This window comes from Drosophila grimshawi, unplaced genomic scaffold (assembly GCF_018153295.1).
Source record: "Drosophila grimshawi isolate 15287-2541.00 unplaced genomic scaffold, ASM1815329v1 contig_848, whole genome shotgun sequence".
Classification (NCBI taxonomy): Eukaryota; Metazoa; Arthropoda; class Insecta; order Diptera; family Drosophilidae; genus Drosophila; species Drosophila grimshawi.
This window is the reverse complement of record NW_025063692.1, coordinates 20,257,939-20,400,628: the sequence shown is the minus strand read 5'-3', so window position 1 is coordinate 20,400,628 and position 142,690 is coordinate 20,257,939. Positions and strand designations below refer to the sequence as shown.

The 142,690-nt window shown below is 41.7% G+C and overlaps 13 protein-coding genes across 15 annotated transcripts; 6 read left to right on the top strand and 7 right to left on the bottom strand.

The window, feature by feature from the left end:
* The first annotated feature begins 3,763 nt into the window (after positions 1–3,763).
* Positions 3,764–7,611, top strand: LOC6565091 (chondroadherin). Its single transcript, XM_001991353.2, has 2 exons — positions 3,764–3,883; positions 6,157–7,611. The coding sequence occupies exons 1-2, from the start codon at positions 3,764–3,766 to the stop codon at positions 7,315–7,317; spliced, it is 1,281 nt and encodes a 426-aa protein (XP_001991389.1). The 3' UTR covers positions 7,318–7,611.
* Positions 7,612–36,508: 28,897 nt separating this feature from the next.
* Positions 36,509–38,160, top strand: LOC6565092 (innexin inx6). Its single transcript, XM_001991354.2, has 2 exons — positions 36,509–37,245; positions 37,368–38,160. The coding sequence occupies exons 1-2, from the start codon at positions 36,538–36,540 to the stop codon at positions 38,013–38,015; spliced, it is 1,356 nt and encodes a 451-aa protein (XP_001991390.1). The 5' UTR covers positions 36,509–36,537; the 3' UTR covers positions 38,016–38,160.
* A 9,707-nt stretch (positions 38,161–47,867) lies between these two features.
* Positions 47,868–48,802, top strand: LOC6565093 (RNA-binding protein pno1). The gene has a single exon (XM_001991355.2). It carries the CDS (start codon positions 47,982–47,984, stop codon positions 48,702–48,704), a length of 723 nt encoding a protein of 240 aa, XP_001991391.1. The 5' UTR covers positions 47,868–47,981; the 3' UTR covers positions 48,705–48,802.
* Positions 48,803–49,006: 204 nt separating this feature from the next.
* Positions 49,007–50,430, bottom strand: LOC6565094 (syntaxin-16). Its single transcript, XM_001991356.3, has 3 exons — positions 50,242–50,430; positions 50,038–50,171; positions 49,007–49,976 (listed from the first exon to the last, which is right to left on the bottom strand). The coding sequence occupies exons 1-3, from the start codon at positions 50,320–50,322 to the stop codon at positions 49,127–49,129; spliced, it is 1,065 nt and encodes a 354-aa protein (XP_001991392.1). The 5' UTR covers positions 50,323–50,430; the 3' UTR covers positions 49,007–49,126.
* A 413-nt stretch (positions 50,431–50,843) lies between these two features.
* On the bottom strand, positions 50,844–53,203 carry LOC6565095 (nose resistant to fluoxetine protein 6). Its single transcript, XM_032738112.1, has 5 exons — positions 52,952–53,203; positions 51,955–52,687; positions 51,471–51,836; positions 51,062–51,398; positions 50,844–50,864 (listed from the first exon to the last, which is right to left on the bottom strand). The coding sequence occupies exons 1-5, from the start codon at positions 53,154–53,156 to the stop codon at positions 50,844–50,846; spliced, it is 1,662 nt and encodes a 553-aa protein (XP_032594003.1). The 5' UTR covers positions 53,157–53,203.
* Positions 53,204–53,824: 621 nt separating this feature from the next.
* Positions 53,825–76,238, bottom strand: LOC6565096. The gene is made up of 7 exons (XM_032737902.2): positions 76,107–76,238; positions 69,765–69,840; positions 64,392–64,561; positions 64,050–64,334; positions 57,426–57,975; positions 54,312–57,290; positions 53,825–54,215 (listed from the first exon to the last, which is right to left on the bottom strand). The coding sequence occupies exons 1-7, from the start codon at positions 76,164–76,166 to the stop codon at positions 54,073–54,075; spliced, it is 4,263 nt and encodes a 1,420-aa protein (XP_032593793.1). The 5' UTR covers positions 76,167–76,238; the 3' UTR covers positions 53,825–54,072.
* Positions 76,239–80,485: 4,247 nt separating this feature from the next.
* Positions 80,486–82,739, bottom strand: LOC6564572 (ubiquitin-conjugating enzyme E2 S). Of its 2 annotated transcripts, none has more exons than XM_001991359.2 (3): positions 82,124–82,739; positions 81,559–82,029; positions 80,486–81,481 (listed from the first exon to the last, which is right to left on the bottom strand). In XM_001991359.2, the coding sequence occupies exons 1-3, from the start codon at positions 82,130–82,132 to the stop codon at positions 81,335–81,337; spliced, it is 627 nt and encodes a 208-aa protein (XP_001991395.1). In that variant the 5' UTR covers positions 82,133–82,739; the 3' UTR covers positions 80,486–81,334. The 2 variants fall into 2 exon arrangements, with proteins under 2 accessions (XP_001991395.1, XP_032594180.1); XM_032738289.1 differs by having other exon boundaries at positions 81,559–82,026; positions 82,124–82,160.
* An 819-nt stretch (positions 82,740–83,558) lies between these two features.
* On the top strand, positions 83,559–85,221 carry LOC6564573 (partitioning defective protein 6). The gene is made up of 4 exons (XM_001991360.3): positions 83,559–83,822; positions 84,083–84,311; positions 84,378–84,769; positions 84,827–85,221. Exons 1-4 carry the CDS (start codon positions 83,745–83,747, stop codon positions 85,169–85,171), a joined length of 1,044 nt encoding a protein of 347 aa, XP_001991396.1. The 5' UTR covers positions 83,559–83,744; the 3' UTR covers positions 85,172–85,221.
* Positions 85,222–86,955: 1,734 nt separating this feature from the next.
* Positions 86,956–88,996, bottom strand: LOC6564574 (lymphokine-activated killer T-cell-originated protein kinase). Its single transcript, XM_001991361.3, has 3 exons — positions 88,629–88,996; positions 87,984–88,342; positions 86,956–87,906 (listed from the first exon to the last, which is right to left on the bottom strand). Exons 1-3 carry the CDS (start codon positions 88,886–88,888, stop codon positions 87,368–87,370), a joined length of 1,158 nt encoding a protein of 385 aa, XP_001991397.1. The 5' UTR covers positions 88,889–88,996; the 3' UTR covers positions 86,956–87,367.
* Positions 88,997–89,114: 118 nt separating this feature from the next.
* On the top strand, positions 89,115–91,167 carry LOC6564575. 2 transcript variants are annotated; one of them, XM_001991362.2, is made up of 2 exons: positions 89,115–89,518; positions 89,582–91,167. In XM_001991362.2, exons 1-2 carry the CDS (start codon positions 89,469–89,471, stop codon positions 90,948–90,950), a joined length of 1,419 nt encoding a protein of 472 aa, XP_001991398.1. In that variant the 5' UTR covers positions 89,115–89,468; the 3' UTR covers positions 90,951–91,167. The 2 variants fall into 2 exon arrangements, with proteins under 2 accessions (XP_001991398.1, XP_032594118.1); XM_032738227.1 differs by having other exon boundaries at positions 89,128–89,518; positions 89,591–91,167.
* A 770-nt stretch (positions 91,168–91,937) lies between these two features.
* LOC116805573 (protein SREK1IP1) lies at positions 91,938–93,156 on the bottom strand. Its single transcript, XM_032738228.2, has 2 exons — positions 92,941–93,156; positions 91,938–92,834 (listed from the first exon to the last, which is right to left on the bottom strand). The coding sequence occupies exons 1-2, from the start codon at positions 93,043–93,045 to the stop codon at positions 92,061–92,063; spliced, it is 879 nt and encodes a 292-aa protein (XP_032594119.1). The 5' UTR covers positions 93,046–93,156; the 3' UTR covers positions 91,938–92,060.
* Positions 93,157–93,840: 684 nt separating this feature from the next.
* Positions 93,841–98,766, top strand: LOC6564576 (AP-3 complex subunit beta-2). The gene is made up of 4 exons (XM_001991363.2): positions 93,841–94,712; positions 94,813–95,716; positions 95,812–97,104; positions 97,378–98,766. The coding sequence occupies exons 1-4, from the start codon at positions 94,071–94,073 to the stop codon at positions 98,160–98,162; spliced, it is 3,624 nt and encodes a 1,207-aa protein (XP_001991399.1). The 5' UTR covers positions 93,841–94,070; the 3' UTR covers positions 98,163–98,766.
* A 2,668-nt stretch (positions 98,767–101,434) lies between these two features.
* LOC6564577 (uncharacterized protein CG3556) lies at positions 101,435–107,015 on the bottom strand. Its single transcript, XM_001991364.3, has 6 exons — positions 106,067–107,015; positions 103,491–104,938; positions 103,236–103,431; positions 103,058–103,135; positions 102,913–102,995; positions 101,435–102,826 (listed from the first exon to the last, which is right to left on the bottom strand). Exons 2-6 carry the CDS (start codon positions 104,899–104,901, stop codon positions 102,765–102,767), a joined length of 1,830 nt encoding a protein of 609 aa, XP_001991400.1. The 5' UTR covers positions 104,902–104,938; positions 106,067–107,015; the 3' UTR covers positions 101,435–102,764.
* Positions 107,016–142,690: the final 35,675 nt, after the last annotated feature.

Below are 142,690 nucleotides of genomic sequence, written 5' to 3'. Positions count from 1 at the left end.
CTGCAGCAGCAGCGCATCCCCAACTGCTGCATCACCTCTCCCCTTCGGCTGGAGCTGATTGAGTGATGGGCTGCTGCAGGCCATGAAGCTGCAACTGCAACCATCTGATGTGCTTCTGTGTGCATGTGTGAACGTTGCCATGTGTGCTCTGTGTGGTTTTCTAAATTATCTTCATGGGTTGCAAACGGAGCATAGTCAAACAATCGGCTCTGCCAGCTTCTTGTCAGGTGGAGTTCAACGGCTGATAGACAAAAATACTAGATGTGTGTGTGAGTGTGTGCATGTCGCCAGTCACCAGTTGGCAGCAATTGAATGTGGCCCCGGCGACCACCGACAAACGACACAAACGTCCAATCGTCCTGTGCCCAGTGTCCACTGTATTCCGTATCCTTTGTCCGTCGTGGGTCGTTTGTCGTTTTGGTTAACGTTGTAGCTCTGAGCTCCGAGGGTTGTCGGTTCTGGCATCGGTCTTGTATGCTGCGTGGCAAAAATAATTCCATTTGTTGGCTTCTGTGCTTATCTATTTAACGATATTTATTTTGCTCGTGAAATGGACGATAACTTATTAGCTTACATCCTTGTAGCTTACATTTCTTGTTGAAATTATTTCTTTGGTTGATTATCCAACAGCTCGAGTAACAAGCTAAATGCTAAGTTAATGTTTCAATTCATGGCATATCCTTAATGCATTGAATCTAAACTTCATATTTAATGGAATTGCTTCTTAATAATAAAATTATATTTTTAAATAGACTTGATAAACTGTATTGAGAGCATTGCAGCAAATTACTTTCAGATATTTTTGTGTTTTGTTTGGTTAAATTGTATTTTAAAAATGGGAGACTTGTATGTTTATCGGTACTACGACAGCGCATTAATGCAATCATTATTTTTTTTAGATCGATAGATATACACACTGCTGTTAAATCCCTACACTAATTGGCTCAAATGTCGGCTAAAGCCACAGCAACAGCAACAGCATCAGCAACAGCCAGACAACAATCTATATTGCATTGCAACTTGGAATGCGGCGATGTTGTTTATATCTCTGTCTACAACGTAAGCTGCTGCTGTTCCTGCTGTTGGATAGCTTCGCTCCAGCTGCGTTAATTCAATAAAATGCTGAATACAATTGATTGATTAGCTACACAAGTAGCCGCACGTTGTTCTTTTTGTCCTTTCTCCCTCCCACCCACTTCAGTCTTCACACTTGCCACTGACCCAACGACTGCAATAAGCAAAAAAAAAAAACTCAGTTGCTGATGCTGCTGCTGCTGCTGTTGCTGTTGCACTAAGCTGTTTCCTGGTGCCTGCTTTTCTTGCCACATTTGTGATTCCTTTTGCCAACGCTGACACTGTTTTTCTTGTTCTTCCTCTTAACTTTTCTTAGTATTTGGCTGCTACAGCTCCAGCTACAGCTACAGCTCCAGCTCCAGCTGCTGCTGCATACACAATTGTCTGTGCATTATTTGAGCTTGTGCCGGCATTTGTTATTTTGCTTTTATCCCTTTAGATCACGACGTAATGCGATTGTGTGAGGTACGACAAACGTCGAGCTTCGCGTGCTTTTCCTTGTCTTGCCTCGCGTCGCATCGTATCCTCAGCACACTGATTTCCTGTGTACTTATAGCTTCGGTGCACCCCGTCCTTCTCCTGTCCGGATTCTCCTCTTCCAGCAGCACACATCGGAGATGTGAACGATTTCCCAGCGCTGCCAAAATGTCACGCTGTGTGACAAAGATAGCAGTCAGCATACACACTCACACACACTCACACACACTCACACACACTCACACACACATACACACACAACTTTTAAAGCTTCGTTTTCTCTGCTTAAAATAGCAGCAGATCGGCACTCCACAATCCATAATATGGCCGCCAGCACACACACACACAACATATACGACACAAACATGGAAGCATGCATGTCTCTCTCTCTCTCTCTCTTTCTCTCTCTCTCTCTGTGTGTGTTTAAAGTTGCAGCAGATCCTCAGTCTACACTCTACTCTACACTTTCCGTAGTAAATGTTGCCTAAACTTTGAAATGACTCCATACAACAACTTACTTTCTCTCTTCCCCTACAGATCGGCTGTCTTAAATACTTATGCTATGCTCACTTTGCTTTATTTATGCATGTGCTCTCTTCTCCCCCTCTCTCTCACTCTTGTAGCTGGTTAGCTTGTGGCTGTATTTGTTGCTTCCAATTATAATGCTATGCATTTATGCCTGTACGTATTTATTGTGCCTGGTGACCCGAAAACATTTTGTGATATCCCCGCCCTCGCCTCAGCCTGTCGCATCTGCAGCAGCTGCATTGTGTCGGGCATTTAGCTTAGTCCGTTGCTCAATGTTCAATTAAAAGCCAGTCGTACTCAGCTCTGCAGGACATCAGGTGGTGTTTGCATGTTTGCCCCGACCGTTTGCCTGGTTGTCATTTTGGCTGCTTGCATATTTGATTTGTGCATTAAAACATTTCAAACTGGCTACACCACCACCACCACCAGCACCCCCCCTACACTTGTACCCCTTCGTCGTGCGACCACGAGCAGCAGAAGCGGCATCAGCATCAGCAGCAACAGCAGCAGCAGCGACAGAAACAGCAAAGCGCTCATTGCAAATTCTCTTTAGAGCAATTTTAGTTATTATATTGCGTTGGCTTTGTTCCCAGTTGCCGTTGTTGTGCTTGTTGTTAATGTTGTTGTTGCTGGCAGATGCAGCTTGACGTCCACCTTGCATTACTTATTTATTATTGAAGATTAACAAGCAGCTTCAGCTGTTGGACAAGCCAACAGCACCGGACAGACCGACCAGAACCAGCCAGCAGCTAGTGTCCAGAAGTGACTGTCAGCGTGAATGTGGCCTTTGGCCGTTTGGTGAATAGTTCGGTGGAGTGGGAAGAGCTTGAGCACTGAGCTTCAGCCAGAGGCTTTGAGCCGCATTCAAGTGGCAGTAGGTCCAACTACCAGCTGTCGATCTGTCTGTCTGTCTGTCTCTCTGTGTGTCCCCCTCCTTTAACTAAACTCTTGCTTCTAATGTGCAATATACATTTTGCATATCAGTTGCAAATTTTAAGTATAGGCTTTGGGGTTATGTACTCATAGACAGAGATGGACATATGTATGTATTTAGATATATATGTATATATATACAAGTGTAGCTATAAGTTTGAACTGTCGCATAGCTGCACATGGGCTCAACTGAAAATGAGACCTATTCAATAGTCATTTTTTTATCTTATGTTCTGTTTCGCTCACTCACTCACTCACTCTCTCTCTCACTCTCTCTCTCTTTCTCTTATCTTTCTCTTTGCAGTTTGCCGCACCCAGCAGCAGCAGCAGCAACACTGGCAAAATTAGTAGTTGGAGCAGCATTACGCCTTTCATCAGCAACAGCAGCAGTAGCAGCAGAGGCATAAATAAATATGATTAAGCTTAAGAATATATAAAAAGAAAGTTCAAATGAAATAACGCAATATAAAAAACATAAATAAGTAAGGAAGCAAGCAGCATCAGGAGCAACAGCAGCGGCAACAGCAAAACGCAACGAGCCGAGGGCAAGAGGCCAACTGGCAGCTGGGGAGTAGCGCACAGTGTGGCAGTCTCTGCTGTCTGACCGTCTGCCAGCCAGCGTGTGCAGCAGCAGTCTGGAGAGTCTGTGGAGTGTGGAGCGTGTAGAGCGTGTTGTGTGGAGAGTGTAGAACTGAGATAGAGAATCGAGCTCAATTACGCCGCCAAACTGTCGTGTCAGCAACAACGTGAAATGTGCAATTCCTGGCTGCTGCCCATAATTGCGCTCACTGTTGTCTGCCTGTGGAACTCGCAACAAACCGAAACATCCAAATCATGCCCAGCCGAGTGCATCTGCTTGTCCCAGACTCAAGTAAGCTTAACAATGTCTCCCTCTCTCCCTCTCTATCTCTCTCTCTCTCTCTCTCTCTCTCTCTCTCTCTCTCTCTCTGTATATCTCTCTCTCTCTCTTTATCTTCCTCTTTCTCATTTTCTCTTGCTCTAGACAACTGATTTGCTGCTGTTGTATTGTTTGTTGTATTTGTTGCCATTCCACTTGTAGTTTTATAGTTGTTAGCTCTGTGCAACAAGAACATCATCATCATCATCGTCAGGGGCGAAAAAGGAAAGAAATACTGAGAAGCAGCAGGTCGTCTGGGGGATCCTGGCCTGGTCAGCTGCTATCGGAGCCCCGTGATGAACAGAGCACAAAATATTAAATCCAAAATGCTGGGCAAAATGGTCATTTCCCTTTGTTTCAAAATGTAGACTGCAAAAGAAAAAAAAAGAATGGCAGAGGGTGGAGGGCGGAGGGCGGAGGGCGGAGGGACACTCGTCATGGGAGGAGCACGAAGCTCGCATACCACTTGTTACATTTCCGTCTGTCTTTTCTTTTTGTGTGTGTTTGCTTCGTATTCAATTGTCTCCCACGAGAATTTTGCGGCCAGCTGGAGACACAATAGAAGGGAAGCGGGGGACAGTGAGAGGGAGGATGACAGTAGGCCTCGCCTCGCTTAATGCGCATCCTTATTACCAATGGGGCCGAGAGCGCACAGCGCTGCTGGCATCGTCATTTTTACCAAATTGAGAACTTAAGTGATTTCATTATTCCAGATTATGAACAATGAAATGATTTACTCAGCACTCGACAAAACAACAACCCGAAAAATGCACACAAATATCCACACACAACAAAATGGAGCATCACGAAAAAATGCGGCATTCCAACTCATTACAAAAAGCTGCAAACGCTCCCAAAGACGAGTAGTCCTTGCGGTATTTAAGACTGAATAAAACCAGGTGTAGCATGTTTTTTTTTGTTTTTTTTTTTTTGTTTCTGGCCAATTTAAGTTAAAGTTCAGTGCTTGAAATGCGTGGAAAGCGGAAAAATGTGTCGCCGAGTTTTTCGCTGCGAAATGAAATTTCATTAAATCAAACAAAGCCGGCAAGACAAAAAACGAAAACCAAGTAAAAGTGTTTGAGAATGCCTTACTATGAGTAACTCTATGGTCGTCGCTTAAAACTCTAATACATTTTTTTTTGTTTTGCAAGTTTTGAAATATTTTCAATGAACATTTTCTGATTATTAAAATTTGTACAATCATTTATAATTTGTATTATTTCTTCTTTCGAATTCCGGAAAACAAAAAAAGAAGTCACAGACGCTTTTTTGAGATTCAGATTTAATGGGTAGAAGTTATAACAATACAAAATGGAGCGGCACAATTCAGAATGAAACGCAGCGAAACGTATTGCAACGAAACGTTGAGCCATAAAGCAGCAAAACATGCACATAAACAACTGTTAAACAAGAGAATAATAAGAAGTTGGAAGGGAAGAAGCAGTCTCAGAAGTCTCAGAGGTTGGAGCAAAAGAAAAAGCGGAAAGAAATGAAACTTTTAATTCGTTCATTTAAAAGGTGAACCGTATGAAAATTGTGCAAATGTTTACGCAACTTGGACTAAGAGCGTAGACGATGGAGATATGGGGCTAGACTAAGTCCCGGATAGAGGGGAATGTAGTGATAGACCCTAAAAGAAGAGCCAGTGTTGAACCGGGTGCCCGTGGATTACGGGGTGTGGGATTTTCAGAATAGACAACGATGACATCAACGTGACAGCGACAAGCGACACAAAGCGATGCGACGGCAGATAGACAGATGGCCGAGCCGAAGGACAGCAACATTGTTGCGATGCTTGGGTAGGGAAATTGGGCAGGGGAAGGGGGGTGGTCTCTCCACTGACGCACACATCAGCACATAATAGTTATAAAAAATTAAAGCACAAAGCAGAGACAAGAAGAAGGCAACGCAAATGGTTGGGAGGTGTGGGGCAGCAGCTTGATTAAAACCCCCGAAAAAAAGAACAATGAAACGCGCAGCGAATGAACGCGGCGACAAAACAAAAGCAAAAACAAAAAAAGCAGCAAAGAAGTAACAAAAAAAAAAAAAAATTCGATTTAATTTTATTTGCAGCAATAAAGCCGCAAATTCAATTTTCGAGCCACGCGCTGCAATTGCCCCCTATCTGACTAAGACTTTCCACTCTCTATCTCTTACTTTTCTCCCTGCCTTTTTCACTCACTCACTCACACTCTCTATCTCTCTCTCTCTCTCTCTCTGTCTCTGTATCTGGCTGCCCCTTGCAGGTGCTGTGTAACACGGGCGGACTCGAGCAGATACCGCTGCGCCAGTTGCCCGCAACGGTGGAAAATCTCGCACTGACGAAAAACCATTTTCCGATCATCAAACCGGACTCATTTACGGGTCTGCGCGCGCTGAAGAAACTTTCGCTGGATGGCAATAACATAACGCGCATCAAACAGTTTGCGTTTCGTGGCCTGCCACGTCTCCGGGAGCTCTCCATACAGTATACCCCCCTGCAAATGGTGGCACAGTTTGCATTTGCCGGCCTTCAGAATCTATCGACGATATTGCTGAGCCACAATCAAATTCAGCGCATCGAGGGCAATGCATTTGCGGGCACGTCAAACATCAAGCTAATACTGTTGAGCAACAATCCGCTGATACGGATCGAGAGTTCGGCCTTTTCCAGCCTGACGAATGTGGGTCACTTGATATTGCCGTCGGGCATACGAAGCATTGAGCAGGACGCATTCTATGGCATGGATGCGGTCGGACTGCTCAAGCTGGCCTATATGGACCTCAAGGAGATATCGCCCTTCACGTTTCGTGGTCTGTCCAATGTGCTGCTGCTAACGCTGCAGGAATCCGATTTGGGCGTCATCTGTGCGGATGCCTTTACGGGTCTCACGCAGGTGGAGACGCTGCAGATATTGAACAACAAGATCGACTCGATTGAGGAGCTTAACTTTACCAATACGGCGGCCATCAAGCACTTAAAGTTCCATGGCAATCATGTGCTGGAGACGCCCGATCCGAATGCAATTATTGTCGATGGCGTTGATCATTTGCAGCTGCTAAACAATCACTTCCCCTGCGGCTGCCACATACACACCCTGCTCGACGGCCCACTCGCCGAGGGTGCCCACAATCTGAGCGAGTTCCTGCAGAAGAACTATTGCATCTCGCCGTTGGAGGTCAACGGTCGTGTGATGAGCGAACTGGACATCGATGCGATCGGACGCTGTGCCGATCAGCTAACCAAGGGTAATCTCGGCTCATCGGCTGCATCTCTGGCGCTGGGCTTAAATGCCATGCTCCTCATTGCCGTCGCCAGCTGTGTGGAGTGGCGCTATGCCCGCCTAATCGCCGCCCGCGTGGCCCAGCTGTTTGGACACAGTCACGTCGCCTGGCGTCGACGCCGGAAACGCCGGCGACCCAACTAAGCTGCCAAATGTCGACAAGCAAGCGCGGCAACCAAGAATGAGAGCGAAAACCCCAATTTGTACTTAAATCTAATCCCGCTTAATGAGTAAGTCAATTCGTATGTATGTATGTGAAGCAGCAGCCTAAGACCCCCAATGACCCCATGTTCCCTGACCCACCTTTTCCCACTGGTCGTACCGGAAACCCAAAAGACTCAACTGCACTGCATTCGAGCCCGCACTGATTTCATTTTGGGTAAGATCTTAGACTAGAAGACTGTACGGCATTCTTTGGATACTTTTCAAAGTTCTCAATTTATCAACTCATTACAATAAATTGTCAAATAAAAAATAGATGTCTTATTTTACGACTTATTAAGCAAACCCATCATTTTTATTTTGAAAGTAGCTCGAACACATCTTAGTGCCATCCTTAGTCTTTAAGTAATGTACATTAGAATTCGCATTTAAATTAACTCTAGAATATATATGTTGAATTGCATAAAGTTTCAGCTGTTCCAGCTTCATCTCAAGAGGCTTAATATAAGCCAAAGCCACCAAACAAAAGACATGACTTTATTTAACCAGGCTAATAGCCTTCATTATTCTGCATCAGAAATGAATAAACTAAAATTTGTTGGATTTTCTATCAAGTTGCGGAGTGTGAAGCACCTAGGTGCGAAACTCAGGACTTGTTTCCCAGCTAGTTTCATTGGTGGCACCGCATGTCTTAGATTCTCATTGCATTTCTAATGTCATCTCTTTGAATTTTTGATACCATCTTTATCTCCCTCCTTATATCTCGCTCCCGCTATTTCTGTGTCTGTAATCACATGCACATATAGCACACCTTCAGGCAAGTGGAAGTGCATGCCCAATCTCCATTCCCACAGACACATTCCAATCGTCATTCACAGCGTCATCAATTTTTACGTTTCACTTGAAATGCAAATGGAAAATGGTTTCAATGGTTTTCTCTCATCTTTAAATGCATTCAGACAGCAATAGCAACAGTAACTGCAACAGCTATTGCTTCAGTAAAACCAGCAGCAGCACAAAAAAAAATATATTCAATAGTATTCATCATCATATTCCGAACCGTTAGCCAAATACAAACCCAAATTCCAAATGTGTTTTGGTACCCGGCTGGCCGTTTGACTGTTTGGCTTTTGGCTCCATCGCGACGGCTTCTTTAACCAATTGAACTGCAGTCCAGCTTATGCCTTAAAGGCATCTGCTGCTGCTCGTGCCGCTCCTGCTGCAGTGCAGCTCCAAACAGTTTTATTGTGCTTGTAGCGCACTTAAAGTGCGGCAGGCTCGACTGCCAACAGAGGCGTGCCGGCAGAGGGGGCGATCTGTTGTTGTTGTTGCTATGGGTTAGCATACAAAACGAGAACGGAAATTACAAATTCTATTCACTCGTTTCGGTATTGAGGGGGCCCTCTCTAATTCGTCGGTCCAACTTGTCCCTGCCGACGCCTCGCCGCACCCCCTCACCCAACCAATCCTGGGCACATTCAGAACCACACACAAAGGCACATACACACACGCACACAGCCAAAACTTTTTGCTGGCAAAACGAGCTGTATACTAGGCTGTGACTGAGGCAAAATCCGAACGAAAGGCAAACGAAAGGCGGGTCTATTCTTTAGTCGCTTATCGCAAAGGACTTAGATTTATCTAACTTGATTATGATGCTAAGCATTGCGCCACACAAATACACACACACACACACATATATATATACTTGACTGAGTGGTTCTGTGTTCTCTTTTTTTTTTGTATTTAGTAAAAGGGGTTCCCCCCTGGAAACAAATGCGCAGAGAAATCATTGAAGGAAATTAAAACTTTGTTTACTTTCAAGTCCACATCTTGTAATGTTATCCACCCACTCAGCCTGTTATTTAATGCCTTTTCGGAAGAGTATTCGAATTTTGTACTGAAATGTGTAACTCATAGAAGAATACATTCCCAATAAGTCATGTACCCTCAAGGCATTATCGTTACAGTTATGTCTGTGGAAACTTCGCATGCTGCAAAATGTTATCCACATCTGGTTACATAATCAGCCCAATGGAGCTCTTAGTTGCGAACAATTTTGGCCAAAGTTTAGTTTCCGTTGCAGCAATAAGAGTATTTAGTCAGTGGCACACTGCACATAATTTTTCTTGCATTGTTGGCTTTTGTTTAGCTGCTGGTTTTACAGTTTTGCATTTGCGACCTTCCCGCTTGCTGTACATACACACATACTTTGCCAATTTGTTTAATCAGTTTTCCAATGATGTTCGGCTAATTGAAGACAGCTAGAGCCAGAGTTCGGCTTAAAGCTTTAACAGTTGCTGCACTTTTGGATTGCGCCGTTGGCTAAAACACGTTGCCACGTTTCTCCCGCACGTGGTTGGAGCTCTTTGGCACACGATTTCTGTCACTTGCCGCCGCATGTCCGCAGATCGTTAACTTAATTGTTCCGCTCGAAATGCGAAAACTGTTGTTCGCCATTGTTGGGACTGATAGGCGAATCCACCTCCTACACATCCTACGCATACACCGCCCCCCCCCCCCCTCGCCACCCTTCTAGTCAACGTCCATGTCAGCAATGCAATAAAATTGGCGTGACTAACAGTACATGGAGGCGCCGCGATGCCTGGTCACACTGGACTGGTCGCAAGTCGTGCGTGCCGCTGCTGACGTCGCTGCTGACGTGGGGGTGGTGGTGGGTGTGGGTGTGGGGGTGGAGGTAAGTGGTGGGACTGCGTCGTGCAATCAGCAAATGGTCGACCGCAGCAAAAGTCGCGTAATTAACGCCAACGACTCTTCAACTGTCCCCCATTTGCACCTCCCCACCTATATCCCCACCGTTGCGCATCCCCATCACACCCTTGTCCAACCAGTCAAGTCCAAATTAAAACTTGATACCCTCCCCCACGGGCGACACTTTCGTGACTGTCTGTCCATCAGCTCGCCAGCTCTTTTATGGGGGTGATAAATTTGGCCAAAAGTCGCAACACAACCAACAAAAAAATCAACAATTTAGATATGTTTTAGATTTTGTGCTCGCTAAAGCAGTTACCCTGCGCAACTTGACAACAAAGAAAGTTAGTAGATGTATGGCTTAGTTTAAACAGACTACAAGATGCTCTACAAACAGCTGAACGACTAGAAATATATATACAACAACTATAAGCAGTTGGTCTTGCAAAAGTTGTAATCAAATGATTGTTTTTGAGGATTTCCGCAGCCTTGCAGCCAAAATGTGTTTATCAAGCATTGTTTATTAGATCACAACTACAAAAAGTCTTAGTACTTATTAAACACATTACTTTAAGTAATTAAGCTAAATTTAACATTTATGACTTTTTGTTAGATTCATTTTTGAGCTACTAATTAATGTATACATCGCAGAGATTTTGATTGAGAATGCCGCATTGGGAGTTGTACAAAGATTACAGGGTATTGTGGGCACTTCGAATGTGAATAGCTATAAATAAAATCTGTGGAAAAAGTGAAACTCAATTGAAATCGTAAGCGAAAATCGCAACGCTGCGAAATTGAAAAGGTCAAGTAAGAGTAAGGGCAAAAAGGCAGTGTTTCGAAAACGTGGAAGGAAATAAAGGGGTGGAGAAGAACTACGAGCAAGTGTTAAACTTCTAAAAAATTTTGCAGTTTGGCCAATTGTTGAAAGTGACAAAAAAAAGGTAGACAAGTAGCTGAAGTCGAGAGTCTCAGCGTTGAGCGCTCAGTTCTCAGTTCTCATTGCTTAGCTCATCATGGCTGGGCAAGTCAGGCAAATTACCAGCGCCATCAATTAGCCTGGCCACACAGAGCGAGTCAACTAAGCTAGCTGGGGTAGGGTGGAGGGGGCAAGTGGCAAGAATCTGTGCCTGAAATATGACACTGGGCAGCGATTGCAGGGGGGAGGGGCAGGAACCTGGGTTAAGCGTTGTCCATTTGCGTTTCACTGCGCATTTATTTCTTTTTCATTTTTTTTTTGTCCAACCCCTCTGCTGGAGTTCTTTTTATTTTTTTTATTTTGTTATGCCGTTTGGCGTTGCAAATTTATTGAGCTAATACAAAATTTAATCAGGCTGCCAGCCTTTGGGCAGGCTCACAGGATTATCAGGCGCGCCGCCCATAAATAACAGTAAGGGCTGGGGGCGGTGCCAAACAGCTGGCGGCAAAGGATTGGATTTTGGCATTCGAATTGGGTTCAGTTTTTGTTGCGCACTTTGGACTTTCGCATTGGGCCTCGGCTAGGGCACTTGGATCCTTACACTTCATTTAAAGTCAAGGAGTCGCACATAAATTTCCATGCACATAATTAAACGGCCAAATGACAAAGCAAAATCGTTGAATCGAGGTCAAAAGAGCTTCAGCACCCCAATAGCAGCTGCGCCTACAGCGGGCCAAAGGCCAACAACAAAAGTAATTAAATATGCGACTAGGCTGACCTCACACACATGTGTGCTTATATTGCGCGTGTGTGTGCGTGTGTGTGTATGTGGGTATTTATCTCATAACGAAAAATTATGAAAATCTATGTGGGCTGCCTGTGTCAATTAACATGGCCAAATCGACCAGCCACAAGCAAGCTGTGGCCAACGGTGCGTACGAGAGATATGCGGGCTACAAGCCCGCCCACAATTAAGTTCAATCATGAGTATTTTAAAGACGCGACATACCCTCACCCAGACCATAACTGAAGACAATAACCGCTAGCTGTGTAGTACAAAAGATTGAATATCCTTTCATTATTTATAACTGCCAAATTGATATATGTACATAATAATTGGTGACTTTGCTCCACTCCACTTTCAACTGAAATCGGCCTGTTGTATATCAGTTCATGCTCGATTGCTCGTTATTTGTGAGTTTGGTCTTCGAAAATAGATTGGGTTTTCATAAAAGTACTCCATTTGCGATTGATAGCTAAAGTGTATAAGCTTTTCTTATTGTTTTGGTCAACTTAAATTATATAGTGACTCGATCAAGCCAATTGAATTTATGCCAAATTTGATACAAAATTCTTTATAGAATTACCGACCGAACACGGTGGAAATATATGGCGGTACAAAGTTTGCGAGAAAATAATGATACCCGCTGCAAGTGTATAAAGCGATTGAAACTGACATCAAGATGGTGCGAGGACGTTGGTAAATAAGGTCTTGAGGATGTCGGAAGGTCGGCGGAAGGTGGGGCGAGCCGGCAGCCAGCACGCAAAAATGCTTAAGTAAGCTTAGAGTGTGTGAGAGTTGCAGAGCACAGAGCAAACACGCGCGTATTCCCTTACACCATCGGCACATCCTCACCCTCACACGCACAGCAGCATATAAAGGATTTCTACACATGTGCGGCCTTTAGGCTTCTGCCTCTTGCCGCCGCTTGCAACAATTTAAAAGTGAAAAACTTTGTTGGTCTTCGCTTAAAGCCTTTAAGTATTTTAATTATGTAGGATTTGCGCTAAAAGCTAAAACAGCTGCCAACTAGGCTTCGACTCTCTCCCTCTCAACCTCCCCATACCCCTCTCTCTCCCTCTCTCTCTCCCTATATCTCTTTCTCCTTGGCCGAAGCCCAGCAAATTTGTAGCTACCAGCAACAGCAGCAGGCCAACTAATTGAAAAATCGCCTATGCCAAGGCATCACATCAGGCACGCTGTTGCCGCCTCCTTCTTATTGCTTCAGTCTGCTGCCACGCACTCGACCTGCGGCCCCAAATGCCACACGACACTTGCCACGCCGGCTGTGCGTGTTTATATGTGTGTGTTTGTGTGTGTGTGTGTGCTTGCTTGTGTGCGTATGTGATGTCATGTGTTGTTTTGTGATGTCACCAAAGCCGATGTGACACATGCAAATGAGCTTAGATGCGGCACGGGCCAAGAAGTCGACAACAGCTAAAGTGCTCGGACGTCACTCAGTCTGAAAGTCGGTCAGTTAGTCAGTCAGTCAGACAGCATCACAGTTAATCGTGAAGGCATTGATCAGCGTGTGAGTGCTCCTGTAATTCAAAATCCACGAGTGCTTTGTTGAAATCCGTAATGGAATTTACCGCTCCTCAGTTTTGACATTTTGATGCAGTTTGAGCTTAAGTCTGACAATCCGTATCGGTATCTAAGATATTTTAATTGAAATCAGACTTAAATCTTCAAGAGTCTTAGTTCGACTTTAAGTTGAAGTTCAAGTAATTTTTTTCAGGTTAGAATCACAATTGACTGGGGTCTGACATGTAATTACAGTCCTGAAACATTAATTCGAATCGGTAAATAAGATCGGAGTACAAGAAACTTGATGTAAAGTCCGAATTTTTAGCAAAACTTAGAGCCCAATTCCAAGTTTGCAATTTATAGTCAACACAGAATTCAATTCAATGGCTGAGCTCAGAATGATACAAGACTTTAAGCTTTAGGTTAAGTTCAAATCAATGTTCAAGTCCTGGGCTCTGGTCTTCACTGACTTTTGTCACATGTATACACTCGAAGTCCGAATTGAAGTCCAAGTTCAAAAGTCCTTTAGCGATCGTTCTCGTAAAATCGAATCAGAACTAAGTGCAAACAAATCGAGAGTGTTTGGTATCAGCAAACAACCAGCACAATTCGAGCAGATTGCGTTTGAGTCCAAACCGGAATTCGGCGCAAAGCTGATAGCTCCTAGCTGCTAGCTGCCTGTGAGGACATCAACGGATACGACAGCATAGCCCAGCACCGAGTTCAACTTGCACATAAATCAAAGCGAGGGGCGTGGATTCAACGGGTGACGTTGGCGGTGCTGTGGTATGGCAGGGAAACAACTTTATATAGTTGGATACATTTGTATATGCATGTGTGTGCATGTGTATGTGTGTGTGTGTGTGTGTGGATGCCGAAGAGTGCTCGCATAGGCATCCAAGTGCACTCGAATATCCTTTCTAGTCTCAACTGCCTTCCTGGCATTTACCCCATCTCTCGCTTACCCCTGCTTGCTGACACATCAATCTGCTTGACGACGTACACTCTGAGCTATGACAACGAAGCATTTTATTGTTGTTAACAGACTCTTCTGTACACACAAGCACACATTCCAAAATGTCATTCGACTTGTGGATATCCTGTAATCGAACTTCTTGAATACCGACTACCGACTTCTAGCGCTGCTAAGCAATGCTAAGTATGCGCAATGCAAAGCAAATCTTAAGCAAAAGCATTTTTCCTCTTTGCTCTTCTCATTGTTCTTTATTCAATCATGCTCAAGGTGCAACCCTCAGGCTTACTACCTGGATGACGATTCCGTCCTTTTCAGATCAACCTAACTTGACATAACCGAACATAACCAAACTGTCATTTCCAACTTTAGCATTCCTAATATCATCTGATCCATGAAGTTGTATTTCATTGCAAATGATCTTTATCAAATGTTCAACTTATCTTTATCAATTCCTTATCTGACTATTTTATTTTCTGTTTTGTTTTTTTAAATTAAATATAAGCATTTTGTTGCTATCTACTCAACTGATATCAAAACGTAGCAAGATCAGCAGACATTTTAGATATATACTTACACTGTTGCCAGTCAGAAGCGTTATCCAGTCAAGAGAAATTTAAAGTATTGTTCTAGCTTTGAAGCACATTCTTGTTGAAAAATGTGAAATGCCTAATGCTTATGTGCCTTTACAGGGTATCGCATAACCACAAATTTGTCAAATGTAAAAAGACTGCAGTTTTATATCTGAGTTTGTTTTATCTATGTTTATTTTATGTTTATGCAGCAAATGCCAGGCTCCTGGCTAATCCTGCATCGAGCTGGTAAGACTGGCAACTAAAATCCAATGGAGCCAACGGGGGTTTCAGGACTGCAGAGTGTTTGCGTGTGTGCGTGTGTGTGTGTGTGTGTGCTACATGGCTTTTTCGAGGTTATGGCAAAGCGCACGCAATCAATGTGAATGACTCTAAATTATTGTATCTATCGAATTTGAATCTAATGTGTAAATTATAAATTGGCAAATAACAACAACAACAAAAACTAAAACTAAAACTAAAAACAACTGAAACAACAAGCAGTTAAACAATTTAAATCGTATTTAAGCATATGTATGTACCTATATATGTACGAAATAGAATGTGGATTTTTTTTTGGGAAATTTTTTTGTCCTAGTACGTAGTCCATTAATAACAGAAAAGTGAATAAATGTATTAGCCAATTAATAAAAAGCAATTCAAAAACAAATAAAAGAAGAAAAACAAATCAACAAATAACAATATCTTAATTACCCTAGTCACAAATAATGCAGATACACAAACACACTCACACACACACACACACAGACACAGAGACACATACAAACATAAATGATAGTTAAATACACACACAAGTCTAGTCAATTAAAGCCAGTGAAATTGTATCTTGTATCTTGTATCTTGTATCTACACTGTTAGCTAATCTAAACATAAGCAAACATGGCAAAAGTGAATAAAAACAAAGAAACAAACACAACAAAAACTAACCTAATAATAAAATGGCAAATGGAAAATGCAAATCGCAACGCAAAATTTGTACTTATTTTATAAAATGCATAGAAAAGGATACTATAACTAAAGCAAATAAAAATACAAAATTAAGAAATGAAAATACTACATATTATACCTATAAATAAATATGTGATAAAGAGCGAATCTTTTGCAATTTGCATCCAACGAGAGCAGACTCCCCAACTAGCCAACTCTCTGCAGACTGTACATATCAAAAAAATTAAAATTCGAATACAAACTCATCATTATGCTTGAAACCAACCTAGCTGGCTAAAACCAAGAGTTCTGTTGAATGTTTATATCCCATTATAAGAACCTAACCAAAAACAAAAAAAAAAAAACCAAAAAAAGCAAGGAAGGAAAAAAAAGCGAAAAAAAAGCGAAAATAAAATCCCTTTCAACACTAACCGCAGTCTAAAAACTAAATTAAACTCAAATTTATAAAGTTGGTAAATGTAAAGCTACTTATTAAATAATTGTTGCCACTACATCATGTAAAATACATAATTTATACCATGCCATATGACTAAAATACCTATGTATGTATAACTAATTTAAGCCCAAATATTGTGTGTCTAATTCAAATTACAAACACATAACGCATATTAGAACAGAAACAATACAAAAGAAGACGAAATTCAGCATCATTAGAGACATACAAAAGCAGCGCTTGAAGAGGCGGTCAATGGGTCAACAACATTATTATCATTCATCATCATCTTACGCGATTCGATACACTTTCCGATTTCAATTGATTTAATTTGAGTACTTTGGAAATTCCACGCTGCAACTTTCTATACAGAACTGATTCATTTTTGAATATGATTTATTGAATAGTCACATTTTATATTCTCAGCATTACAAATAAATTAATTTTGCACATTTCCACAAATAATCCGGAAAAAAAAAACATTCTCTGTACATCATATTTCTTAAGCTTTTCCAATTGAATCCAAACGAAAACAAAAATACAAATTTGTATATATTTTATACAATTGACGATATCTCAAGAGCTATTGACCCCTCTTTACGACAATATTGTGTGCATTGCAGAGAGAATACATACATACATGCATATATCGTATATAATACTCAATGTCATATATGATAACTATGCATAACGATAACAATACATAGCCACCAAAAATTGAATACATAATACAGCCCCTAAATAACTATCGATAACGACAACTAAAAGATCATAAAACAAAACAAAACAAAACAAAAACACAAAAACCAAAAAAACAAAAAAACAAAAAGAAAAGAAAGCCAAATAAAAACATAATAAATTCAAAAGCCAAGACCAACAAGTTTCTTTATTTTAGCAGCCCATTGGACAGTGGGCGTGGCCAGGGAGAATGCGGAGAATGGATGGGCGAGACCCCAATAAATCAAGCATTGGGCGCATCATCAGACGCTGCCAAGTCTGGTTATAAAGCCAAAAAGCACAGGGACAGGACATTTGTTGTTGCCATTGTCGCCGGCGTCATTGCCCCAACTTTTGCTTCCTTTTATACTTGTATGCTGCTGTTGTCGCTGCTTCTTGTTCCGCTCTGCTAGTTCCTCTTCTTTGTTTTTTTTTTATTATTTATATGCCGCAAAAGCTTTAAATGCGTCAGCAGCAGCAGCAACAGCAGCAGCAGCAACAGCAGCAGTAGGATAAGAAGCTGTGGCAGGAGTTCGTTGAGGACACACACAGCAATTTCAGCAACAATAATAAATATCGCGAGTCAGCCGCAGCCACAGCAAAATGCAAGAACAGATGAAAACACAACACAGCACATAAACATACACACACACACACACACACACACACACACACACACACACACACACACACACACTTACACACAGTTACACACACACACACACAAACATGCAGCTAAAGCAGACGGCGCAAAAGACAAATGTATGTAAGTATTTCTATATGCAAAAGGCGCTATAGTAGCGACCTCAGCCCTATCTGCAGTAACTGGCTGCAGGCGTTGGCTGCAACATTTCAGTGGAGTGCTGCAGCACGTACACTCGCCCATAAAAGTCTACGCACAAAGCAGTCAGCAAATCGACACCACAAACACACACATACGCGCCCACCATTTAATTGATGGGCGTAAGAAATCTAGTATTATGTCGCATCTACACGACAGTCAGCACTCTGAGCAATTACTATTGTGCACACCTGTATGGCAACGGCAACGGCAACGGCAACAGCAACAGCAACAGCAACAGCAACAACAACAGCAACAGCAACAACAACAATATAATCGACCAGAGGCGTTGCTGGCAGCCTGTTTGCGCCATTTTCGCGTTAGTTGCTTGTTGCTTTTGTGCACAATATGAGCGGCATTAAAAATTAGTCGAAAGTACCGCTAAGTGCGCAAGCAACCGCAGCGACTATCAGCTGCCAGCAGCACAGCCAGAGCCAGAGCCAGAGCCAGAGCAACAACAACAATAGCTCGCAGCAAGCAATGCCCAGCTTAAAAGTTGCCGCGGAGTGTGCTCGACTAAGCGTTAGCCGAGCTAAAGTATTTAGCATATGCTTGCAAACAAACACCTTTGTTATATCGCACTACAATCAGGGAAAATGATTCATTTCAATGCAAAGCTTTCTCAAAAACTCGAACAAAATTGTCCAACTGCTTATCGCCCATCAGGGTTGATTACCCATAATCGATAAATTTAATTATTTTAGAGCCGAGCAGCCAAAATTGATTAATGGCTCAGTTTATCTTTTTATATGTATGTACATGCATATAAATGCCTGATTTAAAAGGTTGTCTCGAATAATAACGCACTTGTGTGTGCAGGGCAAGAATTTGATGTATTTACTAATTATTTTGATTAGCATCAATAGCTCAGTCAGTATAGCAATCTGATCGAACCATAGATAGTATACATTTGTAGCTTTTGTAACCCATAATAAGTTCGCTTTGATACATATCATATGTGCTATCGAAACTCAAACATGGAATATTGGTTTTTTCTTAACTTTTTATGGCATCTGAGTTTCGGCTTCAACGCGTTATCCTGACGATTACTCAAATGGATATACTGATATACACTTTGAGAACTAATCTGTTTGAGATGCAAACAGCAAGTTAAGGTGCATATCAACTTAGCTCACATATATAAAACATAATATATAAAATTGATTTCTTTTCAGCAATTCGGTTGAAATTACAGCTTTGCATGATGGCAAAATCGAAACTCTTTTTTCGGCTAGTAACACTTGCAATATATTGAATTTATTTAATAATCAATATGAAACGATTTCAATCGCATAAGAACACAGTTTGTAGCGCATAATCAAATTTGATGTATTGGATATCCCATGAAAGCAGGGTATTTGAATACACTTGTTCTCTTTCTCTCTCTCTCTCTCTCTCTCTCTCTCTCTCTCTCTCTCTCTCTCTCTCTCTCTCTTTGTCTTTCTTTATCTATGTTTCGTAACTCGAGTTCGCGTTGTGACCATATTTTTAGTGTCCAGCTGGTCGACATGAGTGTGAGTGAGTGTGGGTGATTGTAGATTCACTGTTGTTACTGCTTTTGTGGCTGGTGGCACAAATTTAATGCCACACTTGGCGCTGCGGAAGGCACGATGAATGGCAAAGCTGCTTTAAAATCGCTAGACACCTAACGGAAAGAGGCGGAGAATTGAGAAGCTTTGCAAAGAGCGGACCGCACGTGGCATGGAACAACTGCTCCATATTGTTTTTGTTGCTGTTGCCGTTGCTATTGTTGTTGCAGTTTGAGTAGTTCAGTTCATTGCATACAATGGCATAATTGGCAAGTTTTATCCATTGCCCGGTTTTTGTAGCTATTTTCGTTGGTGGGCAGAAAGGGGTTGTCAAAAGCCAAGAGGCATGAACTGAGGAAGTGGCAACTGCAATTGCCAGCAATGAAAAATACAAAACGAAATCGCTTAAACTGTACACACCAATAAATTGAAAGCAGCTTAAGCGACAGCAACAACAACCACAACAATAACAACAATGAACAGTGAACGCTGGATGGCATTGCAGCGTTAAAATATGCGACAAACGTATACATACATATACATATATATATATATATACATGTATGTACATATATATATATACTTATACATATATATTTATATAGACTGTTTTATACGAAGCACAAAAGGATGCTTCTACACCCCCTCCCTTAAAAGGAATAAATAAAAAAATTATGTAAAAAATGAGTAAATATTTTAGAATCGCTGCAATTAAATGCAAATCAGCTGACACAGCACAGACAGAGTAGACAGAGGAGCACCGCAGCACCGCAGCACCGTGCACCACACACACAGAGAGCACCACAATTGCACTGCTTTTATGTGTGGACTGAAGCAAACATTGGGCGTGGTCAACAACGTTCAACTTGTGCCTTTGCTCGAGTGTGTTTAGTTTGAGCGGCGAGGCATGCATTCACGTTCAGATTCACATTTACATTGTCATCTACAGGTAAACACACTCTCGCCATACCCTGTATACCATTAAATAAAGCGTATATAGCCTAAATATATTAAAAGATTCGCCAGCATAAGATGGATAAACGTATCGTAAACGTAGACAAGATAAGTATGTAATTAGATTCTAAATACATATGTATGTATATAAGGTGTATACAAGAGCTGTATGCATTTATTTTCAATCAGCTTTTGCAATTCATCTCATTTTTAGAGAATTAATATATTCCACATCATCATCTTAGATATATATACATATATGGTTGATTTGCATTTCTATATATATATGGTGAGATGCCGATATAAATAAGGTAAATCTATACCTAAACGGTGTCAGCATACCAGACATAAATGTATCTTCCAATGTAAACACATTTCCAAAATATATATATTTTTTCAAATGTGTATCTTTGAATATAGATATTTGAAGTTACTCCGAATATAGAAATGAAAATGATTGCTAAATAATTATTATGCCGATTTACAGGGTGTCTGCTTGTCGACTTGTTTTTATATACTACTGATCATTTATACATAATGTGATGCAAGCTTGTAGCTGCCATATACACAATATTAACCTATATATATCCTCTAGTCACACCCCGTCCCCTGCCACTGCTGGCAGGTCTGTTCAGCCGTCTGGCCGAAAATTTAACAAATGGCCAGCCGGTTTGTGTCTGCGCATGTTTTCACCTTACTGCGCAAACACAAACACAAACGCAATTCAATTCATTCCATGGATGCATTTGGACAACAGATGGACGAAGCGAACACAAGCACACACTCGCACAGATATATATATATATATATATACATATCTATATATATATATATATATATGCATCTATTTAAGTACTTATGTGTTTGTATGCACGCGTTTGAGCTCCGCATACGTTGGCCATGAAATAATCCTTAAAAGACCACAAAACGATTTTATTCAATTAAAATGTCAAAACGCTGTTTGTTTTCGTTATTTAATGCAATAAATATTTACAGTTTTATATATGCTACAACAACAATAGCCAGCAACAACAACCATTGGGTCTAAAACACCACCCACTGCACATATAGCCCTTAGCCCTATAGCTGCATCCGATAGAATTCATGCATCAAATCTTTGAGGAATGAGATACTTAGTTAACAATTAAAGTAACTATGGAGATGATGGTTAATTATAGGCGTCCATAATATTTGATTAGCTAGTGAGTTAACGTAAACTCTTCCATTTGAAATGAAAGCGAATGTCTCAGCATTTTAGATAGCACAGTTGATTAAATCGAACATTCTCATCTCGAAACTCGAAATATTTCACAATAAATATTACAACAGTTTTTCACTGTCGAAATATGGCGATGTATACGGAAATATTAAAGTTAAATTCGTCTCGGTTCAGTTAGTCATATTCATAATCAATTCTGTATTTAATAAAATAAAGTAAATCAACTAAGCCGCTTAACCATTAAGGCTTTAGTTATGTACCACAACTAGTGCGATTGTTCAAAATACAAAATCGAGCCTTAAAGTTTCAGTGAGTGCATTTTGAAGGGTTGGAAACTCTCGTCCAAGTTGAGGAAAATTTGCGAATAGCTGAGGACATAAACATTGCTTTGATAATGATAATGATTATGATAATGATTATGATTATGATTTTGATACGAAGTACAGCAAGCAGACAAGAGAAGGCGTGGTCGATAATTTGTTGTTGTATACAGTGAAGAAGAAGATGACGGAGGCAGGCAAGCGAATTGTTGGCCTATTGCAAATTTTGGGCACGTACAACTCGTAAAGACTATTTACGATTCTAATAAAAACCGTTGGACGTTCCTTTGACTTTGAGCCACCGCCAATCCACAGGTCCACAGAGTGCCACAGAGAGTCCCAAAGTTCCCTCTCTGTTTTTTTTTTTTTTTTTGGTTTTTTGTTTTTTGTGTTTTGTGCCGTGACAGTTACGAGCGGGTTGTGTAAATATGAAAATTGTTGAATTTGCTGCTAATTAAATTGCCCCGAAAATTTGCATTCGTTTTTAATAAAGTGCAGATGGACCATTGAAGAGGACGTGCTTTCAGATAGAGATTTACAGTCATGCCCTTAGCCTCATTAGGCGCTAATATTCTTATCCCTGACATGGCACAAAATTGGGCCATGTGCGGAACCACAATCTGTCAGATGCTTGTATTTACGATGCGCAGCTATTGCGACTACTATAAAATTGTAGCTGACCCACCAGAAGCCACCCAAAACTGTGGCCACAACGACTGTTGACCCAAAACACCATTTGTTGTTATGCTCTGTAAGCATAAAATGGTTTTGTAGGGTATCATAATACGGTGACACTATGTGATACTATAGCTGATACTATAACAAAAGATATAGTCGGGTATTCTAAACTGATCACCTTCAGACCTGGGTGTGCATCTTCAGAAACCTATATAAGCATTATTTAAAATACAGAAAATACTCATATAAAATTAATATATATGTACTCATATATGAAAAATAAGATCAAATGTTCACTGTTGATATGTCTATATTTATTAGTGATGAATTTTGTAATGAATGTGATCAAATTCATTATTCAAAATGCACGTAATTATTCGGATGAAACACAGTCAACTACTTTAAATGCATGCATTTAAATCGCATTAGGGTATTAACTAGTCAATCACATTGACTTTCAACTTGTTGCTGTTGTTGTTGCTGCATTGGTTTGTTATTTTGATTTTGATGTTGGCTGCTTTTTGTGCGCGTTGGCAATTTTTGTACATTGCACACTGTCGTTCCATTGATTGCCAACCGGCTTTGCAGAACCTGGACAATTGTCCATTGTCCATTGTCCAGGTGAGCAGTGGACACAACGGTACTGTTGTTTTAAATCAATACAACAAATTTCGCTGCTGGTGGTCGCGCCTGCTGTTGCAGTTGCTGCTGCCGTTTAAAATGTTCCGAGTAATTAACACGCGCTGCGTGTAACCCCAAATGGCCACAGCCAATGCGAATGTGTATGTGAATCTCGAACTGGTTGCTGGATAACAGCGGGGCTGAAGCTGTGTGGGCGGGCCTCTCTCTATGGGCGTGTAAATGTGCAGCGTAAGCTTTGAATGTAGCCCGCGTTCATGCCCACCCACGCAACCACGCACACACATACACTCCGGTCAAACCCCACCCAAATAGAAAAGAAGAATCAAGTTACACGTTTCGGGCTGCAGCGTATATATATTTATAATATATATATATATATATATATATATATATATATATATATATGTTGGTATATGTATATGCTTGTCGATGGGTGTGTGCGTAACTTTTATTTATTGATTTAATACTTTTTCAATTTACTGCAAATAGCGAAAGAAGGCTACCCATGCGGTTGTGTGTCTCAGCCATAACTAGCAACTGCGCCAGCAACTGCAGCAGCAGCAGCAGCAGCAGCCATGTAGCGGTTCGCAGTAAGGCAAATGGTTTGAGGTATTGAGGAGTTTGGTGGATAGCATGCCATTTGGCATTGGCAATACCCTCAATCCCAATGCCAATGCCGCATTCCCATCGACACAAATGTAGCGCGGCATTAACGACATGTCCCCAGTGTACACCCTCTACACCCCACCCCGCTACTCACACCAACACCAGCAGACTGCCAGTGGTAGCAACTCGTTCGTAATCGCTGTTAGCCATGGTGGCAGCTTTTAATTCACAATTTAATTTCACAGTTAGTTGCTCAATAAAAACTTTTCACAGCGTCTACAGCAGCAGGGTGGAGGGTGGAGGGTGGTAATGCCTGATCCCAGCGGTTAAAGTTTAACAGATCGCTTCTGTTAAGACTCTTTGGCTGAGGAACTCTAATTGAAATGTCTCATAACTGCCACGTTTCAAATTGTGACAGGTGGATAAAAATAGATATATATATATACGATATACCTACATAGATCTGGGATTTGTGTAATTAATTGGTATTGCTTTGCTGCACTCTGTGGGACTGCTGGTGTATGTATGCAGCATTTTGTTTAATTACTTAATATACCGCCAATTAAACAAAATGCTGTCATTTTTGATAGTTGCGACTCGGACCCAATTTTAATAACTACTTTTTAACTACTTGGGTTGTATGAGTTTTGCTTTACTTTTGTTACAAATTCAAGCTCGGATTGTCGCTCAGTTCAAACAGTACAGGTAAGAATATAAAAATACATCAAAATAGCTCTTATAGTTAATTAAATTAATAACTCGTAAGTATTAGGATTAAGAATGCCGAATCTGATTATTAAAAACTTGAAACAAATTATTCATATTTACTATAGATGCTACTAACGACATTGGTTGGTCACCCAATCATTTAGAAAGTACGTTGCTAAAGTTTATTGCAATGGTTTAGTGCAAATGTATGTATTAGGGAGAAGTAAGCATCCCCGACCCCATATAGTATATATTCTTGACCAGGATCAACAGCCGAGTCGATCTAGTCGGTTATTCCAGTTCGGTGCATGCCAAGCTTTTTGATCAAGGCTTGACCTCTATATGAGAACGGTTCAAAACTTTCCAAAGCTATAACCTTGTTTTTATGTATACAATAAGTCTTATATATGGTATTTTTACTTATATTATTGTCAAACATTTGTATTCTTAGACTTCACATAAGCATTTTGAAGACCTTTCCAAAATTTAAAAAAAAAATTATTTTCTGAGTACACTAAATAATATTTTTTTAACTCGTAAGGTCTTTCATTTCTTTTGAGTCAAGAAGGTTTGATCTAGTGACAAAATGACTCCAACATTTTCACAAATGCATTCCAATTGACAAAGGGGCGTGGAGTGGAGGCGCACATGTGTGGCATGACCGAGAGCAGAACAATGCGTTCATAAATGCGGGTCATAAAAAAGGGTGCAATGAAAACAACAAAAGCAGCTGTAAGGACCACACTGTGGACAAGGAAGAACAAGAAGGTGGAGCGAGCCGAACAGGCCAAATAGTAAACGTTCAATGAAGTGAAATTGATTTGATTTAATTTTAAATTGGAGACGCTGAGCAAAAACAGATTTTCAATTCATTTTCATAGCCGCTTCGCGGTCGGTGTTGTTTACAATGATTGGCGCATTGTTCAATTGCATTTTGTTATGGGCCAAGCACGCACAAAAAACCGGACCAGCGCATCCATAGTGCTGCGCCTGGCCAACTGGATAGGTGCTGTTGCATCTTGTAGATATACGTATTGATGTAAATTTGTGTGTGTTTGTTGTGTGCACAAGATAATTGTGTGTGGCGATCTGATATACCTTTTGGTAGGCACTTTTCTGCCTGTAGTTAACCCTACACTTATCGAATTTCACTTGAAATGTCCTTAATTATCTCGCATGCGTACAAAATTAAATTAAATTAAAACATGGTAAACATATTTTATAACGCATACGTAATATTTGTTCGTACATATTATTATGCATACGTAAAATTTGTATTTATTCACGATCTTTTTATACCATGAAGCTCTGTAAAAGTTTGGTTCAAGCAGAAGGAGGCATCTCCGATCCGATAAAATACACATATATTCCTTATGAGGATCAGCAGCCGAATCGGCTTAGCCATGTCCGTCTGTGTGACCATTTCAAAGATTATAAAAGCTAAAGACCGCAAATTATTAATAGATTCGCAGAGTCGACCCAATTCGCAAATATCGATACATATCGATTTCCGATAAAAATGAAATCCACAGTTAAAATTAATATTCGTTTTGCATATCAGCATTGTGACTTGGCTTAAGTAATATTATGTAAATTAGGTGGTTTCTCGATATTAAATATCCAACCAGAAAAGTTGATGAAATGTTGAGCAAATTCAACTGAAAATTTTGAACTTGTTACAGCAACCACACAGAGGCACACCCCCACCCACTAAGGTGCAGCAGTGCAGTCTTACTGTGCACTATATACAGATCGATATCAGATGGTTAGAGACCAACTGCTACTTGCTGGGCTGGGGAATTTCATATGCCCGCAATAACCATTCGGATAATAATCGGTGACTGGCGGCTATTTGGCTCATTGTATCAAATGACAGGTACTTAATGATGGTGCATGTTTGACACTCCCACCAGCATCCAATGAATGTGCTCCAATATTCAATGTCCTTTTGTTATAGTTGTTGCTGTTGATGCTGCCCATACGGCATCAGTAATGGAAACAACGCCAACCTCGGCATCCATTGCAACGGAAGACTGAATACCCATTGCTTTTCGGATACCCCTACTCCAGGAGGAGGGACATTGCTGTTTAATAAGCAGAGTACCCTTATCATTTTAATATATAAATATTTTTATTTCGTTTTATATGACTTCGATATCCATTTTGTAAGTTATGCTATTTAAAACTGCATACAGAAAAATAATTTGAGCTGAATAGAAATCATTACCTCATTAGAAGCCATTAGTCTAGACATATGCATTTTAAAGTACTATATAGACTCTATAGATCATTTGCAAAATATTTAACTGTTATTCTAAGGATAACAGATTCATGTTTTAATCACTTGAAATATTTGGTGATTAGTTTCTAAGGATATTCGGCATTCGATGACTTTGAATGTTTACTTTTAGTCTGGTTGACTGGCTGTTACCTGCTTGGCTAACAACAATGGCAGCTCAAAATACCAAATACCTGATATGCCAGAATTCAATGTGTTTGTCGTGTGCTGTGTGTGTTGTGAATTGGCATTGTTTGTGAATTGTGTTTGTGGCTAGCTCGTATTTTAGTGCGCCATTATCCGCTGTTGTATGCAGATGCAGACAATTTGTGGCGGCTCACATAGCGAGAGTGTAAGAGGGGCAATTGGAAATAGAGGAATTGGATGGGGCAGCAGGGGATGCTGCTGCAGGGTATGCTGCTGCATGGAGCGTTAACATAAATCAAAGCTCCAAACTCAAAGCAAGCGACAGGCGCACACAAAGCGTTCCCAATGCAACGCCGATGCGGACAGGGGCGTAGAGGGAGTGGCGAATTGAAAGGAGTGCAGGGAAGAAAGAAGAGCGGAAGATGACACACATCCAGCTTCATTTCGGCACGTGCACTTGAAAAGCCGAGCAGCGCTTTTGACATATTGCCGACTTGAGACGCAGAGCGGGGAGAAGCGGAAGGAGCTCGGGAAACTGTTGCCCAGAAGGTGCGCAGTTTTGTGCAAAATTAGACAGCGCATAGAGCCTTAGAGCGTTAGTGTTTTGTTCCCCCACTTTTTGAGTAGATAGATAGATGGATAAAGGGGCGTATGTGTGCAGATGGGAGAAGTCGGGGCGTCATTGCCAGTCATATCCTGCGGGGATAAGCGCACTTTATGCAAAACGCACAACTTTTATTCCATTTTGATTTCTTTCTTTCCTTTTCGCTTTTTCTTTATTTGGTTGTTGTTGTAAAAATCAACCCTATACCCACTCAAAATACGTAAAAAGGGCATAAGTCATTTGTAAAATTGAATGTAGGCGGCAGAAAAAATAAATCTCCAACTTTGTAAATTAGATGTATATGGAAATATATTTTTGATAGACTGTTTAACTAGAGACACTTCATTTTCATTTTCATTTTTATTTTTTAATATTTCACTTTTTTTTTAATGATGTCCAATCAACAATGAATTGCAAAAACATTCCAAGCGTGTTTAGAATATTGTTCTGTACAAATTGTTGAACTATTTAATAATAAGCAGAGAAGTGTTTTGAGAATCGGTATTGGAAATTTAATCTGGTGGTATCTCCTAGTCAAGTCGACTTTTTACTTGCTCGCATCTGCGTTTTCATCTGCTGCTTGCCTCCATCTGCTTTGCGTCACAAAGTTCTGCAGTACTGGTACAAGTCGGGTGGGTGGAGATTGGTGCGAGAAAAGTGTAAACAGCTTCCTTGTTATGTCGCTGACAATGCCTGCGAGTTGATGGCTTTCAGCAGAGATTTGCTGACAGCGATGGTGTAGGGAGGGGGGCGTGGAAGGCAGTAAAAGGCACAAAGGCAGCGAAAACGGTGAAAGCGATGGGAATTGATTGAAAAGTAAAGAAAGGCAACAACCTAACTATAGAATTAAGAAATATATACATACGCACACACACACATGCACACACACGCACACATGTATGCATGCATGTGTACAAGCGATTGACTCGTCCCCGCCCCGTTGACACACCCCTCAAGGCATCTGGGGGCGATCAGCCATTTGATTATGCTAATGAAATAACAAGCCTATAAACTTAAAAACTATGCCAAAGCCCATTCACACGCACACGCTCCTCCTCGCCCTCCGGCGCCTGCATACCCACAAGGTCTGAGAATAAAAGCAAGCATATTGAAACAAACACGTACAAAAAAGCTGACAACGGAGACTGAAAGCACTGTTCCAAAAAAGGTTCGAATACTAGCTTAGATATGCTTAAGCATCGTTACACTACGGATTAGATGGTGGCTCTTCCTTTTTTCCTAAGACTTTTATCTTTGAATGGAGGGCCAAAAGATCTATATATATATATGTGAGGGCATACATACGACTAGTTTTCTCCGATTTTTGTTAGTCCACACGACCTGGGCGGGAGTCACTCAGTATACTATATCAGCCAGTACTAAATATTCACCCGAATATCCATAAGCCGGTACAATTCTTATCGTCCTTTCCAGCTCCATCCAGCTCAAAGATGAAGAAGTAGGCATGCTCTGGAGTACAATCAGTTATTTTCAGACAGTATTATAATTTGGATTATTCAATTTGATTAAATTTAAGAGTTCTTCATTTGTTCATTTTTACCTTGAGCTGAGTTACTTTTATTTGAAGTGGAAGAGAGAGAGAGAGAGAGGGAGCAACATAATAGGCTAAATTGGTGTATGAGTTAAATTGCTCACGGAACAGCCAAGCGACACCTTGCAGCAACCAAAAAAAGCACACATAAAGATCTGACCATGAGTGCGCAGTGGAACAAGGGTTGCGAAAGATTAGCGGGGCAGTGGCAATGGCAGAGACAGTGGCAGTGGCCATTTCGTGTTAGTGGACATCTTTAATGCAACGGCCAGCAAAAACACTTATGTGCAGCAGAGCATGTTCAACTCACGCCCCGCCGCCACTCCCTGTACACAACTAGTATCCCTGACACTCTTTTGCACCATTCTCCTGCTTCTCCACGTTTTTTTCTGTTGCCAGCGTTTTCTTTGCATATTTATTGTATAGTTTTGTAGTTTTATCAAGTTAGCTAGTTAAAAGTCAAGATGCTGGCTACCGGCAGAGTCAGGTAGTCGGGCGGGTGAGTGGATGGTTAAGTTGAGTTGAGGTGGGCATGGGGGTGGGTGTGGGTGTGGGCGTGGCACATGCAGAGAGCACCTTGTCGACGACTGCCAGCGGCAACTCCACATCTTCATCTGCATCTGAGTCGACTCGACGCCGTGGTGTGGCTTTTATTAGCTACGTGCGACGTCGGGTCAGCCAGGAGGAACGCAGGACGGACAGACAATCGAGGAAGAGATGGGGAGAGGGGGGTAGCTATACTATAGCTGAGAACTTCCAAGCGTTGGCGATAAGATGAGCGTGCTAAAGTTTTATTGCCGCATATTTAAGCTATTAAAAAATTCATGCATAAAATGACACACATACACCCACACCCACATCCACAGCCGCACACACAGACACACATGCAGATTAAAGCGTGGCAAGAAAATTAAAATGCCACTGCTGAAGGTAAAACGCAGCTAAAAGTTAATACTCTATCAGGATGATCTTTGCGCCAGGTAAAAACCTCCTGGTTTCCACAGAACACACCAAACAACTCCATTTGGCCCAATGAACAACGGTCTGTCATCAAATGGTCAAATCAGAGTTAAGTTCGTTGACTACTATTAATATATCGGTAATTGGGCTTCAGTTTGGAGAAGTGCAAAGAGCAGAGCTTGAGCTGGTCAAATCAATCCAAATGACTCCTTGAAACTTTTATCGTTAAGCATTTAAGCAGCTTATAGACTCAGAAATGAGTTTTGCAATTTGGTCAGACAAATATAAATACCGGTAACAGAAACGTGGATAGACACACTTGTAATTTTGAATACCGCAGCATTATCTTGCCATACCCATCTCACTCTTCCAACCTCTTTCTCTCCCTCTCTCTCTCTCTCTCTCTCTCTCCCTCTGTCGCTCTGTCTCGCTCTTACAGCAAGCCACTGCAGTTGTGCGCGTTGGCAGCTCTGAAGGCGCCCAAAATGTCGAAACAAAAAAGGTTTTGGGTGGAAGGGCATAGGAGTCGGATAACCGTTGCTAAGTGCAACTGGCGGTGTACAATAATAACTATAATAATCAACATAGTGGCAACACACACACACACACACACACACACGCACAGCAGACACATTATGGCCTGTGGGTGTTTCGTTGTTTTCAGCTTTTTCTGTTGCATTTTCATTTTCTTTGGTGCTGTTTGTATTTATTGGATGTGTCTGCCAGCCGCTGCCACCGTCATTTCCCCTACCTAATACCTCTTAATCTCCCCTTTCGCTGGCCCCTTGCAACGTGTTAGCCTTTGTGCAGCTTTTTAGTATTCATTAAATTGCATAATTATACAATAAGTGCAATAGCTTTGACTTTAAACCGAACCCTCCCCTTAAGCCAAACATTCTCTACACCAAAAAGGCGTCTGACAGACTCCAGCGGATATAAATATGCATTAGTGTATTATACAAACTAAATATGCATTTATGTACATCTGCACTCCTTTTAAACCTGTTTGCGTCTTCAAGTGTCTGCATTAAAGTGCGCCTAACCAAAACAGCAACTTCTTAAATATTGATTAATTATTTGCTGGCAACTTAGTTAACCATCATTGTCTTCAGTGCAAATTGAAACTGTCGCAGCAGTTTCACCTTTATCTATCTGTCCATGTATGTATATATATATGAATTGATATCTGCCTAAAATCCAGCTGTGCTCATTTTATCTATTTAGCTAAAACGTTTTTGCCTATTTTATTTCATTTCATTTCTTTTTCTATGAATTCGTACAAGCCGCTCTCCCCAATATATGTGGGTTGACGGGTGGTTGGAGGGAGTGGGAGGGGAGGGCATAGTTGCTGTGGATTATTAGGCAGGATTATGAATACATGGGCCGTTCAGTTGGCCGCATTGTTTTTATGTTTAAGCAACTTGCCAATTTGCAGCTGAAGAATGATGGGAAAGGGAGTAGAGGGAGGTGTTGTCGCTGCTCAGATCGCTTGACCCAAAATGGAGCGGCAACATAAACAAATCCCTTAAACGTTTAAATGCCTGCAACCGAAGCAGGCAGCAGCTGGCACTGACACGCCTTCCCCGCCCCGCAAAACGTGCAACGTTGCCTCACACACAGAGAGAGCGAGAGAGAGAGAGACAGAGACACATAACTTGGTGGCAACCCGATTGCCATTGGACACTGGACATTGGACGCACTTGGAGCATGTGTGTGCGTCGTTTCAAGCTCGAAAATAGTTTTTGCCAAAGCCGCACACACACACACACACACATACAAAGAGAAACACTCATGGATGGCGGCAGAGGCAGCCTTTCGAGCAGGACCTAGGGTCAGGAGCAGGACCAACAGGAGGCCAAGCATCGCCCTCATGTGCATCGTAAAAAATAAGCAGCAGCAAATTGTATTTTTATGAGCTGAAACTGTTTTGGGGCCACATTTCAATGTCGATAAAAACAACGATGGCCAACAGCAGCAGCAGCAACAAGGAACCGGAAATAACACCCGAAACCAAACCCGAAACCGAATCCGAATTCGAAACACAGCCCGAACCGGAACCGGTTACTGAAACTGAAACAGTACCAAAACTGACAACAACAAAAGAATGGCGGACATCAAATACCTTTTTGAAAACATATTCTTTGCAATTGTTGTAATACACACAAATAGATATATATTCCTGTACTCTAAAATAATATATATTTAGTAAGGAAAACATTTTCCAAATTTTCGCCGACTGTAAGCTACAAATATTAAATATGGAAAATCCGTCTAAAATATACCTATAAAAGATATGCATACATGTATATAATAAAACAACTCAAACTATCTAAATACTGCATAAGGAAGGCTTTGCAGATGTTATCAAAATGCGGATAGGGTATAATAAGGAAAAGGAATCTGGCAATGTGGAGAATGTTAAGTGGGAAATAAGGAACGAGGAACGGGGAATAGAATGTGGACAAGGCTAGTGTTAACCGGCAACTGGCAACAACAATAAAAACTGAAACAAAAACTTACAACAAATTACAAATAACGAGCCAAGGACCGTATGAGTATCTGTCTGTGTGGGAAATGGGTTTTGAGAGCTATATGGGGTGAGGGAGGGGGAGGGGTGGGGGCTGGTCAGAAACTAATAGAAAAGCGTGTAGGAAAATTGCATTGGCCAGCAATGGGAAACGTGCCATGACCGAGCCGGCTAAATATTCATTAGAGCTAATTAAACATGATCTGCCCCGGGCGGCAGACCACCAGGCAGACACTCGTTGTCGAAAATGTCGACGGATACGGAGACGTAGAAACGGAGACGAAACCGTAGCCGGACAACTAACTAACTGACCAACAAAACAACTGGCCAAGTGTAACAAGACATGCAACTGGTCAATCCGGTTCAGTTTTGGCCAGCGTGGGAAGTTAATTGGACAAATACCGAGGCGATAGCAGCTGCATTTAATAAAATGTGTATACATGGCGAGATGGTGAGTAAAATTGTTAACGAATCGGATATGTCGTATAGTAAACAAATGAAACGTCTGCCAAAAACAAATTCCAACATAACGTTACAATTTCATTGGAAAATGCATGATTTCACGTGTAAAATTGGTCGAATTGGCCAAATTGAAATTGGAGAACACGCCAGGAACACGGTATGAAAATCAATGGCAAATGCGAAAGGAATTTAGGAATTGGAATTTCGATTCTGATACGAAAAGTACGAGTATGAACATTTCTGTTGATATTCCTGCATTTATTCAAACTTTTTTATGGTCTCCGGTTACGTATTGCTACATTAATTTCCATTATTTCGCGTTCTACGCTGAACCCATTAAAATGGGCTTAGAGTGTATAATGATGTTGTGCAATAGTCTGTATAACGCAGAAGGAAGCCTTGTCAGTCAATCATATGTGTAATTATTTTAATATAGATTCGGCTCGAGTATATTCTGTATGGGTATAAATAAGTGTGTATTTCGAGTTAAATATAAATGTTTAATTATGCATATAATATGCATATTAATTAAAATCGGTGACTGGGTGAGTGTGTGTGTGTGTGTGTGTGTGTGTGTGTGTTGTACGTGTGCGTGTGTCTAGTAAATAAATACAATTAGCTGGAACGGCCGCTGTGTGGCCTGCCAAAATGAGATGACACTAAATCAAAGTTATTCTACGCACGTCGTTAAGTCATTAATCGAACAATGCGCGGCAGCAAGATACCTCCCTACCAACACAGACCACCACACCATCACACACACATACACCTACACATGATGCTGTAACATATGCTGAAATCGTCGCCTCGACGCCATCACGTTGACGACCATGTTGGCACATAATAATAACAGCACAAGCGCCAGCGCCAGCGCCTGCCACACCCGCACTTCCCCCTGGCAACGCCTTCCATGCCCCTTTGAATGCTAATAATAATGATGATCCTGTTGTGGCTGTTGTCTCAAATAACCGCGGGGCAAACACAATGCCAATCGCAATCGCAATGGATGCCACATAGCATCAAAGATTCAACCACATCTGAGAGTTGTTCGGCTGCATTATTAAAGTCAAGACGCAGCTAAAACGTCGCCAGGCATATTGCCCATACACACACTACTCACTACTCAATTTCGTCCCCAAAACAACTATCCACTCCCCAGTGACCACTTGTGTGGTCAGGATTTGCTGGTCGTCTTGCGGTGTCATTTTCTGAGCTGTCGCAATCGCAATTCAAGTGCAATTGACAAGTGCCCGGCGCAGTGTGAACAATGACAATGTCGCACCACACTCCAACAGCGACTAACCCAATCCAACCGAATCCCACACAACACGTAGTGCCCATGTCTCACCCATCCCCGTTCTCCTGCCAATCTTTTGCCATCCGCAATCTGAATTCAATTGATGTTAATTTTTTGCACCTGTTTGGCTTGAAAAAAAAGAAAAAAATTAAAAAATACAAATATATGTATTTTTCACCTACCAATGCTCGACTAATTATATCCTCTTGTATATATTTATTCCATTTTAAATATTACAAATCACAAATTAAAACTTTTGATCAAGCAATGGAAGCTGATAATCTGAAAGTGTTCAATGTAATTGCAAGTTCTTGAGATTCTCCGATTGAAACATGTTAAAGTATCTGTAAACAGCAACTTTTGGTTCCAATGGCAAATCTGAATAAGTGATCCGATCTGGCCAACTCTGGCACATATGCGAAGATAGCTTATCAAGTTTATTACTTAAAATCTGAGGGAATAGTTTGCATAGACATGGCTAGCGATGCTAATGAATTATATATATATATATATATATATATATATATATATATATATATATATATATATATATATATATATATATACTTTATGGAGTCGGATAAGTCTTCTGTAATGCGTAACAAGCTTCGCGACAAAGTGCTAATACCCGTTGCAAATATGTGGGTACAGGGTACAGAGAAAAAGTGTGACCGCAAGCGAGGTTACACAGCTCGGCAATAGGATTATGCCAGGCCGTGGAGGTGGACTCCATCAAAGCCAAAACAACCGCAACCACGCATAATTGTTCAATTTATTTATTTAAGCGCCAATTGCGCAGTGACCTGGTCCCCTATCAAAATGTGAGCATTCTGAGCGTGGCAGGAGTCAATGAACATTTTTCGGTTATTGCGGTCAATGCGAAACAGTTTTAAACAATATATATGAAATTGTAAATAAATATTTAAAACTGTGATGACAGCATCACACGCACACGCACACGCACACACTAAGAGACAGGAGCAGGTAGAATAGGTGGCACCACCTGGTGGCAAGCGATCAAGTCGTGGCTCTTTTGCCAAATTAGTTGGCTTTATACTGTGCAGTTTATGGCAATCATTGGACGCCGAAAAGAAATCAATGGGCGACGACAAATTATAATTATAATATGTATTTGGTATTGCAGAGAGCATTGTAAGTAAAAGGGAAAGGGAGGAGGAGTGGGGGACTGGGGGGCGGGGAGAGGAAGAGGAAGAGGGAGAGGAATGGTTGGTGTGTGCGCTAGCTAGCAATGAGTACTCGACTAATTAGTCTCCTGAGCGTGTTCGCTGATTCCCGATGCCTGATTATAGTAAATCTCTGGTCACGCACCAGCGAAAGAATTCATAAATTTAATTTGCCGTCAAGCGTATGAAGCAGGAGGGGAGCTAGTTACGTCATGGGTTGGGGCTGTCGTAGGAGGATGAGGACACGTCGTAGCAGCAGTGGCAGCGGCAGCAAACGAATTCCCACAATAAACATTTGCACGGCAGCCGCGTGCCCAATGATAATGATGATGTTGAATGTTCACAATGATTATAATGATATAGGCGGGGGGGAGGGACGAGAGTCGCGTAGATGAAGTGGAGGGGCGTAGATGAAGGAGGGGGCAAAGGGAGTAGCTGGTAATGACGCTGGATGACAACACAGCATTGGGAATTACTGGGCGCCCCCCTCGTATTTTGTATATGCAGTCATGTAGCATCGATTAATCATTTTATTATTATTGTTGCCGCCATTCGTTGCCGTTCCCAGCGCTCGTGATCCTCATACATACGCTGGATGTACAGGCGCATAGCTGAGAGGGGGAGGAGCGGGGGCGGGGGATTGGTTGCTGTAGACAATATTATTATGCGTGCCAAATAGCAAAAGTCATGCAATTCATGCTGAAAAGCCCCCTAACCTTCACCCCACTCGATCGCAGCAACGGTAAATGCTAGCGCAAACAAACATTTGCATTTTTTTCTCTCTGACTTAGTAACGTTTAACGTTGTCAAAACTTTACTGTTAAGCTAATTTTTTATTTGCCACAATATTAAATTGTTGAATTTGATTTTGACACAAAGCTGAGCTGGCAGCGCATTAACCAACACTGTTTTGCATGTTTTTCGCCTGTGCCAGAGCGAGGCAGCAATACTATCAGAGCAGCCCATTAGTGTGTGCTCAAGCACTTCTCTCACTCGCTCTCTCGCTAGCTTGTCATTCGATAATTATTTTAAACTATTCTCGGAACAGAAGAAAGCAACAGAATACTAGAACAAATAGAAACAAGTGCATTATGTACGCCGCAGTGAAGCCCCTTTCGAAATATCTTCGATTGAAGACGGTGCGCATCTACGATCCGATATTCACACTGCATTCCAAGTGCACCATTGTCATCCTGCTGACCTGCACATTCCTGCTGTCGGCCAAACAGTATTTTGGCGAGCCAATACTCTGCCTCAGCACCGCAAAGTATACGGAGTACGTTCAATCCTATTGCTGGACCATGGGCACCTATATACTGTCCCCGTATAATAATAGCATTGATGGTAGCAAATCATCGCCACCGATGGAACACCTAAAGCCACAGTCACAGTTACAGTCACAGCACCCGCCACGCTCGATGGCCCTCAGTGAAGACAGCATGCGCATCCTTTTGGCCCAAAATGAGCAATACGTTCGCATGGTTTCCATAGCGGAGGGCGTTGGACCCGAGACGCGCGGCGTTACGAAGCGGATGTATTTGCGTTATTATCAGTGGATATTTATGATATTGCTGTTCCAGTCGCTACTCTTCTACTTCCCCTCGTACTTGTGGAAGGTATGGGAGGGGCAGCGCATGGAGCAGCTGTGCTGCGAAATCGGTCATGCGCTCATCCTGGAGGAGACCTATCAATTGCGACTGCGCATGCTAACCAAATACTTTCTGGCCAACTTCTCCGCCATCCATTGTTGCTATGCCATCAAGTATGCCTTCTGCGAGCTTCTCAATCTGATCATTAGCGTGAGTATCGAAATTGACGGCAAGCGAAAGTAAGATCAGCTAAAGCTAATGCAGTAGGGATAAATGATAAATGATTTAATTATGCCACAGATTAGAGATTATAGATCTAGTTTAATTTGCAGTTGCTCAACTTTTGGCTCATGGACGTCATATTTAATGGATTCTGGCACAAGTATATTCACGCACTGGCTGCGATACCCGTTTACGATTGGAATCTGTGGAATTTGATGAGCTCACGCGTATTTCCCAAGGTGGCCAAATGCGAGATGTTCATCTATGGGCCGAGCGGCACACCCAATATACTGGACATACTCTGCCTCCTGCCGCTCAACATTTTGAACGAGAAACTCTTCGCCGTACTCTACGTGTGGTTCCTCTTCATTGCCATGCTGGCTGCCATCAATATACTCTATCGTCTGTTGCTTGTGTGCTGCCCGGAGCTGCGTCTGCAGCTGCTGCGCACCCATCTGCGCGGCATGCCCAAGTCGCATGTGCGTCAGGTTTTGGCCAGCGCCTGCTATGGCGATTGGTTTGTCCTCATGTGCGTCAGCATCAATGTGAATCCAACGCTCTTCCGCGAGCTGCTAGAGCAGCTCTATGCGGAGATAAGTAGCGCCAGCTTCAAGAAAGCGAACGGCATGCCAGCAGGATCTGGACAGGATCAGGATGATGATCAAAATGATGACAACACCAGCTCCACTTCCTCGCTGACCAGAACGAATGGCGTCAATCTCATGCCGGTCAACTACTATACCGAGAGCCATGCATAGAAGGAGCCGCCAAGGATCTGGGAATCGCAAGATTTGTTCGTGCTACAGTTGTAATTTGTTAGTTTTATTCGTTTTCGGTTTATTTGCGCCAAGTGCAAGACAAACACGAAATACATCAAAACGCAAATAAATGCGATAATCAAAATGCTCTAGTTACAGCCATTTATGCGTATGTATAAGGGCTGATTATACTCTGCGAGCCGAGTTGGAGATGGGTATATTGGACGGACAAGCTAAATGAATCCATTTTATGTATATATTTGTTAAGAAAACAGTACGATTTCAAATGACTACGACACTATACTCAAACTCTAACTTAATATATTTAATTATATTTTATAAATGATTAGATTGCCTTAATAATCCGAATTGGAATTGTGTATGAAACACACATACGGCACATATGATATGAAAGATCTGCAACTATTCGGCTTAAAATAATAATAATAATATTTTCAATTCATGCTATTAAAGGAATGGAGTACTACGAATTGATACATATTGACAGATAGCAGCTAGCTGCTGGGTAGCTCATGGTTTAGCAATTAAGCCACTTTGGGTCTGAGGTAAATAGGTGTGGGAGTTTAGCCCGTGGGAGGCTTTAGCAAGCCGACAGGCATAACAAAAACTTTGCCAAAACTTGCTAAAAAAGTTGAACATCAGCGAGCGCGAGAGATGACGATGATTGCAAAACTCAGGTCCTCTAGCGCTTTTGGCAGTCAACAGCTGGCAGTTGCCACTTTGCCAGCTTGTCTGTTGACAGTCGGATGTGGAGCCTGACTGCCTGACTGTCTGTCTGCCAACAGGTAATACTAAAACAAACAACAACAAGAACAACACAAGATATTCTGATGGCTGATGGCTCTGACGACAACACAAATGGCGGCAATTACAAGCAGCTACAACTGCAACAACAACAACAACAGCAACAAGAACAGCAACAAGAACAACAGCAGCGGGAAAAGTAAACATCACTTTTAAGGCGGAAAACAAGCCGTGTATGCAATGGGCGGGTGTTGGTGGCCAAAGGACGGAGACGAAAGGGGTTGAACAGGGATTGGGGGCCGGGGTAGGGAATATTGGGGGCGTCAGCCAAATGGGAAAAGCGCAAAATAAACAAAGTTAATTTTAATTAAAAACCGCAGGAAACCGAAAAAAAAACAACAAAATGCTAAATAAAAGGGGCGTCACCAACAGCAATCAGGATAGAGAGGGGAGGAGGGGCGGGCAGGGGGTTGTGATAGGGGGCGTACATAGACTTTTGTGGGCGTGTCAGCGACTTGCATGTGCATATATGTAAATAGCGCACTGCGCAAGGGGAGAGGCAGGCAAACGCGACGAAGCCGAAAGACACGGCAAACAGATGCAGAAACGGCATCAGACAGAGACAGAAAGCGAATGAATAAGAGCGACAGAGAGAGAAAGAGAGAGAGAGAGATATTGACAGAGCGGGTAAGGGAGATGCTGTCCCTCAAACCAGCAATGATAACTGTAACAAAGACACATGTAAACAATTTGGTTTCATACCCTGCAACGGCGCCTAGTCATACCCTATACACATTCGCTAAATAAGGCATACTTGGAAGATATAGATTTTAAACCGTTCGTTTTTTTGATTTTACAATTAATAAATAAAAGTAAAATGTTGATGGGCTTGTGGTATATGCACACTTGCCATTATTACGGCCTATAAACTTAAATGATGATCTGTAGTTGGGTAGTCGTGTAGTTGATAGTCCAGCACTCTCGTTTAGAGCGTTACTTGCTCGTTTTAATTATGCAAAGCGAAAACTTTGTAAACTTCAAAGTTGAAAAAGAGCAACGGTTTAAGGATTTTAACAAGCTTCCAGCCAGCAGTAAGAGCTTAGAGCACCACTCTTCCAGATCCACACCAATCGCAAATCCACCCGCCCACATACGCTCCGACCTACTCCACGGACCACTTAGATAGTTTCTGAATGCCTTTGGTTTTCGCTCTAGCAATATTAATAAGAGTATTGCCGAAAATCGTAAACTGAATAATAACACTTTAGGAAGAAGAACTATTCTAAAGCGAGAAAAGAAGACTCTCTTCAACCTGGGGAGAGATCCACCAATCTGCATGGCCTGGTGTAATATACACGGCTAAGAGACATTATTAAGCACACAGCATACACACACACACACACACACACACACACACACACACACACACATCAAACATCAACATACACAACCACCGCAGGGAACGTCTCAGAATGTTTAGCCAAGCATTTATTCCAAGTAACTACTATCTATCAAATGGGGTCCCACTTGCATGTGAGCAAGGGAACCCAGACACAAAGTCAGGCAAACCTCTGGGTTTCTCCATTGGTTCCACACTTTAGACTCTTCACTCTCCCTCTCTCTCTCTCTCTCTCTTTATCTGCTGCCCCTTCCCCTTCCCCTTGCTTTGTTAAAGCTTTGGAATTTGTGTGTTGTTTTTGCTGGCGACGCAGGCGATGCGAACAAAGCAAATGACAAATAAATTAACAAGTTAATTGAGTTTCGTGCCAGGAACGCAACCCCACAAAATAGAAAGAGACAGAGACAGAGAGAGAGAGAGAGAGAGAGACAGAGAGAAAGGGGGAGAGGTGCTTAGGCTAAGTTAGGTCTTTGAGGCGGCCTGAAAAATGCTTGTCCGCTGTTCAGTTATTAACAATAAACAATTAATGCTAAATCAATAAGCAAAACATATTGGAATTTGTCGCGACACGGAGAGTAAGGGGGCAATGGCATAGTAATTTATATGCTAATCCTTAACCAGGCGTTACCGCCTAGAGACATGCGGCATCGTACCCACTCTGGCTGTGGCTTAGCTATTAAATCTTCTCTCTTTCTCTGCAGCTACAGCATTTGAAGTTGATATGAGTTTGGCAATTCGGCAAATTAATTAAAATTTGGCCAAGCCACGAAATTATCGTACGCCAGGGCAGGGCAGTCAGGACAGTCAGGACAGCCAGGAAAACAAGGATGCGTCGGCGCCACACACACACACAGACGGACGGACGGATAGATTGCTGCAACGCGCTGCAACCGTTGCAACTGCAGCCGGACATGTGTAACAAAATAATTTTTCAATTACATTTTCGGGTTTCGTGTGCGGTGCGAGTCCTATGGTCTCTTTTAAGGGCCCTGACCACTTCCCCTGCCAACTCTCATGCAACCCCCAACCACACGGCAGAATACTACTGCCTGGATACGGGCCAGGTGCATGCGGGCCAGTTGCATAAGCACTGCGTGCGGTAAGCCTCGGTGCTGGCCCTTGCACACTGCAACCGCTGAAATTAAATTGAGAAATTCACGTTTTAAGTTTTTGTTTGAAATATTCAAAATCAAACTGTTATATCCTTTCCAGTAATTGCCCAAAGGACGAAGTTCTTTCAACATTATGAAGCCCTTTTTATATCAAATGTTGAAAATACGTATTTTTGAAATTAATTCGAGAAACTCACGTTGTAAGTTTGTGTTTGGAAAAATGCAAATTGTTATATTCAAATGGTATATCTGTTATCGCCAATAATTGTCCAAAGTCCGAATTTCTTTCAACCTTATGAAGTCCTTTAATTTAGTCGAAAATTACATAAATACAAGCATTTCTTATAAATTATTTTTATTAGCTCTAGGACCTTTTCATCAGTCAGCGTGCACTTTAAATGCTGATAAGTATTTGTCATGCACTTGTCAAATTTTCATGAGCTGCGCAATACTGTAATATATGTTTAATTTATTTTTCGACAATTTCTCCCATTTAATTGGTTTTTTTTAGAAATACTTTTTTTTTGGGTATTTTCGAATATGCTGTATGAAAACGATATATAAATGTAATTGCTTTGCAGTCCATGGTTGCCATCAACAAACTGATTCAATTACACAACGGTACAGGTGTGGGTATTCCTTTTATGTAAACACAACCACAGTTGGGATGGCTGGGTGGTTATGTGTTTAGATGGTTGGTTGAATGGTTGGATGGTTGGATGGCTGGATGGCTGCATCGACAGCTCATCGACACGATTCGACTGGTTGTCCGTCTCATTTTAATTAATTATAATTGCTCGCATTTTTGATTAGTTGGCACCCAACTGACAGATATGGTCTTCTGTCCGCCTTTTTGGCCAGTGCTCTGTAGTAAACATTTTACGTAATTGGGCACACATTTAAATTGCGTTCACATTGCATACAATACGTCAAATGATGTTGCCAAATTAAATCTTGCTTTCAATTTTCTTATCTATACGCAGGTAGGTTGATTGATATGTTATCCAACGGTGTTTAGAGTATATCGATAGCAATTATCAATTTATTAACGTCTCGTTGCTCTTAAGCCAAGTAAGCTTTATTTCCATTTCGTTGTGGTAAGGCCTCAACCAGCTTTAAAAGCAACTCTCTCCCCTTCAAATTAGTACTCTCGTATCAGGGATAAATCAGGGATTGTCGCAGGGATTGAAAGCATCCATACATATTATTAATGATATAAGCCGATTAATGATTTTAATTTGGAAAAACGAATCGATAATATATAAACAGAAATATCTGCACTTCACGGCAATATACAAATTGTATACTTCTGGGGCGACCGTCGGGTTCTGCCTAACACAAGAAGCCACAGGCTGTCGACTGCCGGCTGCCGGCTGCCGTCTGTTGACTGCTCCTGGCAGTTATAAGAAACAGAAGAGCAACGAGCATCTCTGCAGTTACTCATAAGCCTGGTTAAATCTTCAACTTGGAATCCGACTCGCCACACCATCGCACAACCACAACAATGAATGCAGTTGCCCACAAGCACTACGCTTCTCCAGCTGCACACTTGCACGTCTGACTGTCTGTTGTCCAGTTGTTGCCTGTTCGCATGTGGTCGTTGTACTGGTCCTGGTCCTGGCGCTGTCCAGATGCATTTTGCATAAGGTTTTTCAGCCCACTGCTCATATTGGTTTGTAATTTATTTATATTGTCTCGGTAAATATTTATGCACATATTTTTATTGATTTATAAATCAATTGCGAGCAGCCCGAAACAGTTTCACAGATTCTGCACGACACTGAGCTGGCCAGGACTGGACCTCAGCAGACAGCCAGGCCATTTATCACTTGCAGTTCTTGTCGAAGTCTAACGATATGTGGGGCAGGCGCTTCGTTTAAGGGTTGCGGGTTGGAGTCCTGACTTTGGCAGTAATTAACGCTCGGGCGACTTAAGCAGCCTTTTGGCTCACTTAACCCAGTTTGCCATCAAGAGAAATTACCTGAAAACCATTGGCATTGAACCCTTTGGGACCGGCAGCGTCGCTCGTCCCTCGTCCTTCGTTCTTTGACGCACTTAAGTGTCCTGTTATGTATCTGCTGGCATCTGCAAGTTGCTTGGCGCGCCGAAAACTTCAAAGCTAATCCCTCCCACACACACACACACCCACATACAGACACATACACCGCTTATGGCCGCATACAATTAAAGTGAATGCGTATTTCAGACCGCCTTTCGCCTTTCTCTTAGCCCGTTTTGCGGGATTAGGCCAAAATGGCATGCTGAGTGCCCCTCAGATTAGTCGCAATTGGCCATGAGCAATCGTCTGTTTCCCACTCCCGCCAGTCTCTTGGCTAAGTTGAGTTTGGCCCATTGATTTGATTTCATCTCTTGCTCAATTGTCTGGTTGCCTGGCTGACTGAATGCCTGATTATGCCACGCCTACAGCCGACAGCTTACAGCTAACGTGACATTCTTTAAAGTTTTGCTTTTCTTCGGCTTTTTTCCTCTTGCTCCATCTACGTACACTCAGAGCGATTTTACGACAATACAAATCTTGTTAAAATAACCTCTTCTCGATCACACTGCAAAATTCACATATCTAAAAAGTGATTTTGTTTGAAATTTACAATAAAAAAAACCTATTTATGTATTTAACTTACATATCCTGGCAAGGAGAATGCCTGTTGATTTATATTAAATGAAAATTAAGGACAGTACACTCAAAACGTTAAACGAAAGCTCTTCGGAGAAACTTAAACTCAGTGAAGTGCCAAACTCTTTAATTAAGCTCAAATCTCAATTTAATTAGATTTCATTTAAATTGAAGGAATATACTCACATCGAATGAAGAACTGCTATCTGAGTCACAGCAAAAAAAAGTCCTGTTCACGTCTGCATTGCAAATACAAAATAGTTTTTCAATACAAAATAGTTGTTCACTTGAAATAGTTTTTCAAGTGTATATACACTTATATATGTGTGTTTATAGTAAATTTGAAAAATATTTCACAGGCAATTTCGCATGCTGAGAGACATATTCTGTGTGTCCTAAGTCCGGCGACCTGCGTCCTGCGGCGCTGCCAGCCAGCCAGTCAGGCAGCATTCGCTTTTGCGCATACTTTCACAAACGGTGATAAAAAATTCAGTTCACGTCCCAAGCACTTATTGATACGTGAGCATAGATGACACACACACACACACACACACACACACGCACACACGCCTCCATAAATTGCGCATATATATGCATAGAACCTGCGTGGGCATCTGTGGGCGTGTGTGTGTGTGTGAGTGTCTGTATGTGAGTGTGCGAGGGACAGTTAAGATGAAAACCTGCCTGTTTGGTGTGAGAATCAACGCAAAAGTGAAGCGCGCGTTCTGTCATCAGCCCAAGGGGACAATGCCGGACAGTCTATACGGATAATCATATGGCGACAGAGGAGAGGTGGGATGGGGGGAATGTAGAGGGATAGCTGGTGGGCAAGGACAACGTCATAGTCGTGCCAATTACTGACCATGAAAAATGACCAAATGCCGCATAAAAAATAGCCGACAAATTTGTTAGCACAATGCCAAGGCAAGAAAGTTTCACGCATCAATTTGGTTAAACAGTTTTTTGGCCAGCATAAAGTCAACGCCATATGGGAAATCGCGTCTCATCCCCTTGGCTAAATTCCGTATATCGCCTCCTCTCTCTTTCTCTGTCTCTGAAGTCTGAGGTGTGACAACTTCGGACTTATGCGACACAAATTTGATGATGTTTTCAGATGAATTATGTGACGAGACTGTATCAATCAAGATCAAGATTAAATATAGCTCTCTCTCCCGCTTAGTTATTATATATATATATATATATATATATATATATATATAAAAAGCCTATTCATTGATGGTAGATGAAAAATTTAAAACTACAATTAATTGAATTAAAACTAGTTGAAGATATTACAATTAAAATGTAGAGAATACACTATTAGATGTATGTATGTACGAGGGTATATTGCAATTTATAAATTAGCTTATAGGATTATTTTTCATGAAATAACATTTATGTATAATGAATATTAAATAAGCTCATTAATTAAAGTATCGTTCATCACGCCACGACGCAGCAGCGGAAGTAAATCAAATTTAAAATGTTTAGGAGAATGTATTTAAATCCGTGAAATCTAAAAATTAAAATACTAATTATTTACGGTCTACGCCTCTATCTCTATTTATGTCTCTCTCTCTCTCTCCCTCTCTCTCTCTCCTCTCTCTCTCTCTCTCTCTCCTCTCTCTCCCTCTCTCTCTCTCTCTCTCCTCTCTCACTCTCGCTCTCTCCTGCTCGCTCTGTAATTTGTACCATTTTGAAGAATGGCATACTTAAAGCTCCAAATAGAAGACTTCAAGGCTAATATTGTAAGCGGGCAGGTCAATTCTCTCTATTAAATCTATTTCTCTACCTCACTTCCGCCACATCCATCTATCTATCCTGCTCACACCCCATTGGATATCGTATCCTGACCACGCGCGCCATGCAAATGAATTACGTGACTGAATCGTTTAACTAACGGCAGTTTCAAAAGATGCGAGCGACAACCTGGCGAAATTGTATTTGATTTCACGTTGTTTTCACTCACAACAATAAAATTAACTAATTAATTAATGCGACAGGAAGATTGTGAGAGAGGGGATGAGGGCTTGGGGGGGGGGGGATAGGGACGGGGACGGTGACGGGGACGGGGACGTGGGCTTGACTATGCGACCTGGTAAGGTAAGCCGCGTCACAGTTAAGCCAGCAAGTGACAGTTGAGACAACGTGAGAGACGGAGAGAGCTAGTGCAAGAGAGAGGGGAGAACAGACAGAGAGAGAGAGAGAGCGATAGTGGGGACAATCAATTATCATTATTCATGCGAATACAATTAATTTTCATAATTAAGCACGCCCACTGAGCTCTTTGAAGTGGACAGCAAAAATCACATCAGCATCCGCATCGGCATACGAATCTGCATCTGCATCCGCATCCTCCCTCTCCACACTGCTTCAGCTTGCAGATACGCGGCACAAAGGCAATTGCCGAAGCGACTGCCAATCTCAGCAGCAGCAGCAGCAGCAACATAAGCAGGTGACACCGGAGACAATAAGCTGCAATCACGCAAGTGCAAATGCTCTGTCCAATATAATAACAGACTAACAGATACCCTATATATTACGCATAAAATCATGAATGAAATATATATTTATTAAGTAAATGATCAAATGACATAAGATTTGAATTCATAAATTTAATAGGAATTTTAGCTTTAAGATATTCAAATATTTGCTTGAAAAGAAACAAAAAGCAAAGCTAATTCATATAAACACGCATTGATGCAATAAATTTAAATAGATATTGAAATATTGAACTATTACTTACTTTTGCCTAATGAAATGCCGCACTTTTTGACACTTGACATTTACAGGGTATATAAATGCAACCGACATACACGCCCAAGCACACACTATTTTAAGTTGCATGCAACATTTTGTTAAGGCCACTTTGCGACGTTTTAATTTAAATGCTAATCAGTTGCCAATAGAGTCAAAAGAGAGACTGCAACTATAGCTGCTAACGGCATAGCTATGACCATGACGATGACGCGGACGATGGCTATGGCTATGACTATGGCTCCGGCTATGGCCGTGGATATAGACATGAGGACAGCCTTGCTACGGTTGCGACTCGAGGGGGCCTGTGAAGGATGGTGTATGCATTTTAGTTGTTTGGGTTGCAAGCCGGAGACGCAATAGCGTTGCAAATTGTATTAAAATTGTCCGAGCATTGTGGATTAAACAGGCGATGTCACGACCAAAAAATGCCTATGTGCCAAAAGTGCATACCAGAACAGCAGCAGCAGCAGCAGCAGCTATCCTGGATGGGAGCTCTTTGGGACATCATTATTATTAGCCGTTTTTGTTGGCCAAACATAGTCACAGGCACAAGCAGTGACATTGGTGCAAGCATTTAGATATTGCCATTTATGCAGTGTGTACAATCTACATAAGTGCATCAGATTGCACATCAACAATTCCATTTTTGGTTTCCATTTTGGAGCTCCCCAACTTACCTCACAAGAAGTACGCAACACTCAATTTTTGTATAGCCCACACAATATGTGGCATAAATTTCTGTCTGCTCGATTGATACAGCAATTTTATTGCCATTATTTTTGAAGTTGTTGCAATAAGTATTCTGCTGTTAAATTGAATTTAACGTTGATCGCAGATGTAAACTTATCCCATAAAACCAAAAATATTAAATAATAATAACTATTAAAATTATTAAAAAGAATATAAAAAAAAACATTAAACATTATATGTATAAATAAAATTAGTGTTTAAAATATTTCAATAAAGAAAATTTATATATTTTAATAGATATTCATAATTATTTCAGTAATGCTTACATGTAAGTAAAATATTTAAAGAAAATAAGTTAATTAAAATTGCAAGAAAAACTGTTACGTTCACGTCAACGATAATTAACGGCGATAGAAACAAATCGATAAGTAGCACACGCTACAAAGCTGACCGCTACAGCACACACACAGCTTGTCCAACGATTACACTCACGAATGCATCGCTGAGTGGCGAGCGCACCGCACGTGGAGAAATATTGCCCAAAATAAAGCACTAGCGGAAAAATAAAATACAGCGCATAATACCATAGAATTAGCTAACAAAAAATGGACATGGAAAACATACAAGTGGACGCATTTGTGCCGGCGAAAAAGGCGCAAAAGCGCAGCGCCGTTGTCGACGCGCAGGACTCCAACGAAATGCAGGTGGATGCGGCGACAGGAATCGAGGGAATTCAACGTGCCAGCAGCGGACAAGCGGCGCCGCCACGAGCCAAACGGATACGCAGCGAGTTGCGCAAGGTGTCTGTGCCACCTCACCGTTACTCATCGCTCAAGGATCAATGGATGAAGATCTTCACGCCTGTCGTGGAGCATATGAAGCTGCAGATCCGTTTCAACATGAAAGCACGCCAGGTCGAGTTGCGCATCGGGCCGGAGACGCCGGATATTTCAAATCTGCAGCGGGGCGCCGATTTTGTGAAGGCATTCCTTTGCGGCTTCGAAGTGGATGATGCACTGGCACTGCTGCGTCTCGAGGATCTATTCATCGAGACGTTCGAAATCAAGGATGTGAAGACGCTGCGCGGCGATCATCAGTCGCGTGCGATTGGACGACTCGCCGGCAAAGGTGGTCGCACCAAGTTCACAATCGAGAACGTAACAAAGACGCGCATTGTGCTCGCCGACAGCAAGATTCACATCCTGGGCAGCTATCAGAATATCCAGCTTGCCCGTCGCGCCATCTGCAACCTGATCCTTGGCTCGCCACCCAGCAAAGTCTATGGCAATTTGCGGTCCGTTGCGACGCGCCTCTCGGAGCGCATGTAACGGACTGTGATCGCCTTGGGCGGGCTCTTAACTTAAGATATATTTTTTTCGCTTCGATGTAATGAATAATTATAAATAAATATATGTAAATTTAACAACACATCCGGGCAGTTTTAGTGGTTGAACAACTGATCTTGGATGATGTTTCAGATACACAAACATATATATATGTATATACACCTGTGCAAATCATCTATATTGTATATTTAAATCTGAAAGTGGTTCAAGGTCAAAGCTTGAAAATCATTGAGATATCATCGGAGTAGTAGCCTGATGACTTCTATAAAAAAAGCCCCATTGACTAGTAATAAATAAATAAAACGTATATTTTACATTACACAATTACAATGTACACACGAAACAACACGCAATAATGGAAAAACTGCTGGCTGGGGCCCATTTGGAAGGGAATTGGGCCGAAACTACAGCTTGGTTAGAATCAGCAGCAAGAGCATGAGGAAGGTGACAACCGCCAGGACGAGAATGATGCACATTTTGCGATTCTTGCGCTGGTACAATTCGGCGCGCTGCAATTGCCGCAATCCCTCGGAGACGCGTGTCTGCGTCTGTTCCACGTTGTAATCGATGCGATCCAGGACGGTGCCCTGCTCCTGCACCATGTGGCCCAGGTCTTTGAATATGTCGTTGAGATCGTAGATGGACTTGACGATTTTGGTCACCTCCTGCTCGCGATGTTGTGCATTTCGCGTGTTCTCCTCCTCGAAGAGCAGCAACTGCTGCTGGGTCATTCGATTGGCGACGGGTTTCTTGAAATGATCATCGATCTCCTGGTCATCGTCCTCAAAGATATATGTGCTCGCCGTGCTCTTGCCACGACCAATGACTGACCCATCGAGTGGCTGCAGAAAATTGTCAAAGGAGTCGACAAAATTCGCCGGCTCATCGTTATGGCCGCCGCCCAGTTCCACATTGGTGAATTCATTGTTGTCAAAGTACTTTTGGGAACGCTCCTCGCGCGAATTGAGCTGCAACAAATAGGCATTTTGACTACTCCGGAATTTTATTGTCAGATCTTGGAGCTGTAGCAGGGCACAGTGCACCGCATTGGCAGTTAAGCGTTGCTCCACTTTGCTGCCCATGCCCAGGCTGGAGCGGACGCACTGTATGTGCCGGTGGGTGCTGGCGATGAGTTTGGCAACGATCTGGCTTAACACCTCAATCTCGCACTCGTCATCTCTTTGGTCATCGAAGGTGGGGCGCAGCAAGTGGCGCGCATGCAGCGACCCCAGCTCATCCAATTTGGGTTTAATTCTGTGCAAAGACAATAGAAATATGTATACTATTTAAATATATATAGGTGCTTCTCACTCACTTGGACATTGTGTACTGCGCCTCCTCGAATTTGTCGAGCCAAACCGGCGGCGTACCGTACTCATCCTGCAACTCCAGTCCCTCCTCGGCCTCGCGCACAGTGTGCTTGAGCAGACGCTCCGAGTCGCTGCCACGCTGATGACAATATGCATAAACTTTGAGTCACTTTGTCCATAAGTCAATCAGTTCATCTCCATATGCTTACCCGATCGTCATAATGATTGCGATTCTTGCTGGCATTGTTACGCATGATAATGAAGACCTCCGTCAGGTTGCGTGACGTCATGGTGAGGACAGGTGAGTACCGTGAGCCTTGTTTTTTGTATTAATTTCTTTAGCTAACACCTATCTAAACAATTTACATTTTATTTATTTGCTATTTGTATGGGAAAAACAATCGAAAACAGTTTCGATAATATTTATCGATTTGAATTTTTTACGCATCGGAAATTGAAACGCAAACGCAAATTGAGCAATTTCAACGCAAAGCAGAGCAACGCAACGATAATTATCGAATTTTATTTAAAATACGTTACAATACATTCAAGCCGGTCCTTAATTTAAATTGATTAACCAAAAATGTTTGATAAATTATTCTATTTTGCTACCTTTACCTTTAGGATTAATCGAGCCTAGCAGCAGATTCGAAAGCCTGTTGAACGGCAGCTCAAAGAACAAAGTCAGCGCAAAAGAAAAGACTAAAACTATGACCAAGTTAGCAACGCATAGGAAAACCTGAAACGAAAGCGCCGTTAGCAACAACTGTTCGTATATGTAACTGCTACCAAGTAACTCACCAAAATAACATCATCCGTGGGAATTGCATTGCTGAGAGAATAGAACAAGTTGAGTATAATAACAGGATTGAACAAATAAACGGCATAAGTCACACGATCAATACGCTGAAAAAATTTCATTTCCAAAAAATACACCAAACATCGAGTCGGCGTAGCACTTTGCTCTCGCTTAAAGCTACTGAGAATGAGGTGGGCAATGCCTGCAGATAATAGCACTCGCAAAATTACCACAGTGCAGCCCAGCACAAGTGGGCTGGCCCCTCCCGCTGATCGCAGTAACGTTATGCCCAGCCAAAGAGCGACGACAGCCAGCCCGCTCTTGGCCAGCTTGTTGGGGAACACTGCTTCGAATGGTGAACCAGTGCCACTTGCATGTGCATAGCCGTAGATGCTGCCAATGATGTACGACGACATGCGCACCGTGGGCTTTGTGTACAACCAGTCAGCCTTCTCATACATAAGGTCAAAAATCAGTGGCACATCCAGTATGATCGGCAACAGTGCCGAATACGCTATATTTCCGAGCAGCAGCATTATAACCAGACGTCGCACCGAATGGGCATACCTACGGGAGCAAAGTGCACTCTTTGGTATTTTCCCATTGACTCCTGATTCCTTTGCAGCCGATCATACGTACCTTGTATGCAGATAGAGCAGCACCATTGCACCAATGTGCAGCTGCATTTCGCAGCCGAGGTACCAGGTCCAATTGCAGCACATCTCCTTGACCGGATAGAGGTTCTGCACGAAGAGCAGATTGCGCCACCAATGCCGAGTGCACAGCTCATCCGCTGCATTAGTTAGATGAAAGACAGAGGCCTCACGGTGGTAGGCAAAGCTCACAACCGACATCAGTATCATGACGAACTGTAGAGGTGCCAGGCGCAGATAGCGGTGCGCCAATTGACGCCCACAGCGACGCACATTGCCCGATAGCGTGTCCTCTGCAATGCAACACTGCAAGGACTCGTTGCGTAGGAAGTTGGTCACGGTGAGGAAGCCACTGTCGAAAAGAAACATCAGCTTTGCGTGAGGCATTTTTGGTATTAACATTTATCAACTACTACATCAGCACAAAATCAGCTTTTCAAATGCATACAAAATTAAAGATAAAAACCAACCTAACGACGAAGAACACCTCCAATAATGCTGGCAGAAAATAGGGCACTAGATTAATCTTGACCATTTTTGAGGTCAAGTCCGACGAGTGATTCACTGAATAGAACAGATACCAAACTACATGTAAACAGAGCAATCCAAAGGCACTGCAGACCCGCAGCCCATTAATGACGCCAATTTGCTGAGGGTCCGCTGACAGCTGCCACAGACGCTGCCAATTGGACGCCACATTGAAGCAGCCAATCACCGGGCTGGCAGCATCCCATCCATTATGTGCAAGCAGCATCAGCAGCAGGATGACAGCCACCAGTGCGGCGAGCATACGAAATGCATTGCTTGCAAAGAATTTAGCGCTTAGCTTCGGCTGCTTGGTGTAGACCAGCTCGACTCGCATCTGCAGGCGATCCGCGTGTCCTCCAGCACCCGCTGTGCTAAGCGTCTCGTGCAGCAGCCTCTCTAGCTGATTTGGGTCACAGGCGCGCGGCACACACAAACCAATATGCAACAGTGGCGTCTCCTTAACAGACAGAGCCAGCTGCCAGGGTGAGTTAGCCCGCAGATAGGCCAAGCGGTAGTCGAATGCAAAGGGCGCATATTGTTGTAGCAGCTGCTGCTGCCGCTGGGTAACGGCCCGCAGCAGTTGTTCATTGACAGCACGACAGGTCTGAGGATTGCCCAGCCAGAGGCTATTGCCCAGCATAAAATTGTCATAGCCGCTACCGGAGGCATCAAAGACTGCAAATGTTTAAAATTATTATATTTGACATGTTTATTTTAATGAGTCAAACAAATCAAATTTCTTTTTTCTTCTTCGAGTAATAAAATCAATCAGCTCAACTTAAATTAAACTAAAAATGTTTTAGATAAAAAAATGTGCCAGAATTAATAAACAAACAAAAAAAATTTTAATTTTGAGTATTATTTTAAAAATTTCTTCAAACTAATAAATAACAATAAAATGACTTTTTAGTTGCTCAACTTGTAAAAAAAATTAAATACCTTTCAGTGCCCAGCCTTGCTGCTCATGCCAAGCGTAGTGCAATATCTGAAGTTGCTTAACACATGGCGTTGTCTGTCTTGTGCCATTTTGCTGTAGCTGCACAAGATTCGTCAGGCGCCAAAGCAAGGAGTCTGACTCGAGACCTGTGCTCTGCTTAGCCAGCACCCCGATTACGAATAGGAGAATCAGTGACTGCAACATCATAGCTTGGTTGAGATTTTGTGACTGCCGTTCGCATCGCAAGCCGGCTAAAGACTACAACTCTCTTCTGAAGCTACGTGATTAAATTAGTGAAAATACAATGTTGCTCGTTGTACTTCAAACTGTACTCTAAAACAACCAGAATATGTCATTTACATTCTACAGAATACGGAAAGAATTTCAAATTTAATTTCTGTAGCCCTTATAGTCTCTTAGATCAATAGGGTATGAGGTTAATAAATTTAAGGTAGTAAACAAAAACACTTTTAATACATTGACGCATTGACGCATTGACGCACACTCTTTGCAAAGAAATAATAATAAATAAACAAAACAATTGTTGTATTTTTTTTAATTATTTATTTTGGCACTTTATTTTTGTTGTTTTATTATAATTGTAATTGGAATTGGTTTATTAAGCAAATTATTATTAAGTAAGTAAATTATTATTAATAATTATTGTTTTTGCTTTTGTTTTCCCATATGAATTAATTAAGTTTTGTATAAGTACGTGTTTGTAAATAAGGGTAATTATTTAATTAATCAATTAGTTAGTTGTTCGATCAAAAGTTTTAACGTTAACGTTAACTATACAACAAAAGTTACAATTAATTAGTACAATTAAAAAAAAAAAACAAAAAAAAATGTGTGTGTGTGTAAATGTATATAGATATATATGTATATCATATATGATTGGAATGTGGCAGCAGCAAAAACGAGCTTGATATCCGTAACCAAATAGGTGCAATGGGCCTTTTTTGTATTTATTTGCTGCTTGTCAAATGAAACTAAAAGCCAAGTCCAGAAAGAGACACAAACAAATATATATAGAGAGAGAGGGAGAGAGAGAGAGAGAGTGAGAGACAGAGAGAGAGAGGGAGACAGAGATAGAGTCGGATAGTGGTAGAGAGGGAAGACATCACTTGCGTTGGCGCAGTTCAATAATTGTGGCGCCGGATCCGCGACGCAGTTGCTGCTGCTGGACTTGATGTTGTTGATGATGATGTTGCTGTTGCTGATGATGATGATGCAGATGCTGTTGCTGTTGCTGATGGTGATGCTGTTGCGCATGATGCTGCTGCTGATGCTGTTGCTGCTGCTGCTGCTGCTGATGATGATGATGATCGTCAGCATAGAGGAGCCGCCTGTTGTTATCATCACTGCTACGCCGCACAATGCTCGCCGTATCCTTGTTCAGCTCAACGGACGGTGGCGAGCGCGAGTCCAGTGAATATTTTGGCTGCAATGCATATTTATTGTTGTTGCGTCCATAATCCTCATCGCCATGAATGACACGATATAGATCGGGTGTCTGCTGGTGCAGATTGCGCAAATATAGCTGCTTATTTTTATTGTTGTTGTCCTCCTGCAGCTGCTGCTGTTGCTGTTGCTGTTGCTGCTGCGGCTGGTAGAGATCATCGTCATTGCCATTGGCAATTTTCGTCAAATCCTTTTGACTGCGACTTATCAGATTCACAATCGATGGACTCTTGAGGCCGCTCTTCAGCGAGTTATCCTTGCCGCTGGAGTACAGATGCGGATTCGATTTGTATGCCTGCGATTGGGTTTGCGTCGACAACAGCTCGTGGCGACCATTGCTATAATTGTTACGGGTCAGTTTCTCAATATAAATGGGACTAGGATCATTGCTGCCATTCATGCCGTGCACATTGAAGCTCTTGCTGCGATTCAAGACCTTGGCATATGTGCGCGCCGGCTTCGCAGGACCAGCTCCAGATAATGCAGTGACTGCTGCTGCTGCTGTTGTCAAAGTAGGAGGAGGCGTTGCCTGCTGCTGCTGTTGCTGACTTAAGACCGTACTGTAGCTGGGCCTGCTGCTTCCTGTAATCTTCTCGAGCGTTTGATTATATCGTGGCCCTCTGTACTGTCCATGTTCGTGCAGTTTGCGGGGCAGCGTCTGCGTGGATCGATAATCCGGCTGCACATGCAAATTGGGTGTGGAGCCGCTAAAGCGCTGACCATGCTTCTGATAGCGGCCCAGTGTATGCGTGGAGCTACCAACTGGCGGCGCACGCGACTCATAAAACTCATCCTCATCCTCGAAACGGGGCTCTGTGGACCGCTGACGAGCTCGACTCTGCGCCTGCGCCTGCACTTGAGCCTGAGCATGCGCCTGGGCGTGAGCATGTCGCTCATAGATGTTCTCCTTGCCGTATAGCGTACTGGAATAGGGATCCTCGCCCAGATAATAACGCTGCCGTGGACTCATCACCGTCGACTCCAGCTCAGCCACTGTGGGCTTAAAGTTGCGCACCGGCTGCCCAACAGCAGCTGGCATATCCGGTTTGCGTCGTCGCTGGCCATCGCTAATGGAGCCCTCGGATTCGTTGCTGCTGTGCCGCATGTGTCCATTGTTGTTGTTGTTGTTGTTATTGTTATTAGTGCCACCACCAATGTGACCATCGATGACATTGTACTGCTGATAGGTGGTCACACTGGGCGACACGTTCACATTGCCCGCCGCCTGGCTGGGCGACTGTTCGCGTGATTTACTTTTTGCTGCTGCGGCACTTTTCATACGAAATTTACGCTCCGCACTCGCCGAGCGTATCTTGCTGACCAGCTTGCGCAGCGAGTTGCCAATCACCTGACCCATCTTGCTGGCAGGCTTGCTGGCGCTCACCGTCGACAGATTCGAGGTGGAGGCCGAGTTGCCGCCTGGCTGTCGATTATTATAGCTGGCGGCTGGTGCAAATCGGGTGCGTTGCTGTTGCTTCCGATTCAGGGTCAGGCTGCTGCTGCTCGCTGCCGTCTCCAAATTGGCCTGATGGCCATGTGGATGCGAGTGGGCATGACCATGGGCATGGGCATTGGCGGGGACGTGGCGTGGCCGTGTACGCAAATAATCCACCTGCGGCGATGAGCTGCGACTGCGGCTGCGCGGTGGCGGCGAATAATCCGGTGGCGGCTCCAGCTGCGTAACCACACCAGCAGCAGTCGCAGCAGATGTGGCTGGAGCTGGTGCTGGTGGCGGCTGTGGTGCGAGTAGCTTGGTAACGGCTTGATGACTGTTGTGCGATGCTGTTGCTGTTGTTGTTCCTGTGGTTGTTATCTGCTCGCCGATCTTCTTTTCGATGGCACGTCGTCGCTGGGGCACAGTGGGCCGACCCAGATTGCAGCTGCTGCTGCTACTGTTCGTCGCAAACTCCATGGGCGTTTCGAGGGAGCTGCGCTCATAGCTCTTGCCGCGCAAATTGATGGGATTACTGCTGCTCCGGCCATGGCCGTAGGCCACCCGTTTCTGTGATGGCTCCTCGGCGCGATTGGGCTGCAGTGGCGCATTCGTTGAATTAGCAACAGCGGCTAGCTGATGATGCCGCATTTGCGCTGGTGGCTGTGGATCACGTGGTCCCGGTATGGCATCCAGATCATCGAGGGCATCTCGCGAGCCACGCGTGGAGCGCGCTAAAAATTGCGAGGACAAACTCTGGCGCTTCTGCTGCAAGATATCCTCGCGACTCACATAGCTGCTATCGGCGACGCTGGACGGCAGCACATCTGGCTGTTTGCCCTTGCTCTTGAGTCCGTTGCGGCGTATCGTCTCCTGCAGATCCTCACGAAATGCTTGACTGGAGAAGTGATTGATGGGCGCCTCCTGACGCTCCGCCCAGTTCGAGATACCCTGGAAATATTTACCGCGACCAACTGACAGACCGTTCACCTCCTTAACATACTTGCGATCCAGAGTGGCGGGCAGACGTTCCCGTTCCCGTTCGCGTTCCCTTTCTCGCTCCCTTTCCCTTTCGCGTTCCCGCTCTCTTTCGGCGCTGCGTGGCAGCGTCTGCGGATGGTGCTGTTGTGTCTGTGTGATTGCTCCTGCTCCACCACCAGTTCCAGCAGCTGCACCTGCTGCTTGGCCAGAGATTGTATTGCTTGGCAGCCCGGCCGGTAGTTGGCTCTGCGATTTGATGATCACATTAAAGTAGCTCTTCTTGGTGGGCTCCACATCCACATCGTTGGCCTCGTCATCCCGCGAATCATTGGAGGCGGTCGATTCGCTGCCAAAGTGCGATTCCAGCCACTTCATCGTCTCGCCCTTGCGCGTCTCCTCCTCCCGATCAAAGTCGAGTGGACGCTTCGTTAACGCATCCTTGCGATCCGCCAGCAGCGCCACCTCTGCCCAAAAAAAAAGGCATCATTATTTGAATTTCAAATTGAAAACATGAATCGATATTTATGATGCCGGAGGAGATTCAATGGAAGTGTATAATGAATACGATTTGGAATGCTTTTCGTTGATAGATCGCTTACCTTTTTGCTGCTGCTGTTGCTGGGAGCGCCGCAGCTTGCGCATGCGATCCGAGAGGCTGTCCCAGTCGCCGGGCCGCTCCAGGGAGCCGTCCTTTTCCATTTGGGTCGTCTCGGCGGCGTAGCGCATCTCGGTGGCCACCAGTTTGCCGTCGGCTATCAGATCCACATGCTGTTCGTCCCGCTGCTTGAAGTAGCGTTGACTCGCCGCCGTTGTGGTCAACTGTTCGCCCTGCTGACCAACAACCAGCTCATTGCCGGCTTTTTGCCTGGTCCTTGTTAATGCCTTTGCCTTTGCCTCTGTCTCTGTGTCGTCTTCGTCGCCGTCAAGGATCAGCTCGTGTTCGGTGGTGCGCTTGCTCTCGGTAACCAGTGTGCCGTCCTCCTGGGCCAGGCAACGCTTCTGCGTATCCTCTGAATCGATTGTCTTGCGCGATCGACTCGTATTCGCCACCAGCTGCGGCCCAAGTGCCACCAACTGTTGCTGACTCTCCGGTGAGCAGAGGACAGCCTCAAGATCCTCAACACCCTCGCGCACCGCCTTCACGTATGTCTACAGCGAATCGAACACAAGATTGTAATGTTAAACAATGTTCAATATTAGATAAATATCCGATACAGATCAGAAAAGATAAAATGCTTTAGTCGAGAGAGCTCAACTATTTATAATATTATGTCATGTTAACAAAATATATTATATATACATATTAGATTAGATATATATATATATATTTCAAATTGTGGCTTTTATTTTTATACTTAAACTCCAAATTTGAATTCCCTAGTCTCTGAGCAATGGATGGACATGATCAGGTTTATATATTCTTTAGGATATCGGACATGATTTCTACTGCCTCTTACATAGCTTCTTGATAGCTATAGATCTACTTGCATAGCATGAATTGCCAATAAACGTATTTATATTTGTATAGTCAGGTTGAACAACAATTAAGGTTAATATTTGACCTAAAAGCAACTTAAGTTTCCATAGGCAAAAGACTTTCTCACAGTTTTAACCATTTTTCTGGGTCAACATTTGAGTTGATGACCAAAAACTTAATCGAATTAGGCAAGTCAACACTCTACTTCCGGTCATATACAAATTAAATGTTTGATTGTATTTATGAGTCACTTAAAATAAAAGTTACAATAAATCGTATCTATTATTTTGTATATCGAATGATTTATATTTATATTTATATTATTATTTGTGGATAATAATAAAGCACATAATAAATGCATAGTTTGGAAATTCGGTAGTCGCATATTTAATCCCATTATCTAAACGAGTTTTGTTGTAGACAAGCGTTATACAAAAGAGAAAAGAAGCTGAGCTGACAATGGATTTAGTTATTTTATTAATTTACTTTTTTTTATATATGTATATATGTTTTTTTTATTGCCATTATAAGATCGTTGTTCTTCTTCTCTCTTTCTGCATAGACCTGAAATGCTGTTGAATGCTGATCAGGTTGCATCATCGACATGGTCGATGCGTCGGCATCGCCAAATGCTTCTCACTCCAAGTCGATGCAATCGCCTCAACCGCACACACACACACACACACACACACACATGAGCTTAGAGAGCGGCATGGTATTCAGAGCAAGACAAAAACCACAATGCACCACATTCCGTTTTGCAAGTGAAGTAGCGTTTGGGGCGGTACCAAAAAAAAAAAAAACAAAAAAAAAAAGTAAAACCCCCGAGGAATGCATGGAAAGGGAAATAACGGTAAGAATGTGACACCAAGCAAAAGAAGAAGACGAAGAAGAAGAAGAGGATGAAACTGAAGGTGAAGCAGAAGCGCCAGCAATGCGTCAAGGTCAGTCAGTTGGTTGCCACTCCCCAACCAACCCCCCCCCCCCCCCCCTCCTTTGTGGCATGATGACCAGCGCAGCTGCACGCATCGCACGCTCAAGAAGAAGCACAAGTTGAAGCGTGAAAGATCAATTCAAAACTGAAACCATATCCACACTGACTCCAGACTGGGAATCCAGCTAATGGGTATGAGCATCATTTGCACCACTTGACCACTTTGGAAGATTCATTTATACATAACTCGTTGTTGCTGTTTGTATTGTTGTCGTTACTGCTGTTGCTGGTGTTGTTGTTGTTGTTGCTGCTGGTATTGTTGTTGTCGGCGACCTTGTTTAACGGTAACGCGCGTAGAAAGTGTTTTGTTTTTTAGCTTGAAGCTGAAAAACTTGAATGTCAGCAGCAACAACAAAAACAACAATAATAACATGAAACTCGTCTCCCCGCAAAACTCAACCCGAGCGTCTCCGCTGGCTGCCTCAGGCGGTACTGTGAATTTGACTGTTCACTGAACGATCGATGGACACGAATTCATTATGGGAGATACAAGCCAAAAAAAAAAAATAAAAAATGAGTCCAACAACAACATTCAAAGAAACAAACACACACAAAAAATAAGAAGCAAACGACAACTGAAAGCGTTCATCATCAAGATACCCCGTAATATATATCGTCATCATGTTATGCGTTATACGTGTTTCTATCAGCGTGTGGGAGCGATGCACACTTATATATACAGCTTGTGACAGAATCTGGAAGCTGGTTTAGCTCACAAGAGCCCACATACTAAATATAGTAACTGGATCTCAAATAGTCACTGAAATCATTTATTAATAAGGAACTGAATATGCATGACAACATGCCTAGGACAAAGTTCCAACTATCCGATCATATATATATATTTACATATATATATATATAAGTAATTTAAGTTACTGTAATGATTATCATCACAATCTCTACACAAACAATATTTATAAATGAGAGCCCACATATAGAGAAATATAGCTTTTCAAGTTCCCAAGTGATTTTTTTGTAATAACCTTCTAAACCTTGTGATATGTTTAGAGGGTATAATAATAGATCTTAAGCTTTATATGGAGATATGTTTAGGTAGCTCGGCTAGTGATGGATTATTGAGGAGGCGGAGGGGGCATGTGTTTCGGAGGTTGTTGTTTTGGTTTTGGTTTTGGTTTGGGTTTGGGTTTCGTGGCGTTGGCGCCAATAAAGATCATGATAAATGTTTATGGCCGAGATGAAGTCGTGATGACGTTGAAGATGATGACGCAGAAAAGGCAGACGGAGGCGACGAGGGCAAACGGACATTGTCAAGAGCTTTGTCATTGGCCAAAAATGTGAAAAACCGTTGCTTGAATTTTAGTTATAAGTTGTGCTTGATTATCACAAACAGTTTGCCGAATGCCAGTGCCAAAAGTTAAAGTTAAGTGTGTGGAATGAAGTGGAGTTAAGATTGAACACGACACACACACACACAAACACACACACACACACACGCACATGAGCTGGGGCATAATTTCAATTCGAAAAACGATTTGGCCAGCTTGAAGGTATTCAAATGAATTGCTGGCTCGTTGGCATGCCAAGTGGCCAAAAAGAGAAATGAGCCAAGTTGCTGATTTGTATTTTTTTTTCTTTTTTTTTGTTTTTATTGTCTGTTCAAGAGAAGTTTTGCTGCTGCTGCTGCTGTTGGTGTTGCTGTTGCTGCTGGGTCTGGGCCTGGGCCCAAGAGACACTCGACTTCTCGTGCGTGTGCTGCTCGACCAGACCAGTTTGCCTTGGCAGTTTACTCAACCTCCAGCCTAGGCAGCAGCAGTAACAGCACCAGCACCAGCACCAGGCCCAGCGGGCACCGAAAGCGCGTTCGATTATATTATGATTATTATTATTATTGTAATTCAGTTAGTGTGCGCTGCACGCCAACGCCAACGCAGCTGCAGCTGACCAGAGCACTTGGGGGCTCCAAACCAACTTCGCAGAGTGGTGCTCTCTGCCGCAACCTCAGTTGTGCTGGAGTTCGGGCCGATTGGTATACGCTGATTAGAGTGTGAGCCAACTCAATGTGGGCACATGGGCGCAAAGCAGAAACAAGTTTACCCAGGCAGCAAGTACCCACACACAGACTAACACACACACTTGTAGCTGTGAGTGTATGACAAGAAGTATACACACAATTAAACACACACACACACACACACACAGACAAGCACACAAATTTAAACTGAAAATTCCAATTCGAAATTCAACATATATTTCGTAGACAAAACACAACTCCAAATGTTTGTGTTTAGGCCTATATATGTGCTGTGTATGTGTGGGTGTATGTGTGCGGTGTGTGTGTTATGTGTGTGTATTGGCGTATCGGTGTTTAGTTAGGTTCATGGACCTGCTGCAGACACGCCTAGAATCCCAGCCAAGCCAAGCCGAGCCAGGCCAACTAAAGCCAAGGCATGGCAAGCCGCAGTCGCAGCCAAAGCAGGAGCAGCCGCTGTCTATTGATTAAACTGGGCTCCAGAACAGGTCTTCAGCTGTCTATGTGTGTGTATGTGTGTGTGTATGTGTGTGTGTATGTGTGTGTGTGTGTGTGTGTGTGTGTGCTTGTCTGTGTGTAAATGAACTGTGTGTATACCTTGTACAACATCATCTGCTGTGGTACACAACCTTTTGCTGCCTGGGTAATTGCCAACTACCGGTTTAAAGACATGCTCCCCAAGTCCAGTAATGCGCTACAAGCAGGCTGGAGCAGTGGGGGGTGGGGTGTGGTAAGAGAAGAAGGGAGTTTCTAAGATCTCGCACGTTTATTGACTAGCCGCAAAAGAACTTTCAAATGGAGCTAGAAGTTAGAAGCTGTTGCCTCACAAATACACATAAAAAGTACATTTAAAGTGCCTGTAGGCGAGTTCGTTGCCTAAGTCTTTCGTTGGAGGAAACTTCTGAACTGGATCACGTAATATTTCGCATAGAACTTATAATTTACCGTTTATATATCTAAGCAATAAGCCTTTAATCAAGTTCGTTGCCTAAGTTTTCATTTAGCAGATGCCTAATCAAAATAAATAGTATATATTTTTAACAATAAATTCTAAAATATAAATAAGTCTTTACTAGAGATAGGGTCGCCTCTCGCAGACACATACACTTTTATAATGTAAGACTTTTATCTTTGGTTTGTTTTCCAATAATATCACGTCATATTTCGAATATAACCTTTCAAATAAAGTTTACAGTTGGCTGGTTTTCAGTCAACTGTTGCTAACATATATTTTGACACTTACTAATTTGGGGTTTTATGCAATGTTCTAAGAGCTGTCACCTATCACACACACACACGTTCATAGATTTATAATACCTGAAATCAAGTTCGTTGCCTAAGTCTTCTGTTTATGGCATTATTTGTTAGCACTTTTTTTTTGATCCTATGAAATCGATCAAACAATTAGAGTAAGTTAGGAGGAGCTATCTCACACACATATACGCATACACACACACGCGCAGCGATCTGTATATAGTAGCTCTAATCAAGTTCGTTGCCTAAGTCTTTTAATATTTTGCACATTTTTTGGATTTGTGCAACTTATGAAATGGTTCACATAATATTCATAACATACTCATAATATATTCACATAGGTATTCGCACCTGGGTTAATTAAGCAAATTGAGCGATGCCGTTGGCCAATCGTTTAGCGCCCCACGCACAACAAAAACGAAAACTTTAGTTTTTCTTTGTTATCTCCTTTCGGTGTCTTTCTCTCTGTGTATGTTTCTCACGTTGTTGTTTTTGCTTTAGCCGTGGCTCTTCGACTCAGTCTGCTTCTAACGATGAACTTTAGTTAATTATGAGACCTAAAACTGTGTGTGTATTTTAAACTAAGCGGGGTGTGTGCGCGAGTACAAACTAAATCACAGGGCGCGCGGATGTGCGTAGGAAAAAAAAACAAAATACATCAACAAAATAACAACAAAAATGATGAAAAACAATTTTAATTTAAACAGAGACACAGCCACAAGGGGTACACAAGCGAGAGAATCAGCGATCGACAGAGCGGCCGATTGAGAGAAAGAGTGACAGAGTGAGTGAGAGGCAGAGAGAGAGAGAGAGAGAGAGACCGTTACAGACTTAAGATAAACCAAAAGTTAAGATCAAGATTAAAGACAATAAATCGCGTTGGTTACGGGCGCGACGCGTTTAGCAAGAAACGAGTTGTTGTCTGCTCTCGGCGCTCGCTCGGCGGCGACTGAACTGGCGGCAGCAACAGCTTAAGATGCAGCTAGCCAGCTTGTTGCGGCTGCTAACAACAGTAACAGCAACAGCAACAGCCACAGCAACAGCAACAACTGCCTCTAACTTTCGAATGAGCTTTAAAGAAACAACAACTTGACTCAACTGGTTGCTGGTTGCTGCTGCTGATTGCTGCTGGCGACTGCCCAGTGGCGCTGTTACCTTTTATTTATTACCCTGTTCAAATGAAACTTGTATCATAGGGTATCATAGACATATGCATGAATAAACTTATGCATTATACAAAAATGGGGAATATAATTACAAATGTATATATATATATATATATATATATATATATATATATATTGAAATGAATAGTTAAGTGTACAGACAAGACTCAACAGGTCATCTAACAGTCGAGCACACTCAATTGGAGCATTCATATTTGTTTTTTTTCACGCCAAATTGATTTTCAGTTATTTTGCATGCCAATTTGCTGCTGTTATTGTTGTTGTTGTGGCAGTGTTGGATTACAACAGCGTCTGCAGCTGCTTATATTATTTGCTCACCTCGTCGGTGAAATCGCCCAAGTGCTTGACGTCCTGCGTCTCGTGATAGTCCTTGATCTCTTCGTGCGATATGATGCGCTTATCGTCGACCTGGCGCACCAGGCCGTCAACGGGGCGCGGCACCATGCGCTTCACCAGCTTGCCACCATCGATGCCGGCTCCAACGCCGAACGCCTCCTGCAACTGGGCCAGCTGCGTCTCGTTGACGGCGCCCGCCTCCAAAGCTGCGGCGTCAATCAGCTGCGCATTGCCATCCAGCTCATCTGGCAGACCCAAGTCGCGTTTCTACGAAAGCAAATTCAATAAATCAATACATAGATGCGATTGGCGAGGCAAACGCACCTCAGTTGTCTCCGTTTCCTGTTTATCTGTGTCCTCGGTCGTATTGGTGGACACCATCGGCCCAGAGTCCTCTATCACTTTGCCATCCTGCAGCTTCACCTGTCGTTTCACCCGTGTCTCGATTTGTCTCGTTGTTGTCAGCTCTGTTTTTCGCTTCGTTATCCATTCCTCTGCAAGAAAATAAATATATTTTTAATGTTTGCATTGCATTGCATACTTTCAAGCCGTTGCTGAAAGCTTTCGCTGGCATCTTTTCAATTGAGCCCCAAAAGTGCGCTTCAAAGCATTTCGCAGAGCTTTCGAATTCGACTGCATTTGGCTGGATAGAGAGAGTCAGAGTCACAGCTAGCCAAAATGCACTTTTAGCTCAGCAAACAATTCCTTTAGCTTCTCGTTTCATATTTCAAGGGCATTTTTTAAAAAGAAAGTTACGGCAATTATTCAGCTCAAAAATAATTTGAGCTAATTTGATTTCAAATTGACTAATATAAATTTGACTAGAATGCTTTCAATATGCGAGGCCTTTTATAATTTGCCACCAAAGGTTGCAACTATTAAAAAACTATTAAAAACAAGAATAGATTGTTTAAAAATAGTGCCACAGCAACTTTTGTTAAACTGTCAGTGCAATATTTATGTAGACTAATCTTATCTCTAATTTCACGGCAATTATTTTCAAAGCGTATTTCGAACAATTAAATTTTGAAATGCTTTGCTTAAGCAGCTCAAAACTAAGTCGTTGGGTTCGCTTAATCTGCAGTACACGTTCAACTTAAATAGTTTTAAGACCTTTGCCTCGGCACATAACTGATATCGAAAAGAGTTGCTTAAACACTTAACAGTTGGGCTCTATGCGAGATTTGAGTGTTGCTAGAGCCATAAATAATGGAATTAAGGTAATTTTATGAGTGCAATTAAATGAACTATTTCGTATTTGCAACATGTTGCTTGCCACTTGCATCCATTCAGCTGTTCTGATTGCAACACCTCGCAAAGCTAGTGCCGCAAACTTTGCGATTTGCATGTTGCATATTTGCATGCAGATAAAGTGCATTTTGTATTTTAGCATTTCCACTTGTGTGCCTACTTCTAACAACGACAGCAACAGCAACAGCAACAATAACAGCAACAATAACAGCAACAGCAACAAAACGACGAGCACGAAGAAGAGGAAGAAGTGGGAGAAGAAGAAGCAGAAAAAAATAGCGAAGCGCTTGAGCGATTCGCTGAGTGGCTGCCGCATTTGGTTGCTTAGCTGGTCGCCCAATTACGTAACCCAAGTCCAAGTTGGTCTGTCTGCCACTAGACTAACTGTACTATGAGTGTATATATATATATATATATATATACTTATATGCATGTGTGTGTGTGTGTGTGTGTGTGTGTGGCAACCTGTGACGCCAACAACACACAGAGCAATGCTTTGAGCAGGACATCCGACGACTGTCTGTGTCCAAGACTGACTTACTGCAGATTTACTGAATGAAAAACTGACTTGATTTTTCTTTTTGCCTTCCACAATGCCCTATTAAATGGTATTATGACTTACTCAATGAGTATGAAGTGAATATTGCTCTGATATATGTTTTGTATGTTTATTGAAATCGAATTATTTTCCAACACAATTTGCATTATTTAATAGACATTATATCAAACATTGAATTAAAGCAAATATATTTTTTATTTCTAGATGATTCTTGATTGAAAGCCGTTTGTTTTAGCCAATCGCATTAAAAATAAGTGCATATATAACTATATATACAAAGTAGGACCAAAATATAGTTGAGAATGATCTAAAACTAATCATCTAATTGTTTGTTTTCCAAAATATGGTACGCCAAGAACAACATACCCTTGAAGACCAGCCTCAACCTGCCAGCATCTAAATTATAATAACATTCATAACTGGTGAGTTTGGTCCGATTTCAATGATAATTCGCATAATAATTCGCATATTGGATAAGTTTGTTTTGCATATTGTTATAAATTACTTTCTGTTCAATTTTATGAAAAATACAAATAAAATTTAAAAATATACATGAAGAGTATTGAAACTTTGTCATTCTCCGTTTTTTATTGTAGTTACTGTTGTTGTTTTTGTAGTTGTTACTGTTTGCTGGCTGCTGCAGCAGAAATCGCTGGACCATTAAAGGTCGCTTATATAATTTATCTGCAGTTGCAGTTGCAGTCTCTGCTGCAGTTGCAGCCGCTGTTAGAAAAACCGCAACGAGATCTCTAAGAAAACTGAAGCTGCTGGAAGCTGCTTGGAGTTGCTGTTGCTGTTGTTGCTGTTGCTGTTGCTGTTGCTATTGAGTTGAGGTGGTTACCAATGCGAGAAACTTGCAATTGGCCCGGTCAGTTGAGCCTCTTGATCCAAACCATTTAAATGATAGCCCAACATTCGTCACTCCACCAACCACCCCTCCTCAAGCCATCCTCAAGCATTTGGAAGCGTTTATCTTTATCATTTGTGCATATATCCGCATTGCATCAGCTAAGCTGCCTGCCAGACAGTCAGCCAAGCACTTCATAAATAACATTAACAATAACAATAACAACAACGACAACAACAACAACAACAACAACAACTGCAGCAACAATTAAACAAACAAACAGCACGAGACGCATGCTGAGTGGTGCGCGGGTGGTGCGCGGGTGGTGCTGCAAGTTGGCCTGTGTGGCGTTGGGTGGTGGCTACACTCTCGGTCTTCGATTTTGGTTTACTTTTGTTGCCTGTTGCCTGTTGCCTGTTGCTTGTTGCTTGTTGCTGGTTGTTTGTTGTTTATTGTTTGCATTGTTTCTCGTTTCGTTCATCGGTTTCAATCGATTGCGCAGCATTGTCGATGACATGTAATCGTTGTTTATGCCACGCCCCGCAACCCGCACACACCTCTGCCACCAGCAGTGCCACAGAGATTTCATTACGTTTGCCTGCCTTGTTGCACATGCCGCTCATTGGGCTAATTGTGGTATCAATTATGGCCACGTTAAGTGCCTACAAAAATAGCAGCGCAGCATCGTCAGCAATCTCTAACCGCCAGCTGTCAACCAACTACAACATATCTCCAACAAACCAACCACCCTCTCACCCCCACCCCCCCCCCCTCCACAAGCTCTCCCCTCTCCTCTCCTCTAATCACGCTAATTAAGTTTCGACCTCTTTTTGCCTGCTAAACTTTAAGTTAACATTTTATGCCCAAGCAAAGTATTTCGAGATCTTCAAGTAGTTGATCTCTCTAAGCTTTCATAAATCGTCAACTATTAAAAACCAACCCAACTCTACCTAATTTAATAGGTATTTTTTTATTGCCTGTGCGTATTTAAAGTTCCACTTTCAAAGTTATGTCAAAACTCGACCGATTTCTGCGGGATATGACCCATTGAGACCAGGTTCATAAATTCTCTAGAATATCGCGGGGCGGAGAGCGCTTGTCACGAAAATAGCTAGAGATTGATGTGTGTGTGTGTGCGTGTGTGTGTGCGTGTGTGTGTCTGTGTATGTGTGTGTGTGTGTGTGTGTATGAAGAGTTGTGGCATAACAAGCATAACAAGTGAGCTCCAATTATTAATATTTATGCATATGCAAAAAGACTCCAACAGCAAAACTCAGTTATTATTAATGTTGTTTGTTGCTTGTTGTTTGTTGCTTGTTGCTTGTTGCTGTCGTGTTGCTAGCGTTGATTTTTAATGATTTGCTAACGTGGGAAATTTGCAGCTGGAAACATTTTCTTTTGCATTAACATTTTGCCATTGTTGTTGCTGCTGCTACTGCTGCTGTTTGTTGTCGTTGTTGTTGTCGTTGTTATTGCTGTTGTTGTTGCTTGTAGTTGCTTGTTATTTTTAATTTTTACACTTTTTCACAATGTTACAAGTTATCCGTCGAATGTCTGCCGCTGTTGTTATTGTTGTTGGTGTTGTTGCAGTAGCCAAAGGCGCCTTTGTGCTATGCTAATCACATAATTAAATCAAACTTTCTATGATTTCCGCAACAATACGATAACAACGATAAAACCCAACCGATCGCAGATAAAAAACTATGCACTTCGCATACTGCATAGCGAAAGGGTTCAATTCACATGCAGAAACCGCCAGAGACAGTGAGAGGGGGAGCGGGGTTGAGATTATGTGTTGCCTTCCGCTAAATCAAATAATTATATTGGCAATCAGAAGCTGATTCGAATTGGATATACGAGTCGTATACGTGATATTCGTGAATCACAATTCGAGGCCCAGCCGAGTTCTGAATGCATGCAATGCATGCTGTGATTTGCACTCGCATCATAAGCAAATGCATGACGAATTAATATGCATATATAACATACATATATATATATATATATACATATATATGTGCCGATTTCATTCGGATAATTATCATAATTGTCTAGAAACAGGCATCCAAATCGATACAATGAGTAAGCAATCAATGCTATATTGACATGAGCTGGGTGTGATCATTAGCATGACAGATACAGAGAGAGAGAGAGAGGGAGAGAGAGAGAGAGAGAGAGAGAAGGAGAGAGAACGAGTGGGAGGTATAGAGAGGGAGCGAAGATCGTTCAAATTATATTCAAGGTGAATACTACAATAAATTTACATGATTTTAACTTTAGATCTATTCTAGCAGTTTTTCAAAGGCAGAAGTGAATTTTTAGATCTTTGTTACGCACTGAAGGAGACGTCTATATATATATATATATATTCTTGATTAGCATCAGCAGCCAACTCGATATAGACATGCCTGTCTGTTTGTCTGTCTGTCTGTCTGTTCAAATGCAAACTAATCTCTAAGTTTTGAAGCAATATATTTCAAACTTCGTTTTTTTGCTGCGGGCAGTATATGTATCGAATCGGATCACTATATCATATAGCCGCCATAGGAACAATCAGTCGAAAGATGAGTTCTTTTATGGGAAACTTATTTCTTTAACAGAATAGGCAAGCCAAACATACTCAATATGTGAATTATTATGCTTGTCTCTAATCATCGAGATCGGACCAATCTCAGCATTATTCAGCATGGGCAACAAGCAAATAGCATCGGACTACTGTATCATATTGCTATATGACAATCGTTCGATCTTTGGCATGCCTTATTTATATTTAATCTTACGTAACGTAATCTAATCTCACCCAACCTATCCTTGCCTAACCTAGTTCAAACCACGCTCTAAAGTTAAGAATTAACAAAAATGCAAAAATCTTCTTTTCACTATTTTTTGGACACATTAAACTAACTAAAAAAGCGCAATTAAAATTTTAAAAACAATTCTTCAAATACGAATTTCTTTTGCTATGATTCCTGATTCTCTTGGCGGATTTGGGCAGCTGTATATAGATAATATTGGTAGGATTCACTTGGGATTCACTCACCTTCTTTGGTTATAGCTTCTGTATCGGTTGCAGCTGCCTCGTTGCTGTCGTCATCATCTTTGGGCTCGAATTCGACCTGCGAAGTATCAACGTCGTAGAAATTAACGCGGGTCACGTGACGCACGTAGTCAGTGGCAGTGGTGGTGGTGCCACAATTGGTGGTGCCACTGGTTTTCTTATAATTTGTGTTAGTATAGCTGGCAGGTGGCTGTAGCTGTGGCAGGCTTGTGTCGACTCCACTTGGAGTCTGTGCGTAGATGCGATACACCAGCGATGCACTTGTCGCAGGGGCGTTGCTATAAATGTGGGCGTTGCCGTGCCCATCGGCATGGCCATGGCCATGGGCATGGACATGGGCGTAACTGCGGGGCGGCTTGGGCACCGCATTGGCTGTTGCTGTTGCTGTTGCTGGCAAGGGCGGCAGCCAGCAAGTGGACAGTGGCTGGTAGCTACTATGACTATGACTAGGCCCTGGGTGGTGGTAGTGGTGGTGGTGGTGGTGGTGCTGCTGCTGCTGTTGATGCTGCTGCTGGTGTTGGTGGTGGTGATACTGTGGGGCTGTAGTGGGCGTGACCGTGCTGCGATACAATCCAGCCGGTATTGCCGTATCGCCCGTGGATGCCGATGAGGAGACGTTGCCATTATTGCTGCTACTGCTGCTGATGCTGTTCCCATTGCTGTTCCCGTTGCTGTTGCCTGGCGAGGAGCTGCGCGCATTCGGTGGTGCTGGTGCTGGGGTGTGCTGTTGGTGGTGCTGTTGGTGTTGGTTTTGGTGTTGGTGTTGGTATTGGTATTGGTGCTGTTGGTGGGCGTGGCGAGTGATGCTGCTGCTGCTGCTGCTTTGGCTGCACGTGCATGGCGACAGTAGAAGGATCACCACCATTCGATCATCTGGCGGCGTGCAATGTGGGAGCGCTGGGCTTAGACTACATCGGTGCCGTTGCCGTTGCTGCTTGCCACCTGATGCCGCCTGTTTTTAGCTACTGCTGCTGCCGCTGCCGCTGGTGCTGGTGCTGCTGTTGCTGCTGTTGCTGCTGCTAGTGTTACTGCTCCTCCTCCTCGGCCGCCTGTTGCTGCCTAATTAATGTTGCACTTTCGCTGCAACCGATTTGAATTTCTTGTGCCATTTCAACGCGACACGCGACAAAAACAAAAAACTGGAACGTGAGGGCGAACCGAGTGTCTTATTTGTGATTTGTATTTCTTTTTTTTATTTTCTGCCAGTGAAATTTTGTAGCGTTTCGTCGACTTTGACTGGAAATCGGTTGCAAGTGTGAATTTTTCAATCAAGAGCACAAAGAGAACAAAGTTGCCGGCCTCAAAGCACAGCAAGCGTTGAGGCTTAGAACAAAAACGGTTTTCACCGTTGCCAGCAAACCATCATCCATCAGTGTTGCCAAAACGGCGCATTCTTCTTTTGGTTATAATTATAATATTATCCACATCGACTACATAGCATTAACCATAACTGAGCCTCAAATACAACCAAAACACAAACATCAAATAACTAATCAGAAAAATATTCGACATTTTAGAAATTCGAAATTGGAGCATAAAGATTGCAATCGAAAATGATTGTTTTTGGAGTGAGTATTTTTTGTATTCAAATATAAATATTGGATTTTTATAGCTATATATTTGTAGATATTATCTACATCATTAGCAAAAAATAAAAATAAAAGGGAAAAAACCAATATCAAATAATTGATGATATTTATTCAACATTTCAGAAATTAGAAATTGATGCATAAAGATTGCAATCGGAAATTATTATTTTGGATGAGCATATCTATATATATATTATACTTGCGCATAAATTTCAATTGCTTTTTAAATATATATATATATATATCACATAATTGATGATATTTATTCAACATTTCAGAAATTAGAAATTGATGCATAAAGATTGCAATCGGAAATTATTATTTTGGATGAGCATATCTATATATATATTATATTTGCGCATAAATTTCAATTGCTTTTTAAATATATATATAAATATATTTTTATCTTATATACGCTGAAACGCGCTTAATTTTTTTTTAATTATTTCTGTTTAGCCGCTAGAACCAGCTAGTTTGGCTCATTAGGAGTTTGGCTGGCTAAACACACACACACACACACAGACATAGACGGCAACGGCTCATAAAGTTAAGAGCCCATATATAAGAAAAACTGAAGATGAAGAATAGTGTTGTACACACACACACACACACACACACACACATGCACATGCACATATTCGTTGGCTTTTGGTCAGTTGGTTTATTACACAACTCACGACCCAAATGCACTCCAAAAAGGTTGCTCGAGTTATTATTGTTGCTGTTGTTGTTGTTGTGGTTGTTGGCTCAAAGGGCAGCGTGCATAGTTCAAGGCGGTGAAATGGAAAACAACTGAGCGAAAAGCACAATAACAGCAACAAACCCAAACCCAAATGCGGTCAAATGCGGCCAAAGGTCGCACCCACAGACGACAATTACCAAAAATAAGAAAAACCAAAAAAAAAAAACAGAAAAACTAAAAGTGGTTAACGAAAAAAAACCATCTGAAATGTGGGCCCTTTTGTGCAATTGGCCATTGGCACTGAGCAGCTGATTAAGCCAACTAAACAAGCCAATTGTGAGACAGTAGACAACCCCCCTAATACCCCCCCCCCCCCCCACCACCCTGCTTCATAACTAGAGTTTGTGTTTTAAGTACGTGACCAGAAGAAGAAGACGAAGCAGAAGAAGAAGAAGCAGAGCATGCATAATGCAGATAATAATGAAATTTGGAAATTTTCGTCCCTTGCAATTGACGAACTGAACGAATTTTTTTCATAATTTGTGTCTCAATTGAAGCAATGTAATACAACAACAAACAAACTTTTTGCCAAGTTCAACTTAGCGAAAGTGAAGCAAAGTTGTTGGTTCTAAACTTGGCTAAGCATTAAAATCAAATTGTAGACTCTTTTGCACGCTTCACATAAAACTCTAAGCATTTCGAGGCTTAGCTTCTAATGTTTAGATGTGGGTCAGCTAAGCGGAAGAATAAAAAAAAAAACAGCTCCCACAGTTTAATTAAAATTTTAAACGGTAATTCAGAGTTTGAATAAACTGTGATGCGAAAAAAAATAGAAAAAAAAACTCATCTTATTAGCGACTCAACGAAAGACGTTGCCAGCCTTGCACTTTGCTCAAACTTCCTGCTGCTACCTCGCTCACTCGCTCACTCGCAAAGCGCACTCACTTTGACTGCTGCTTGCCTTGTCTCTCTCGCTGAACACTCAGTATGGTCTCATCGGTCACTCACAACAGCTAGTTCTTAATTGTCATTTTGAGCGCAACTCTCCAAGCTGGGCATTCTTCATGGAGTCAAACTAAAACTCCTCCCCTCCCCACCCCACCCCACTAACCACATCTACTTCTTAATTATCATTTTGAGCGCAACTCTCCACTGGAGTGCCTTAATTGTCATTTTGAGCGCAAGTCTCCAAGCTGGGCATTTTTCATTATCTCAATCTACACGCACCCCCCGCCTCACACCTATTTCTTAATTGTCAGTTTGAGCGCAACTCTCCAAACTCTTCATTGGAGTGTCAACTGCTTTGCACTTTGCACAAATATCCCGCCAGGCCCGACTTCCCCTCCCCCGGCCTGCCTTTTGTGTAGTCAAACTCTCAAAGTTCTCACTGTTTTTGTTTTTCTTGTTGTTTATGTTTTGTTTTTTTTTTTCTTTTTATATTTTATATTTTAATTTGTTGCTGTTGGCTTTTTTTTGTGTGTGGTGCGCGAAACGATGCTTGAATCGTTAAATACGTTTTAACAATCAATTTTTGAGCTTTTGTCATTTGTTGTTGTTGTTGTGATTGCTGCCGCTTTGGGCGGCTGCCGGTTACCTTTTGTGTTGCTATTCGCGATCGATTGATCGATTCGAACAGAACATCATCAATATGCATATGACGTCAGACCGACAAAACAACAACAACAACTACAACATCAGCAACAACAACAACTAAATTATTGTGCCTGCAATTTGGCCATTTTTGTAATTACTTCCGTCCGATAGGACAAATTGAGAACCTTTTTGGCTCTGCCTTTGATTGGGGTTTTGGCCACGGTTTGTGCTTCTGTTTATGGCCATGTTAACAGTACTACCAAACCAAACCCAACCCAACCCACCCATCCCTCTCTCTCCCCTTGAAAAACATGAGTCACCCATTTCCATAGAAAGCCACGCCCCAAAATCAAAATTAAAAAAACACAAACAGACACAAATCCTACTTTGACAATTCCCAAAATATTACCAAAAAAATAAACAAACAAAAAAAACACAAAACAACACAAAATGCTATCGCAAATGCCTTTTACTTGACCCAAAAGCAGCACAATAAAAACAACAACAACAACAACAGCAACAGTTGCAACTTGCAACTTGCAACTGCAACAAGGCGTCGCGTTAGCCATACAAATGTGTTGGCCCGCAAAGAGTTTTGTTTTTGTTTTCGATTTTTTTTCTTGGGCCCCGCACAGTGGACACAAATTCAAGTGAAATAAAAATAAAAAAAAAAACTGATGTCTGAAATCTAAATCGAAAATTAAATTAAAAATTTAGGTGTTTCTTAAATGTAAATATTGTTATTTATTTAGTTGAATACTATCAGTGGCTTGAGTGAACATTTAACTTCTATTCCTGAATGCGCTCCAAGCTTTGTAGTGCTTGAAGACAGAAGAAGAATGGGGATCTTTGATGGCTTTTCGTTCTTGCTTCCCATACACTTGAACCACTGTGCGACGGCGGAGTCCACAAGTCACGCACTGGTCACCAAATACCCACACACACACACACACACACACACACACACAGACAGAAACAGACACCCCAAGTTGAAGCTGCTAATTTGCGCCTTTTGGCCAAACAGAGACATTGAATTGTTGTTGACCAAAAAAATAAAAACATACAAAAAATGAAACTCTTCAAAACATTTTCAGAAGAACCCCAACGAAAAAAAAAAAAACAGTTAAGCACATTGTTGTGGCAGCCACGAATTGTCTAAAGCAAAGTGCTTCGCAAGCAACAACAACAATAACAACTCAAAAGCTGCAGCTTGTGGGTGCACATACGCCTCCTCCCCCTCCCCCTCCCCCAGCCACCAGCAAAGCGCTGCAAGCATTTGTCCATTTTGTGAACGAATAATGCGCGTTATTTTGTTTGTATGTGTGTGTTGCTGTTGTTGTTGTTGTTGTGTGCGCTTTAATGGTGGGAAAATATTTTTGATGTGATTTTTTTTGGTTTTTTTTTGTAGTTTCGTTTTTTTGGTTTTTGGATTTGGGCAGCTATCGATAAATTGCGAGTGCGCCGCAGGATCTTTGAGGTTATGTGTAGAGTTGCGCTGTAGAGTTTTGGCTTAAGTTGAGGTTTGGCGTTACGTATACGCAACGATTATGCAACAAGTAGAAGCGGCCCAAGCAAAATTGGTGCACACAAAAACACAAAAAGCACAAAACAGAAAAACAAAAAAAAACAAAAAAAACAAAACAAACAACAACAAATGTCACGACACAATACAACACGACAACGTCGGCGGTTTTAATGATTAATTTTTTGCACGTAGTCTGCCATGTTAAGCGCACCACTTAAAGCTGGAACAGAGCGCAGCGTGTAGAGTGGAAGAGGTGGAGAGATTGGAGTATGGAGAATGCAGCATGTGCATATGCATTATGCATTATATTATGCATATGCAATAGGGCAAGTCTACACTACTGCAGTGTTGCCCCCCTCTCATAATTCTTTAGATGTGTGTGTAAGTGTGTGTGTGTGTGTGTGGTCACACTTTGTACTTTAACAAACATAAATTGACAACAAAAAATAGAAAGAAATTCAACTGACAACACTTTGGTGGATATAGTTCATATAATATTTAACCGACTTTTAATTGGCAAAGCGCGCGCATGCAAAACAACAAGTCAAAGTCGACACAAACAACAACAACAATAACAGCAAAAAAATAATACGAAAAAAAAGGAAAAACGAATGAAAAAAAAAAGAAGACAGAATTGTGTGCGCGGCGTGTTCGATTTGATGGCGCGGCGACGACTGCGGCGCTCCACGAGCTGCACCGTTAGTTTGTTACACCTGAGACGGACTGAATAGTTGCGCCGCGCTTTGAGCCAAGTGCGCGCTGCTTGCTGCTTGCTGAGCTCCATTGTTTTGCCACAGCGCCAAAGCTCTGCCAGTGCTGCACACAGGCACACACATACACACACTCACACACAGACACACAGGCTTGTCTGTGTGTGTGTGTGTGTGTGTGTGCTTCAATTTAGTTTGTTATGTTTTTGTTTTTCTTTCACTCACCAGTTCGTTCTGCTCGTCTTTGGCGCCAGCTTTCGATTTGCTCGTCTTGCTCAGTGCCATGGCGCCTCCCCAACAACCTCCACTTTGTATTTTTTCGTTGAGTGCGTCTCTCTTCCTCTCTCTCGCTCTCTCTCTCTCTCCCTCTCTATTTAGGTGTGTGTGTGTGTGTATGTGTGACTGCAATTTGAAAAATGTTTGTGCATTTATTGACAAGTGTTGCCTGCTTTTAGGCGGCGCGCGCATAAAAGTTTTCGTGCATATTGCTTCGTTTGGTTGCGGTCTTCGCTAAGCCGGCGTGTGCTCGTGCTTTCGTTAGTAAAATAATAACCGTTTTTTAAAGTCTTAGGTTATGTCAACAATTGGAATTATCCTGCTACGATTATGTATGATATTGATGGGCGCGTATCGACTCACGAAACGCAAACACGTCACGCACGACTTATTCGAATAGTTATTCACAATTGCACAGTTCTATTTACGAGCCGTTTTATTCCTTTTTATTGTTAAACATTTGATTCTGTCTGGTTTGGCTGGCACATCTCCCATCGGAATTCGCATTTTTGTGTTGACGGCTACAGCTTCAATTGTTAGGTGGTTTTTGGCGCCCACTATGTTCATAAAACGCTTTTGGTCAAAATGAGTTTTACGTATTTGGCCCAAAACGAACCTGAACTGACCGCCCACCACCAACACCCGCAACAACCACGCAATTCTCAAATAACTAAAGCGTTCTCGGCTCAAGTTTGGAAAAAGTTAAAACAAAACCGAAAACCAAAAACCAATTGGAAGATTTTAGCGATGCGACACACAAATCTCAAGGCGTTTGTTTATATGGATTTACACTATTACATATACATATCCACTTCTATATATATATATATATATATATATATATATGTATAACAGATTCTTATTGACGGTTGCTAAAAATGACGAAATGAACGAGTTATTTGCGCGACTTTACTCAATTTCGACGTCCCACACACAATAAGTGAATACAGCACAGTGATCTCTCGCTAAGTGTAACACTCCGAAAGTGCTTTAGATAAGAATCGTGATTTGCAATCGACGAAAATATTTGATATTTTTATGAGAGAATTTCCCATGACATTACACATAATGAATTCTTTTGAAGTAATTATGTTGTGATAATCAACGTTTTATTTGTTGTATGGGTAAACTTAGAGAGAGAGAGAGAGAGAGAGAGAGAGATAGAGAGTGAGATTTGTAGAAGTATTGAGTTATTCGCAAATGGCCAAGCTCTGCCAGTGATCACTGTATTTTTGGATTATTGCTGTGCGAGTGACGAGGGTCGTGAGAGCAGTTAAAAGCATAAATCGTATGTTTTTATAGTATATTTACATATGCATATGGCATATGGCATATGGCAATATGGAAATTGACGGACAATATTGTCATGTATGCAAATAAGTGCGACATGCGCAACGGAATGTCATCGAAATGACAGATAAAATCTGATCTTTTTAGTCAAGTACGCAGTGCGTTCATTTGAAGTTCAGTTCCCGGCTCCAGGCGCGACCAAGGCAAGGTCACACTGGACTGGAAGCGGTGGCGCGCACACACACACACACACACACACACAGCTCATAACACAAATATAGAATATTTGAGAAAGACAACAAAAAAAGCAAACAGCTGAAGAGATATATATTTCTGTTCAGTTTTGGTTTTTTTCTTTTGTCGATCTTGTCCAACTGGCTTGGCTTAAACGCTCAACTGGGCAAACAGATGTTGCGAAAATGGCAAATAAAACGGATGAGCGCGCACGCAACTGTCGCATTCCACGCGCCGTTAAGCGTCCGAGCATCTAAATATTCCAATGGGCCCGGCACGCGACCGCCTCCTGCTGACTAGCCCTTTTTTTTTGGATTTCCATGCGCAGGCAATCGTGTCAGATCAATCGATCTATCGGCCATCGATCGCTGTTCGTTCGATACACAATGCAAATTACGCACAGACAGACACATTGGCGCACACATTTATAAACAAAGACGCACACAGACAAAAATATATATATATATATATATATTTAATAAATATGGCTATTGGCAGGGCGTGTTTTTGAGATTTTCTATATTTGCCTGAGCTTTGGTTTTGTTTATCGTAACCACAAAAAAAAGAAGAAAATAAAAACAATAACAACAACAACGAACGTTGCAACTGGGCAACGCGACACGGCGACACACACACACACACACACACACACGTATATATATACCAAAAACACACACGTACGTTTGGAGGAGGCGCGCAAAACGTTTATTTATTTTATTTTTTTTTGTTTTTGGCCGTCGCGTTTGCGAGTTGCTACGAGCCAAGCTAAATGGTTTGTTGTCGTCTGTCCGTGCCAGATTCACAACTGATCTACCTGCTGCTCGCTAGTTGCTGCTGGCTGTCGCGCGCAGCCAAATTGGAATTGGCGATCGAGCGCACACACACACACACATTGTCGACTCCACTCCAGTCCCCTCCCGGCCCCACAGCCGCCTGTAAATCACATTCACAACAAGCTTAGCTTTTGCGGTCCATCTGCTAGCCAGATCCGCAGCTCGCAGCTCGCAACGCGCAGTTCGCATTCATTCAAGCCACATACCTGGTAAGCTCTCTCACTGAGACAGAGAGAGAGAGAGGGAGCCCGAGCGAGAGCTATTGTCATTTAATGTCCAACACTGGCCAAGCCGATCGATTGTTGTTGCTGCGCCTCATCAGGTTTTCTATGGAAAGAGCGACAGCATTCTAAAAAGCTTGCGCTCATTGTTTTTATAACCCGCACCCATTGAAAATGTGTGAAAATGGGTATAATTGTCTTGTGTAAATGTATGTAACAGGCAAAAGAAAGCATATACGATCCAATATAGCCATGTCCTGTAATGTCTGTAATGGGCTACACTTCAAATTTGGTATATAAGTTTTTCTTTTTACAGTTTCTTGCAAAGTTTTGAATAAAACTAGAATATAATATTTTCAGGATACATTCGACTACAGCATTCCTAATTGCTGTTGTTGCAGTGGCTTATGCACGATACCCATTAAACAAAATTGGGTGAGAACGGGTATGACGGGTATGTTGTGGACTATGGTTAATTCTAGTTTCTGTATATTTTTAAAACTCCGACTAAGAATTTTTAAGTAGGTGTGCAGTATTTTCGGAGTTGCCCACAGGGTATATGTTAGTCGATGCCGCTCGACAAGCTCTTGGCTGTTGTTGTGTGGAGCTGCGACAATTTTGGAGTTGGGCTGAAGGTTAGCCGCTTGGAATGTTGGCCGGCGTTGGCGTAAGCGTTGGCGCAAACTGCCAGTCCCTGTTAAGAGAGAGAGAGAGAGCGCGCAAAATATATATATAAATCGAGAGAGAGAGAGAGAGAAACACCCACACAGAGAGAGAGAGAGAGAGAGAGAGAGAGAGAGACACCTGTATTGCTCATTGTCGCATTGGCAGTTCACAGAATCGTTAAATCGACTATCTGAAATACTCTTCCGGCTTGGAGAACAATTGGAACTCGGAAATGCCTTCGTTTTGGCACGCGTTACGTGCAGCGCCTAAACAAGTGTGGCCACTTGACTCGCAACCACATGTGGAAAAATATATACATATATTGTGTATATATATATAAATATATAGATATGCGCAGAAACCGGTGCATTATTATTATTATTATTATTATTATTGCTCTCAATTTTCAATTTAATTTATTATACATTTTTGTTTTTGAGATTTTTATTTTTTTTTTTTTGTTTGTTTTTTTTTCTTCATTTTGTTGTGTGACGCTCGTTTTAGAACAATTTTAACGAAAAGTGTTTTATTTAACTTCTACCGATAATTTAATTGAGATTGCTTTATCATCTTTTGTTTTGTTTTTGTTTTTCTTTTCTTTTCTTTTTGAAATCTAACATATAGGCAATAAGTAATGTTGCTTTTCATAGGATTATCATCGGAAGGGCACATAATTTTGTCACTGATTTTTTTTTTTGCTTTTTTTTTTTTAGTTCGAAATTGGTTTTTGGTTAGATTTTGTACACAAGTAGATAACCTAAAAAATTCTAACCGGGGAAATATATGCGAGATGCGCAAAACGTGATTACAAAACGTGAATACAACAACATCAAAAAGAGACTAAAGTCATTATAAATAGTTGAATGAAACATTTCTGGAATAGTTCTTTCGTCATTTTTTAATCACGTTTAGGAGACCCCGTTTAACTATAGCATATGTGCAAATCTTTTGCAATTCCTCAATGCTACAAATTCATTCGATATATAATATAAATGTGTTTTGTATTGCATTTCATTTTCTTGTCATTTTGTATGTGTTTTTTGTTTTGTTTTGTTTTTTTTTTTTTAATTAAAACGCACGAATGTTAAAGATAACAATTCAGTAGTAATTTGTTAAGTTAAACAGTTTAAATGATGGAAATAATTAAACAGAAGATCTCATAACGGTACAATGGTGATGTTTTCGCTGCTAAAAATAAATGTGTGTAGAGGTGTTGTGTGTGTGTGTGTGTGAGTGTGTCTGTGCGTGTGTGAGTGTGAAGGCGTGGACAAATCTTTAAACTAATTACATACACATAAATTATGCTAATGATAGCGCGAGAGCTTTTAAAAAAAAAACAATAATCGTTTGAGGAAGGGGCGCACTAAATTAATTAGGACATCTAATTTTTACTTAGTTTTTTGCTTGTTTGTGTCTACAATCTAAATATCGGTTCAGTTTTGTCTGAACAGATGGCAACCAAAATGATTTTTGAGTTGTTTATTTTGTTTTTTGTTATTTGTTATTATAATGGTTTTGTATATGTTACTGGATGCATTTTTCTTTGGAGTTGTTTTGTTTCTCTTCTTTTTTGTGTGTCTTTCCCTTTGTTTTTTTTTTTTTTTTGCATTTGCATTTGTTCATCGATCTTCAGGTTGCTTGTTGAATGCTGTTTTTTTTTTGTCGCCAAGTTTTTGTTTGTTTGCTGAGTCGTTTGGTTTTCATCTGTAAATTGATGCCTGCTGCTGGCTATTTAGATACATCCATCAATTTTTGTTATTTGTTTGTTTGTGGTTGTTGCTGTTGCTAGTGCTACTGCTGTTGTTGTTATTGTTGCCTGCGTCCAATGCCTGAACTGCATTCACTCCATTTCCATTCCTTGCTGATCCTACATATATGTATATATTTTTAGTGGTTTTAGTCGCCCTGTCTGACAGCCTCTGCTTCATGCCTCTCATAATCTCTTGAGCATGCGCTTCTTCTCCTTGAGCAACTTCTCCTTCTTCTTATCCTGCAGCTTCTTATCGACGCCCGCATGCTTCTTTGTTGAGGGTCCATCATCATCTTTGGCATCGCTGGCGCCAGCACCGCACTTTGCCGGCTTAACAGAGAATGAGACATGAGAATGGCAATCAGAATTGGAATGGAAATGGGAATGTTTTGATGCAACAAACATACCTGGGCATGTATCTCTGTCATCATGCGTGCACGCTGCGAGTAGTCATCGTAGCGTTCGAGCAGCATTTTGCCAGCCTCCTCGTTGAGGGCCGATTCCGGATTGGGCACAATCAGTAGACATTTGATGGTTAGCAGTATGTGCTTAATGCCCAGATCCGGTTTCCAATCCTTTTTCAGTGTGTTCACGCATATCTCACCGTTCGACGCCACATTTGGATGGAAAATCTTGGTTAGGAAATACGCTTTTGGCGGCGTTTGTGGAAAATCTTTGCTCAGCGTCAGCTTAACACGAAAAATGCCAACGGCATACGGTGTGCCAGCGGGTCCATCGATTAGCGCTTGTATATCGGTCACATCGCTTTCATTGATCAGCACTTTGATGCCTTCGGGTGGCGTCGATTCCATGTCCTGCAGCTCCTTCATCACCTGCCGTATGGTCTGCGGCGACAGATTCTCCACATTCGAGTACTGCTGAAAAGTGCAATGTTGAAAAATGTTGCAATTAGTTTTGTTTTTTTTTCGATTTTCGCTGCGCACATTGCGCTAAACATTTGTTTACATTTACCGAACTCATGGCTGCTTCTGCTGCTGCCTGCTGTTGCTTGACTGTGTCTGTGTCTGCTGGTGTTGTGTGTGTGTGTGTGTGTGTGTCTGCCTGTTGTCTATATTTTTGTGGGGATGTGTGCGATGACTTGTGTGCGATTCTCAGAATGCGTCTCAAGGTGTTATTTGTATTATTTTTTTTTTGTATTTTTGGTTTGGTTTCCTTTTTGCAATAACGGCGCCAATGTCCTGAAGCTGTGCTTGCGTGCAGCGTTCGTAAAGTTTAAAAATTGGCTTGGCTTCTAACTGTATTTTCACTGGCGTCGCGTCAGCGTCTCGTGCATTGGCGGGGAACGAGGGGAGTTTGGGGAAAAAACGGTTTGCTCTGTTTTCGCTTTCGTATTCGCTGCTGTTTTTCCAATGTGCGCCCGTTTTATATGTCTGCTGCGATGTACGCTTTGCTTTGAAATTGTTTGAATACGTTGAAAACTGAAATTGTTTTGTTCTCTTATTTTGTTATTGGCTTTGCGACACATTTAAAACACAACAACAAAAAAAAAAAACAATTTCTAGTCAATTGTGCACACACTTCACGCTAAACAACAAAACACAAGTCTCCCATTTACAGAAACCCTCGTCGTATGGCGTGCGCTACACTTTGGGGCATGTGGCTTTTGGGCCAACGCTAATGCTTACATGCGTTCGTATCTTTGGTGGCAAATGTCTCCACTAATTAATTAGCTTTTGATAACTTACGTGTGTTTAGTAGGTTTAGTCTAATCGTATTGGATCTTCGTTTGGTTACGTTAATTATTACTATTTCTTGACTTTGCTGCCATGCAGCGTATGCAAAAGTATCCTCGATCGTACTATTGAGCAGCTATCTATACTCCTTTCATATGCATACACTAGTGTTGTCTCACTCGTGCTTATCGCGTTGGAAGGTTTCACATCAAATTCAAAATTACTCGAAGAATTTACAGTTTCGAATGAAATTAGATTTATATTTATTTTAAAACAAATGTGTGCTACTCAAATTAAATTGATTAACTGATTAACTGAGAAATAGAAGAAAAACATAAGTTTGCCATTTGTTTTGGGCCCCTAGCCAGCTTTAATGTCATTTTGTACGAAGTGTTGCCACATGCGTAGAAAATAGTTAAACATATCGATATATATGTAATGCAAAACAATTAATATTAAAATTATTTATGCTTACACGTTGGACAAGACTGAAGATTCAACTTTAAACATCATTATCGTACGATATCATTGTTAGCCAATATTAGAGAGCTAAGGCCAACTGAACAAGTTTCCAAATATATCGATATATAGGTGGATGCACGCACGATATCGGTGAATGGCGGTGCTCCAAGAAAAAAATCGCGATGTCTCGATGTTTTTTTTTTTACACAAACGCCAACGCATAATTTAGTATTAGTTTAGAATTTTTCCGATTATAATTTATTGAACATTATTAAATTTTGCTGGCTGCTGCTGGTGGTTGGCGCCGCGACGGCACTTGAATGAACGCACTGCATCAGTTGTGCTGCGTTGCTGTTGCTGTAAAATTGTGTGTGCCAGTGGAAGTGGTGCAAGTGGAAGTGGATTGGAAGTAGAAGTAGAAGTGGAAGTGCTCAAAAATGTCGAAAAATAAAATAAGCACAACTGCAGCGACGGCAGCGAATGCCGAAACGAATCTAATTGAAGTGAAATCAAAGGTGAGCAGCAACTAGCATTTTAATAAGATACAAATTAAACGAATTTACGAATGGATCATAATGAGGCTGCCACTGCCACTGCGGCTGCGGCACTGCTGATTCATGCATGTTGAAATGACAGTGGAAACGGGTTGTTGTTGTTGCGCTTGTTGCTTGTTGTCCAACAACAGCAACAGTTGGTTTTCAGCTGCCAGTTTGAGTTCATTAAATGTACTGCTTATTTTATGTGCAAATAATTTTGTTGGTTTGTTTGCATGTAGTTTGATGCCGAGTTTCGACGCTGGAGCTTTAAGCGACATGAGCCCGAGCAGAGCTTCGATAAGTTCGCATCGCTCATCGAGCAACTGCACAAACTGGCCAACATACAGTTTCTAATACTCTACATTGATCCGCGCGACAACGATCTGTTGCCCATCAATAACGATGACAACTTTGGGCGTGCACTGAAAACAGCACGTCCGCTGCTGCGCGTCATTGTCCAGCGCAAAGGTGAGTGATTTTTTTATATATATGCTTATATATATGTATACATATTTTATTTACAATGTCGCACAGACGATCTGAACGAGTACTCGGGCTTTGGCACGATGAAGCCTCGCAATCTGATTGGCAGCATACTCGGCCATACGCCGGTCAAGACCAAAGCGCCCTCCATATCGATACCGCATGATTTTCGGCAAGTGTCAGCCATCATTGATGTGGACATTGTGCCGGAGACGCATCGGCGAGTGCGTCTACTCAAGCATGGCAGCGACAAGCCGCTCGGCTTTTACATACGCGACGGCACCTCGGTGCGTGTGACCGCCAGCGGGCTGGAGAAGCAGCCGGGCATCTTCATATCGCGTCTGGTGCCCGGCGGTCTGGCCGAAAGCACCGGTCTTCTTGCCGTTAACGACGAGGTCATCGAAGTCAATGGCATTGAGGTCGCTGGCAAGACACTGGATCAAGTAAGTCAAACATTGTGTGCCTAATCATGTCTAATTATTAATTACTCAACCATTCAGGTGACCGACATGATGGTCGCGAACAGTTCCAATTTGATTATAACCGTGAAGCCGGCCAATCAGCGTACGCTGACGTCCACGAATCGGGGATCGTTCTCGCGGAACAGTCAACTGTCGAGTGGATCGCATCACACGAATCACACAAACACATCCGATGAGCTAGAGCATGAAGATCAGGATGATATTGTCGATTTGACTGGCGTTACGCTCGACGAGAGTCCGACGGGCAACGTTACAGTTACGACAACTCACACATCGTCACCGTCCACGCATCACAAACAGGCTGCCTCCAATGCATCCACAATCATGGCCAGCGATGTCAAGGATGGTGTTCTGCATTTGTAGAAACAAAAACAACAACAACAACACATCATCAATAACAGCAACAACATTTATAAGCAACAGCTGCAGCGGGCACTGGATCAATACACACACATACACCCACACACACACATACACACACACACACATACATACACCCACTCACATACATACATAAAATGGGGAATATATATATATATATATATATATATATATATATTCCACACATTTCGATACGTTTTCATTTCCAGTTTTATGCACGAATCCCAGAATTGTTTTAATTAATTTTCCACTCTAATTTGTTCATCCCCCTCCAATGATGTATTTTAAATGTAAGCATTAATGTCCTTGTTATTATCATATATATATATATATATTATATTCATTAATGTGTTACACCAGTTAGACAGACAAAGACAAAGACATATATAGAGAGAGAGAGAGGGAGCGAGAGAGAGAGAGAGAGGGCAAGCGAGCGAGCGAGTTTTACTTGTAAACCAATTGTTTAATTGCAATAATTATATACACACACAAACACACACCTGCGCTCCTTAAAATGCCTCGAACTTAAACATTGCATTCCATTTATGCACTTTGCGGCACACACACACACACACACACACATACACCTACAACAATTAAACATTTTGTATGTACTTACAACTAAAAACTTAAGAAAAATGTTTTGTATTTTTTGTTTACCCCTCCATTTTAATATTTTTTTAAATATGTATGTAACGTGTGCGAGCTTAAAAAAGTGTTACTTAATATTCTTAATATATATTTTATTTTATTTTATTGTATTTTTCTTTTAAATTGTTTTTCGTAATGTGTCTAATACTCGTTCAAGTTTTGTTTTTGTATTTGTTAAAAAAGAAAGAAAAGAAAAGAAAAGAAAAGAAGAAAGACGAGGAACTAGAAAAGAGAAAACGAAAAACAACTACCAAAACACCAACAGCGCCTTTAAAAAATAGCAACGCAAAACGTTTTATACACCTATATACAATATACGATATACTATACTATATATCTAATAGAGTTTTATACACGGATCTATTATTATTGTAGTCAAAATTGAGCAAAAGACATTAAAACGAAGAAGCAGAAATGCAAAAACTACGGACTTGAAGTTAACAATACACATATGAGAGACAGGCATATTTTAGATATAGACATACCTTTATAAATCTATATAGTTAGTGTAATGCGTTAAAAGGCAGCATCTAATTGTAATCCGAATACCGAATACCCTACTACTATATACATATATATAAAGGAAATGTTAGATTGACTGCGTTGCGCAAGTCAAATCAATAAATTTACGTGTATTTAATAATAATCATACAACTAATACGAATCGAACAACAATAACTCTACACTAAATATATAATTATACAAAGAAACACACACTCTCAAAAAACACACACACACACACTCGCAAGCGCATTCACAACGGCATTTGCTGGAAAAACAACAACAACAGCAACAAAAACAACGTCTAAGATCAAGTAATATTATGATGCATGTATTTTTAATAAATCTTAAGTGAACTTCTAAGTGCACTGAAAACATATTACAAAATGCATTTTCCCATATTATAAACATCAAGGACATCAACAGAAAAAATTTAAAGCTAACTCAAAACACTGGATTAGAGAAGATTATTACAAACCAATTCGAACAAATATTACTGAGAATTATTTTGTCTTTTCCAATCATCAACTCCTCTCCATTTGCAGAGGAGAATGCGTAGAATTCCGCGCTTGTTTACCAATTTTAAAATGTTGAATAACAAATAGTTGCCATCGTATTGTGTATTTTGTTTATTTGCGATTCATGATTAAAAAATGAAGGACCACTTATGTAACTACTGAACATATATGGAATACATGGAATTTTTGTAATATAAACGACTTAGTTGTACTAATTGAAATGCCTAAAACGTAGCTTAACGTTTCATTTGTTTTGTTTGTTTTTTTTTTTTTTAAGATTGGCCTTTGATCAATTGTAATTGCATTATTTATACAGCGAAATGGAATTTTACATTTAGGTACAGAGACGGCCGTTGAGTTAGGGGAAGAACAAGAGGAAGTAAGAGAGAGAGAGAGAGAGAGAGAGAGAGAGAGAGAGAGGGGAATCGAGATTCACGTAAAGTTTTGCATTTACAACACTAAGTTTACAAATAACGATTGAGCTTGCGATGCGCGATTTGGGGGCAGTTTAGTCATTCACTGCATCGCCGAGAACACTTGCCGCATTGTTCTCAAAGCACTTCCAGATGGTGCGTGCAGCGGGCCGATCCTCACTGTGTGCATTGGTGCACAAATAGAACAGCTCCACAATGCAGTTGTAATCATCGCTAAGCTGAAAGGCAACCGGCAGCGGCGGTCGTGTTCCATATGCCTGCTCCACATGGGTCAGTGAAAAATCAGAGATATCATTCTCTTTGGTATCATCCTCATCCTCATCTTCTACCGAGTCATCAGTGGCATTATTATCGACGCACTCGTGCGCCTTGTCCTCCCTTATGGAATTATCTGTTAGATTCATTTGCTTGCGCTGCGGCATCGCCGGCTCTTGTGAGTCCAAGTCGATGACGGCGCCGCTGCTGCTGCCAAATGCGGCGTCCAGCTCGAGTGTGTGTGGAGGGACCAGCGCCAGTGTCTCGTAGATGGTTAAGCCAAAACTGAAAATGTCTGCTTTGCTGTCAATGATATCCACACCATCCATTACCTCCGGCGGTGACCACAAAGCCGTTCCTTAAAAATGATAACAAATATTCAGTTAAAGCTGGCCCATTACTATTGATGTTATTGTTGCTAGCTGCTGTACTTACCCACATATTGCACCTGCGGATGCTTGTTAAAGTTGATCTCACCGTTCTCGTCCAGGGGCAGTGTGACGCCAAAATCGCACAATTTGCATATCTCAAATTCGCCCTTGACGAGCACATTGAAGGACTTTAGATCGCCGTGCAGCAGGCGCGCCTCGGTATGCAGAAAGTCCAAGGCATGCGCAATGTCCATTATCATTTTGAATGTGTGTTTGGCGGGCAACGGCCCAAGATCCTCATCGTGCCGCTCCTCCAAAATGGAGCCCAGCGATGTGCTGCACATTTCCAATGCCAATGCGTCCACACCCTCCAATGACTTGTAGACGCCACGAAAGCCAACAATATTTGGATGATTCAGTGTGCTATGGAATGCCAAACGAAGCAGTTATCATTATCATAGTATATGGTATACAGATATAACTGCAGTTGTTGCACTTGTGTGTATCATAATTTTGTGTATACCAAAAAGACTCACGCATATGCATGCACACGCATGCATAAACCGTACACATACGGACGCATGAGGCAACACACACGTGTGTGTTGGGGTGTGTGTGTGTGTGTGTGTACACACACTTATTTTGGTGTGTATAGTGGAAAATACATACAAAGCATAATCTGATATGAATTGGAAAATGGAGTGCTTACCGCAAAATGGCTGCTTCGTGTATGATGCGCTCATTGTAAATGGGATCCTTTTTGACTCGGGTACGTTGGGTGATGCGTTTAACGGCCCACGGCGAACGTATGTTACCCAGTTTGGGTGACCTGTCCAAACGGTAGACACTGACGCCGGTGCCATGTCCAAGTGTTTTGAGCATCGGTGATGGTGGTATTTTTATGGGTGTGCTGTTGTTCTGCACATTCTCCATGTGCAGATTGCGCAGTTTACGACGTGGCGTGTCCATATGGCTGGCTATTTTGAGTTCCAGTCCAGGTATCAGCGAGAGTGTGCGGAAAAGAAAATAATTTATTAACCAAGAGACGCGCACAAAATCGCCGTTTAATTGAAAAGTAGGAATGGCTACAAATCTCTATCGACTGGCGCTTATTTTGTATCGATAGTTCGATTAATGTCTTTAAATTTCAATCAGTTTTTTCTTTTTTAAAAACGATAATACACTTACAAGAGCTATCGATATCAGACAAGAGTAAAATATACTCATTTGGCGTTGTTGTTACACAGCATTTATTTATTAAATAACTAATAACAAAATACACAAAGCCATACAGCCAGAAATGAAATTCCCGTTCAAAAATTAACCCTATAAAAGAAAATATCATTACCTTTCTTCTGATTGGACAGGCATAATAATGTTTACCATTGACACTCTGTGAAAGCTATTTACGTAGTTTTAACAGAGGAGCCACATTTGGTGCTTATTGTCAATTGGCATACAATAATCCAAAGCCAAACCCAGAAAATACAGAAATACATCGGGAATCGCGGACAGCTCAAATAGAGGGTCAGAGGGTGGAATAATTAAAATGGATTTGGAGCGCGACAACTATCAGGCCTTCTTTGAGAAGCTGCACAGGTGAGTGCAGAGTCAAACTGCTAATGCAACCCAAATGGTCAATCAATGTTTGTCATATTGCAGCACGACCAGTCCACGTAATCTTAGCCAGATTTTCGAGGATGACAACAAGCTGATGCAAAGTGAAACGAAAAACTTGCGCTACCAGCCGCAGTCGGAGCAGAAGATGCAGCAACAGCATAAACCCAAGACAAAATTGCAGCGCAACAGCAAGCCGGATTCGAAGACGGGCGAGAGCTGGACGACGCTGATGGCCGTGGTGGCCGAGGCGTACAAGGGTAACGATGCTGTCGGTCGCGTCGGCCTGGCTTTGTTGCGCAATGAGGCCGGTGCCGCCCAGCTGATGGTGTACAAAAACGGGGCTAAGGTGCTCAGCCGGTTGCTGCTGACCAAATCGACAGAATCATCGCAGCCACGCATCGGCCAAGGTACTGTGATAATGCGGCAAACCTATTTGCAATTCTTCGACGATGAGCACTGCTTCTGGAGCCTTCATATTGAACTGGCCAAGGACGAGGAGCGGTTCACACAGGCGCTGACAAAACTGGGCATGAATTTAGACGAAACAGCCAAGAATCTAAACGATAAATCCTGGGCCACAGCCATCGCCATCGCCACATCGTCAACCAAAACCACAACCACGATGCAGGCGGAATCAGCAGTCCGAGCGAGCAACGATGACAGCGAAAGCGAGTCCGCACAATACGGCGACGATATTATCACTACATACGATGCACGTGCACCAATGGCAGCACCAGCACCTGTGGCAGCCACCAAGGCGCTGATAAAAAGTTGCAGTGCTGTCTCGCTGCCCAGAAGCGAACCGCAGATGTCCGTAGGCAAGCTGGAGATCTATCTGGATGAGCAGCGTGCCACCGGTCATTCCATAGATAAGAAAATGGAAGCCATAATGCAGGCCTTGTGCCGCCTGACCGGTGACAGCAACATCACCAGCAGCAGCGTGCACCACTTGAATGATAACGGCGATTCGGCTGCCATTGGCACGTCCAAGCAAATAGATAGCTTACTGCAGGCGAGGAAACTGATGCAGCCCTGCAATGACAACGATGAAGATGAGCTGCTGGAGCTGGAACAGAAGCTGCTCGATCTCAAAAAGGAGAATCGTGCTCTGTTGAAGAGCTTGAGGGTCAAGGAGCAAGCATTCGATGACTTGCGCACCACCACCGGTGCCCTCTGCCAGGATCTGGTGAGCCAAAACACTGAGCTCCGGCAGCAAAACACATCCCTGATCGCAGCCATGTCGACAACATTGAGTCGAACAAACGCTGACAACCTGACCATGACCAACTGCAGCAACTGTGAGCAGCACTTGACCAAGATCGCCGCATTGGAGACTCGTCTCATGGCGATGCAGAACGCATTGCTCAAGTATACGACCAGCAAGGGCGCAACTGCATCCCCGCCTCAGTAAATATTTGGGGCATTCTTCTTGTTGAACCAGCACTGTTGTATTATATATATAAATATATGAAAATCTACAATATTAATTGTCATTTCAAATTATCCAAAAATTGTGAAAACGAAGCGACATTTTTAATTATGAGTATTACCTATCACAAGTGGTATTCTTTCAATATTTTTGTAAAAAGTCATAATAAACATAATAAAATGTTTGTTGTCAATCTTAATTAGCTAAGAGATATTTATCAATGTATTGTCAATTTAATGAATTAATTAATTTATGAGATTTGCAAAGGTTTTTCTTTGGCAAATTTATCTGAAGTCTAGTTGAATTTGTCTAAAGTAATGGCAATCTCAGCATTCGACGTGCAACCGGATCGAAACACTATATAACATAAAGCTAACCGAATAGCAATCGGTCAAATAGCAATGAGTCTTAGGCTTAAGCACACTTTGCATTGTGTGTCTATATCAATAAAAACTCTTATCTCTACTCTAATTTAACTATTGTCTACAAAGATTAGTTCATCTTCGGCATGCCAGAGACTTCCGTGCTCTTCGTTCCGTTTGAGTTTGCGCCGAATACCCTTTCTTCATCCTGTCGACTATGTCTCTTAGTGTGTGTATGTGTTTGGTGTCTTTTAAATACATTTTGCACACCGAAACACGACTAAGGCTTGCCCGACTTTATACGAACCCAATCCGAATAGTAAACAAAATATCTGCATTCAACACATTTGTACAAACTAATTTGTTGTATTTGCGAATCATAGGAGAGGGATACCTTAACACTAAGACAAGACTAATGTGAGTGTAGGTGTAGGTGTGTGTGTATGTTGTGTCTGTGTGTGTGGCATACATTTGGGCAGTCTGCTGTTAATTGAGGAAGCGCAGGGGAGCTGAACCGCCAGCTGTGCTCACATTGGCATCATCATCATACATATATATATATATATATATATATATATGTAGGTATAACTATATATACATATATATATATATATATATAGGAATAACTCGCCTAACTTGCTGTTTTCCATTGTCTGCTTTTGTTTTGTTTAACTAAACGATAGACGAAACTAAATGCGTGGAAAGTGGTGCTGCTTTGGGTAGTCCGTTGCTAGTAGGTGCTGCTATCGCTGAGGCTGCTGAGGTAACTGCTGGCGCCCGGTGCACTGGAGCTGGCGACACGATGCCGCTTGCGTTTGGCCTTCGCCTTCTTGCGTCGCGGCGCTGACGTCTCCGCCTTGCGCTTATATTTGCCCTGACGCTTCTTCTTCCGGCCATACTCGTCCGATTCGCTCGTGCTCGACTCCTCGTTGTCACTCGAATCGGATTCCGTGTCGCTGCTGGACGAATCCGTATCCGAACTGGATGTCTCGCTGGCTGATGATGATGACGATGATGAGCTCGAACTGCTGCTGCTGCTGGTGGCGGGGCGACGACGTTTCGATTTCTTGCTGCTGCTGGTGCTGCTGTTGTTGCTTTTGTGTCTCTTGGACACCTCTTTGCTGCTGCTGCTGCTGGTGGTCCTGATTTTGGTGTCGTCGCTGTTCTTCTTGTGCTTCCTGTTCTTGCTCTTTCTCTTGCGCTTCTTGTGTCGCTGTTCGGCTTTAGTGTTGTTGTGTTTCGCTGCTGCTGTTTTGCTGCTGCTCCTCTTGGTGCTCTTGCTATTGTTGTTGCTTTTGCTGCTGCTGCTGCTTTTCTTATCTGTTGTTGCGGTTGCTGCTGTTGTTGTTGTTGCTGCTGCAGCTGGCACAATGTCGCCTTTGCCGCCACCGCCGCCGCCCTTGAGCTCCTGAGCGCGCAGCTCGGTTAGTGGTGTCAAATAGTCAAGCTCCGAGTCTGAGCTGGTACTTTCCACATCGAGCAGTATCTCCTTGTTGGGATCAACCTAAGAACGTCGAAAAGCGCGTGTTATTTTCACTCTCTCTCTCTATGTCTCCCTATGTGTGTCTGTCTGTCTGCTCAGTGTGTGTTTTGTTCGGCTATCGGCTTACCTTGAGAAAATTGCGGCATTGGTAGGTCAGGTGACCAGCGTAGCCGCATTTCTTGCAGGCCGCTCTCAGCGTATCCTTGTTGGCATTCGCTAGAGGAAAGTTCATATTGCTTGCCGAGTTGTATTTTGCGCTATTCTTATTTATTACTAGTCCATTAATTGACGTGATTGCGGCTGTGGCTCAGTGGCTCAGTCTGGTCTGCTCTAACCACTAGTGCTGGACGAGGCATCGATATATCGATGACACATCGATAGTATTCAATTTATTTTGCAAACATCGATGCACTTGTGCGTAAACATCGATAATTGTCCACCACTACTTTATACTCGTGTGCAACATTTCTGGCAAGGCGTGTTCGCTGCGATGTTTCTTATTTTTTTCAGGGAGTATCGGAGTGTACGATGTTTTATTAGACATTTTTCAAAATAATTCCCGTAGAAAATTCTCACTTACAAATGTATGATATATATGTAAAAAAAAATACAAAAATATATTTATTTATATGATAAAATTACACAGACAACCTCAATCCCATTGTACTACAATTGGAGGATTTGTATTATTGCAAAACATCAAAGTATCGATGTTACATCGATCAAGAATTCATAATTTTAATTTACACCAAATTGATTGAGAACACTGCCAACTTATGATTTTGTGACTAAATTATATCAGATACAAATCAAAGCTAAGACATTTGTTTGTTTAGAGTTTTGACACCTTGCAGGTATTTATAATATTAACGGAGATGATATAGCCGCAGCCAGTTATCGAATTTCAAAATAAAAAACGCAGTGCCAATTTCTCTTTTTCACATTCGATACATAGATAGGCAAGCATCTTATCGCTTGCTATCGATACTATAATCGTACTCGTGGACACTTGCTATCGAGTAGTAACACAAAATTTGCAGTGCCATTGTGTCCCCAGTAAAAGAAATGCCCGAGTATTGCCAATTGATGTAGACTTAAATTCGACGTTGCCAAGTGGAGTTGTAAGCAGGTCAGATCAGCAGGTTTCAGACGACGCTTTCACCGTTTTCACAAAACATCGTACAGAGAACAGAACACTCGACACTATAACGATTAGCAGCAGCAGCAGCAGCAGGAGAGGTACCAATTAATCTTGAGATGCAACAGAACGCAGTCAGCAATCCGTTTTCGGTGGCCGCCTATGGCGACCGACCCCAAATGGGACTTGACGTAGAGTTTGGTGCGGATCCAGCAAGCGGTGCAGCGTTCTTTCAGAGCGATGGCCGGAAACATGACGATCTCAAGCAGATGCTGGACAGCAATAAGGATGGCCTCAAGCTGGAGGCGATGAAGCGCATCATTGGGATGATAGCGCGTGGACGCGATGCCAGCGATCTGTTTCCCGCCGTTGTCAAGAACGTCGTCTCCAAGAATATCGAGGTAAAAAAACTGGTCTATGTGTATTTGGTGCGCTATGCCGAGGAGCAACAGGATCTGGCCCTGCTCTCCATATCCACATTCCAGCGCGCCCTCAAGGATCCCAATCAATTGATACGCGCCAGTGCACTCCGCGTCCTCTCTTCCATACGCGTCAGCATGATTGTGCCGATTGTAATGCTCGCAATACGCGACAGCGCTGCCGATCTGAGTCCATATGTGCGCAAGACGGCGGCACATGCTATACCCAAGCTGTACTCATTGGATCCGGACCAAAAGGATGAGCTGGTTACGGTGATTGAGAAGCTACTGTCGGACCGTACCACGCTGGTGGTTGGCTCCGCCGTAATGGCTTTCGATGAGGTGAGCTGGATAGCAAAAGCAGTTTCTCTTTCCACATAGTTTCCAGCATGACTTGACACTGAGTATTGTTTTGTTTCTGTTTTGGTTTTGTTTCTGTTAGGTTTGCCCGGAGCGCGTTGATCTCATACACAAGAACTATCGCAAGCTGTGCAATCTGCTGGTGGATGTGGACGAATGGGGTCAGGTGATCATAATCAATATGCTGACACGTTACGCACGCACGCAGTTCGTCGATCCCAATCCGGATGAGGAGCACGGCCAGATACAGGATGCCCTCGATGGTCAGGCGGCCGTCAATGATGAGCGCTTCTACGATGAGTCCTCCAATTCCAGCAGTGAAGCGAATGAAGCTTCCAGCGAAGAGGAGGGCGCAACTGCAGCAGCCACACCAGCCACAAGCACAGCCAAAGCGAAGAGCAAGTCGAGCAACAACAACAGCAACAGCAATGATAAAGACAATGACAACAACGGTGGTGGTGGTGCTGGTGGTGGTGTTGGTGCCACCGGTAGCTACCACATCGATTTGGATCACCGGTTGCTGTTGCGGCAGACAAAGCCACTGCTGCAGTCACGCAACGCATCCGTTGTGATGGCCGTCGCCCAACTCTATCACCATGTGGCGCCTCGCAACGAGGTGCAACTGATTGCGAAGGCACTGATTCGCTTGTTGCGCTCGCACAAGGAGGTGCAGAGCGTGGTGCTTAACTGCATTGCATCGATGTCGGCACGCCGCAAGGCCATCTTTGAGCCGCATCTGAAGTCGTTCTTTGTGCGCACCAGCGATCCCACGCATCTCAAGCTGCTCAAGCTGGACATACTCACGAATCTGGCATCTGCCTCGAGCATCTCGCTGATATTGCGCGAATTCCAGACATACATTTCCAGCAGCGATCGTAGCTTTGTCGCAGCCACCATTCAGGCCATCGGCCGTTGTGCGGCCAGCATTAAAGAAGTCACCGAAACATGCCTTAGCGGCCTCGTCCATCTGCTCTCCAATCATGACGGTAAGTGCTATCCATCTACCTATTCCTATTTTTTATTCCCATCGCGGATCAGTCGAGAATCTAAGTTTTTCGCTCTCATTTTTGTATGTAAACAGAGCATGTTGTGGCCGAGAGCGTGGTGGTTATCAAGAAGCTGCTGCAGAGCAAGGCCGCCGAGCACTACGAGATCATCACACAGATGGCCAAGCTGATTGACTACATCAATGTGGCGGCGGCACGAGCGGCAATCATTTGGCTAATTGGCGAATACAATGAGAAGGTGCCGCTTATTGCGCCGGATGTGTTGCGCAAAATGGCCAAATCGTTTGTGGATGAGCAGGATGTGGTCAAGTTGCAGGTGCTCAATTTGGGCGTCAAACTCTACTTAACCAATCCAGAGCAGACGTCGCTGCTCTGCCAGTATGTGTTTACGCTGGCCCGCTACGATACCAACTATGATGTTCGCGATCGGGCGCGCTTCTTGCGCCAGTTCATCTTTCCCGCCAGCGCCGGCAGCACCGTGCTCACCCAGCACGCCCGTCAGGTATTTCTGGCATCGAAGCCGGTGCCAGTGCCGGAGAGCAAATACCGTGATGGCAATGTCTACCAGCTGAGCTCACTGTCCCACTATCTGAATATGCATGCCACCGGGTACAAGGAGCTGCCCGTGTTCCCAGCGGTTGCACCCGATCCAAGTGTCCGCAACATTGCCGGCTATATGCAGGAGAAGCTGCCCGGCGATAGTCCAGGGCGGAGCAAGGATTCGCCCAAGGGCGATGCCAAGGAGACGCGTGAAAAGGGCTTCCTATCCGAGTCAGAGAAGTCTTCCGCTTATTCCGAGACCAGTGACAGCGACAGCAGCGACGGCTCATCCAGCAGCGACAGCGAACCGAACGATGATCAGGATCAGGCAACGCAGCAAAAGCAGAACCAGAACCAGAAACAGAAGCAACCGCAGGCACAGGCACAACCAAAAGCACAATCGCAGACACCAAAGTTAGATCAAGTGGTGACCAATCCAGCTGCTTCCAATACGGCTGCGGCTGCTGCTGCTGCTACTGCTGCAACTGGTAACAATAATAACAACAACGCTGTCGACGATTCTGGCACTTCCGACAGCGGCGAATCCTCGTTCTACAGCGGCAGCAGTGACGGCGACAGCAGCAGCAGCGATTCGGCCAGCGACAGCGAGGATGAACAGCAGCCTAGGAAATCAGCAACGGTTGCCGAGCAGGCGCCCAATCAGGATCTGGAGCAGCCGCAATTGTCTCAACCGCAGGATCAAGCTCAGTCGCAGACGCAGACGCAGCCGGCAGCAAAGAGCAATTTGGATCTGTTGCTCGATCTGGACGATATACCGCCAATTGGGCCAGTAATGACGCCATCGCTGGGTGGATTCCTAACGCCAGGTTAGCTATTTGAAGCTTTAATTGCAATTTAGTTGCCAACTAATTTGTGTCAAGAGAATGGCAAAGAGAAAGAGAGAATTGTAAAATACTTTAGAAATAAATGAAAATTACAATCAGAGAGCAAGTGAACCCTCAAGTGAATCCTCCGAGTTAGTTGGTTAGTCAGACAGCGAGAGAGTGAGAGAAAAGATGGAGGAAAGCATAGCTTTTAGCAAGCAATTAGCAGCTAAACTAAGTACCTACCACTTTAACTGATACTCATAACATTGACAGGTACACCGATGATGCCTGGACAGGCTGCACTGCAGCCGCAGCAGGCGCACAATCGCATCGAACTGGTTGGGCCATCGCACACGGACTTCAAGCACAAGGAGCTGCTGAACAAGGTTAGCGGACATGGTCTGCAGCTGTCGTATCGTTTCACACGCGCACCGCATCTCTACTCGGCAGCGATGTGCTCGATTGAGCTGCAGTTTCAGAATCGCAGCGATCAGGAGCTGGACAACATACGGATGGGCCAGCAGCAGCTGCCGTCAGGAATGCAGTTGAGCGAATTTGCACCGATCGTTCAACTGCTGCCCCAGCAGATGGCCAGCGGTATTTTGGGCGTTGATTTCAATGATACGACGCATGCGATTGACTTCGAACTGGTCTCCAGTGCGGGCACGGTGCGCGTCCAACTGAAGCCGCCGGTGGGGGAGCTGGTGCGTTCGGTGCACATTGGCGAGAGTTGTCATCGTGAGGAACGGGCCAAGTTGCGGGGCATGAACGAGCATCAGTGCGAGCTGCGCGGCGTGCAGCGTGAACTGCTCGATCTGGTTGCACTCAAGCAGAAGATCTACGAGTGCATCAATGTGGCGCACACGTACAGCTCGGCAACGGGCCAGCTGCATTGCTTTGCCGGTCAGACGCTGAGTTCCAAGAGCCTGGTGCTAATCACGCTGCAGTGGCAAACGGATGATGCACTCACCCTGCTGGTCAATTGCGAGAAAATGGTCATTGGCTCCATGGTGCTCAACGATCTGCGCAATGCCCTCCAGCTGAGCTTTGCCACCTAATTGGGCAACAGACTACATACAAAGAACAACAACAAAAATAGGGGAACAAATAAGGAAAAACATCCCCACATCCATACAATATATATGCAGTGATCTCTCAAAAACAAAAAATGCTTCCGTTCCACACCTGAACCTTATTTGCAAAGATTTTCAATTGCTGCATGTTGTATTTGTCCATTTGAAAAGAAAATTACTATGTTTTCCAACAAAATTGGATACAATTGCAATACGCATGCAGTAAAAGTTGCGAGTTTCTAATCTCTAATCGATCACTGTATATGTCCTACATAAATAAACTAAGCATTCTTTAAGTGCAACATTTGTTACTGCAATAGCAACTAGTTGCAGATAGTGTTCAGATTATTCAGTTGAAATTACTATTGTTAAATGAACAAATACGAATCTTTGCGTAAACAGCTCGACATGGTTTCCATGCCCCATCAAATATGCTACATACAACAAAGCCGCAACATTATGTAAAGCTAAGCAAGCATTATACAAATATATATATATATATATATATATAAATACTAGATTATGTGAAATGCGATTCCAAATAAGCTAGAAAATGAAATGAAAAACAAAAAGTGAAATTTTTATTCAATTTTGTTGCTGTGTGTGTGTGTGTTTCTATATAGTGTACTTGTACTATAGATATATGTATATATATATTCACACACAATCGTCGAGTGTGTCGAGTGTGTGTATTTAATGTTGTAACTCTGTTGCCTTCGTGCTCTATGCAGCCTTTTTCAAATTGTAGCTAACAAACATACAAATTATCTAACATATATATATAATATATATATATATACAATTATATATATATTATATATATATATATATATATATATGCGCATATGCATACATATATCTAACTGATGGCTAGCAGCAAAGCTAATTATCGCAATGTTAACAGAATTGTTGCCTAGTTTACGAACGCTGACAAAGTGAAATCTACTTTATTTTAACAATATATATATATATATTTTCTTTTTTTTTATATGCCTATATATTTACATACATATATATATATATATATAAATAAATATAAATATATTACTATGCTATTCATATATGTATGTACATATTGCCTTTTAGCACTTAGCCCAAAGGAGGAGAAATCCTTAAGCTTGCTTTCTTGGTCATTATTATTTGGTTTGCCTAGGAAATGAGGGAGTTCAAAACACAATATGATTATGAAGCAATATGCAAGTAAAGTTATAATAATAATGAACAATCGTAAGACTATTGTAAACCAGCCAGTTAGCAGTTGAACCTATACTACTATACTATATAAAGGAGCCTAGCTCCGATCTAAAACAATTTTACATCAGCCACACTGGGCCGGCACCTGATAATAATAATTATAATCCGTTAATAAAAATGTTTCCTACGCCAACTTTTCAGCTCCCCCCATTTTACTACAGTTCAGAATAATCTAAAGATACAAATAATAATATAAAAATAACGGAAAAAGCAATTTTTTTTTTGTTTTTCAGATTTTCGGCTTTCGTTAAATTAAATGTATACATCTTTTTATATATATCATAAGTGATTCAAGTTTCAAATCTCATGCGCATGCAAACTTTATAAACAATAAATATTTGTCTATTTACCAATACCATGCGCAATTATTGTTAAAATTAAAAACTATAAATAATATATATTGTATGCTTTCCAAACCTATGCAAAATGAACAAAAATCTATTAAAATAAATGCAATGTTTTAAACAAAAAAATATTGTTTTACATTGGGAATATGATATTTGAATAAAGTATCTATAGATCTGTGTAGTATCTATAGATACTTATTAGTTGATCAGCTACTCACAGTTTAATGATACTACTTACATATTTTAGTTGCCAAAATACTTTTCACAATAAATGAGTGTTTAGATGAAGTTAACTTGAAAATATTCATTTGGATACAACTGCTAAATATATATAAATATTTTTAGCAATTGATTTTAGTCGCAAGTAAAACAACAATGGAATTCTTTGAATTTTTATTTATCTTGTTTATTCACGCTTGTTCTGGTTGCCTGCTCCGCTTTGGGTTTCTTTTTTTTTGGGACACACGCACAGGGAACCAGCAGCAGGCAGCAGCGTTGCAATCTTCCATCTTGTTCTACGCTCCTTACTCACACTCATACACACACACACCCACACACACACACGCCATCCATCCAATTCCAATCTTATATAACTGTTGACAGGTTTTATAATTTATCCGTTTGCAACGGCTGCTGCTGGTGGCTTTTGAAAGATAGTTTTTTTGTTGTTGTTGTTTGGTTTTGTTTTCGGTTTGTGTTCATTTTACAATTTAAGATTGCTAAGTTGTAGGTTATCCGGGGAACATAAGATGACATAAATGGGCGTGGCATGCATACATACACAAGTGGGCGTAGGCACACACACATAAATACATATTAATATCGATGCCAACACAGCCGCACAAATATTCATCATGTGCTTTATGGATACTCGTGTTTTTCATTTCATTTCTTTTTTTTTGTTGTTTTTGTTTCTGTTTTTGTTATTTTTTGTTTTTGTTTTTGTTTTTGCTTTTGTTTTTGTTTTGCTAGGACTTGCACAATTAAAAAAGCTCAATTTTATGCTTATAATATAAACAATTAAGTTTTAGTTTGCTAGGTTAGTTTTGCACAGCTGCACTTAAAAATTGGTTAGGTTAGGATTAGGTCTTTGAGGTTAACTTTAACGGATGAAATTGAACTGAGTTGGGGGCCATGAGAGAGGAGCGCTTGTGGTGGTGGTGGTGCATCTGCATGAAGAAGAGAAGAGATTGCTGATTGAACTGCTTGCTTGCTTGCTGACCGCGTTTCTTGTAAGCAGTTCGAAATGACATTCAAGATTTGTAAGTGCTTACGTTTCATGTTTTGAATAGAAAGTCTATGAGTAATATAATTTTATGTATATTGTTTTTGGCTTTGAATGAGCAATGCATAAATGTTTTGTATTGATAATGGATATATATATATATATATATATATATATATATGTATGTATGTATGTATGTATGTATATCTGGGTAGGCATTGTTTTATGATAAGTATGACATGGCATTGCCTCGTTCTGCATAGTGTTCGTTAAGTTATTCTTTGTTCATTTTCATATTTTCATAAATTGTTTTGATTTTCCACTTAATTTCATATAAAACTAGTTTTTTTTTTGTTTTTTTTTCTTCTTTTTTTTTGTATTATATATATATGTATATATTTGTGTATGTATATGCAGGTTTTAGTATATATATATATAGATATATATATATAGAGATATATGTATATGTTTAGGTATGTCTAGGGATGATTTTCAATCACTTATTGTTACGTACGGTGTTTGGTATAACATGCTTTGCTTGGACTGACGAACGCTTTCATTTATTTATGTTATTCACTTTAGCCTCTCTCAATAGCATGTAAAGCGTTTTCTGTGTGTTTGTGTGTGTGTGTCTGTGTGTGTCTGTGTGTGTGATTGAGTGTTACAGCAAGCAACGGATTCTCTGCATCCAAACATTAGGCTCTCAATCTCCAAAACGGACGGAGTGACAAATGAGCTAATCTCACATTTGTTTGCTTTCTTTTTCGACAACGGAAAATGAGAGAAAGATGGGGAAAAGCTTTCTACGACTTGCCGTTTTCTTGCTGTGTGTGTGTGTGTGTGTGTGTGTGTAAAGTCGTCGCTATTTCTTTTGGCCTGTTTTTCTCGTGTGCCTGTCAAAGTTATCAAGGTGTGTTTCACATGCCGTCAAACTGAATTTGATTTCTTTTGGTTTTAGATATTCTTGAAATGTGGATGTTAAATATTTGACATGAAGTTATGTTACTTAATTGCAGAGTTGCCTACTTGAAAGCAAAAAACAGTTAGTTGCAAGCTTTTAAGCACACAATTTACAAACATTTTTGTTTTTTTTTTCTCTTTTCTTTTTTCTTTTTTTTTTTTTGATTAAAAGGATATTAGACTGCGTAACATAAAGTTTGACAGGCACATGAAGCAACCTGCCTTCGAGTAGTGCATAAGGTTATAATTTTGTTTTTTGTAGCTTTTGAATTACTTTTGCCATTTTCCTTGGTTGCGTATAACCTTAACACATTAGTAAGCTAACGTTAAGGTATATTTGTATAAAGGTAGTATGTATGAATGTATGTATGTAAATAGTATGCATGTATGTAGGCATGTATGTAAATAGTATGCATGTATGTAGGCATGTATGTATTATGTATGCTTGGATGTATAACTTGACTTCGTAAGCCTTTCGCTGTCTATGCGAATTTGTGTGTGGGCTAATGCAGTTTTGATAATGCCATTATTATGCAGTTATATGTATGTATAGTATGTATGTATGTGTGTATTATTGTATGTATGTATGTATATAGAGAGCCACATACATATACACATACACATATGGATGCAGTTGCATTAGTTGCAATTACAGTTGCCGTTAATGAATGATGAAGTTGTAGTTTCTGTTTGATTTTGCTTATAGTGTTAGCTGCTATATCCTCGCCTAGTGGCTTTTGCTTTTGCTTTGTGGGTTAACTTTAGTTGTAGTGACTAAGGCTGGCAAATCGCTTCATGTGCTTAAAGTTTCTTATACCAATACAGATAGTGTTCACCATCCTCGACCATTAGCTCATCCACACCTGCAAAATGCAATCTGATTAGTATAGTCTATATATATATATATATATTTATACAGGTTAATAAAATTGCATGTGGCTTAACTGACCAACAGGCGCAATAAGCTGATTCCCAGGCGTATTGTTCGGATCAGGTAACTCGGGCAATCTGTACAGCAGCCAGTAGTGGTATCTATAGCGGGGATTGTTTTGTATATAGGCAGTTTCCAATTTGATATTTGTGGTTAGACTTACCCCCGCGGCTCTTCCTTCTTGCCATAGAGGGTGTGGACGTAGTGTCCGTTGGGCCACTCGCGCGCCTCGAAAATGAATCTATAAATGGCACCAATATTAGTTTCCTCATTCATTAAATATCCTACTGATCTAACTGAATATGCTTCTGGGTTAAAAATAAAGTTAAAGTATTATTGACCTTGGATCCATATCGGCGGCCTGAGTCATTGCCTTGAAGAAGCTCGTGTTCTTGGGGGATATCAGAGAGAGGGAGAAGGCTTCGGTCACATTGGAGCCCACCCACAAGGTATACGTGTATGAGATGTTCTTCGAATCCGACTCCTCAGCCGAGGAGCTAAGCCCGAACGGCAATGCCAGCTTTGGTTCACCATTCTCTGCATAAGCGGAGCAGAACACGTTATTAAACGGAAAGTGGAAGAAGTGTTTCTTTTACCTGTGGGATCGCTGCTCTCGCGGATGACATGATCACACTGAAGGGCACGGACAGCGCCCAGACCCTTCCAGCCTAGGGCCAGAATGATGTCGGCTGTGAGACCGACACCAATATCCGGCTCCTGGCCATCCTGCAATGGCTCCTCGCTCCAGCCGCCATCGGCACGCTGCCGACTCAATATATAACGTGATGCGGCTGTGCGATTCCAATGGCCAGCCGGATCATATTCGAGATCCTGCAACGCCTGCATGGCAAGCGCCGTGCTGCGCAACGAACCAAAGCTGCCACGCTGATCCTGGAGGCTGGCCAGGCCGCGGGCCGGTCGTCGCACAAAGTGCTGCAGATGCCGATGGCGATGGTCGGTGACGATGCAGCGCAGCGCCAATATGACCATGGCAATGGCATCCACACTCTGATCCGTCACACCGCTGGCGATGTCGAGGAGTCGCCGGATCTGGCGCTTGCGCACATGCGCTGCCGAGCTGCACGCGGACAGCGTGGTCAAAGCGAACTCAATGTCCTGGGCGGGCTCATGATGTTGCAGCGTCGCAACCAGATCGTGTCCATGGAAATGCTTTGGATCCTTGCACAGCGAACCCAGCGCAAGCACATAGCGCGCCAGCTTGTCCAGATTGAGGGGACGGGGCAGCGTATGATGGCGATCGAGCATCGCCAGTATTTCAATCTCCATCTCCTTGACGGAGAGCGTATCCTCCAGCTCCTGAATGACCAGCATATGCGCATCGGCGCTCTCATTGGGATCCCGCCCGCCTGACAACTCCTTGGCCAGGATGACGACATGGGTGTCGTTGCCCCAGCCATAGTCCAAGGCGCGCTTCTCCTTCAGCCAGTCCAGTGCCCGCAATATCGAATCCTGTTCGTTCTTCGTCGGTGTCGCCGAGCCAATTATCTCGTGCGGCGGTGGAGACGGCGATGCGGTTGCTGGTGCACCCTCTGCTGCAGCACTGCTGCTGCTGCTGCTGCTGCTGCTGGAGGTGGTCGTGTTGCCTGTGGGCGGCAACGCTGCAACGGCAACGCCAACATTCGCTGTGGTTTCCGGCTGCTGCTCAATGGACGCCAAAGTTGCTGCTGCGCTGCTGCTGCTGCTGCTGGTTGTCGTTGTTGATGTTGTTGCCGTTGCTGTTGTTGTCGTTGTTGATGCGGCCAGTGCTGCATTACTATTGCTGTTGTTGCTGTTGTTGTTGTTGGTTTGCTCATAAATGGCATCGTTGTTGTTGTTGCTGTTGTTGGTATTTTCATAATCCTTGGCCAGCGGCAATTGTGGAGGCGCAGCTGTGCTTAAGCCAGCGCCGCCCGCCTCACCAACGGCCGTTGACGTCAGCGTCACATTCTCAGTCAGCGCCAGCGCCGGCAGCGAGATGAACAGTAACAGAAGCGGCAGTGAAATCATCTTTGCTGTTCCTATTCCGATTATGCTGCTCAGTCAGCTGGAAGGGAGAGAGAGAAGGAGAGAGAGAGAGATGAGGACAAACGGCGAAAGTCAATGGCTGGCAATAAGCAGAAGAATGTTACAGTCGAAATTAGCCGACTATATCATACTCTGCTTAACACAAAACTGTAGAAGGGAAAAGTACATTATCGAAATTCTAGTGATAAGCGGTAAAACTCATACTTGATCTGTGATCATTTGATCGCTATATATATAATATAATAAATATATATACATAAATATGTGCAAGGACATTGCACAAACCGAATATACTCATTCGACCCTTATAAGGGCACAGTGTGTACAAAAAAGAAAGGAGTAGAATGGTAGGCAGTACGGTGGGGGAGGGGGGGGGTCAATGGCGGCAATGGAGGCGTTGCCTTGAACTGAATTTTCTGCGCACACATCCACAATCAAAAAAAAAAACACGCAAATGCAATATTGCAAATTACATTTTGCCAACGTCACGCTTTTATCGATAATTAAGACATCAGATCGATAAGCAGCCCTGTAGGCCTCCCCCCCTCCCAGAATAACTGTCAATTAGTCATGCACAAAAACAAAAGGAAAAAAACATACACACCAAGTTGCCAAGCAGCAAAAGCAGACTACATTAACCACACACACACACACACATGCACACAATCTGTGTGTGTGTGTGTTTCGGGCGCTTCTGAAACAATAAAAGTTAATTAAGTGACAGCAGAAAGTGTCGAGCTGTCGCTTACATAAGGCAAAACAAAAAAAAAGAAAATGAGAAATATGCTGCAGCAGTAGCAAAACAAAATTTTTCATTAAATTAATGCACACAAAGCAGCAGCAGCAGCAGCATGAGGAAGGAGCAGCGGGAAAAGCTCTACTCTAAAGCTTTGCAATGGCAGTAACAGCAACAATGGCGCCCGCCAGCTGTAGTTGTTGTTGTTGGTGCTGTCGCTTAATTAACTGCACTTTTTAAACACTATCGTTCTCTTTTACCCTACCATACACACACAGACAGGCGCTTCTTGCTCAACTTTAACTTTATTATGCTGCGCTGCGCTGATATGCTGCTGACTGCGCTGCTTTAGCTGTGCTGCTCTTGTTTGTTGTTGCTTTTGCTGATGACGCTGTCACCTCGTTTGCTTACCTGCGCCGTCGTCTTCGCTTCGCTTCCTTTCTTTTACTTTTCTGTGTGTCGTCTATTAATCGCTGTTCTTCTTGTTGTTGTTGTTGTTGCTGTTGTTATTGCCGTTGTTTTGTCTTGTCTCTGCTGCTGCTGCTACTCCTGTTGTCTATTGATTTTTTTTGTATGCCTAGAAAGCAATCGGCGACTAGGCGACGTTTGTTTAACTGGTTGCAAGTATTAGTTATTGTTGTTCTTGTTCGTTGTTCGTTGCTCGTTGTTCGTTCTTCGCACAATCAATAAATGATGAGTGACTAATTTAGTTGTAGTTGTTTCCCTTTTTCGCTCTTCCTTTGCTTTATTTTTTTTATGTAATCGCGCGCACACATCAGGACATCACTAGGAATAGTGTCAGTGTGTGTCTGTGTGTATGTGTATGTGTATGTGTAGTGGACTGGGGCGGGGTTGAATGAGGGGGTGGAGGGGAAGTGGGGGCGTGATTGGTGTGATGTGTGTGCTATAATTGCTAATAATGCTCTGAATTAAGAGTACTTTGTGCCGTTAGCAGCATATCGGCTGCAACACACACACTCACGCACGCACACGCACACGAACAAGTGCTTTGACTGACTCACACAGCTGTTTGTTTGCTGCAAAAAGTAACGGAAAAAAAAGCTGCGGCTTTAATTGCAACAATTGCTTTCGTTGTTGTTGTTGCTGTTGTTGTAGCTCGTAGCTGACATAGCTGCTTTCCTGATTCTTTGTGCCTTTTTAATATTTTTTCTAATGTCGTCGTTGTTGTTTCTGTTTTTGTAGTTGGTGTTGGTGTTCCTGTCGTTGTTGTTGTTGGGTGTTGTGCCAAAATTGCCTGTGCTGAGAGTTCTTTTAATCAAGTTGTTGTGGCGGTTGCCGTCCGCTCTCGACTGACTGAATATCGCCTGGCACTACACGCACTGCTCGAAAGCATGTCTGTGCGTGCGATGCTGCCACTGGCCACCACAAAGGAATGCGCAGGATATGCACCCAGTCTGGCAACATTCATGCGCGGTATTTTTCGAAGCCATTTCTTGCACCGCTTAGCCAAGTTGCAAGTATGTGTCCTGGCTGTAAGCGTTCGTTAAGTGAGCAACAAGTTGCGTGCAAACGGTGAGAGTCCTGGCTAAAGCTTGACACACAAAAACAGGGCTGTTATGCAAGTGTTCAAGTGCAAGCGCGCGCAAAAAAAAAGCGCTTGTTTTTTTTTGTCTTTATATTTATTTACTTTAATTAAATAGTAATAGTTTGTTTAAATCTTGCTAAATATATATGTGCTTAGATGAATTGCGCTGTTTGGAGCCATTGGCCAGCCTGCCCCTTAATCGCCCAGGCCGTTGCCTCAACTGCTGCCTGCTGCCAGTTTCTCTGTCTGTAATTTGATATAGTTTTGTGCTGTCCGCCGACAATCAACATCAACATCAAAAAAAAACAAGCAAAAAAAAAATATATATATATATATATATATAATAATAAAGAAAATGTGCCGCCAAAACCGCCGCAATTGAGGCCGTCAACGTTTTGTTGCTGTTTAGTTTGAATCTGATTTTTGGCTGAGATTCTTTCGAGTGGAGAGGGAGCGGGGAGCGGGGAGCGGGGAGAGTAGCTGGCTGATTGCCTATCGTTTTCGGCGAGCAATTAAAAGAACAAGCGGGCATATCGCTTACCACGACAACAACTGAAATCTATATGCAGTCTGTGGCAGGAGGCAGCGGGGCAGCGGGGCATGCAACGTCCGAAGCAGCAAAACAAAAGGCAAAGGGAAGTTCAACTTTGCTGCTGCTGCTGATGATGAAGCTGGCTCTCTTGCTCAGTTCCTTTGTGCAGTTATGACAGGCGTCCCCCTCACAGACATATATATATATATATATATATATATATGTGCTTGGTATATATCGGTGTACTTCAAAGGATCCGTTTATGGTTAAGCTTTTGCTTGGCAGCTGCTGGCCAGATCCTGCTGCACCTTGCGGCGACAATCGGCGACAAACAAATGATCCTAGCGTAATCCTAGACTCGAAACTCTTTTAACTGGCAGCTGGCAACTTGGCTTCGCCACTTGATGTCGCTATCTTAAGCGGCAGGCAGCGAGAGAGAAAGATCCTGCGATACAAGGACTCCAGCAGCATTTGTCGATTGTTTGTTTCCGTTGCTGATGCTGCTGCTGCTGCCGCTGCTGCTGCTGAGCTACTCAAAAGGATGCCTCGCTGTGTATCCCTCTCTGCGCCGTGGGTGCTGCATGCAACCTTTTGCTGCGCAATATTTGGCAAGCCAATTATCTCTGTTGTTGTTGTTGCTGTTGCTGTTGTTGTTGCTGTTGTTGTTGTTTGTTTAGCCGGCGCTATTTATTCAAGCCTTGAGCATTGCGGACAATAGAGGCATACAGCCTTGAGCTATTATCCTGCCAGATCGTTGCGTCTCCTGCGACTGCTACTGCTCCTGCTCCTGGCTATCGGCTCTCTTCTCTCGGCTTATTCACGTTTTGCATTCTATTTCTGCTTCTATTTCTGCTTCTGCTTCTATTTTATTTCCCTTTTGCGTAATCGAAACAATTGTCTATTTATCTTCATGTTGTTGCTGTTGTTGCTTAGGGCGCAGCAGCAGCAGCAGCAGCAGATGATGATGAGATCAATCTGCCTGATAAAAAACACAGACAACACACCAAAAACAAAACAAAACAAACCGATTCGAAACGAATCGAATCGAATCGAATCCATAACAATGCAAAAGAATCTAAAAAGTGCACCGAACTGCGCCCTGATTACGATTACAATTGTCAGCATTCAATTGCCAACTGTTGGTGTTGCCTGAAATTTAAAATATATATAAAATATGTATATACATATATAGATATATATATATATACACATTATTTACTCTTGCAACAGACGGAAATCTCTTCGAGAACCATTCGAATTGTGTGGCCTAAAAACAGTTCAAAATTTTCAAAAATTCAAGTTACAAATCAAAAGAAGAAATTCAATAAAAAAAATGAAACTGAAAGTTAAGGAAAAATCAGCAAAGTAAATTAAATAAATTGAGTTAAGTCGATGGAATTGCTAAATAATTTTTAACACTTAAGTTACAAATTCTGAAGAAAGATAAAAAACAATGGAATAGATTGAAGAATATAATAAATATATTATATTATGATTATTAATGTATATTAGTAATAAGAAAAATAACAATGTTAAGCAAGCAAAGAGAGAGAGAGAGAGAGAGTGAGAGAGAGAGAGAGAGAGAGAGAGAGAGAGAGACAGCGGGAGAGACAAAAAGTGAGACACAGAAAATAAGGAAAATATGGCAAATCTTTGAATCTGGAGTTAGAAAAGCTTACCATCCATTAACATATATATTTATATATATATGGAGAGATATATACATATGTACACATTTGCAATTATTTTTATTTCGAGAGATTCCAAGAACAATCTTTTAGAAATTCTCAATAGCTCTGAAAGCCAAAGGACTTGCTAAAGTTTGATTTCCTTGGAAATGGCAATCTTGTTTCTCAAAACTGTCTGCTTGAAACTTGATTTTCAATATTTTTGAAGAACAGTTTAATTTAATATTCATTTTTGGTCTTAAAAAAAAAACACTTCTAATAACTTCGAAGCAGATATAATAATTCGATTTTGTGTGCTTTAAAGATATTTTCCCATTTGTGGAAGTGGCATCTTTTTGGGTTTTTTTTTTTATGCTGAAGCACAGCAAAAATGGTTGGGTAATTTTTGCAGTTGCCAAACTGCTCAAGTGTCCTTTATAGTTATTGAGAAAGGAAGAAATAGCATTTACTGCTCAATAGCTAAATACGGGTCGCTCAACAGTTTGGCTGGCTGTTGGGCGAATGACAAGCACAAGGACAACAAATACAAAGGATTTCGTTGGAATATTAGAAAGGACTGTCAGCTGAGGCAGGTGAAGGAGGTGCATAGCGGGCCCAAATGACAAATGGCCGCAGATCAACAAATAAGGAAACGAGCAAACAAAAATGCTGAGGGGGGTGGCAGGGCTAGGAGCAGACATGTGTCAGGTGTGCTCGGGCGAGTATATAGGCAAGTACATAAACGCTTTACATAAGCCCCAAGAGTACATAGAATAAAGCACAAAAACAAAACAACGACAACAAAACAGAAGAAAAAATGAAGAAACATAGGAAGCTGAGGATACAAGGACGAACAGCAAGGCAGACTGAGCAAAGTGCGCGCAACAACACCCAACACCTAAGAGCACAGGCCTGCACGGACTGGCGCGACAGACAGAGAGACAGACAGAGAGACAGACAGACGGACAGGGAGGACAGAAGAAGCCAAAGGACGCGCCAGTGAGTGGTGCCAAATGCTCCTTTGCCTTGCTGCCTCCCTGCCAGTTGTCTGTCTGTCTGTCTGTCTGTCTGTCTGCCTGTCTATCTGTCTGTCTGTCTGTTTGTCTGTCTGTTTGTCTGTCTGACTGGCTGACTGAGTGCCTGGGTGCCAGGCAAAAGCATAGCCAAATTGAGCTAAAGCCAAATGAAGCAACGTTGACGACAGACGCAGAAAGCTGAAAACAGCAAACAGACACAAGGGTAGCTGCAGGCTCTCAATATCATCCCCCCACTCCACCCCACCCCACCTCCCCCGACCATCGGAAAACTGCCTCTCTGACGTATGTATGTACGTTTCGAGGAGGCAGGCAAAGAGGGGGTTGCTCGCCGGGTTGGTCGACACATAAGGGCGGATTTTGGGCTCTGTCTGGCGCTGGCTCGCCATGAAAGGCAAGTAAAGCGCTATAAGAGCAAATATGGCTGCCAACACCCGAATCCGACACGTAAAGTGACGCGTTAGCTGCGTTGCTATGACAACCCTGGTCTGGTCTGGCCTGGCCTGGCCTGGTCTGGTCCCAACTACAGATTCCAAGCCACACACACACACACACCAGCTAGCCAACACGAAAAAAAGAAGAAACTTTTGGTTTCGTTTTTTTTTTTGTTTTTTTTTTGGTCCAATCTTCCTTTTTTTTCCGTGCCTTTGGGGATTTGTCGTCCGGTCGTATATAAAGTTGGATGCGTGGGGGCAGCAAAGGTAGCTTTATCTATCGGTCATCAAAAGTGGATACACGGTGGCCATCATTGGCTTGCATTTAATGAGATTTTCCCTCGCATTTTCGCTCGCTTTTCACTTGCTTCTTTTTTGTTTTTCGTCTTTTTTTTCATGTGGCTCCCTTTTTGCGAGTTTTTTTTTTATTATCTTATTTGCTCGCTGTCAGTCGCTTTTTAAAGCGCAGTCAATACTGCGACAGACACTGGTTGTCCAAAGTGGGTGTACAGCCAGCCCTTCACATTGGGGCACATTTGAGAATTGCATAGAAAGGCGATAGACATAAGATTTGAGCTTGAGTTAATTGGTTGTTCGATGAAATTCATTTCAAATGATGCTAAGATGAATAGATACATGACTAAATATACATATAGATAGATAGATAGACAGATAGATAAATAGATAGATAGAGAGAAAATATTAATAGTTGGATTCATTGAGAGACGGTTGAGTCAAGACAAAAACGAATAGAAACATATAGCAAGATATTTGTTAGAAGTAAGAAGAATAGATAAATAGTTGGAATAATGATGATAAAACAAATAATGGGCTTATAAATATATGAATAAGTATCAACAAAAAAAAAATTGATTTATTAGTACATATGTAGAAACAGAGATACAAAAAGAGCTGAATATGGGCATCTATCTCGGAAGCCAGCGTCGGAAATTTGGTGTTTGTTGAAACAACAATGGACAAGAATGTGTATCTCAATATATTAAAGGAACATTTACTCCAAAGTGCCGAGAAGCTAGGAATCCGAAAATAAGTTCCGGAATCACAGATCCGATCTCAAAAATGCTCTGCTGGATGAGTGGAGCAAAATCAGTCCAGAAACTACCCGGAAGCTGGTATCTTCCATGAAGGGAAGTTATTAAGGCTATCCTTATTAAAGTTTTCATATGCCTAATATATTACTTTTCTAAGACTGTCTAAAATAACCTTTGACATGTATTTTGGATAAGTTTTCATTTTTCGACTAATTTTAATTGATTAATTTAAACATTTTGCGTTTGTTTCTTTGTTTAAACTTTATAGCTAGACACTGCTGAAGTAAGCTGTGAGGCACTGTAGCTATGATAGACGGATAGGTAGATAAAAACATTATTATATGTTTAAATGAAAACTCTCAGAGTAATGAGTTAAATGTTGTATGGTTTCTTAGGTTTAAAATACATGTATCTATTTATGTACTATATATGTATATACCTAAGGCATTTTTACTATATTTAAATAAATTGAATGCCAAAATAAAAACATATTAAATGTTTAAAGACCCTTTCAAATGCACATGCACTTAAACAATCATGCGGCCACTTAAGACAACAATTAATTATTGATTGGCGCAGTTAATGCCACTATTTGCATTAATTGCATTAAATATTGCTACAATTGTAATATGATATGGAAGGCTAAGTACTCTCATCAAATTGAATATTTCATTCCATTTCAAATGGAATGCGAAATGCTTCGCACGAACTTCTTAAATTTCGAATTTGAAACTTGCATTAAGATCTAAAATCTGAAAACCGGAAAGTGACTTTATCTGTAAACAAAAAAGAAGATCGGCTATCTTAGATAGATTAGTCTGTTGATATATTAATTTTAGTGCAAACATATAATATGAAATGTCATCAGAAAGATTTGTTCTAAATTCCATTATTTAAGACAAATCTTTCGATCGATTTTTTTAATGAGACTCCGATCCGATCCAGTTGGCAAAAAGACTGATGACGTTTCAGCAAAATGGCTTTAGCATTAAGGGAGTCCAATTTATTCAAAAAATTGGTGTACCAAATGAGAACAGACTCACCGACGGACATTGCTATATCGACTCGACTCGACCAGAGATGCTGATCAAGAAGGCAACAAACCTAACATTTTTTCATTCTAGAATGCAATGGCTCAACTTAAGATGATTTTCTTGAGTTCACTTTGAACTACTTTGTTTAACGATTGTTGCTGGATGTGATAATAATACCTGTGCCAATGTAAGGAAGGCCTGCAAGGGTATTTCAACTTCGACTTCAACTTCAGGCGAGTTAACTTTTGAAATTCAAGCCGTTGCAGCTTAGGCAGCCTTCAAGCGCCAATTTTAACAGCTTGTCAACCGCAAGCAAGGCTATCCCCAACCCAAACCATAAAGTCAACCCCAAACAGCCCCCAAAATGGAACTGAGCAACTGAGAAGCTGAGTTGTGTTTGTTTTTACCTTCCGTTTGGGGCTAATCAGCATTGCATTTGACTCTTCTGCTTCGTTGATTTGGTTTTAATAAAGTGCAAAATGCATTTGCTGCAAATGGGGAATGGGTGAATGGGTGAATGGGGGAATGGGGGAATGGGGGTGGGAAGGGCGTGGCTGGAACTGAAAGATGCAGCAAGCAGAAATCTTTTGTTTTGCGCCACTCGACGAAATGAGTACGTCAAGAACGATGAACATGAACATGAACCAGGACCAGGACCACGACCACGACCAGGGTCGGGAACAGGACCACGACGAGGACATGTACTAGCAGAAGGACTAGCAACAGCAGCAGTACAGCTTGTCACAAGACACACCCACTTGCAAACACACACACACACACACGCACACACATATTTGTGGCAACTGGCTGTGACAGTTGGCAACCGCAGCTCGCCATATTGGCACATGTCCTTTGAAAGGCACCCACACACGAGCTCTCTCTTTCAGCTGTTGTTGTGCTGCAGTTGTTGTAATTATGCGGCTTGGCAGCCAAGAAACATCTAAAAAAAAAAAGCATACAAAGTAGAAAGCAGCAAAGGCTGAAAGCAAAAATAAAAATAAAAATAAAACAAAAAATAAAAATGGAGACAAACCAAAGAATTGCTTTCTTCAACTTGCTGTAGACTTAATGCTCTTACAGAGATATTTTATACAAATTTTCGAGTGTTTCTTAAAGTGAGTGCAACACGTAATTTTCGAGTTAGTTCCGGATAACGTCGAAATGCAACTCGACTTTTAACAGTTACACATATCATTGAAAAATTTGAATACCTTCCGCAAGGGTAGAGAAGAACAAGGAAGAACTGCCTAAAATCCAGTCGCATGTGGAAGCCTACACACAATGAAACACTCATCTACTTGACAGTTATTAGGCTAACGATGTTGAAAAGCTTTTTGTCATAAGCATCGTGACAGGCAACAACAACAACCAACAACAACAACAACCAACAACCAACAACAACAACATGTAAACGTGCTTTCCGCTTTGTTGTTGCTGCCAGAGTTCCTCATCATCAATGTGATGTTGTTTGGCCGACTCGTCGACTGGAACTCAATTGGCTTTTTATGCTCTCCCCGCCCTAAAAACACCACTTTCGTCAACCCCAGCCCACATTGTACACACCCCTTTGGCCACTCTTTTAAGCCAATTTTCGTCTCGCCTTTGGGGCTATCTAATCGAATTTCGGATCTGGTAACAACGTTTTGGGTATAGATCAATTGAACATCCCCTTGACTGTTGTTTCCTTGCAAATGGTTTTTCATTAACTTTTTGAGGGTTTTGTAAATTTAGCTTTGCTGCAGCACAATTCTCCTTCAAGCTCAACTTATGAATCCAACTTATGCAATCGGTAATCACTCAAAGTTAATTCCTTATTCGCCTTTCCTGGATCTCTTTAATATCTCACATGAATGATCATTTATATCATTTATTTATGAACTATTTGTTTTGACTTTTATTTCTTTGTGGTGAAGTGGTTTAAGTGATAGCATTTTTCTATTATTAGATTAATTGTAATCTGCTTAAAATTATCGTGCATCTTAAAAAAATAAGAAATTTAATTTATTTGCCGCAATTTCTTGGAAAAATGCAAGAAAAGTTACTGAATATCTGGGGGGATTCCTGGAATAGTGTCAGTTACAGATCGGTTTAGGCTGAACTCCCGTTAATCCATTCCCTTCGTCGACTCAAAATGAATTTGCAACCCATGTCACATTCCTTGCAACAATTTGAAGCTCCTTTTTTGCTTTTTTGTGGATTTTTTTTTGTTTCGTGCAGAGAATATTTTATTTTTTCTCACTTAATATATATAATATACTAATATATATATTTATATATATATAATTATTCTTGATCAAGTCGCTCAGTTTTGAAAATCTCCTAATAAAACTCGAAACTAAAAAATAAATAATAAATATAAATGTTGCTTGATATTTTGTGTTAAATTTGATTATTTTTAGATGCAAGCCCTAGTTTTCCGACAAAAACAATATAAATAGCTCTACAATATGTCTACGGGGAAATTTAATCTTCGGAAATCCGAAAATATTTTTATTTTCTGCGTTATTTTTTTAATTACGCATATTGCGGCAAAGCGGAATGCCTGTAAAAGCGACAGAGAGTCGTTGCTTAAGTTGTGTCCCACACCCAGCCAGCAGCAAGCAAGAAAGGCAGTATTGCCCTCTCTCTCCACCTCCCCCGCCCAATCTCTTCATCTCCATCCACCCACTCCACTCCACTCCACTACCCAGCCAGACGCCCCTGTCTGGCACTCGAGTCGTGCAAATCCAAACGGAAATATGCGCAAATTAAGCCGTTTGTTATTTACGGAAATTATAAAACGCGTCAAGTGCGCCCAAGCCGCCAAGCCAGGCAGCTCAATCCACCCGAATCCCCGTCCGTAGGCTACCCCCGTGGCCCATTAGCCTAACATCATTGGCATCAAAAGCCGTTGAATCCCCCTCATCCCTAAAAAGAAAAAAATGGCAAATGACGGAGCAGCGGCCTCGACAACGATGACGACGACGAAACAAATAAAAACAGCCACCTATAAAGCACAGCCCCAAAACAGAGGCGCCTCACCCCCATACCCACCCCCACCCCCATCCCCATAAAATGCAGGCAGCTCTTCTATGCATCAACTAGGCCCCACCCAAGCTGGGCAAGGCAACTGGTGGCACAGTCAATGCAAGAAAATGTCATGAATATGATTTGCTTAGTAGTTGCTTTGGTTTTAATGGAATGCGATTGGGGGGGTTGGGGGTCTGGTGCCACTTAAATGCATGTGAATGACTATGACGGTTTGAAGTGACTCCGAAGCTGGCTAAGATGGCTGCCAGGGCAAAGCACTCGGCACTCGGCATTCGGCACTCGGCGCGCACTTAAGCGGTAATGCAGCGCCATGCAATTTTTACAAGCTTCAATACCTAGGCGAGGCAAGTTACCCTTATGCCACCCCCACCAGCCACCCTCCCCCCGACACTCGGCAACCTCTCTTAGCAGCCCCAAACAGCCGGTCGGCTAAGCTTGTGTTTGACTTGCATTTAGCACAGTCAACGACAACGGCAAACGACGTCCAATGATGATGATGTTGCTGTTGAATGACGTTGTACGATGAGCCGACTGCCTGAATGTCTGCCTGGCTGCCCCAACTCTGCCCCTCGCCCCTCGCTGCTGCTCCTGCTCCTGCTCCACCCCATTCCAAGTTCACCTATACCCCATTTGAGGGGTTGTATCTTTGGCATTGCATGCAAATGCCACGTTGATTTGATTTTGCCAATAAAGTAAGCTGTCACAGTCAGCACTTTTGTGGTAACGTCTGGCTGTCAGCCATTTGCTTTTGTTGTGACCACCCTCCATCCACCGACCCCCCTCTTCGCCCTACTCTCTCCCTCAGCCAGTTAGCCACCCTTTGCCCCATTAGTTTGTTAACGGCATAGAGTCACAATCGCAAAGCAAGTCTGGCTGCATCCATTGTTGACTCGGGGCTGGCAACGTCCTGATTATGCCGCAATTTTCTAAGTGCTGCGGCCAAAAATCTTCAGGTCCAGGACTCCCAAACAGATTCTGTTGCCGGTTGTGGTACAGTTCAGTTCAGTTCAGGTACAGTTACTCGTATCCCCGCATATTGTGCTATTTGAGTGTCACTAATTGGGCGTTGGCAAAAGTTGCAAATAGTTTGTTGGCTCTGCCACAATTTCTGTGCCCGGCAATGGGACAATGGGGTTTGCTTACCAACCTGCCTCATTACGGACCACATTTGCTTTCGCCATCTCAATTTCTAGTAATTGCAGTTGTCAAATATTGAATGGGAAACATCTTGAGATATATATATATAATGATGAAAAATAATATATGAGACTCAAAATATGCGGGATAAAACAAGTTTGGTCCAGTGATAAATATAATAATTTGTTGTCGATAGTTTTAAATTGTTTTTCTTTTTCTGTTTTAAATTTGATTTGTATAATTTAATCAGATTTTATTTTATTTATATCTACTGACTCTGCCGCGTATTTTTTGAGATTGGTCTGAGTTGGTCACAAAATGATTCAAACGAAAACCAATCTTTCGACCGATCGTTCCACTGGCTTACTTAATATATTACAACTCAAGAGTTCCACAGAACGATAATCAAGAACGGATAAACTTAATACTTGAACCTGTCAATGCGTTACAAAGTTCAAAATACCCTCGACGGGGGAATACAAATATGCATTTTACATACGTGATAAATCCATTTATTAGAGTTAATTTTGTACTTGTGGTACTATTAGAGCAAAATCCTAATAAGTCTCTATTTGGGAGTTACAGTCGAGTGGTTTAAATGATTCAAGTGATTCGATTGCAGCTGTTATGCTCGCAATGCATTGCCAACGAATCAGTTAATTTAATGGTCAATTAGCTCTAGCTGTGGCTCCTGGGGCGCAACTGAGGCGCCAAGTCAGCAACAAACTGTTGTGCAAGCTTTCACTTGAATTAATTGCACACAAACACAAACACGCACACAAACACACACACACACACGCACACACACACAGAGTGGCATATACTAAGCATATTAATTGACGAGCTGCCACCCAAAAGGAGAAAACGCATTTGAAGCCATGGCCGGGCTAACAAAGTGCGGCAGGAAATGCGCTTAAATATTTATGAGGCTCTTTTAAAATTTGTCTTAAGCACCGGAAATACAAATACCGGCCACACACACACACACACATACACACACAGATACTTGAGTGTGTGTGTGTGTGTGTTTTCGTCCACATACGTTTAGTCCGGGGAGCTCTTGTTCGAGGCAAATAGTCATGCAATATGAATGAGGCAGCTTGGCCGTTGTAGTAGTATTAGTAGTGGTAGTGGTAGTGGTAGTAGTACAGTCACCGCTGGCATTGTTAGTCCGGCAGTTTGGCTATCCGCAGATTACGCAACTTGTCATAGTAACCGAAAAGCGTTCGCCTCCCAAACACCCCAAACACTCCAACACTCCATACCCACAGCAGCCATCCCCTCCATCGATACGCTGTGCAAGTGCTTAGCTAAGGACATCTTTCAATTTTCTTTGACTGTCACTTGCACGAGGGTCCCGACTCACTCGAGTCCTGGTCCTGGTCCTGCGTGCGTGAGTCCGGGTCCCGGCGGACTTATCGTGCGCGTTGTGTGAATGTAAATTAAACGTCTCATTTCCGTTATGGCGCAACGCCCAGCCCACCAACTCAACTAGCAACCACTCACAAGCAACAACCACCATCCCCTCCACAGCCAGCGAGCAGCATCAGCCATCAGTTTCATCAGCAGCACCACCCAAAATACTCATGGGTATAGCAAACAACCACCAAAATGTTGTTGCCACGACCGTGCTGGCAATTTGCCCGCCCGTGTCAACCATTCGTCAACGCAACTTCGCGTCGTCCCTCAGCAGCAGCTTTGATATCCTGCCAGCCTGCCTGCCAGCCTGCCAGTCTGCAGTTGTTGTTGTTGTTGTTGCTGTTTTTGGTTATGTTTCAACATCTTATTGTTGGTCTCTAGCATCCAAGCCAACCCACAAAATATATGAAGTCCCACACCTCCCCGCACGTCCCATTCACACTCCACCCCACCTGCGGATTTCAGTTATTAAATTGAAGAATTTGCGCCCCGCATTCCAGCTATATACATATACATACATATGTATGTACATGTATATATGTATATATGAGTGTATATATATATGTGGGTGTGTTGAGTGGTGCTTTAGTCATTCTGCGTGAGTTTTTGCTCTCTAATTAGAACGCCTTTCATCATATACATTTGTACATGTTTGCGTATCGTATTTGGAAACTCTTCACGAACTGTTGTATTCTCATTTTCTCATCCAATTGAATGATATAATATGGAATTAAACTACAGTTTGATCTATCTGATTTATGTTCTTTATGTATTGATTTTATATCTTTTGGTTTCTGGTTTCTTGATCATCAGAACTTCCTTTAAGATTTAGAGAGTAAGAAACGAATTTCGGTGAAGTAATCATGTTAAAATATGATCATATAATTATTATGAATCAATGAAGTTCATTTCTTCGACTTGTTTAGCATGGCATTTTTTCAACGGAAAGGGTATGCATTGGCAACGACAAGTATTGTTTTTAGTTTTGGCCAAGTTGTGCCTTTGATATTGGTTCTTTCAGAGGGTTACTTGGGAATCGTTCGGCACTGTCGATGCGGCAGATTGCAGTTGAGGACCCGGTGGCATATTCACGCTTCGCAGGACACGTTGGTCGCCCAGCAGGTGGAAATCTTTCTCCCTAAATTTTTTTTGTTCTCTCCCACACATTCACTCTCTCCTTCTTTGTCTCTCTCTATCTCTCTCTCTCTCTCTGTCTCTCTCTGTCATTCTCTCTGTGTTTCTGTTCACCTCATTTTGCCATTGTCTTTCAGTCGTTTCTTTCATTTGGCTCGGCAACCACTTTTAAAATGGTGGCATTTTTGCATTACAACTGAAAAAAAAAGTTTGCACAAACAGCAAAACAAAACCTGGCAACAATATGCAGACCCACATCCTCAGCCCCCGTCCACCCCCCAACATGGCAACTCATCCTCATCGTTCTCTTCAGCGACATTCGCATCCCCAACGAACGAGCTTTGACAAAACGCCCCAAAAAAGTATTTGCAGGGTTTTCTCTTGTTCTATACCATTGCTGAGGATATTATTATGATCAAGTGTGTAACGCAATGCAAAAGAGAGTTTATACGAATAGATATATATATATATATTTAGATATATATATGTAATGTTCTAGTTATTCTTGCATTATAGGCTCATTTAATTCTCTCTCTTCAAAGTTGTCTTTTATTATTGAAACAGCTTAAATGGACAGAAATTTATGAGCAGCAATTTGATTCAGCATTATTCGTTTACTCATTCAAGATTCTCTGAATTTTATATATATTATAGATGCATAAACATATGCAACTTTATATATACGTTTATTCATATATAATATCTATAACTGAAAGGGAATTAAATCTTCCGCACAACGAATGAATTTCTTTTAGTTGTCTTATTTTGATGTCGGTGCGCCAGAGACAGTAAGAGAGAAATGGGACACAGAGCGAGATAGAGATAGCGAGAGGCAGAGAGAGAGAGAGAGAGAGAGATATAGAGCGATAGAGAGAAGGATAGAAGAGAGGCGACAATGGAAACCAGAAGCTGCGACGATGGCAGTTAATTAAAATCGCTCACTTGTCCTGGAAAAGACAAGGAGCAAAAACCGAAACCCCAACATAATAACTTGAGAAACGACAAACGGCTCCAGTTAATTGATGCATGGTTCCTTTTGCTTTTGCCTTTGGGGCAGGCACTCTACAAACATATGTTGTCACTGCAATCGGCTTGCGGGAATTTAAAGGATACATAACAGCTGCTGCGCCAGAGAACACAGAAAACCCCCAGCCAAGCGCAACTTTTGAAGCTGTAAATTATTCAGGAATTTATGCGCCATTAAATTATCAGCAATGTAATAGCAAAATAAACGGCTAATAGTTGAACTCATTAAATTCAATAACGTTTTTGAATGTGTTCCAAACTAATTTCGTTATATTTTATATTTCGCAAATCTTAAATCATTTTTTAAGTTTTTGTTTCTCTGATTTTTTTCCATCCTCAAAAGTACAAAATTCAGGCTAAGTCTACTTCCTTAAATGTGTCCAATATAATGAATTAAGTATTTTAATTCTTATACACTTTGTAAACAAATGTACTCTTTTTTGCTCCGACTCAAATACAAAAAAAAATAAAAAATAATAAATGGCAAACCCTATTTTAAACGCATCTCGTTACTTGGCACTTATTAGTTGGTATTAAAAGACTTTCGTTTATTGAAGCAGCTTTTATTGTGCCACAATCAACTCGAATTGCGAGCTCATTAACGCTTTTCAAGTCCTCCAATGCCAAAAACAATAATGAAAACGATAACGATAAAGTTAAAAAAAAAAAGAGAAAATGAAATTGAAAAAATACTTGCAACGAGGACCTGAAAACCCTTGCATAACGGTAAATGACGGCACGTCAACAACTCTACCGATTAATTAACAGCATAAATTATGCTCAAGTGTATTATGGCAACACCAGCACAAGGAGCGCGGAGCGGACAACGACGAGGACGAGGACGAGGACGAGAACGAGGACGATGCGAATGCGATTTTGAGGATATGCACGGATATTCCATATGTGCATTTTCAAACATTTTCGCGTCGACGAATCGAGTTGAGAGAGTAACAGAAATCGACACTTGAGTGTGCACAGCAGCAACAACAACAACAACAAGAGTCAAGGGTGGCCTGGCCAAGAGTGGATAAGGTGGCGGGTGGCGGGGGGTATTGGCTGTAGCATATCCATTTCATTAAAAGTCAAAAGGCGGCTGCCTGATGCGGGCGTGGGTAAGGAGGACATGAGGACTGACTGACGGGTGTGGGGGTGCCTGGTATGGGGACAAAGGGGCGCTTACTACACGTGTCATGCTGACGCTTTTTGCTGCTACCCTTCAGCCCGGTCGAGGGCCAGTGTAGGGTTGCAGAGTTGCCAGCATTCGGCATAATGGCTGCCTGGCCCGGGTACTTCACTATAGCGTTTTGTTGTTGTTGTTGTTGTTGCTGTTGTTGCTTTCGTTTCTTGTTTTACTGCTGCTGTTTATTAATATATAATTCAGCGTACATTCGTTTTGCACATTTCAACCCTGGCAAGCTCAACAGCAACAGCAACAGCAACAACAACAAACGCACAACCCTATGTACAGTTGCCTCCCCCACAGGGCTTTTTTTGTGCTGCTGCTGTTGCTGTTGCTGCTGTTGCTGTTGATGGTGCTGAAGATGCGGACGATGATGGCGACGGCGATGGCGATGGCGACACAACGTACGTGTTATTTACCAAACACTCGACAACGGCATATAACACATACAGGCCGGCGAGGTCTGTTGTCATACCAGCCGCCTACCCCTAGCCATACCACTACCCCTTGCCTCCAGCCCTATCCATTCGCAGCTTGCAGCTCGCAGCTCGCAGCTCACATCGCTCGAGTCCTGTTCCCTTGTCAATTGTATATACATACACATGTATACGGCGCCAGACTAGCACACCATACATACGGGTGGGACGGCCTCTATTGAGTGCTTGGCAGCTTAACTGCCACGACGAGACGCGACCAGGCAGCCAAGTCGCTCTGTTCGTTTGCCAGTTTGTCAGTTGGTTCAACACGCGTCCTGCCACCCAAATGCGCTGCGCACAGTGGGCACACAGCTAACAAGTGGTAATGCTGTAATCGAGTTAGCTCGATTATATACTCATTATCTATATCTATATCGATATCTATATCTATATCTACATCTATATCTATATATACTCAACTGTTAAACATATTTCTATAGTTTTATTTCTGCCCTACAAAAACTTTCACTGAAGTGAAAACGTTTTGGATGTTTCTTATCCGATTCTGATGAAAATGTCCAGTTCATCAATAATGAGTCAAAGTGAAGCATATCAATAAGAAGCCTCTGCCCTTTAGTTTCTGACTCGTATTGCGATCGGAGATTAATACCTAGACATTTACACAAAGCGCGGTCATTTATCGATAAAATGAAATAAACATTATCTTCGCGGGGTATATTCAAAATTTCAAGTCTCTAACTCTTATATACTCTGAGATATACAGATGGACAGACGGACATGGCTATATCGACTCGTCTCTTGATGCTGATCAAGACTATATTTTCTTTATGGGATTGGAGATGCTTCCTTCCTACTTTTGCACAAAACCATTATCCCCGTTTTAAGGATATTTAAGTATTGCGTTAAACAAGCATTTGAAAAAATTTATATTTAGTTAAAGTTCATTGCGGAGTACTTAGAAAGCTTCTGGGAAACGAAAAACGAATCCATACAATTTTGATTACTTTTGGTTAGCTGTTCAGAATTGATGATTGACTGATTTTATTCTCCAGATTTATCTATAATTAAATTTAAGTTCCTCCTATTTTGATATTTTCATTAAGATCATATATTTTGTCACTTTTTGGGCATTTTCTTCACTGTACTAGAGAGATTCACTGGCTTTGGACGTCGCCTGGTGTGATTAGCCAACGCTTCATGCCAAGAGCATAAAAATGTAATGAATACAACAACGAGAACAATAACAACAACGTCAAAGTTTGTGGACTCGTTGTTTATTTTTTATTTTTGCCTGGCCTGTGCCAACAGACAAAATTCGAGCAACTCCAGAGAACAGAAGCGTGGAGCAAAGAGAGAAGGAGCCAGAGCGGAGTAGGTCGGTAGGAGTAGGGACAAGCAGATGAAGAGTGGGGAGGCCACGTGCTATTATATTCAAGTTTTTCTTTCTTTTTTTTTTATACATTGCAGATTAGTTTATGAGGGTTGGGGAGCGGAAAGAGGTGCTGCAGGGATCATTGCTGTTTTTTTTTTTTTCTTTTTTTTTTGGTGAGCAGACGACAATTTTGTGTAGTCGTCACCCAATTCAGGATGCCAGCATTTCACGTACACAGACTTCAGCTGTGTATTTTGTATGTGTGTGTGTGTGTGTAGATGCTCTTGAAAACATGTTTGAAGTCTGATGGTTCTTTTTGTGTAAATAGATTACAAGCGATAAAACATTTTACGTGGACTCCGCAATAGCAGCAAACAAACGCGGCCAGGACAAGCAGGAGAGCAAACCCAGGCATACACAGAGAGTGAGAGAGAGATAGAGAGAGATAGTCAGTTTTATATATAGTACATACATATATATGTGTATATAAAGCATGTGTCAGTGCCATCTATAGTTGTCATATTGGAAAACGCCCAAAGACGCAACTGGCAGGTGCGTCAATTGCGAATGCCACTGCCCATTGCGTCAGCTGAAATGGAGCGAAAGGAGTAGAATATCGAATAGAATAACATCTAGTTTTTGGCTTATAGCACAAGTTGAACAGGAGAACATTGATTATATTCACACATTCGAAACTTAAAAATGAGCATTTGTTCAGAAAACAAATCATTCCAGCCTTCAATATATTACAATTTTTAAAGTTAGCAAGTTCCTGAATGGTTCATCTTCTAAAGATATAAACTGAAAATTTGAAAGACTGACAAAAAAGATTTCACTTTTTGAATACTAAAATTATTAAACAAAATATTATATACTGATATAATACTTTCAAACATTACTTATTGTTTAGCGAGTTGTTTTTATGATGTAAATAGATATTTGATTTCAAGTGTTTCAATGAGTAATTGGCCGTTTTAAGACTTTACTAATTTAATTTTAATCCGATTTGCATAAATAACAAAATGGTTATACATTTATTATGTTGACCTGAAAAATCACACTTTAATAAGTATTCAAAGTAAAGTATTCCAAAGCTATTCTTTAGCTCAAATATTATTATTTTTCTCTTTTGTTTTCACACATCTTAAATTCATCTTTATTGTCTTCATTTTTATTGACGGGTGGACAAAAAAACCATAATCAGAAGCAATATCAGTGAACGAAATGCACAGACTATATCCAAAACCGTAAAAGCATCGTGTTTGTTTATTTTTTTTATTAGTAACTCGCAGCATATATTAGTCTGGTAATCTCTATTAGAGCATTACCTGTCTTTCAATGCAAAGCTGTGTATTTTTGCCCAGAATTCCAATACTGTTTTTCCGTCGGAGTTGACGTATATGCAATTGTTAAATAAATAATAGGACATAACTGCATATAAGCTTTGCATAAGCAGTTAGCAAGAAACACAAAAAATATATCGCACTCTGGGCCAAAATTTAGATATCGTCAGGTTGACTTTGGTCTTCGGCGCGCCCAATAAAGCTTTTTATCATTTTCATTTTTTTAGGCCAAGCCCACATTCTATAAGTAAAAGTAAGTTTTCTAAAGTTTTTTGGAAAGGTTACTTATTATTTATGTTGCACATATTCTTTCAGCGAATGAATCTGCACCAAAGATTAAACAGAAAATATGCCTACTTAATCATCGAAACGACCAAATACGTCTATTTTCGATATTCCAAACAAATATATATTCATTTTTATTAATTTGAATATAAATGGTTCAATTTATTAGAATTAATTACCGATGTAAATCGGCTAATTTGAAAAAGTTGGTTAAACAGTTTAATAAGTTATTCATTTTATTCCATTCTGTGTGAAGAACTATGGATGATAAGCTAAGGTTCTACTCTTGGATACACTACTTGGCATGGTTCCCATTTTGTAGATCCAATCCAAGTGACTTGTCCTCTTAGTGTATACGTGAGATCCTGCTGAATATTCTCATTACTTAAGTATATGAATGTGCATTGTTCAAGCTGAATGATGTCATTGTTGACAGCATATGTGAAAATACGCTTAGCTGGTAATAGATCAAGCAGGGCCTGTATAAAAAAAAATCCCAGTTCCACTTTGTGTATGTGTAAGTGTGTGTGTGTGTGTGTGTGTGTGTGTGTATTTGTATTTGCATTTGTTGTGTGCACCCAATGCTCAGCCAAATGCTGTCGAAGCTTTGCCACACATTGCGCTCGGGGTGCAGGCAAAAAGTGTTTACTTCCTTGAGGCCCATTCAGGACATCCGCTGTTGTTGTTATTGTTGTTGTTGCTGTTATTGTTGTTGGTGCTGCTTGAAAAGCTGTACACAGGATGATGATGATGATGATGATGATGCTGATGCTGATGTGTTTTGTCTACCATTGACGAAACCTACTTCGGGGTTGCTGCTGCTACTGCTGCTGCTGCTGCTGCTGCTGAAAGGGGGTTGGCCACAAATCCCAACTGCCTAACATATACTATCCCTGTGTGTCCTGCTTTTGCTGTTGCTGCCCGGCTTAGCGCTTTTTATTGTGCGCTTTATTGATAAAGGTCGCCCTGCACTTCGCATATCAATTTCAAGAGGCATCGCCCAAACCTTCCGTCCATCCTACTGCTGCTCACCCCCGTGTTCCCCCTCATACCCATCCCCATTCTCATCCTCGTCCTCGTCCTCGGCCTTATCGTCATCATTATCCTCGAATGTTTTCATTATTTTTCCACTTGGCTCAACTCCTTGTCTGTTCGAATGCCGTCAATGGACGACGACATGTTTATAATGCGAGTTGAGAGTCGTTTTACCCCGCCCCAAAGCCGACTCTCCGTCAGCATCACTGAAATTGAGTGTTTGGGTGAGTGGGTGGTGTGTGTTGGCTTGTTTGAGTGGTTGGTTGGGTTAGCTTCGATGTTGCTTAGTCGGCTTGTGGTGGTTGCTTGTCAGCACCATTTTGATCTAACTCCTGGGAATTGGCCCAAGCCATTCTGATTTGATGAAATGCTCGTAATCGCGCCATATCCATGACACATAAGTCCTGCCACCGCCCCCAGCCAGCAGTCCCATTGTGCTGCCTGTGCATGTGCCAGCATTTGATTAAAAGAGCTGCAAAATTAATTTCAGCGCCCCTTTGTATGTGTGGGTTGTGTGGCGTTGAAATTGTCGCAGCACTCGTAGAACTACTTGAGCGCTAAACGTCGTCCTTTGTGTTTGGCTCACAGCAGGGGTGAATTAATTAGGGCGGTTCAACCACTAGCGGATCACTTTAGCAATCTACTCGCCTCCCACCCCCTCTGCAGCATTGCCCCTCCCGCTACCCTTTGGTTGGCATGATGTCCGCCATTTTGGCTGGCGCCTGGACATGATTTTAGTCTTTCAGATTTTCTGCTTTTGGACAATTTCTATTTGCTCTGCCACTGAAGTGGAGCCGCAGCAGCAGCAGCAGCGACAACGATTCTTGACTTTTGAGCAATGGTAATTAAAAATGCTTGGCATACAACGAACAACACTTGGAACAAGGGACTTCCAGTTCCAATTGGACTGCTTCCTTTCGCATTGAACTTTTGCGTATTTCATGCAATTTTTAATTAATGACCACAAAACCGTCTTCGGAGCATACACTACAGAGAGAGGAAGAGAGAGCGAGAGAGAGAAATAGAGAGGAGGAGAGAGCGAGAGAGAAAGAGAGAGGACCACTGCTTCACATTATTGGTTGCTTGATGGCCAACAATTTGACATTTGGAGTGACTGCCGCCTCCGGCTCCAATTATTTGAGCGTCCATTCAGGAATTGTCGCTGTCGTTTCTCGTTTGTCGCTTGTCGTCTGATTTTTGCATTGATGGCTCCACTTGGTTGCTGGCTGCTCATTAGCCCGACTGGAGCCGGTGCTCATAATTTGGAATTCGAGTGGCACTCGACTGCTAGCCGCCCGCTACATTTTTTTCTTTTTTTTTTTACAGCATGGCTGCCGCGCCTACCGCCTCCCCTACGCCTCTTTTCGTTTCGTTTCGTTTCGTTTCAGTTTGGGCTTCATTTATGCCAATTTATCAAACTAATTGGTGCTGTTGACATCTTTTTCTTCTTTCTCTCTCTTTCAGTTTGCAGCATCTTTCCATGCCCCTCGTGTTAAGCACCACCAAGAACATTTTTGCATTGAGAACTTTTGCAGCTGGCTGGAAAAAGGGGGGAAAGGGCAAAAGTGGGTTATGGCGTTGAATCACGACGATCCCCACTAAAAGCACTCAGCAATAAAATTAGTGAACGCTGCTGCACTCGGCTTTTTTGCAGCCTTCAAGCAGTGGCGCTGTGCAACCAAGGGCCAAGAAAAGGGGCAACGTGAAGTTACCAACTGATATGTGGTAAACACAGAATAATTAATAGTTTTAAAGTTTGTTTTTACCAAAAATTTTACGTATAACATATAATGAAAACAACTGACTTGAATATTGACTAGGCTAGTGATGCTGATCAATAATATTTATACTACATGGAGTTGAAGAAGGAAGGAAAATAAAATTATGATTAATTTCCCTCAACAAGGTTATACAAATAAATAATAATAGTACGCCCTCGTATAAGATTTGTTATAATAAATATTTGACGGTCAATTATTGACCAAACATTTTAGTCGTATTAAGCACAGAAATAATATCCTCTGTGTACGATTATATTTACACTATATTAATATATATACGACATTTATTCTTGATTCATCTTCTGTAATCAAGGTCTTCTTGGGCTTTTAATATTACATCAATCGTTGAGCTGCCCCTTTTGGATATGAACGCATTTTGACTACGTCAATGCACTTTAGCTAGTTGAATTTTTATTTTTTTGCTCGTGATTCGCGACTTTTCAGCATTTCAGCTAATAAATCCCGTAAATGCAATAAATGTTAAATTGCATAGTAAAAACGATGAAGAAGAGGTTGAGGAGTTGTGCGCCGGGTGAGAGCAGATGGCAAGGGTTGTAAGTAAATGATTTATTTGAAGGGACTCATGAGAATAGGCTAATTGAAAGCTGACTGTGATCCACATGCGATTTCATTTAACTTAATTTTGAATGTGTTAAATGAGATATATTTGTATGCTTTAGTTTTTCTCAAATATATTTAAATGATTTTGAGTAATCTCAAACGATATAAGAATTATGCTAGCGGCTCTGATCAAAATATTGCAAATATTTTACAATTCGCCAAGTAAACATTGAAAATTTTAACAGACGCACACACAATGGACATGCCTGTGTTGTGTTTGTGTGTTGGTTTGAGTGGCAGGTGCACAAAGGTGGCATGTTCATGGTCCGCTGCCCAATCAATTTTTGATGGACGTGCGAAATTTATGGTAAAACATATTTGACTATGCACAATGAACCTGAGAGTCGTGAAATTGTGCAAAAGCCCGAATAAAATTGGGAAAACGGGGGCGAGAGCTGAAACAAAAACTAAATGAACCCGGCCAAAAGCGCTGATGTTGGCCAGGTCGACCAATGCGGCTAGCCGAAAGCTAAACCCCCAAAACACCCCTTAAATCACCCACAAACGAACAGTAAGCCAGCACAGGTGAGGGCAGGTGAAGCGGGTCAGTGGAAAAAAATATTTGTCCAGTAACAGAAACAGCAACAGCAACTGAATCCGAGTACAATACCCGCTTATTGTTGTATTATATTGTTGTTGTTTAATTTTTCTGCTTTTCTTTTTTTTTTTTTGCTTGCTTGCCACATTTTTTCTTCATTTGTTGCGTATTTATAACGCTGAGGGCCGCTGTTTTTGCCGCTATTCTGCTAATACCCGAACAATAGGGCATCTAGTTTTCAGTGAACAGATCTCTTTTTCAATCTTTTCAGAACGTTCATTAAACTGAGCACGCATTGCCAATTTAAAAACACGTCAATGGAACATAAACTTCAAATTTATATTTTATATATTTTCATTTTAATTTCAACTCTTTTTGATAACATGTAAAATGTAGTTTCAATCAAGGTAAACAAATTCCGTAGGCAATCATAAGCAAAATGTCAACAAAATTGAGAGAGAATCTTAAAATCTGTACAAGAGATAAAACGGAAAGACGAATACCAAAACAAATGTATATAAATATTTTTAATAAATGTTATATAATTAGTTCAATTTATTACTTTTGCAGCTTTTCGAGAAGTCAATATAAGGACGGGGATCAAAATAGGATGAAAGCATACAGACTCTGGCAGCCTTTGGGAAAGTCTTAATGAAACTTGTGAAGTTGTTTGCTTTGTTGCATTCTGTCTGACATGTTAGGTTTGATGGTGCAGGTATTTTCGAGTCGGCCAGTTGCATTGAAATACTCCCGCTACTCTGTTGGCGTTCTATGAAGCGTTTTAAAGTGCTTCCAGGCAATTTGCCAATAAACAATCACTGAAATAACCAACATAAAATATTTAAAAGTGTTCAAATAGCCTAGCCCCGTCTCCACTCCCTCTCAATGGCCCATCTCCTCCCATCCCGCCGCCGCTGCCGACGTTCCGTTGGCGGTTCGCGTTGGTGTTGCTGCCGCTTCGTTACCTCTTGCGGCGCGTTTGATTTGATTTATTTTGAATTTGCATTTTTGGCGCCACATCACCACCCTCCCCATACGCTAACCTTCACTTCGCCCCTTGATGCAGCCCTGCTGCGATTTAGGCAGCTATGCGCTTGCATTTTTAAACATGTTGCATACTTTTGTGCGTTCGAGCCGTGGGGCCTCTGCATACATGAGTGGAGTGTTGTTTAGAAATTCAAATGTGACTGGGCATAACGATCAGCAAATTTATTTTCAAACTCAATGGCCATCAAAAACTGCAAAGTGTTACACACAAAAATTATGTGGTAAAATACATAGTTTTAGCCGAAAGACTTTGGGGAATAGAAGTAATAAATATTCAAAAATTAATTAATAATTAAAAATAAATCGTTTGCGACTCCACGAATTTTTGAATACAAGTATATTCTTGATCAGCATAACCAGCTATTTGCCATATTATATAACTGGCAGCTATCGGATGAAACTATAGGTCAAGATATAAGTTCTTGTCAATTATTGTTACCTCTAAACTGTCCTGAGTCATAACTTTGTTTAATCCGATTTTGAAAAGCAAAGCCTTTTTGATTAATACGGCTCTAAAGTTTGGCAACAAAAACACAGCTATTATTATAAATATAGACCAAAATACATAGATACAATTATTGTTCTGCTCATAAAAAAATCATCATAATTTTTTGCCCGGACCCGGTCATTTAATTATCGGAGTGCCTCAGGTAAACGTTTCTTATTTTTGCAAAAAAAGTAGTTACCATACATTTTTAAACATTATACGTTAATAATTAAAAGTTACATAAGGTGATGTGATGATTTGTACACAACTGTTGCTTGTTTTATTGCTTACATAAAATATGGTATATACGCGTCATTGAATTACATGCGTTTATGTAAAAAGGATTTTATTTTGATCTCTTTTAAGCCAGCTAACAATATATACGTGTATTTTTCAAATCGAGTAAGCTCTTTGACCGCATTTAAAGCTTTGATTAAGATATCTAGAATCTGAATTATGTAAATAAAACTGATGTCAACTTAGGAATACAAAAATAAAAACATTTGCTCATATTAAAAGTGGGTAATCAATCGAGCGAGAGAGCTGAAATATGACGACTATAAAATATACAAACTATAAAATATGTGTAGAGCACATTCGCACAGGAAGCGAATGGTGAAGGGGGCCTGGTTTTGGATATTGGGTTTTCCGTTTTGGCCAGCATCTGGCCATGAAATTTGCATGCTGTTGGATTTGTTTATTAGAATTCCATAGAATTGGATTTGAAATTGAAATATTTAACACATTTGGGCGGCAACACAGGACATGATGGACAAGCAGGACATGCACGGATGCGACCATTCACAATTGCCATTGGCCCATGCAATTTTAATGGGTCGCAAAAGTAATTGACGTTAAATGTTGATGCCAAATCATCGCCAACTGACCCACTGTGCTGTGAATGAGTGGGCGGGTGCGCTGTTGAGTAAGTGAGTGAATGAATGAGTAAATAATATTCGAAAATTGTAAAATCGTATCGCTCTCACTTTCTTGATCCGTTTAGCCAACTCAAAAAGGGTAGAAGAAACATACACCCAGAAACGTATTCGTATTTGTATTCGTATTCCCTTCATAGATTTGCATTTGTATTCGTATTCGTATTCGTTCGCTGATTCAAAGTTGAGGTTCGCTTACAGCTGAGTGGGCAAACAAATTGCGCAATCAGGCGCAAATAACAAAAACCAGAAAATGAAATGAAAGCAAAAACTCCCCAGACAGCCCTTAGATCATATCATCATCAACATCATAATCATCATCAGCTGCCCAGCCAGAAATGCCCAACGGCCCTCATCAAAAGACTCTGTTGAGGATGCTGCTGTGATGATGATGAAGATGACTATGATGATGTGGCACAGCTAACGGAAAACTGATAAAAGTATTTCAATTAGTGTCAGGAAATAGGCACATATACGTGTGTGTGTGAGAGTCTGTGTGTGAACAGCAAAAAAAATAAAACTGTTGAGTCTTGAATAATTTGCAAGTGTGCAATTCCTTAAGCGTATTGATCAGTTTATTTTATATATAAAAACATATATACAGTGTTCGCTCAGAAAGATGACCTTCTCTTTTGTCATCTCGAAGCTTAATTCAAGAATTTATTGCATTCTGGAATGAAAAAATCGTTGATTATGAATTATCAATCAAGAATGTCTTCGTAAAAATTAGTACGAAAGTAAATTAGTATCAGTGGAAATACAAGAAATTTGATGCCCGATTTTGACTCAACCTCAGAATCTTTATTCCAGAATTTTCTCCGTCAGTCTTTTATTCTTTAAACCAGCCTAGATTCTTGTTTATTATTGTTTCTCCTTATAAAACATTTCCTCCATTTAAATCGAATATATTTGTAAGTCAACTCAAATTATTTTCGTAATCAACGAATTTAAAAATATATTGTATTTTGTATTATTATTTAATATAGTGCAAACAAATATATTTATTTTGACTTTTTTTAATTGTGTCGCATTTTGTGAAGATGACTTATTTCAAAATTTCGCCAACTAGGAGAGTGACCACTGTATTGAAAAATATATATACATAATATATGTGTATATAAGCACATGTCTGTATGTATATAGATCTGTGCGTAATTGTTTGCACGAATGCCTTTTTTTCACCCTCAGGCGACGAAGCCAACGCCAAAGGCAAAACAACAACAACAGCGACAACGGCAACAACAACAACAATAAAAACAGCAGCAACAACAACAATAACAATGGCGGCCGCTGTTGCTGACGACGGTTGACACGAGACGAGTCAAATTAAGCAAGAAGCGCCTGATGAAGAAAATGATTTCAAATTCAAAGCAGCTCAACACTAGCTTACACACACACATATATATATATATATACATATTACATCAGCATATAGTAGTCAGCTAAGTGGGTAGGAGAAGGGGGGCTGGGTTTTGGGTGTGGGCAGCGCGTGCTGCCATTTTATTAGAAAACGCCATGTAAAATGAAAGAAGTCGACGACGGCGCCAGCGGCAGAGCAAATGTCACCATTTTGTCACACATACACACACACTCACGGAAAGAGAAGCGGGCAAATAAACAGCAGCAGCAGCATAAAAAAAAAAACAATAACAATAACAATAGGCAGAAGAACGTTAGGCAAAACGTCGCTGTTTTGGTGGTGACAAAATCGAAAATGCTGCGACGCCAGCATTAGCCACAGCAGCGCAGTCTGGCTGGTATTGAGCGAGAGCAAACTGAAACTCACCACGGCAGCGACAGCGGCAGCGTTTATGCTTATGCTCAACAGAGTGTGCTCTCGCTCTCACGCGCTCTCTGCTAGGCTGGTTTTTTGAATGCCAAAACAACCCTCGCTCTTTCGCTTGCGTCTGCCTGTGTGCCAGTCGCGTGTATATGTATATGTGTTTATGTGTGTGTGTTTGTGTTTTGCGACTGAGCATTTTCGGTGTTGATGCGTCGTTGCTGCTTCTGCCGCTGCGTTGTCTTCGACCGACACTTGGCCAATGCTGACAAATGACCGTTAGGCAGAGCCGTATTTGAGTTGGGGTTGCCAGGCGATCAGTGAAAGGATTCGTTAAACTTTCAAATGAATTACAATTAGAACGGTGCATTATTCAAAGTCCTTATATTAAATAAAACCAAAGAAACACAGATTTTGCTATTTAATATTTTTAAATAACACATTCTTATACAATTTAAAATAACAATAAAAAAGGTAGCTCACAAATCGTTTAAGTTAAAATTTAGAACTACATAAAATGTTTTCATTTTGTTGTAATTCATAAAATTAGTTTGTTTTTGATATAAATAATTTAATAGCAACAATTTAAATTAGTCACGAATTACAATCACTTTTAGAATTTAATTTTTTTAACTGAAGTCTCGGGATTAAAGAGGATCGACGATCCTTGGCTGTCGAAATGAAACCCAAAAGCAAAAGCTTACTTGGACATATACATTTAAGCATATCCATATGTAACCACTGGGCATAGACGCATATACGAGTAACAACCCTGTCTTTGGCTAATGAAACTGAAATCGAAACAACCCTTAGGAGCCGCTGACTCCTGTCGCACACAACACAGCCCTTGGCAGCAGTTGAGCTCCATTTTCTTCCTTCTTAGTCATCAAAAGAAATGCGTTGCGTACGCTCTGCCATAGGTGGCGCCTGCAGCAACGCGCGTGCTGCCAATGCCTGATACTAGGTGGCGCCACCGAGCGATGCGACCTATTTGCTGAAGAGGAGCGAGAATGGGAACGGGGTGGACACTAGGTGAGCACGGGGTGTGCACTTGAAGGACCCAATCGCTTTGTGAGCTGTACTCAGCGCGCTTGGTCAGCGATTTCTGCGAAAATCTGTTATGAACCTGGTCAGCAGCCGAAACAGCAGCAAAAATAACAAAAAAACAACAAAAAATATGTAAGAGAATTATCCAGGTTGACATGTGCGCAGGGGGGAGGCGCGTGGCAGTGGGAGTGAGTGTTTTGTGCTGGCTTTTGACTTTTAAAAAAAAATAACAAAAACAAGTTAAGCAAAAAATGTAGCCAGTCGCAGAAGAAGGCATAATTTTAACGCTATGTGTGTCCTGTCTGCCTGTTTGGTTGTGTGTGTGTGTGTGTGTGTGTCTGCCTCCATTGCGGGCCATGTTATGTTTGTTGTTGCCTTGTTGACTGGAAAATATGACCGCCAGCTGTTTGTTGTGCAGTGCTGCCCCCCCTCCCCCGCACACACACACACGCACAGATACATACACGTACCTACCCAAAAAAAAAACACCAACTTTAATTCCCCAATCCCCAACCCATCAACTCCCAAGCCCCATCCTGCTGCCAACGCAGTTTTGGGCTAGCTGATGTTGGCTTTTAAGCAGAAAATCACACAAACAACACGGGCAGCTGTACCAGAAACAAGACCACGACCAGGATGAAGAGGACCAGGCACACGCACACACACACAGACACACAAACAAACACAACATGGCACACACAGAATGGCCAGAGCGAAGCCTGCAAAACTTGGAGCTGGGGCAGAATGGAACGGTTTATTAGACTGTCCCAAAATGGAGCGCATCACTATATGAACTATTTGGCTTACCCTTGAACACAAAAGTTTGGAACATCTCCAATATGCTAAGAGTAGCAGAAAGATAAGGACAGAGATATAGAGAGATAGAGAGAGAAAGGGTTGCACTGTGGCACAGTTTTGAAAAGATATTTCGCGTTTATATAAAACAGATTTTAGTCTTACATATATATGTATATAAATATGAGAGAATTTTTATCTGTTTTATAATGTATTAGTATTAGTATCAGTATTAGTATTAATATATTTTTACTTCATTTTTGAGTATATCTCCTTTCATAAGTTAAATACGATTGTAGGCATTTTGAGTTTCTAGTTTCAAGTCTAATGAAGAAGTGCAATGTCGTGTTGAGTGCGCTGTGTGCACTGATTAGCCAATTGGATTTGACAAAATATTTTTGGCTCACTCTGGTCACCGACCACACCAAAATGGCTGACTTTGCTCTGACAGCCCCCATTCCCCCTGCCCACCCCCTTGTTCATTTACCATTTCTCCTGCCCTCGCTGCATGAGTGATGCCCTTTGGGTGCACTGACGTTGGCTACACTCAATTTTCGACAGGCGATACAGCCTCGCATGTGTGCATGTGTGTGTGTGTGTGTGTGTGTGTCTGCGTGTTGTGTATCCAGTTCATAGCCAAAAGTTATGGATTCAACTTTTGGCCAATTTAATTTTCTCGCCTAAGACGGGTACAGAGCCAACCGACAGCAACAACATTTGACCAACAACTGCCCAGAGTGAAAACTACCTTCCCAAACCACCCTCATTTACAGCACTATAAAAAAAGTCTTCAATTTGGTGGACATTATGATATATTATATTTTTATAGCTTACAGAAATATGTTTTATTTTATTTTTTATTAATAATATTTAACATGAGAAATAATAATGGATTGTAATTTTGGCATCATTTCCTATATAATTTTTTTTTTTTTAGTGTATGTGTAATGCAGGAGGTACCCAGCCAGAGGCAGAGGTAGAGGCAGACGCAGAGCTGGAGTCAGAGTCAGACACAGGACCTGGTTGAGGTCCTGGTCGTGAGCCCGCATTTACAGATGATTAAGCTGATGTTAAAGGCCAGCTGCCTCGGGGGGCACGGGTTGTGGATAGTAGAGTCGAGGCGGAGGAACGGGTGGCTGTTTCGACACAAGAACGAATGGGACCATGCAGTGTGGACACATTGTGCCCCATTAGTTTCTACGACAACAACAACAATGGGCATCTGCCAAATTTGCATGATTTTGCATGGTGCTAGACGTTCAGATTTTGTTTTTGCTATTGCTGTTGTTGTTGTAATGAGAAATGCTTTATGCACGCACTCTCAACTGGCAGCGCTGGCCACCACAGAGGCCTGGAGGCCATCAGTAGTGACCAGTTTTCCAGACCATTTAATTTTGTAGCAAGCCCGCACTTTTTATTATATGCCTTATTTCTGGATTTTTGCTGTGTGTTGCGCTGTTGCTGGTTTTGGGATGATATAAAGAGTCTGTGGGTTACATAAAAGTCTTATGAATTATGCAACATGTTGGAACAGGCATTCCCAACCGTATATAGTATATACCTATTATATTCTCAATCTTAATGTTGCTGTTATCGAAACGCTCTTTTTGTTTCTGCATAAAATCTTAATATATTTCAATGATTTTGTCATTTTAGTCTTCTTTCTTTTATACTCTTCTACCGAAAGAAGAACGATAATCGCAAATCGACAAATCCATATATCTCCCACAAAGCTACAGTTCCAAAATTTGGATGGTAGGTTGTTGGCAATGTTTCTCACAGATTGGCATGGGCCACTCTCAGCTCTTCCGCCTCCAGCGTCACCGCCATCAATATCGAAATGTGGAAAATTTGGAAAAGATAAACTATCGCTAACCGCCTTCAAGAATTAATAAAAGATCGCATGAACACGCCCATTCCTGCCCCAATAATCGTAAAGATTGATATGTCTTAAGCTCTGTATATGTTCATATATCCGCAGTTAGAGTCGCCAAAATTCGCAGGGTAGATCGCTGTTGACATAACTCAAGAATCGTCAAATAAATTCCTGTCATTGTTTTTTTTTTTAATCGAATTACTTGTGACAAAGCTGTGACTATGGAACGACTAAAGCCGACATTATAAACAGTTTCTTACATGAATTAAATGTAGTATTAATAAAGGAGGATGATCTGGGCAACCCTGTTTTCAATGGAGACTTGAAATGCCAGTTGAAGAAATTCAATTATTTAAAATAGATATGTTACTTGGAAATTTGTTCTGCCCTAGCTTTGGGCATTGCCAACTTGTGCCGATGGTTCTCTTCTTCTTTTTAAAGAGTGTTGCGAGGTCGCTATTTTGGTTGCAAGTATTTCTGTGCGTCGTTTTTTTTTTTTGCTGTGGCATCTGTTTGGCACTTTGATTTTGTAGGCGTGTAATTTAATGACAGGCTAATAAAATTATATGCACGTAATAGGCTGAATGTTTTGATGTAGTCCTCCTCATTCGGTGGTATACCAAAATGCTTTTGAAGCAAAATATTAGAATTTAATTAAAGAATTTTCTAACAGTTTTGGTAAAATGCACTAACAAATTGCATATCCAACACTTGCACGAAGCTTTATCCAAAATAATTATTTTGCAGAACTCAGCTCGTCTCTGAATTTTGAGTGGCTGACATACATACAAACTGCATAGATAAATATGCATGTTCATACCAGGATATTTTCTCCCACATTTTCATATTCAGCATTTGAATATTGGTTGCATAAATACACATATGTATATACTTTGCTACTCTTGTTGGGAAGCTGTGTGCCACATTTCCAAATTCTACTTAGTTATAGTTTATTAAGGTGTGTACTAATTTGGTATGTCGGATCATCAAGTAAAAGGAACTACAACCAATAACTTTTGCTCAAAGTCGTATAAGCTACGGAGAAAAAAGGCTGAAAATAAAATTATTTGCTCAAATATTATTGAGTTTGATGTCAAATTGATATGTACAAGTCCAAAGGAAAATATCTTCATCATTTTTGAATACGTTTTAAAATTGTATTTTTGGTTCAATTTGAGGCTAGAAACAGATTTAAGTTTGAATTCTTTGACTTAACATTTGACATAAATGTTTTGAAAAATAATAAGAAACGCTTGGATGCATTTTAAAAGATGGAATTCAATTTTCATATATCGAGCGAAATTTGCCTTAGTTTTGATAGATTTATTTGCAAGATGCACTTTTAAGTAGTTAGTTTGAATTTTTAACTTACTTTTCGGCCAAAACACTACATTTTCTGAGGGGACAATTCATCTAAGATCCAAGATTGCTAAAAATATTTACGAATCATTTGTTATCAACTGTTTGATATACTGGTCAAATAATTTCAGCTATCACATGGATATTTGTGGCTGCATTTTTTTCTGCAGCTTTATACCCTTGTAAACTGTGTTTTTAAATAAATTGATTTCGTTTTCATTTGGAGTTGCCTTGCTGAGTTGCAAGTAGAGTGGCCTTTTTCTGAAGGCCGCATCCAAGAAGTGCCCACATATTTCGCTGGCTCTTACAAAATTGTCTTAACCTCTTTTTTTAAATGGCCACGGAATGTGATGAGCTCACAGCACAACAGAGTAAAAAAAGAAATGAGCAAAACGAAAGTAATGGAAAAGCAGTTGAAGCTACTTTCAAGTTGAACTTCTACACACACACACACACGCAGGAGTGCTAAATATGTGTGTGTGTGTGTGTGTGTGGGTGTGGGTGTCTTGTTGTGCATTGTCAAGTGGGGCAGCATCATCTTCAGATGGCGCCGCTGCCTCAAGTTGCAGGCAACAAAAAAAAAGAAAGAAAAGAAGGGGAACTTTAAAAGGATGCCGACAACACACACAAGTACATCTTATGTACGTTTATGGATGTGTGTGTGTGTGTGTATGCATGTTGTTTGGTTTTGTTTAGCTTAATTTGCTCACTTGCTTTGATGTGTAGACTGACAGTGGAGTGCTGCGGGTGCTACATTTGGGGGGCAGGAGGCCCTTGCCTCAGGATAGCAATGCCATTTCAACGGCAGTGCACCCTCTTTTTGAAGGACGCCTCTTTTCCTGCTTGGCGCCTTTTATTACGATAATCGGCCAAAGAGCCCACTTCGCTCTCTGTGGCAGTTAGTTCATCCTGTTCTGCCCCAGCTGCTCCGTCAGCTTCAGCATTACTTGTTCGTTCTTCTTATTTGACCGATTGCACAGGTGTGAAATGTTTTGCCATTTACTTTATATGAAGCCTGTCAAGTGCTGCTGCACTCGAGTCAACTCTCACGTGCTGTGTGTTTGTTGTCCACATGCTGCACTAAAGCTTCTGCTCTCGACGGAGTTTCTTCTCTAAACTGTTGCCTAACTTGTGGCGATTTGTAAGGCCATCATCAATTTTAGCCGCACTTCACATCGATTGAGTTACAACTCTTAACTCAATCTTACTCGATATTTATTATAAAATTTCTTTTATGAACTAGAATTAACGAATTTGAAAATCGCTGATCTCTTTTGTGTGTGTCAAAGTTTACTGATTTTGTTATACAAAGTTAAAAGTTGCGAGTAGGTATTGAAATGAACTGATTTGTATTTTGAAATTGAAGATTCCGCATTGCAAATTTTCCAACTTTAGCTCAAATATATAATAATTTAGGCTTTGTCCTTGGCTGATGGAAATAAACTTGTTTGGCTGAAATTTGTATGCCACGTGAATGCAAGTGACAGATATTGAATGTGTATGCTGTCACTGGGCTTGGATTTCTGGGAAGCAGACGAGCCAGAGGACAATTAATGAGCCGATTGTCTAAGTATTTTACCATTGTGCCAACGAATCAGACCCAAATGGCACGCTCGACAACGCTTCGTTCATTGTGTCAATTGAGGCACTTGTTGTCACGATCTTTAGACCACCCCGCCCCCCGTACGTTCATCATTGCCTCCTCGCCGAGCCTCAAGTGCTCTGATCTGTCAGGCTGCGCGTGTCAGCGACCCTCGTCTAGGTAGGGGCAACCCTACGTGTTGATGGTGTGAACGCGACGTCGACGGTGACAATGCTCCGGTGACGATAAGATCTGTTCCAGACAGTCGACAGCCAGACACAGAACTCAGTCACACTCGTATTGTAGTTATTATGATTATAAAGAAAAATGTAAAAGTCACTTATTGAATGAGTTTATTAGACTCGAATATACTCTGTATTTTTATGGGCAGTGTCCACTTAATAATATAAAGAGCTCTTATTAAGAGCTATTATTATATTAGGTCGAATATACCCAACTGTTTGCGCGTCTTCTTCAGGGAGTATCTCAGATACTACATATTTCGATTCATTCACAAAATTTGAGTGCCTGTTTTATATGCAGCGCTTGTCGTCGGTGCGCGTCTGAAACAATTTTCAGGCTTTGATTGTGAAGCGATTCCTTGAAATGCAATTTTGTTGTTGTTGTATTTCTCTTCAACTGACAGCAATTTGCAAGGTTGCTGTTGTTGATGCTGTTGCAAGACGGCTGCAATTGCAGTTGGTAGTTTGCATTTTGCAGTTGGCTCCTTTATGAAGTGTCACGTGAAATTGTTGTAATATTCTTATCCGAACATTTCTCAGGTGTCATTCGGCCAAATGGACGGCCGTTTAAATTGTCGCGCGTTTCAAACTTGGCCGGCGAACACCCCATTTCCAACTTATGTACGTGCATACAATTGGCGATTGGCAATGGGGCCATTTGGTCGTTAGTCAATTGGAAAATTTGTCAGCCATTGGCAGCAACTGTAATTTGACCATTATGCAAATTGCAGGTAGCATTGCCAGGAGCAACCGCAACAGCAACCTGGCAATGCCGTTGCAAACAACAATTTATGCACTCATACACTTGGGGGCCAACTTATGGGGCATAAATTTCGAATGAAAAACGCGAACATAATTAATTTCAATTGACTAAACTATAAACCCGCAACAGCAGCAACTATCACTGCTCTAAGTACTCTCAGCGAGAGTACTACACTGGCAGATATCGTGTAGCCAGCTCTCAGCTGGAGTAATTCTCATAAGAATTGCGTGTGCACAAAAGTCAAAGGATATTCTGTCTTTAAAGTTGCTTCTTCTAACTGGCGGCTGTTAATAAAGTTCAAAATATGTTTGCAGCCAAATTTGGTGTATATGTGAAATGGGAGAACATCTATTGAATTATTGAATTATGTATATTTACGGATTTCCAGGATTGTCAGTTGGGTACAGGGTAACAAAAGAGCAACAACAATTTGATTCAAAGCTTGCGTACCATTTGGCTGGCGTTATGTTATTTGGACAATATGCTCAATAAAACTTTGCTAACCCATTCCCTCCTCTGTCTCTGTGTCTCGCTCACACATACACACTCACAGCTACTGTTTTGTTGTTACTGCGAGTCCATGCTCAGAGGATATGCCGTAGCAACTGTTGCAACTGTAACTGTATCTGTGCCTGTAACTGACCCGCCAACATTGTGTAAAGCGAAGATTTATGCGAGTTTGCCCCAAAAACTCTCGCTGTCACTCGCTACACACACACACACACACACACACGCACATACATACACACACACATATACATACATCCACATACAAATGGGTGTGTGCATGACTGTACTTCCGCTGCGCTGACTGTACCCTGTGTTCATGTGTATAACTTTTGGGCTGGGCTGCTGCAATTTGCATAGAAAGTGTCGCCACAAATTTGGATGTGGCCAACGTGGACAACAAGGACTCGCTGACTTCAACAGATGCTGCTGCTGTGTGTGTGTGTGTGTTGTGTGTGGGTGTGTTGCTGGTCCAACCTTTTCTTAATTTGCTGTGAAACTATTGCCAACTAAGCGTGGCAACTGCGAACTGGCAATCTCGCTCTTGGCCATTATCTCAGTGACTGGCTGGCCAAGTTAAATAGCCCTGAAATTGTGCAACTTCCGGCTTTGGCCACAGTCGCCGCTGGCCGTTTGTCGGCGATGGTTTTGCATTAATTAGGTAGAACAAACACGCCAAAGAGATGCGGAAGCTGCTTGTAGAACTTAGCAGACCGCAACAGCTGAAAGCGAGAAAATGCCAAGCAAATCTATACAATTTCGGGAGAGGCAGGGCATCAACTGCTGGTGAGAGTTAAGCACAATAAATATTAGAATATTTGCAAAAAATTATATATTATTTGTTTCTGAGCGCTAAGTTCTATTCATTCGTAATACAGCTCAATATTTTGCTTATATTAAGTTTAAGAATTATGGTCAATGCACCTTGGAATTCATTGGATTAAGTTAAGTTTCTGCTCCCCTTTTACTTTCTTGCGC

Coding starts and splice junctions, on each gene's coding strand:
- LOC6564577 (XM_001991364.3), bottom strand. CDS start 104,901: ATGATTTCACTGCCGCTTCTGTTACTGTTCATCTCGCTGCCGGCGCTG. Junction 103,432..103,490: donor CGAGAGCAGCGATCCCACAG/GTAAAAGAAACA, acceptor CCGCTTATGCAG/AGAATGGTGAACCAAAGCTG. Junction 102,827..102,912: donor TCAGCTTATTGCGCCTGTTG/GTCAGTTAAGCC, acceptor TGCATTTTGCAG/GTGTGGATGAGCTAATGGTC.
- LOC6564575 (XM_001991362.2), top strand. CDS start 89,469: ATGGATTTGGAGCGCGACAACTATCAGGCCTTCTTTGAGAAGCTGCAC. Junction 89,519..89,581: donor TTCTTTGAGAAGCTGCACAG/GTGAGTGCAGAG, acceptor GTCATATTGCAG/CACGACCAGTCCACGTAATC.
- LOC6564572 (XM_001991359.2), bottom strand. Junction 81,482..81,558: donor TGACAGAGATACATGCCCAG/GTATGTTTGTTG, acceptor TTCTCTGTTAAG/CCGGCAAAGTGCGGTGCTGG.
- LOC6565094 (XM_001991356.3), bottom strand. CDS start 50,322: ATGACGTCACGCAACCTGACGGAGGTCTTCATTATCATGCGTAACAAT. Junction 50,172..50,241: donor GCAATCATTATGACGATCGG/GTAAGCATATGG, acceptor TATTGTCATCAG/CGTGGCAGCGACTCGGAGCG. Junction 49,977..50,037: donor GCGCAGTACACAATGTCCAA/GTGAGTGAGAAG, acceptor GTCTTTGCACAG/AATTAAACCCAAATTGGATG.
- LOC6565096 (XM_032737902.2), bottom strand. CDS start 76,166: ATGGCACTGAGCAAGACGAGCAAATCGAAAGCTGGCGCCAAAGACGAG. Junction 64,335..64,391: donor AGGAAACGGAGACAACTGAG/GTGCGTTTGCCT, acceptor TTGCTTTCGTAG/AAACGCGACTTGGGTCTGCC. Junction 57,976..64,049: donor TGGGCGATTTCACCGACGAG/GTGAGCAAATAA, acceptor GATTCGCTGTAG/ACATACGTGAAGGCGGTGCG.
- LOC6565095 (XM_032738112.1), bottom strand. CDS start 53,156: ATGATGTTGCAGTCACTGATTCTCCTATTCGTAATCGGGGTGCTGGCT. Junction 52,688..52,951: donor GCAAGGCTGGGCACTGAAAG/GTATTTAATTTT, acceptor AAACATTTGCAG/TCTTTGATGCCTCCGGTAGC. Junction 51,837..51,954: donor GAGGTGTTCTTCGTCGTTAG/GTTGGTTTTTAT, acceptor TCTTTTCGACAG/TGGCTTCCTCACCGTGACCA.
- LOC6564574 (XM_001991361.3), bottom strand. CDS start 88,888: ATGGACACGCCACGTCGTAAACTGCGCAATCTGCACATGGAGAATGTG. Junction 88,343..88,628: donor CACGAAGCAGCCATTTTGCG/GTAAGCACTCCA, acceptor GGCATTCCATAG/CACACTGAATCATCCAAATA. Junction 87,907..87,983: donor TCCGCAGGTGCAATATGTGG/GTAAGTACAGCA, acceptor ATCATTTTTAAG/GAACGGCTTTGTGGTCACCG.
- LOC6565091 (XM_001991353.2), top strand. CDS start 3,764: ATGTGCAATTCCTGGCTGCTGCCCATAATTGCGCTCACTGTTGTCTGC. Junction 3,884..6,156: donor TCTGCTTGTCCCAGACTCAA/GTAAGCTTAACA, acceptor TGCCCCTTGCAG/GTGCTGTGTAACACGGGCGG.
- LOC116805573 (XM_032738228.2), bottom strand. CDS start 93,045: ATGAACTTTCCTCTAGCGAATGCCAACAAGGATACGCTGAGAGCGGCC. Junction 92,835..92,940: donor AATGCCGCAATTTTCTCAAG/GTAAGCCGATAG, acceptor CGACGTTCTTAG/GTTGATCCCAACAAGGAGAT.
- LOC6564573 (XM_001991360.3), top strand. CDS start 83,745: ATGTCGAAAAATAAAATAAGCACAACTGCAGCGACGGCAGCGAATGCC. Junction 84,312..84,377: donor CGTCATTGTCCAGCGCAAAG/GTGAGTGATTTT, acceptor AATGTCGCACAG/ACGATCTGAACGAGTACTCG. Junction 84,770..84,826: donor CTGGCAAGACACTGGATCAA/GTAAGTCAAACA, acceptor TCAACCATTCAG/GTGACCGACATGATGGTCGC.
- LOC6564576 (XM_001991363.2), top strand. CDS start 94,071: ATGCAACAGAACGCAGTCAGCAATCCGTTTTCGGTGGCCGCCTATGGC. Junction 94,713..94,812: donor CCGTAATGGCTTTCGATGAG/GTGAGCTGGATA, acceptor TGTTTCTGTTAG/GTTTGCCCGGAGCGCGTTGA. Junction 95,717..95,811: donor TCTGCTCTCCAATCATGACG/GTAAGTGCTATC, acceptor GTATGTAAACAG/AGCATGTTGTGGCCGAGAGC.
- LOC6565092 (XM_001991354.2), top strand. CDS start 36,538: ATGTACGCCGCAGTGAAGCCCCTTTCGAAATATCTTCGATTGAAGACG. Junction 37,246..37,367: donor TTCTCAATCTGATCATTAGC/GTGAGTATCGAA, acceptor TTTAATTTGCAG/TTGCTCAACTTTTGGCTCAT.
- LOC6565093 (XM_001991355.2), top strand. CDS start 47,982: ATGGACATGGAAAACATACAAGTGGACGCATTTGTGCCGGCGAAAAAG.